The sequence below is a fragment of the Mustela putorius genome, unplaced genomic scaffold, assembly GCF_011764305.1.
Source record: "Mustela putorius furo isolate JIRA1106 unplaced genomic scaffold, ASM1176430v1.1 tig00000196_pilon_pilon_pilon, whole genome shotgun sequence".
Taxonomy (NCBI): Eukaryota; Metazoa; Chordata; class Mammalia; order Carnivora; family Mustelidae; genus Mustela; species Mustela putorius.
Window position 1 is genome coordinate 13,518,232 of NW_025421310.1, and position 138,389 is coordinate 13,656,620.

The 138,389-nt window shown below is 51.3% G+C and overlaps 5 protein-coding genes, 2 long non-coding RNA genes and 1 other non-coding gene across 21 annotated transcripts; 4 read left to right on the plus strand and 4 right to left on the minus strand.

Moving 5' to 3' along the window:
- The first annotated feature begins 409 nt into the window (after positions 1–409).
- OPA3 (outer mitochondrial membrane lipid metabolism regulator OPA3) lies at positions 410–72,013 on the plus strand. Of its 3 annotated transcripts, XM_013063942.2 has the most exons (3): positions 881–1,002; positions 41,035–41,458; positions 42,167–45,488. In XM_013063942.2, the coding sequence occupies exons 2-3, from the start codon at positions 41,302–41,304 to the stop codon at positions 42,583–42,585; spliced, it is 576 nt and encodes a 191-aa protein (XP_012919396.1). In that variant the 5' UTR covers positions 881–1,002; positions 41,035–41,301; the 3' UTR covers positions 42,586–45,488. The 3 variants fall into 3 exon arrangements, with proteins under 3 accessions (XP_004767640.1, XP_004767639.1, XP_012919396.1); XM_004767583.3 differs by lacking the exons at positions 41,035–41,458; positions 42,167–45,488 and adding an exon at positions 70,176–72,013 and having other exon boundaries at positions 410–1,002; XM_004767582.3 differs by lacking the exon at positions 41,035–41,458 and having other exon boundaries at positions 455–1,002.
- Positions 72,014–72,131: 118 nt separating this feature from the next.
- Positions 72,132–85,464, minus strand: LOC101690142 (vasodilator stimulated phosphoprotein). Of its 3 annotated transcripts, none has more exons than XM_013063941.2 (13): positions 85,119–85,464; positions 77,754–77,925; positions 77,493–77,658; positions 76,305–76,398; positions 75,756–75,805; positions 75,364–75,602; positions 75,109–75,206; positions 74,473–74,524; positions 74,281–74,317; positions 74,020–74,065; positions 73,758–73,848; positions 73,116–73,173; positions 72,132–72,992 (listed from the first exon to the last, which is right to left on the minus strand). In XM_013063941.2, exons 1-13 carry the CDS (start codon positions 85,121–85,123, stop codon positions 72,955–72,957), a joined length of 1,146 nt encoding a protein of 381 aa, XP_012919395.1. In that variant the 5' UTR covers positions 85,124–85,464; the 3' UTR covers positions 72,132–72,954. The 3 variants fall into 3 exon arrangements, with proteins under 3 accessions (XP_012919395.1, XP_004767646.1, XP_044933096.1); XM_004767589.3 differs by having other exon boundaries at positions 74,281–74,314; positions 75,109–75,209; positions 85,119–85,463; XM_045077161.1 differs by having other exon boundaries at positions 75,109–75,209; positions 85,119–85,463.
- A 4,872-nt stretch (positions 85,465–90,336) lies between these two features.
- Positions 90,337–94,737, minus strand: PPM1N (protein phosphatase, Mg2+/Mn2+ dependent 1N (putative)). 7 transcript variants are annotated; one of them, XM_045077156.1, is made up of 6 exons: positions 92,969–94,735; positions 92,103–92,220; positions 91,920–92,025; positions 91,773–91,833; positions 90,881–90,970; positions 90,337–90,606 (listed from the first exon to the last, which is right to left on the minus strand). In XM_045077156.1, the coding sequence occupies exons 1-6, from the start codon at positions 93,713–93,715 to the stop codon at positions 90,538–90,540; spliced, it is 1,191 nt and encodes a 396-aa protein (XP_044933091.1). In that variant the 5' UTR covers positions 93,716–94,735; the 3' UTR covers positions 90,337–90,537. The 7 variants fall into 7 exon arrangements, with proteins under 7 accessions (XP_044933091.1, XP_044933088.1, XP_044933093.1 ...); XM_045077153.1 differs by having other exon boundaries at positions 92,798–94,731; XM_045077158.1 differs by lacking the exon at positions 90,881–90,970 and having other exon boundaries at positions 90,337–90,603; positions 91,920–92,005; positions 92,798–94,737.
- On the plus strand, positions 90,603–92,921 carry LOC106007316. 2 transcript variants are annotated; one of them, XR_001182009.2, is made up of 3 exons: positions 90,603–90,883; positions 90,962–91,085; positions 92,795–92,921. It is a non-coding gene; the product is annotated as an uncharacterized LOC106007316 (long non-coding RNA). The 2 variants fall into 2 exon arrangements; XR_006605830.1 differs by having other exon boundaries at positions 92,773–92,862.
- Positions 94,738–94,946: 209 nt separating the features above from the next.
- Positions 94,947–103,527, plus strand: RTN2 (reticulon 2). Of its 2 annotated transcripts, XM_045077151.1 has the most exons (10): positions 94,947–95,171; positions 97,097–97,141; positions 97,262–97,732; positions 97,839–98,099; positions 100,675–100,882; positions 101,227–101,365; positions 101,514–101,583; positions 101,721–101,767; positions 102,731–102,789; positions 103,021–103,527. In XM_045077151.1, exons 1-10 carry the CDS (start codon positions 95,138–95,140, stop codon positions 103,100–103,102), a joined length of 1,416 nt encoding a protein of 471 aa, XP_044933086.1. In that variant the 5' UTR covers positions 94,947–95,137; the 3' UTR covers positions 103,103–103,527. The 2 variants fall into 2 exon arrangements, with proteins under 2 accessions (XP_044933086.1, XP_044933087.1); XM_045077152.1 differs by lacking the exons at positions 94,947–95,171; positions 97,097–97,141; positions 97,262–97,732; positions 97,839–98,099 and adding an exon at positions 98,452–98,991.
- A 3,632-nt stretch (positions 103,528–107,159) lies between these two features.
- On the plus strand, positions 107,160–107,246 carry TRNASTOP-UCA. The gene has a single exon. It is a non-coding gene; the product is annotated as a tRNA-Sec (tRNA).
- A 1,992-nt stretch (positions 107,247–109,238) lies between these two features.
- FOSB (FosB proto-oncogene, AP-1 transcription factor subunit) lies at positions 109,239–116,096 on the minus strand. Of its 2 annotated transcripts, none has more exons than XM_013064099.2 (4): positions 115,396–116,096; positions 113,151–113,354; positions 112,804–112,911; positions 109,239–111,880 (listed from the first exon to the last, which is right to left on the minus strand). In XM_013064099.2, the coding sequence occupies exons 1-4, from the start codon at positions 115,519–115,521 to the stop codon at positions 111,419–111,421; spliced, it is 900 nt and encodes a 299-aa protein (XP_012919553.1). In that variant the 5' UTR covers positions 115,522–116,096; the 3' UTR covers positions 109,239–111,418. The 2 variants fall into 2 exon arrangements, with proteins under 2 accessions (XP_012919553.1, XP_004767647.1); XM_004767590.3 differs by having other exon boundaries at positions 113,151–113,471; positions 115,396–116,095.
- A 10,867-nt stretch (positions 116,097–126,963) lies between these two features.
- Positions 126,964–131,596, minus strand: LOC101691643. The gene is made up of 3 exons (XR_001182039.2): positions 130,544–131,596; positions 128,882–129,165; positions 126,964–128,524 (listed from the first exon to the last, which is right to left on the minus strand). It is a non-coding gene; the product is annotated as an uncharacterized LOC101691643 (long non-coding RNA).
- Positions 131,597–138,389: the final 6,793 nt, after the last annotated feature.

Consider the following 138,389-nt stretch of genomic DNA (forward strand, 5'->3'; position numbering starts at 1 on the left):
TGGGGCTGCTTGAGAACGGGTGTGGTTTTAGCAGCCAAGACATGGGGCCATCACCTTCTGGGGGCTGAGAGACCGTCTCCCGCGGCGCCCTTTCTGGGCCTCCGCTGGTCAGTTCCTCAGGAAAGGGCTGGATTCGCTATTTCTGGGATGAAATGCACCCTCAGGACAGTGTTCAGACCAGCAGAGCGATAAGGGCTGCTTCTCGGGGGCATACGGTGCCTGGCACCATTCTAAGCACCTACCACGGTTCCCTCACTGTTTTTACATTCAAGATTTGCTTGCAAGCCTCGCAACTACCCAACAAGTTCTTACAGTTCCCATTTTGTAGATGGGAATACTGATGCCCCAAAGGTTGCGTCACTCGCCTAACATCACAAGCAAGTAAATGGCGGAGCTGGGATCCCAGCCCAGGTATGTTTCACTACAGGGTCGGTTTCTTCTTATTCCCAGAGCTCAGAGCTCTAACCTGAGAGGAAAGCGTATCTGGGACTCATTATCCCTAATTAGGACTAATTAAGAGCCTCTCATAAGCGGGTAAGCCACCTAAGTACAAGACGTCACGAAGGAACACGGTGACAGCAGCCAAGGCGGGCGTGGGAAAACAACCACGCTCCAGCGAACAGCCGTTTAACGGCACCGCCCCCTGACCCGCCTCACTTCCGCCTTTTATTTGCATATTCAGCGATCGGACGTCAGGCGTCAGCGTCGACGCGGTGACATCAGGGAGCGCCCCTGCAGTGCTCCACCCCCGAGCGTACGCACGTACGCACGCACGGAGACGAGAGGGCGGGGGAGGAGGGAGAGATCCGAGGCGCCCCGCCCAGTCAGCAAGGTTGCGCGTGCCCCGTGCGGCCGCCAAGATGGTGGTGGGCGCGTTCCCTATGGCGAAGCTGCTATACCTGGGCATCCGGCAGGTCAGCAAGCCGCTTGCCAACCGCATTAAGGAGGCCGCCCGCCGAAGCGAGTTCTTCAAGACCTATATCTGCCTCCCGCCGGCTCAGCGTGAGTTTGACCCCACGTCCCTCCAACCTTTTCATTCTCCAACCCCTCTCTGGTGGTTGCTCAGGGGATGGACTTCTGTTTACAACCAATCACAGCCCGAACCGGCAAAGTCCTGCAGCCAATAGGGAGGGGTCCTGGAAGAAGGGCATGCGGGTTGCCCAATAGTCCACTCAGGATTGGGGCAGGGAGCGGGGCGGGACGCTGGCGCCTGGGTTGGCAATACAAACCAATAGAGGAAGAGAGCGCGTGGAGGCTGATGTCCAGACAAGCCAATAGTAGAGGAGAAGGTAGTAATATGGGTGGGACGTCCCAGGACGAGAGGAGTTGGGGGCGGGACTGAGGAGAGACTTGACCGGACCGAACTCGGGTTTGCCTCGCCACCCTTAGATAATTTGAGTTCCAAAACCCCACCCCGTGCTTCAGTTGCCCTCTTGTCCTGGGCGGTGAGGTTGCTGACCTGGTATGGCGTTCAGGGGGGCCTTTCTGGCAGAGGAGACCTCTGGGCCGGGATCTGAAGGGTGAGGAAAATCTCACCAGACCGCAGGGATGATGTCGAGGGGGAGCAGGGAGCCCCAAGGCCAGTTGGTTAAGGGGAGCGTACGTTTATTCCTTCTGAGTGTGGGTTCTCAAAGTTTGCAGAATTTTTGGTCCTTTGGTGTTGTTTTGTGGGGCCTCTGCCAGAGTTGCGGATCTGTGAATGGAGAAAGTTACTAGAGTGCTCTCCAATCAGCTCTCTCCTTTGACCCCCACTTGTTTTTGTCCCCACGTCAGGGAGGAGAAATGACTTCCCCAGTTTATAGCAAACAGGCCTCGAGACCAGAAGTGAATTGCTCAGGTCACACGTGGAGTGCATGCCAGGGTCAGGACTTGAATCCCAGAACGAGTTTCTGTTTCCTGCCACTGGCTTTCCCATAAACCGTGTGATGTGTCTTAGCGCCCCGGTGTAGAAAGTGTCTTCTTGGGTCAGACTGGCATGGGTTCCCATCGGCACAACCCGCACAACCCACACCACCCCCCGGCCGAGTCACTTACCCCTTCGGAGCTCCGGTTTTCTCCCCTGTACAATGGATATTATATAATAGCAACATTTAATGGGCACTCGGCTTTGTGCCAGACCCTACCTAAGCACTTCACAGGCCTTCCATCCTTAAATCCTCACAAATTACGAGGTAGGCGCTGGTATTTTGTGTATAGGCTCTGTGCATTTATGCTGTAAATAATACTTATGTTGTTATGAGGAGTGAATGGATTTCAAATGTTAAGTCAGTGGGTGGCACCAAGATATGGCTGTTGTTTAGTTGCTGTGGTTACAGAAAAGAAGCAAAGGCAAAAAAATCTTGTCCTTGGGAATTTTACATTCTTGGGGCGGGGATGGGGTGAGGGAGTAGCCAGCCAGTAAACAAAATAAATAGTTAAACTATGAATTATATTAGCTAGCAGTACTTGCTCTGGAGAAAACATGAGGGAGGCAAAAAGAGGACTGTCTAGGGGTAGGTTGGAAGTTTCCATGGGGTGTCAGGGAGACCTCAGTGAGAATAGGAGGAGAGGAAGGAACAAGCAGTGCAGGTACCTGAGAAAAAGCATTCTCTCACATGCAAAGGCCCTGAGGTGAGTTTGCCTGGTGAGTTTGATGAATGGCTACGTGGACATTGCTCCTGAGTGGATGGGTCTCACCAGAAGGTATCAGTGGAGGAGGGACAGGGTCTGAGGCATATGTTAATGGGATCCCTTTGGCAATCATAGGGAGAAGTTGGATGCAGGGAGGAGGTGAGCCCGGTCTTCAAGGTGGGAGGTGAGTGGGGAGGAAGGGTCAGTTTCTGGAGACTTTTCTTCTCCCATTCTTTTAAAAATTTCAGACCTTCAGAACAGTTGAAAGAAAAAATGGTATAGGGGCACCTGGCTGGTTCAGTCTGAAGGGCATGCGATGCTTGATCTCAGGATCATGAGTTCGAGCCCCACATTGGGAGTAGAGATTACTAAAAAATAAATAAACTTAAAACAATAATTATTAAAAATGAAAGGAAGAATGGGATAGTCATCAGTTACATACCTTTTACTGCCTAGTTCACTAGTTATTAGTTTCCAGCATATTTGCTTTGTCTTCATTCTTGTATATGGATGTGTTTATATATGTATACACTTTTTTTTGGTGAACAATTGGAAAAGAAGTTGTGGATGTAACACTTTACTCCTAAATGTTTTAGCCAGTGTCTCCTAAGAGCGAAGACATTTTTTTTTTTAAAGATTTATTTATTTATTTGACAGAGAGAGATTACAAGTAGGCAGAGAGGCAGGCAGAGAGAGAGAGGAGGAAGCAGGCTCCCTGCTGAGCAGAGAGCCCGATGGCGGGATTCGATCCCAGGACCCTGAGATCATGACCTGAGCTGAAGGCAGAGGCTTAACTGACTGAGCCACCCAGGCGCCCCTATTTATTATTCTTTTTAATCTAGGATCTGCTCAGGGATCATGCACTGCCTTTGATTAGCGGCTGTTTTTAGTATATGTGCTGCCAAAGGGAGCACAGCGTGCCTCTTTAATATCCTTTAATCTACAGAGCCCAGCAATCCCGCCCTTAGCCTGTCTTTGTAAATAAAGTTTTATTGGCACACAGCCACACCCATTGGTTTACATATTGTCAGTGGCTTCAGAGATGGGTTTTATGGCCCACAGATCTAGAATATTGACTCTGTGGCCTTTTACAGAAGAAGTTTACTGATCCTCCTCTCTACTCATGTTCTTGTTTTTTTCTTTTTTTCTTTTCTTTTCTTTTTTTTTTTAAAGGGCGTTGACATGTAGAAGAATCCAAGCCAGTTGTCCCATAGTGTCTCACAACCTGGAGTTTTCTGACTACTTCCTCTGATTTGATTCACATTGAGCATCTTTGGCAAGAACCCCATACACATGAGGGTGTGTCCTGAGGACATCACCTCAGGGGGCTCCTAATGTCTGTTTGTTCCGTCATTTGTGATGGAGACTTGGATCCCTCCGTTAAGGTGGTGACCACTGAAAGAACCTTTCCTTTTCCCCTTGGTAATGAATACCCAGTAGATTTGTTTAGAAGACCATGCTGGCAGGATTTCCCCTGGAGTGGGCGTGACCTGGTTGGACAGAAAGGACCAGGAGCTCCGTTTGGGATAGGTCTAGTTGGCCATGACGTTATTACATATTGGACTGCTCTGATATTGATACGTTAAAAATCAGGTTGTTACCATCTTCGTGCTGCTGTTTGCCCTTTGCTGTGCGCCCCCCTCCCCTGCCTGTGTGATCGGAATTTTCCAGAGCTGATAGCAGCTGTGTGCTCTGGGTCAGGCCTCCAGTGCTGACCAGCACATCTAGCATCTGTGTCTCTGGCTGAAGTTCTTTTGACTCAGCAGGGTGGGCCGGCTGTCTTCCCCCAGCAGAGGCCGGAGTGGTGGGTGTGAACGGTAAATGCAGGAGCATAGATCATCCGTGATGCACTGTGGTGGGGAGGCAGGGATCCTTCTTTCTTTCTTTCGATAGAAATTTATTGGATACACAGCGAGGGAGCAGTGGGCAGGACAGCAAAGGAGAGACTGTCCGTCTGCCAGGAGGCAGTGGTGGGGGCTACAGTTAAGAGGGGGAGGGAGGGGGCACCTGGGTGGCTCAGTGGGTTAAAGCCTCTGCCTTCAGCTCAGGTCATGATCTCAGGGTTCTGGGATCGAATCCCACATCAGGCTCTCTGCTCAGCAGGGAGTCTGCTTCCCTCACTCTCTCTCTCTCTCTGCCTGCCTCTCTGCCTACTTGTGATCTCTGTCAAATAAATAAATAAAATCTTTAGGAAAAAAAAAAAAAAGAGGGGGAGTGAGGAGGTAGGGGAACATGTGGAATTTTCCTTTTTTGGTACCTGTGCCTGGTTATAAGTAACCTGTTGGGCAGCTGGGGCTTATGGATATTTCCAGGTGGGCTGTCTAATGGGCCTATGCATTCAGCCAGAGGGTCACCATGGGCCCTTTGAGCTTACTCAGGTTTCCACTGCTCAAGCCTGTTGCCTAAAAGTGGCCTCTAGACTGCCCCCCCACCTCCAACCCCCAGCCACAGATGGATAACGACAGATCTCTGGCACTGGGGCAGAGTTCTCATCTTCAGTAGCTGCTTCATGGTGGGGGGTGGGCACTGTCCCTTCCTAGACATGGCGGTCTAGCAGGGGTTCTGTGCAGTGACAGACCAGAGCATGGTGTTAGTTTAACATGCTGATAGATGATTTCGGGGAACTTCCTTGGTGGCCAGAGAGAGCCAGGGGATTTAGGAAAGGGGACCCTGGGATGGTATGGGCTGGAATTCTTGTTGGACCACAACTCACATATGGAATTGGTGGATTCACTCAGACGCTTAGGAATGTGTCTGTAGATCAAGATGGTGGCTGGACCCACGGGAACGAAGGGAAAGGTGGAGAGGAGGAGGAGGAAAGTGGCTGAGAGCCCGCATCAGGGGAGGGTCCCATCTGAGTCCATAGTGTGTTGTCTGAGGGTATGAGGGTCAGGCTGTCGAAGGGCCAAAAAGAGAAAGGAGAGGGAGGGAAGGATTCCTCCAAAGGGTAAGAGGGGATATCCTGCACCCTTTGGGGCAAGGGCTGGCAGGCTGGCTCCCCCTGGGGCTTCGGATCCTCACCGAGGGGAAGTGCCAGGAAATTCCTAGAGAATCAGGGGAGAGTCCTGGGCTGCAGAGGGTCCTCAGGAGGGCCACCAAAGTGAGGCAGCTGCATTGGGTGGGGCCCTGCAGCACGGGCTGGGCAGTGAAAGAATTCATCCAAGGCCCAACAAAGGAGACACAAGTTTATTGAATCTACTGCAAGAAAGCAGTGGGAGAGCAAAGGAGAGCCTGTGTGCCGGCAAGGATCTTTTTAAACACGGTAGATATCTGGGGGAGAAAAAAATAAAAGGTTGGTGACGCTGGGCGGGTTGGGCCCGCTCTTGCTGAGGGCAGTGCTGATGTTTTCCAGAGGGGCCATGGGGTGTGTCTGGGCAGTGGGAAAATTCCAGTTTGTTTCTGCCTATTCCTTTAGAGTATACTGGTCCTTTTTCTAGTGTACTACTCATGGTAGGCAGCAAATTGCCCCCCAGAGATGTCCCCATCTTAATCCTAGGAACCTGCTGAATGTGTCACTTCCACGACAGAGGGGACTTTACCGATGTGATTAAATGGAGGATTTGGGCCTAAGGAGAGTGTCCTGGCTTATCCAGGCGGGCCAATGTAATCATAAGGGTCCTTGTAAGTGAAAGAGGGAGGTGGGAAAGGGACTGATTTGAATATGCTGCTGGGCTGGTCCGCAAGGTGGAGGAGGGGTGGTGGGCCAGGTGTGCAGGCAGCCTCTGGAAGCCAAAACAGGTGAGGAAAAGAATTCTCCCCTGCTCACACCTTGAGTTCAGCCTCCTGAGCTCTGTTCTGATCCACCAAGTACCCCTCCTCTGGAGCTAGGCCGCCTGTGTGTGGATCCCAGTCCCGCCACTTTCCTTGTCATCCTGGCCAGGCCACTGAGCTTCTTTGGGCCTCAGTTTCGCTGTCTGTACCCATATGATTAGGCTGATCCCATGGGTTCCTACCCATGGAGTGTTCAACAGTGCCCCAGCCCACGCATAAACGTTTGTTGAGGGGCTAGAAATGCTAGGCATTGTGGCCCTTGCTTCTGTCTTCATCCTCTTTGTCCTCTTAATGCAAAACCTTCCACTGAGATCCTTCTCGTGCACTCCTGGCCTGCAGTCAATACTTCCTGCCTGCCCGTGGTATGGGTCCCTCTTCCCTCAGTCAGTGCTCGCAGGCTGACCACAGGTGGAAGGCTCTGGGCTTTCCCGTGAATGCTTCTCACTAGCGGGGGCAGTGACCCTGTGTGTCTGATTAGGAGCTGGGGTTGGAGTTCTCTCTCTGAGTCAAGCAGAGAGAGGGCAGTGTGGTGGAGTAGAGGGCCTCCCACTACCTTATGCTTCACAGAATACTTAAAGCATCCTTTGAAAGGAATGGTGTACCTGCAGAGAAGGAAACTGACTCCTCCCAGAGCATGGAGAAAGCAGGAGCAGGGAGCCAAGGAGGGGAGTTAAGTACTGAAGGTTCCTTATATACTCCTGGGGATATGGGCAGATGCACATGGTCTTGGGGACAGGGGCTATCCTGTGGGAACACTGGGCCGGGGACCATCTTTTGTAAAACCAGATCCCAGGAAAAGTACCCTTTGGGGACAGGGTGAACTAGGAAAAAACCCACCATGCAAAGGCACAACCTTAGGGGTGGATGGAGATGGAAAATGTCTCCTCTGAGAACACTGCCTACTGCCTGTCCCTCCTGTGGGCCTAGGGGACTGAATTATACTCTCTGAAAGACCAGAAGCTGCAAGCTGAGAGTGAATCCAGGTCTGTGTGCATCTGACAAGGACAAGCCCTCTCTGGAGGAGTGCTCCCTCTGACTGAGCCTTGGAGAATTCCTTCAGGTGGAGTTGGGGCCTATCTTGTGATACAGAATTACACACTGTACAAAAAAAGAGGCACCATGAGTGAGAGTCAGCCAACACAAAACGTGGGAGGTCAAGACCTCCACTGTGGCTATCAGAATGAACAGATGTGGGTATAAAATATGTTCATATGGGAAAAGGATAAAATAGGACTATGGAAACATGAGTGCAATCAGAAATTACCAGGAAGTTGGAACAGGAACCAACTAGAACTTTGAGAAATGACACAGTTGACGTTCAGAGCTCAGTACAAGGACTAAATAAATACCAGATGAAACGTAGCTGCCAAGAGGATTGGTGTGCTGACAGACATCTGAAGAGGGGAAGAAAAGTTTTGTGGGGTGCTCCCCCTTCCTACCCAGTAGGGCCACCTGTGGGTCCTGATTGGGTCCAACTGGGGAAGGAAGGGCTGGACGTTTTTATTTTTAACATTGTCTGGAGGATCGTATGAACGTTTGAAAAATCACTTCCCTGGAGTCTATTTATAATCTCGAGAGCACCACGGGAGTTCTGTTGCCTGATAGCCAGGCTGCTGCTGGTGACCTCCAAACGCTGCTTTTATTATGGTCTCTTGGTAAGGAAACATGTTGCGCATTCTCTGTGTGTGTGTGTGTGTGTGTGTGTGTGTGTGTGGTCAGCACTATAATACAGTGAATATGTTGTATGCATTTTAAAACGTTAAAAAACTAGAAAGTGTGGCAGAGATGCCTGGGTGGCTCAGCCTGTTAAGCATCTGCCTTCAGCTTAGGTCATGATCCCAGGGTCCTGGATCAAGTCCAGCATCAGGCTCCTTGCTCAGCAGGGAGCCTGCTTCTCCCTCTGCCTCTGCTACTCCCCCTGCTTGTGCTCATTCTCTCTCTCTGACAAAGAAATAAAATCTCTTTTAAAAATTGGGAGGTGTGGAATTATAAATAAATGATTTTTTTTTAAGATTTTATTTATTTATCAGAGAGAGAGAGGGAGAAAGCGAGCACAGGCAGACAGAATGGCAGGCAGAGGGAGAAGCAGGCTCCCTGCCGAGCAAGGAGCCCGATGTGGGACTCGATCCCAGGACACTGGGATCATGACCTGAGCCGAAGGTAGCTGCCCAACCAACTGAGCCACCCAGGCGTCCCGAGGTGTGGAATTAATATACACATTTTAAAGATTTTATTTGTCAGAGAGGGAGAGAGGGCACAAGCAGGGGGAGCAGCAGGCAGAGGGAGAAGCTGGCTCCCCGCTGAGCAAGGAGCCTGAGGCTGGGCTTGATCCAGGATCCTGGGATCATGACCCGAGCCCAAGGCAGACGCTTAACCCACTAAGCCACCCAGGCATCCCTGGAATTAATATTTTAAAAATATTTTAGTTTATGTATTTATGGCCGCCCAAATATTTTTGCTCTAGTTAAAAATATTTTCTTATGCAGACATTGTTAAATACATTTGGAAACTCTTGGTGTAGCCTTTCGTAAGAGTCTAGTTTTGACATTCTTTGTGTTCAGCTGTCAGAGCTGGCAAAGACCTAAGGGAGGTACAGAGAGCCAAATGAGAGAAGCATGCCCTTGGCTCCATTTAATCCTGCTGCTCCTTTTTCAGGCCCACCCTTCATATGCAGAGGCGCTTGTTGGAATTTGCCAGAGCTCACATTGTTAAATCTTCAGCCCATGGTTTCCGAGCAGGAGTCTTTTTTAGGAAGTCCTTTTGTGGGGCTGGTTTGAATCAGTCTGGGAATATCCCCCAGGAGTCCATCCGCCTGGACTGCATTACGCAGAGTGGCCAGGAGAGGGCGCTGACACCTGTCTGCTGAGAGGCACTAGAAAAGCTCGATTTCTTCTCTTCCTCCCCGCATTCCCTTATCTTGTTACTCTTCCCTTTTCCTTCTTCTTCCTTCCCTCTTCCTCCTTCAAGACATAAGCATAACCAGAAGTTCTGACATTTTCTTCCTGTGCCCCAGAGAAATACCTTGTCTACTCCTCTGTGCTCATCCCTCCTTGAGATTCTAGTCGTTTCCTGAGAGACCTTCCCTGAAGGCTCGGCCTCCCCAGGATGTGCCTCTGTCCCTCCCTGGAGTCCTACCCGCCTTCCAGCTTCTTGGCTCCTCCTCTTTTCCTGCTCTCCAGCTCCAGTCAGCCCTAGCTCATACCCCCACAGAGCTGGTGATGGCCTCAGGAGCTCCCTCAGTCCCCCTGTGTACTAAGCTGTCCCTTTGCTGTCAAACCCACCCAGGCCCTGCCTTCGATGAGCGTAAAGCTACAGCAGCTACCCTCTGCTGAGGGCCTAGTGTGTAGCCATTATTATCCCTCTCTTTAAATTGGATCAAAGTTTGTTATTTCAGGGTTTTAGGGTTTTCTTCTCTGTTGAGGTTTTCTTTTTTAAAATATTTTATTTATTTATATATTTATTTATTTGTCAGAGAGAGAGAGAGAGAGAGCACGCACACAGGGGGAGAAGCAGGCTCCTTGCTGAGCAGAGAGCCCAATGCAGGGCTTGATCCCAGGACCCTGAGATAATGACCTGAGTTGGAGGCAGACACTTAACCAGCTGAGCCACCCAGGTGCCCCTCCTTTGAAGTTTTCTGTAGCAACTTGTTAAATTTACAAAAGTCATATGTGCTTATTGTGAAAGAAAGAGCAAGATACGAATCAGTTGGTGCTCCTCTGTGCTTAATTGAAAACCCAGCCAGGAAATTTAATTAAACCTAAATCAAAAGGATATTTATTGTTCGTGGAGGAAGGTGACTCTGTGGTTGGTTTGGTGGCTTGGTGGTGTCCTTAGGGACCCGGGACTCTTTCTGTCTCTACCATCTTTGTGTTCAGGCAGTACCTCTCGTCAAGGCTTCAGAGGGCTGCTGGAGATTCAGACATTATGCCTTTATACAGCAGTGTCCAAGGGAGGGAGTGTATGTGTATGTGAGTGTGTGTGTGTGTGTGTTGAGGGTTGGGGTGGGACTGGGAAATGTGAGTGTGCTCTTCAGATAGAAGAGTCTTTTCCCGGAAGACCCCAAGAGACTTCCTTCACTGTTTATTGGCCAGAATTGAGTCTCATACCACCACTTGCTATCTGGGAGGTCAGGGGGCTGAATGGTGCTTCTAGACTCTAACAGCAGGGAAGGATATTATTAATAAGACAGTAGAGAATTGTATACAGCAGGGTCACCTGGCTGGCTCAATCAGTAGAGCACACAACTCTTGATTTCAGGGCTATACGTTCAAGCCCCACATGGGGTGTAGAGATTACTTAAAAAATAAGTCTTTTTTATTTTTAAGATTTTATTTATTTATTTGACAGATGGAGATCACAAGTAGGCAGAGAGGCAGGCAGAGAGAGAGGAGGAAGCAGGCTCCCTGCTGAGCAGAGAGCCCGATGCGGGGCTCGATCGTAGGACCCTGAGATCATGACCTGAGCGGAAGGCAGAGGCTTTAACCCACTGAGCCACCCAGGCTCCCCAAACAAAAAAGAAATCTTTTTTTTTTTTTTTTAAAGATTTTATTTATTTATTTATTTTTTAAAAAGATTTTATTTATTTATTTGACAGAGAGAAATCACGAGTAGATGGAGAGGCAGGCAGAGAGAGAGAGAGGGAAGCAGGCTCTCTGCTGAGCAGAGAGCCCGATGCGGGACTCGATCCCAGGACCTGAGATCATGACCTGAGCCGAAGGCAGCGGCTTAACCCACTGAGCCACCCAGGCTCCCCAAACAAAAAAGAAATCTTTTTTTTTTTTTTTTTTAAAGATTTTATTTATTTATTTGACAGAGATCACAAATAGGCAGAGTCAGGCAGAGAGAGAGGAGGAAGCAGGCTCCCTGCTGAGCTGAGAGCCCGATATGGGACTCGATCCAAGGATCCTGGGATCATGACCTGAGCCGAAGGCAGAGGCTTTAACCCACTGAGCCACCCAGGCGCCCCCAAAAAAGAAATCTTAAAAAAAAAAAGAAGAAATCAGATAAGTTGCCTTACTGGTCATGGGAACTCGATCCCTAAGGCGACCTAAGCATGAACACTACCTTAATGGCTGAATAAAACTGAGCACTAAGTAAGCATGAACACTCAGCTGACCTGCATGTAACCTGATGTAAGTTCATGCAAAGCCCTGAATGTGCCAGCTTCCCCACAAACCAGGAAGAACGATTTCCATTTTGAGAAGGAGGAACTGGAGATGCCAAGAGGTGGAGAAATTCGCCCAAGGTCACAGCAAGTAAGTAGCAGAGGCAGGACTTGAATCCAGGACCACCCGACTCTGAGCACCCTTAGCCTTGAGCTGCCTCCCTTGTACCTCCGAAACTCCCCGATGCCACGTGTACTGAGTCGAGGTGGTCTCTCCGTGTATTGGTGGGGGCCAACGGTGGGGTTATTCTCTGGGACAAGGACATGCTTGTATAATCCATTCACTCCATGGAGCCTCGCTTAGTGGCTGCTGGATGCCAGGAACTATTCTAGGAGGTTTGACTAACTCTGCAGTCACCAAAACAGACAAAAATCCTCTGCTTTTGCGGAGCTCACATTTGAGGATATTAATTACCTGCCTGGTGACTCTGGGGCCCAGAGAGGTCCTTCTTCCCAGCAGTCCCACCCAGATTCCCAGGCTGAATCTTGGTGGTCCAGATGGCTCGTGCCCATCTTGAGCCAGTCGTCAAGCCCAAGGAAGGCAGCCTGATGGGCCTGTCTGAAGGGCAGGGCTCGTCACTGCTGAATCCTTCAGACCCAGTGTGGGGGACGTGGGATTCCCCTAGATGCTGGGTACATAGAGCCAGTCGTGTCCCCTCTGCTGACTGGTGGCAGCGTGTGTCCCTGCTGTCTCCAGAGGCAGTGATGGAGGAGGGGACCACGTCCCTCTGTCCGGGGGGTGGAATCTTGAGTCTCGAAACGCCTGGGGCAGTGTTGGGGTGGGCGTGCAGTGGACTGGAACACAGCCAGGAAGGGCCTTCCTGGACAGGGCCTGGCTCGAAGCTATTTACTCTTGATCATAATTTCTTAACTGATGATTTCTTTTTCTTTTCTTTTTTTTTTTTTTTTAAAGATTTTATTTATTTATTTGACAGAGAGAGATCACAAGTAGGCAGAGAGGCAAGCAGAGAGAGAGGAGGAAGCAGGCTCCCCGCTGAGCAGAGCCCGATGCGGGACTCGATCCCAGGACCCTGAGATCATGACCTGAGCCGAAGGCAGCAGCTTAACCCACTGAACCACCCAGACGCCCTTAACTGATGATTTCTTAACTGATGATAACAGTTTCATTCATTATGGTTCCTATGATCTCAGCAAATATTAATCACTTTATTAGGGAATTTATGTGATTGTCCTGATTTTTTTGAGTGGGGACATGTCTCAGAGCGAGGAGCAAGTTCCCTGAGGAACAAAGAATAAGAAATCAACCCCTTGGCTCCCACATTCCTCTTGTGTTTAATTTTTATTTTATTTTTTGCATGTCATTTATTGTACAATATCTATACAACACAATGTACAGATCTAAAAGGTGTAGTTTAGGGGCGCCTGGGTAGCTCAGTGGGTTAAAACCTCTGCCTTCGGCTCAGGTCATGATCTCAGGGTCCTGGGATCGAGCCCCATGTGGGGCTCTGTGCTCAGTGTGGCATCTGCCTCGGGTTCTCTCCCTCTCCCCCCACCCCTCCCTGCCACTTGTGCACGTACTCTCCCTCTCTCCAAGAAAAATAAAATAAAATGTCTCATTCAGTGAGTATTGATAAATGCATATGCCCACGTAACCAACATCCAAGTTCTAAAATATCTCCATCACCCCTGGGGATTCCTCCCTTTCCTGTTCTTGTCACCTGTGGGACCACCCTCACTATACATCAGTTTTACCTGTTGTTAAGCTTCGCCTTTGATCACAGGCTGCTTTAGAGCTATTTCTGCTGCAGGTATGATAGTTTGTTTCTTCTGCTGCTCTTCCTTTGTATCTTTTATTCCAACATGTGAGCCTGCTTTACTTGGTTTATCTAGTCTCTTAATGATGGACATTTGGACCCTTGGGTGTCCTTTTTCTTTTTTTTTTTGTTATTACCAGTAAGGCTACTGTGAACATTCTTGTACAAGAATGTTGTACAAGAATGTCTTGTGTGTTTTCATTTATTTTGGGTGAATGCCTAGAAGTGAGATGTCTGAGTTATATGATAAAGATAAAGTTAATTGTTTTTTTTTTAATTTTAAGATATTTATTTATTTATTTGAGAGAGAGAGGGAGAGAGCAAGGGGAGGAGGAGAGAGAGGGGGACAAACAGATTCAATGCTGAGCACTGAGCCAGATGCGGGGCTCGATCCCATGACTTACATCATGTTGGAACCCAAGAATCAGACGCTCAACTGACTGAGCCCCCCAAGCGCCCCCAAAGATAAAGGCAGTCTTCATTTTATAAGAAACCACCAAAGAGTTTTCCCATGGGTCTGGTTGTTCTATGTCCTTGCCAATAATCCTTGTTTTCATAGGTTAATTTTAGCCATTCCGGTTGGTGTAAAATGGCAACTCACTTGCTTTTCTCTGATGAATTGTGATGTTGAGTACTTTTTCGTAGGATAATAAACATTTATTATCTCACACAGTTCCTAAGAATTCAGGAGTGGCCTTGCTGAGTGGTTCTGGCGCAGTGTCTCAAACAGAAAGCTCGCCAGGCGCTGGGAGGTCTGCTTCCTGGCTGACTCATTGGCCTGGTCGATGGTGGGGCTCAGTTCTTCATTGGCTCTCAGGCCAAGGGCTCAGTTGCTCTGCCCATGGACTTCTCCTTAGGGCTACTCATGGCCTGGCTGCTGGCTTCCCCCAAAGAGAATGATCCGAGACTGAAAATGACGAAGACTGAAGAGTCAGCGTCTTTATACCATAACTGTGGATGTGACATACACCACTGGGCCATATGCTGTTGGTCACACGGACCAACTCTAGCATAAGCATAATGTGGGAAAGGACTATAAGGCTGTAAATGCCGGGAGATGGGGATTATCGGGGGCTCTCTTGGAGGCTGGCAACCACAGTTCTATTGCTACCACGAATGCAAGCTATCTTTTTTTTTTTTTTTTTTTTTTAAAGAATATTAAATCAGTCTTGTATTCCTGGATAAATGCTGCTAGGTCATGGTATGTGGTCCTTTTTATATATTGGTGGCTTTGATTTGCCAATATTTTCCTAAAGATTTTTTTTTAATACCTGTGATCATGAGTGATATATTACAGAATTTTATTTTCTTGTAATGTCTTTATCAGGCCTTAATATCATGGTTTTGCTGACCCTGTTAAAAAATTGGGAAAGTGTTCCCTCATTCTCTGTTCTCTGCAAGATTTTGTATAAAATTGGAATGATTTCCTCCCTAAATATTTGATATAAGTGTCCATCAGGGCTTTCATTTTTCTTTAAGGGAAGGTTTTTATTTATTATTTATTATTTATTTATTTATTTGACAGACAAAGATCGATCACAAGTAGGCAGAGGCAGGCAGAGAGAGAGAGGGAAGCAGGCTCCCTCCTGAGCAGAGAGCCCCATGTGGGGCTTGATCCCAGGACCCCGGGATCATGACCTGAGACGAAGGCAGAGGCTTTAACCCACTGAGCCACCCAGGTGCCCCAATGGAAGGTTTTTAATAACATTCAATTTCCTATCTTTGGAAAGGAATTTTATATGTGGTCAGGATGGACTAAGATAGAAATAAATCAATTTTTAAGTATACTGGTATAGGATTGAAATTCTGCTTTTTTCTCTTAAAAAAAAAAAAAAGGACAAAGTTTTCTCAGATAAGAAAATGTAAACGGGGCACTGGGTGGCTCAGTGGGTTAAGCCTCTGCCTTTGGCTCAGGTCATGATCTCAGGATCCTGCGATTGAGCCCTGCATTGGGCTCTCTGCTCAGCAGGGAACCTGCTTCCCTCTCTCTCTCTGCCTACTTGTGCTCTCTCTCTGTCAAATAAATAAATAAAATCTTAAAAAATGTAAACAAAGTTTTTTTTTTTCCCTCTTTTGACTGCCCAGAAAACCAAAACTTAGGTTTTGTCTTTATCAGGTCTTTGACTACTTAAAGTTAAAACTTCTCAGTATTACAAGTTTTGCTAACAACTATATAACCCTACATATTTGCCTTTAGAATCTCTTACTGTCACCTTGATTAAATAATTTTTAAGTTTCATCATGATCTATAATGTTATTTAAGCATGTGCTTTATAACTTTAGGAGGTTTTTTAGCAAACTGCCCCAAGATTTAAATTGTAAATGAAATCTTTTTTTTTTTTTTTTTTTAAGATTTTATTTATTTATTTGACAGAGAGAGATCACAAGTAGGCAGAGAGGTAGACAGAGAGAGAGAGGAGGAAGCAGGCTCCCTGCAGAGCAGAGAGCCCGATGCGGGACTTGATCCCAGGACCCCGAGATCATGACCTGAGCCGAAGGCAGTGGCTTAACCCACTGAGCCACCCAGGCGCCCCGTAAATGAAATCTTTTTGATTAGGCTTGTTTATTTGGTATATTATGTTCTGGTATAAGGCCCTCACTTAATACTATGATTATTGAAGTGTTAGGTGTCACAGAAATAACTGGGTATTCTTGTCAACTATATTATAATAAATTCCAATCAGATCTTTAAGAACAACAAAACAAAATTCAATTTTCTTAGTATTTATAGGACAGTTCAGATTTTCTACTTCTTTGTATCACTTTTCATAAATTATGTTTTTTTAACATATATAGCATTCATATAAGTTGTTGAATTTGTTGGCATAAATCATTTCATATTCTTTTAGTACTCATTTATAGATTTTTTTTTTTTAAGTAATCACTACACCCAACGTGGGGATCCAACTCATGATCCCAATAACATTCAGTTCTGTGTATTTTCTAGTTTCTCTTGTAATGTCTTCTTTGATCCATGGGTTATTCAGACGTATATTGTCTAATTTCCAAATATAGGGGCCTTTTTAGATTTCTTATTGTTACTGATTTCTAATTTATTTATTTATTTAAAAAGATTTTATTTATTTATTTGACAGAGAGAAATCACAAGTAGATGGAGAGGCAGGCAGAGAGAGAGAGAGGGAAGCAGGCTCCCTGCTGAGCAGAGAGCCCGATGCGGGACTCGATCCCAGGACCCTGAGATCACGACCCGAGCCGAAGGCAGCGGCTTAACCCACTGAGCCACCCAGGCGCCCTGATTTCTAATTTAATTCCATTATGAACAGCAGTAATGTACATGGTAGAAAAATTTAGGTGGTAAAAAAGGATTGAATGTGGTAGAAAGTACATATGTTTCCCATCCCCGCCTGCCTTCCACCTACCTGTCTTCCTTCTTTTCTTTTTTCATTAAGAAATATTTGCTAAACGCCTACCTGCCAGGCACTGGGGCTGTATCCATTTAATAAGAGACCCGAGTCTCTGATGTCCGTATAGTATTGAGCTTCTCCTGATAGGAGACAGATAATAAACAAGTTAAGGAAGTAAAATATATTCTGTATCTGGTGGCAATGAGTAGGAAAGAATGAAGCAAAGAAGGATTAGGTGTGATGGGAGAAGGTAAATGCTCTGTGAGGTTGGGTTTAGGAAGGCCTCTCTGATGAGGTGAGTGACTGATTAGAGACTGTAGTAAAGTGAGGAAGTGTGGCTCTTTGGAGAAGTGTGTTTCAGGCATAAGCCATAGTAAGTGCAAAGGCCCTGAGGGCAGAGCATGCCTAAGGCCAGAAGGTGAATGGAAGAGTAGGAGGCCAGAGGTCAAAGGGGGAGACACCAGAGGTCACCCCGAGCCACCTTCCAGAAGTATTCTGTGCATGACCAAGCATAGTCTAAGTATGTAGTGTTTAATTCACATAAATGGCAGTATATTTATTCACTCTCTTTTGTGTCCAGTTTTTTTCTTCTTCACAGCATACCTTGAAAATCCATCCCACGTTCTTTTTCATAGCAGTTAGTACAGAGTGTGAATGTACCAGGGCCCTGTTGGTGGACATGGAGGTTATTTCTGGGTTGTGCTTATCCAAAGGATGCCGGCAGCAGTGCTCCAGCTTATGTGGCACTTGGCAGGCAGCCTTTGGACTGAGGTACACGTGCCCCACATCCACCCCATCCCCACACTCCTGCTCGGAAGGTTTTAAGGGAATCCTTTCTAGATCTCCAACTTCACCTGACTTGCCTGAGGAATCTGCTGGGTTTTCCTTCCTTTCTTCCCTTTCCGATGGCCCAGCTCTCCAGAAAAGATAGGGGGGATGTAAAGTATGGAAAGAAATCTCTTCCTCCTTTCTAGTCATACAATGATGCCTTGCTCCACGTGTGAAAACCTCAAGAATCAGAAAAGAACAATTTGAGATGTCTATGACAAACACATTTTGCAGCCCACCTTATGAAGGCATGTGACTCTGGTCAAAAAAACTGGGGGTGGTGCGGTGAGGGCACCCAGCTGGCTCAGTCGGTAGCCATGCGACTCAATCTCAGGGGTGTGAGGTCAAGCCCCATGTTGGGCATGGAAAATTTTGGGGTGCCTGGGTGGCTCAGTGGGTTAAAGCCTCTGCCTTTGGCTCAGGTCATGATCTCAGGGTCCTGGGATCGAGCCCCGCATGGGGCTACCTGCTCAGCATGGGGGAGTGCCTGCTTCCCCTCCTCTCTGTCTGTCTGTCTCTGTCTACTTGTGGTCTCTGTCAAATAAACAAGATCTTAAAAAAATAAAAAATAAAAAATAATTTAAAAAAAAGTCCGTATCTCTCAAATGCCAGAAGTTCATGCTCTTTGCAGTTATTTTGACTTATGATGGAAAAGTGGATAGGACAGTCTCAAAGTTTATAAAGACTGTGCTAAGTTTTTTTAAGATTTGGTAAGAGTGTATAGGAGGAGCAGCAGGTTGTGCGGACGCTGATTTAGCTACCACGCAGGTGTGTCTCCCTGTAATTATTCCCTGGGTGTGTGTTCTGGGGGATGTGAGCAGTATTATCGTTGCTTGCCACCCAGAGTCCCCTCCCCACTGAGCAGCATGGTCCCCTTCCTTTGCCCACACACAAGGCCAGGCCACTTGATCTCTTCCAGTTCAAGAGGTAGAAATCAATTTCTCGTTTGCAGTTTCCATTAGTACTTCCCTGCAGACAGAGGTGTATGTCTTCTCATCTGTCTAAGAGCCATTTGAATTTTTCAGTAATCACTCTGAAGTCTCAGCCCGTTTTTCTAGCAAGTCATTGGGGGGTGGGGATGTTCGTCTAATTAATTTACAGGAGCTCTTTCTGTGAGAAATAAATCTTTTTTTCCAACATTGTCATTTGACTTTGTTTATTGTGTTTTGTTGTTTAGCATGTAAAACCTTTTTTTTTTTTAACCTTAGTCAAATCTCTTCATTTTTTTCTCTTATTACTCTTAGGTTTTGTGGTGTATTTAGAAAGATTATTTCTAGATAATAAATGGTTTCTCTTCTGTTTTCTTCTAGTAGTTTTTTTTTTAAGACTTTTAAAATATATATATATATATAGAGAGAGAGAGAGAGAGACAGCATAAGCGGGAGGAGCAGAGGGAGAGGGAGAGAGAGAATCTCAAGCAGACTCCACACTGAGTGCAGAACCTGTTGCTGGGCTCAATCCCAAGACCCTGAGATCATGACTTGAGCTGAAATCAAGAGCTGGATGCTCAACCGACTGTGCCACTCAGGCGCTCCTCTTCTAGTAATTTTATAGTTCTGTTTGTGTACATGTTTAAGTCTTTGATGCATCTGCATTTTGGGGTATTAGGTGTGAGGTAGGGATCCTTATTTTATTTTCTCTTGCAGTTGGCTGTCCGCTTGTCCCAACAGCATTGATTGAATAATGTGTCCTTTCTTCACCAAGCTGATATGTTTTTATCTCACTTTCACTTTTGTTCTCATTCTTTGAACACACCTCCCATGAACTTCTTTTTATTCCATGCTCTGTGCTAGGTGACTGGGACACAGGAGTGAAACAAACCTTGTCCTGGCCTTGTTTGTTCATCTTTATCTCATTCATCCACCCAGTGCTTTCTGGAGTCTTTTCCCTGTTGGGTCCTGTGCTAGGTAGTGGTCACTAGACAAGTGGTCAATGCTAGGCTGGGGGAGTCTTGGGGGGAGGGTCCTTAGTGAGTATGGAGCTTGGGGAGGGCCCCCAGGAAAAGTGGATGGCAGAGTCAAGGAAGAGTGAGCTAGACAAAGTGGAAAGATGGAGGCATGGGTAACCACATGTGCCAGAGTAAAATTGTAATGGGGAATTTATGGGAGGCTGGCTTGGCTGAAAAGTAGCCGGTGGGACCGGAAGTGGTAAGAGAAGAGCCATTCAGGCTCTTCAGGGACAGATCATGTTAACACATTTAGACTTGATCTTGAGGGCAGCAAGGACCCTGTGTCATGGTCACAAAAGAAACCGAGGACAAAAAAGGAATGAAAGAGAATTTGCTTTACTGTTTTTCAAAGACAGTTGCCCTTACTCTGTGCAGAAGACCTACCCATGTTTATCCTTCTGGCCTTTTTGCTATGATGTTGGTGCCTACTTGTGATCTCTGATGTCAAATAAATAAAATCTTAAAAAAAAACAAAACTTAAAGGGTCAAGGTCACAAAATACTGTTTCTCTGTGCTATCTTCTTTCTCAGGCAAGCTCTCTCTTTTAGGGAGACAAGATGGCCTCAGTGGCTCCAGGTTCATATCGTGTTCACGAAGCAAACCCAAGGGAAGGAGAGGATGACTCTTCTGACATTCCAGGAAAAATCCCAGGGCTGAATGTCAGCACCTAAAGCTGGGGGCTGGGGTTGGCCTTCCCTGAACAATGTGGAGGAAGAGTGAGGGATGGACTTCCCCCAAAGAGAGTTAGGGGCAGTTTCCAGAGAAAGGGGAGTGGATGGTGGGCCAGCAAAACCAGCTAATACCCATTTCACTGTGGCTTTGGAGGGTGAGAAGGGAAGGGTCCCTGTGTTCCTGGAGAGGGGAGCAGGATCTGGAAGTTACTGAGATGTCCTTGGCCCAGTCTTTCCAAGCTCCTGGGATGACCAAGGCTTGTGGTTGAGGAGAGCCCCTTTCTGCATCTCGTGGGAAGGTGTGGTTTCGCCACCAGCAAATCCATGCAAGGTCACTGAGGTTCAAGTCCAAGGGCTAGCAGATGCCTGACCTCTGTGCATTGACCACCAACCTCATGCCAGAGGGGCAGGCCTGTGTTCACCATGGTCCCCTGCCCTCTGCTGTTCCTGGAGTCCCCCTGTTTCACCCTCTGAAGTCTCCTATGTCAGGCTTGGGGGAGTCCTGGGGGTCCTCAGCTTATCTCCACTCTCAGAGTGACCTGGTGCCTGCTGTTCTAGTCTCGGCTCAGCTGCCTCTTGTTGCCCCCCACACCCCTCCATGGGTACCCAGAGCCTCCCTTCTGGCTCAGTCACCTTGCCGCTGTCTGCATCCCCTACGGAGGCCTGTGTGGATTTCCTTCCCTTTCCCCAGGGTTCATGTGGCTTCTAGCTTCTTTTTATCCAACTGCTGTCTTTGTGGGCTTAAGGAGAAAGCAGAGTGTTCAATCTAATAGGCTTGACCAGGAATCCTGGGCTTGGGGTGGTTTGCTTGTTGATTGATTGATTGATTGATTTTTTTTTTTTTTTAACCACAACCTATTTAAAAGATAGTCAGTTCACATGCCTTAAGGTTCAAAAGAGGATGTGATTGTGTAAAGGCTCCCTCCATTTCTGTGCCCCGGGCTCCCTGTTCTCCTCCAGGGAGGCAAACCACTCTTCCCTTGTGTGTTTTCTGGAGAAAACAAAAACAAAAACTGCCTTTCCAAGCAAATGCTGATACGCACACCACTCTACCTCACCTTTTTTCCCCAAGCGTAGCGAACTGAATGCCCGGTGCTGGACCTCACTGCTTCTCACCGACCTCTTTACCCGGGAGAGAGCACTGATAGCACGTCAACACCCTCCTTACTCTTCCATTCAGCTGTAATTCAGGAGTCCGGAGGTAGTCTTGTAGGGTCTCTGCTGGCTTTCCTTCATTGCTTCTGTAAACAGTGCTGCAGGACTAACGTGCCGGGCCCGGGTTCCCCACCTGCGTGGGTAAAGCTGGCATCCGTCCCCAGAAGGAGAGTTACTGACTCCAGAGTGCATAGCAAGTAGAGAGGCTCCCTGTAAACATGGAACCACGAGCAAACCCAGGAATGAATGAGTCTCAGCATGGTCACCGCCACGACGGACCTCATTCATGGTTTACCAGTTTTCCCACCAATCTCCTTTTTCTGCCCCAGGATTTTATCCAGTTTCCCTTTGAATATAGCTGTCCTGTCTTCTTGGTCCCCTTTAATCTGTGACAGTGTCTCAGTCTTTGTTTTTTGTGACCTTGACCCTTTAAGTGTTTTTTTTTTTTTAAGATTTTATTTATTTATTTGACAGAGATCACAGGTAGGCAGAGAGAGGGGGGGAGGCAGGCTCCCTGCTGACCAGAGAGCCTGATGTGGGGCTCGATCCTAGGACCCTGGGATCATGACCTGAGCCAAAGGCAGAGGCTTAACCCACTGAGCCACCCAGGCGCCCCACCCCATCTTCTTGATCCTTTCATCTCTCCATGGACACGTGGACTGCTTCTGTAATCTGACTATTGTAAATAATGCAGCACAAACATCAGCATGTATGTATCCCTTTTAATTAATGTTTTTATATTCTTTGGGTAAATACGCGTTAGTGTGTTTATTGGATCATTGGGTAACTCTATTTTTAACTCTTTGAGGTATCTCCATACTGTTTTCCACTGTGGCTGCACCAGTTTGCATTCCCACCAACAGCGTTAAGAGGGTTCCTTTTTCTCCACATCCTTGTCAACACTTGCTACTTGTGTTTTTTATTTTAGCCACCCTGACAGGTATCAGGTGATATCTCCTTGTGGTTTTGATTTGCATTTTCCTGATGACAAGTGATGTTGAGCATCTTTTCATATGTCCATCACTTCAGATGTGGCCATCTGTATGTTTTCTCTGGAGAATGTCTATTCATGTCTTCTGCCCATTTTGAATTGGATTGTCTGTGTTCTGGCTGTTGACTTGTATAAGTTCTTTATGTATTTTGGATACTAGTCCTTTATCAGTATGTGATTTGCAAGTGTCTTCTCCCATTCCATAGGTTGCCCTTTAGTTTTGTTGACTGTCTCCTTTGCTGTGCAGATGCTTTTTATTTTTTAATTTTTTATTATTTTTAAAAAATTTTATTCATTTATTTGACAGAGCTCACAAGTAGGCAGAGAGGCAGTCAGAGAGAGGGGGGGAAGCAGGCTCCCCGCTCTTGGGGAGGTCCTGGGACCATGAGCTGAGCCAATGGCAGAGGCTTAACTCACTGAGCCACCCAGACGCCCCCAGAAGCTTTTTATTTTGATTTAGTTCCAAAAGTTTATTTTTGCTTTTATTTCCGTTGCTTCAAGAGACATCCAGAAAAATGTCACTATGAGAACTTGGCCCTTTTGAAGAGTCCTGATTAGTTATTTTATAGACTGTCCTTCATGTTTTCTTTTTTAATTAATTAAGTTTTGTTTTGTTTTGTTTTATTATTTTATTTGTCAGAGTGAGAGAGAGAGCACAAGCAGGGGGAGTGGTAAGCAGAGGGAGGAGCAGGCTCCCCACTGAGCAGGGAGCCCGATCCTGGAGTCGATCCCAGGATCCCAGGATCATGACCTGAGCCGAAGGCAGACGCTTATTATCGACTGAGCCACCCAGTGTCCCTGTAGACTGTCCTTCGATTTGAGTTTGTCTCATGCTTTCTCGTGATTGGAAAGAGCTTCTGTACTTTGGGCGGGAATGCCCCAGGAATGATGCTGTGTCCTCCTCAGTGCACTGCATCAGGACATCATGGTGTCAGTTTGTCTCTGATTGTACTGCCCTTGGTCATGTGGTTGCTAGGTTTGTCCACAGTATTACTTTTTTCCCTTTGTGAGTTAATAAATATCTTGGAGAAGATAACTTTGAGACTGTGCAGATACCCTGTTTCTCCTCCAGCTTTTGCCCACCAATTTGAGCATCCATCCGTAGGTGTTGATGGGAAGGTGAAGCATGTGGTTCTGGAGCCCCCTTACCCAGAGTTCTTTGTGGCAAAGGAGACGTGCTAACATTTGTTAGCAAGCGCACAGGCTGAGCTGAAGGCCCTAGGCTGCTGAGCACAGCCCAGTGCGGTGTAGGAGCTTCTCTCTACAGCTCCTCCTTCCTGGCATTCCTCTTGAGCTGGGGCCTCACCCTGGGCATCCTCATTGCGCAGTAGGTTGAGCATCCAACTCTTGGTCTCAACTCAGGTCATGATCTCAGGGTCATGAGATTGAGCCCTGTGTTGGGCTCCACACTAAGCATGGAGTCTGCTTGAGATTCTCTCTCTCCCTCTGCCCCTTCTGCTCGTGTGCACTCTTCGCTCTCTCTCTCAAATAAGTAAATAAATCTTTTTAAAAAATTACCAAGAGGGGTGCCTGGGTGGCTCAGTGGGTTAAGCTTCTGCCTTCGGCTGAGGTCATGATCTCAGGGTCCTGGGATTGAGTCCCGCATTGGGCTCTCTGCTCAGCGGGGAGCCTGCTTCCCCTTCTCTCTCGGCCTGCCTCTCTGCCTATTGTGCTATCTCTCTCTGTCAAATAAATAAATAAAATCTATAAAAAAAATTTTTAAATTACCAAGAAAAAAGAAGTGGTGGCAAGCTCAGGAGGAAAGAGGAGGAGAGGTCGGGAGGGGAGGATGCTTCCCAGGACCTTGTTGTTCTTCCCATTGTATTTCCTGCAGCCATCATGTTCTGACTTGGTGTTGTCCTTGGGGATGATGAGGACATCTGGGGTGCACTGCACCGCTGGGAGCTGCCCACAGCAGCCCCACATGCCATCCTTGTGGGTCACGAGCACCTCTCCTGGGCTGCCCTGGGACCCCTCTGCCCTCCTCCCTCAAGTTCAGCTCTTCTGTCTGTTTAATGGGGGGGGGGGACCAGCTCTGGGGTTGCCGAGAGCCGCATAGGCGGGGCTCATGGTCAGATCTGCAGCCCAAGGGGCTCCTCAGTCTGGGGTCTGCAAGTTGCAGGTGCAGGCGGGAAAGTTGAGAGGCAGAGCGGTCAGTCCAGCCTCAGAAGTCCAGGCTTTCCAAGCCCCTGGGAGGCTGCCCTCAAATAGGGTCAAGTGCAGCTCTCATCTGCCTTCCGGGAACTGCTCCTCATCCCCCTGCCAGCTCTGACTCCTCCTTCCAGGCCAGCTCAGTCTATCTGGCTCTGTTTTATTCTCTTCTGTTTCTTTTCTGTTTGATTGCTTCACTGAGGTAGAACTGACATGCAGTAAGTGTATTATTAAGCGTATATTTAAAGTGTACAACCGGTAAACTTTTCTTAAGATTTTACTTACTCACCAGCGAGCTGGAGCGGAGAATGGGGAGGGTCAGAGGGAGAGAATCTCAAGCAGACTCCGTGTTGAGCACAGAGCCCGATGTGGGGCTTGTTTCCACAACCCTGAGATCATGACCTGAGCCAGAATGAAGAGTAATCCGTCAGAGAGTGGCCACAGCATTAGGCAGGGGGATTCAGGGGAGAGGAGAGTGAAGGCTGGCTGCCGGGGTCCACCTGAGGTTCAGAACCAGTGTCTGTCTAGCGGGAGCAGCCCTTGGCCCCAGCATGCTGGCTGCTGGCTGAGCCCACTGCCGTGCTGGTACACAACCCACTTAGCGGCAGGAGAGCTTCCCGACAGAGATCCGGAGGCCCCTCACATCCCAGCTAACGTACTTCCCACTGAACATCCCAAGAACCCATCATCCCAATGAGGATTATTCACAGTGACCTTGTCCTGTGGCCATAAGACCTTTGGGTCACCACTCACATACCTCTTGTCGTGAAAGTCACCCGTCCACTCCCCTCCTTGGGAGTCCCAGCAGTCCTGTAGGTCAGCCCCACAGAGGTGGCTGGTGCTTACATTGTGTTCCTGCCCCACTAGGGGCTGAGGGCAGAGCAAGTGCCTGGCCTGGATGTTGAAGGAAGCTCCCTGCTAAATGGGCCAGGGGTGTGTGGGGCAGGGATATGTTTCTCTGGTATCTTTCGATACTTTATATAAATCCATGCTTCCTGGGGGCGCCGGGGTGGCTCAGTTGGTTAATAAGCATCTGGGTTTGGCTCAGGTCAGGATCTCACGCCCCACGTCGGGCTCCCTGCATAGCGGGGAGTCTGCCGCTGCCTCTCCCTCCGTCTGCTGCTCCCCCTGCTTGTGCCTGCGTACTCTGTCAAATAAATAAATAAATAAATTCTTTAAAAAGAATCATAATAAATCCCTGTTTCTTTTCTTAGAAAAGAAAGTGATAAACTCCTAGAATCAGAATTGTGGTTCCCAGATTTTACAATGAGCATTTTTGCATGTTTATTGTAGAAAAAATTTAGAATATAGATAAGAAATAAAAAGACAGCATACTCTGTATACTAGTACTGCTAGTCCTGACTGGTAACCAAAAGTTAATGTTTGGTATGTTTCCTTCATTTCTTTTTTTTTCTTTCCCTGAACCCTCTGAATGCTCACTCTGGGTCCAGTCTTGTGCTGGACATCCCTGGGGACACAGCAGCAACCCAGACAGCTCTGTCCCACTGTCCTGGGACTCAGAGGAGAGTCCCTCCTCTATTGGAGAAGACAGACTCCTCCCTAGACAGTGATGGCCCCAAGTGGGCATAACTCAGCTCTGGAGACTGAGAGAACCCAGAGGGGTACCTGACTTTGCTTAGGGGTCAGGGAAGGCTCCCTGGAGGAGAGGCCCCTGAACTGAGCCCTGGGCCAAGGGAGCACACATAAAAAATGTTTTGAATATCGAATATAATTCTGCACATATGAAGGACTGGTAGTAGAAGATATGCTGATCATATATATGGGACCTGTAGGTCATTTTAAGGAATCTGGACTTTATATCTTAGAGTCAGTAGAAGCCATTGAAGGGTTTTAAGCAGGGGAGTACCTTGATCTGATGGTCTGTTTGTTTATTTATTTATTTTTATTAAAAGATTTTATTTATTTATTCGACAGAGAGAGATCACAAGTAGGCAGAGAGGCAGGCACAGAGAGAGGGGGAAGTGGGCTCACTGCCGAGTAGGGAGCCCGATGTGGGGCTCGATCCCAGGACCCCAAGATCACGACCCGAGCAGAAGGCAGATGCCCAACCCACTGAGCCACCCAGGCGCCCCTCCAATGGTCATTTTAATATGGTGACTTCGGAATTGGAACATGCATGAGGATGGGACCAGAGATCAGGGAGGCGGCTGGGCCAGGGCAGAGGCCTGGAAACCCAAATGCACTGTTTATGTTTCTGGCTTGGACAAGTTGTTTGGTTTTGTGTTATATCGAGGTGTAACTGACATCCACCATTATATTAGTTGCGAGTATAGAGCATGATTTGGTATTTGCTTGTATTGCAAAATTATCTCCACAGTAAGTCTAGTTAATACCGATCACCGTGTGTAGGTATAGAATGTTCTTTTTTCTCATGAGAACTTTTAAGATTTGCTCTCTAAGCAGCTTGCAAATTTGCAGAACAGTATTATTAACTGTAGTCACCATGCTGTATGTGACACCCCCAGACTTGTGTATTTCATAACTGGAAGTTTGTTCCTCTGAACTCTCTGTGCCCACTGGCCTCCCTCCTGCCCTCTACTCCTGGCAACCAGAACCAGTCTGTTCTCCATATCTGTGAACTTTTTTTTTCTTGATTTTGTTTTTAGATTCCGCCTACAGGTAAGATCATACAGTACATGTCTTTCTCTGCTGTGTTTCACTTTGGATAATGTCCTCAGGGTTCATCCGTGTTGTTGTAGATGGCAAGATTTCATTCTTCTTTTATGGTGGAATCATATTCCATTGTCCATATATGACACACTTACCACATTTTCTTCATCCATTCATCTGTTGATGGACACTTCAGTTGTTTCCATACCTTAGCTAATTTTTTTTTTAAGATTTTACCCATTTATTTGACAGAGATCACAAGTAGGCAGAGAGGCAGGCAGAGCGGGAGGGGGAAGCAGGCTCCCTGCTGAGCAGAGAGCCCGATGCAGGGCTTAATCCCAGGGCCCGAGCTAAAGGCAGAGACTCATCCCATTGAGCCACCCAGATGCCCCCATACCTTAAGTAATGCTGCAGTGAACACAGGGCACATAGATTTTTTAGAATTCGTATGTTTCTTTTCTTTGGATAAATACTCAAAAGTGGAATCACTGGATTATTTGGTAATTCTATTTTCATTTTTATTTTTTCTCGGAATCTCCGTACTGTTTTCTATAGTGGCTGCCCCAGTTCACATTTCCACCAACAGTGCACAGGGATTCCCTTTTCCCCACACCCTTGCCAACTCTTGCCATTTCTTGTCCTTTTGTTTGTTGAGAGGTTTTTTTTTTCTTTTTTTTTTTTTTTAAGATTTATTTATTTATTTGACAGACAGAGATCACAAGTAGGCAGAGAGGCAGACCGAGAGAGAGAGGAGGAAGCAGGCTCCCTGCTGAGCAGAGAGCCTGATGTGGGGCTCGATCCCAGGACCCTGGGATCATGACCTGAGCCGAAGGCAGAGGCTTTAACCCACTGAGCCACCCAGGCGCCCCTGTTGAGAGGTTTTGAGTCCTGATTCAGTCTCCTTACTGATAATCATTCTATTCAGATTTTCTGTTGCTTCATGATTGTGTGTTGGATGGTTGTATGTTTCTAGGAATTTATCCATTTCATGTTATCCAATATGTCGACACATAATTATCTGGAGTAGTTTCTTAGACTGTGTGTTTCTGGGGTGTCATTTGTAATGTCTTGTCTTTCGGGTCTGATTTTCTGTTTTCTGTCTTTCATGGGGAGTCTAGCTAAAGTTTTTTTAGTTGTGTTTGTCTTCTCAAAGAACTGGCTCTTGGTTTTACTTGTCTTTTATATTGCCTTTTTAGTCTGTATCTCATATATTTTTGCTCCGATCTTTGTCATTTCCTTCCTTCTGCTAACTTTGGGCTCTCCACTTTTTCTGTCTCCTTGATGTATAAAGTTAGGTTGTTGATTTGAAATTTTTCTTGTTTCGAGGTCCCTGGCTGGTTCAGTCACAGGAGTATTTGACTCTTGATCTCGGGATTGTGAGTTCAAACCCTACGTTGGGTGTGGAGATTACTTAAAAATAATTTTTTTTTTTAAAGAAACTTTTCTTATTTCTTGTTGTTGGCATTTATTGCTGGGAATGTCTGTCTTTTTTTTTTTTTAATTTATTTATTTGACAGAGAGAGATCACAAGTAGGCAGAGAGGCAGGCAGAGAGAGAAGGGAAAGCAGGCTCCCTACTGAGCAGAGAGCTCAATGCGGGACTCGATCCCAGGATCTTTTATTTATTTGACACAGAGAGAGAGATCACAAGCAGGCAGAGAGAGAGAGGAGGAAGCGGGCTCCCCGCCGAGCGGACAGCCTGATGCATGGCTTGATCCTAGGACACTGAGATCATGACCTGAGCCGAAGGCAGAGGCTTAACCCACTGAGCCACCCAGGCACCCCATTTCATTTCTTTTCTGATTGCTTCATTGGCTTGCTGGTTGTTCAGTAGCATGTTTCATGTTGATGTATTTTTGAATTTCTCAGTTTCCTTCTTGTAACTGATTTCTAGTTTTATACCACTGTGGTCAGAAAAGATGCTTGATACGATTTCAGACTTCTTTTTTTTTTTTTTTTAAGATTTTATTTATTTATTTGAAAGAGAATGAGAGAGAGAGCATGAGATGGGGGATGGCAGTCGGAGGGAGAAGCAGACTCTCCACTGAGCAGGGAGCTGGATGTGGGACTTGATCCCAGGACTCTAGGATCATGACCTGAGCCAAAGGCAGTTGTCCAACCAACTGAGCTACCCAGGCACCCCAAATTTCAGACTTCGTAAAGTTGTTTGTGGCCTAACGTATGATCTTGGGGTTCATAGGAGGATCTGAGTTACCCTGGAAGTGGATGCGATGGAGAATGTTCCATGTGCACTTGAGAAGAAAGTGTACTTTTTTTCTTTTAGATTTTATTTTTAAAGTAATCTCCACACCCAGCGTGGGGTTCAAACTCACAACCCCGAGATCAAGAGTCACACGCGCTACCCACTGAGCCGGCCAGGCGCCCCATGAGGAATGTGTATTCTGTTGCTTTTGGATGGAATGCTTTGGCTTGGGCAGGTTTTTAAAAATGTGTTTCTGTTTTAAACATTACATTAATTACTGATGTTGTCAAAGGAGTACAAGTACTTAGTTTAAAGAGTCAAATACATTTGTGATTTATGATAAAAAGAGGAAAATGCAGGGGCGCCTGTCTGGCTCAGGCTGAAGGGCGTGCGTGCGTGCAACTCTTGATCTCAAGGTCCTGAATTCAGGCCCCATGTGGGGTGTAGAGATTACATAAATAAATAAACTTTAAAAAAAGAAAAAGAAGAAAATGCAGCCATTTCCTTCCCCACCTCAATTCCTGCTCCCCACAGGTAACCACTTTAACTCTTTCGGCTGGTTTTCGCATTTACCACCTTATTTAGTTAGTTAGTTTTTTTAAGATTTTATTTATTTGACAGAGAGAGAGAGAGAGACCTCAAGATAGGGAACACAAGCAGGGGGAGGGGCAGAGGGAGAAGCAGGCTTCCTGCAGAGCAGGGAGCCCGACGTGGGGCTCGACGCGGGGCTCGACGCGGGGCTCGATTCCAGGACCCTGGGCTCATGCCGCGAGCTGAAGGCAGACACTCAAGGCCTGACCCACCCAGGTGCCCTGACCACTTTATTTCTAAAGGAGGTGCTGACACTCCTGGTTTTTAAATTTTTCCTTTTTTTTTTTTTTTTTTTAATTAACTGTTGATCTCCTAATACGGAAGATAAGGATTCAGTGCTTTTATTTCCCTCATACTTCAAAAGGCGCTTCTCTCTCAAACAGTTAACTTTCCTGTTACCAGTAACGCCCGTTAGCAGTTCTGTGCTTCATGTCCCTGTTGGGGTCCTTCCGTCACCCGGGCCACCCCGCAGTACGTACACTCTGTAGGCAGGGTGGTCACAATGACCCTTCATGGCCCACAGTGGGGTGACAGCCCGTGTTAGGAACACGCTCCCCTCGTTTTACAAGGCAGTCAGCATGTGTGTGCAGGAGACTCCAGCAGTGGGGAGGAGGCCCGTGTCAGCCCCGGGGGCGCCCAGCCCCCACTGTGGAGGAAGAGGAGCCTTTGTCTTCACAGCACAGTTTCCTGAGGAAAGAGCTACATTCCAGCCACCTGCAGTTCCACGCTCAGGAAGACACTTTCACAACGGTTAGCTGTGGCCAAGTACTTCATCTGGATGGACTCCATGGGTTAACATAGCCTTCCTTTCCCCTGGAAAACTCCTGGGGACTGGTCGACCATCGTGCTGTGGCTCAGAGAGTCCGAATCCGAGGTGCCCAGAGCCTGGAGCTCTGGGGCTGAAGAGGAAGATCCAAGCCCTGGAGTTGGGGTCATGAAGGTCTGAGTTGCCCCCGGAAGTGGTTGTGATGGTTGAAGAGGACCTTGAGCAGCAGTGTCCTGAGACGTACCATAGTAGTCCCTAAGGCCAAGGAAAGGCTTCTCACAGGAGACAGATGGGCAGATGGGACAGTCTGAGGGGGGAGGGCCTGGAGCCCAGAGATGCCAACACCTCCCAAAGAAGTGGGTGCTGTGCAGTGCCTCCTTGTGTTGAGGGGACAGATGAGCTGGAAAGCAGGTGGGACATGGGTAGAGCCAGGTGAGAGGGAGCCATGCCTGGGGTCCATGGCTACCGCCTGTGGACTTTCACGGATTAGCCCTTTCTTTGAATACCTGTGCTGTGCCCCCCTGAAGGCTGGGGACACTGCAGTGACCGAGTCAGCCCCAAGCCCAGCCCTCATGCGGCTTGCAGTCCGGTTGGGGCAATAGGTTTGTCACCACACAGTGATTACCCAGAGTGGTCAGAGCTTTGGCAGGGGAGCCCAGGGCTCTGGAAGTCAGGGCAGGCTTCATGGAGGAGGGGATGCCTGAGCTGGGATACTTTGTGGTATGGAGGACAGATCAAAAGGAACAAGACTAGGACACGGAGACCAGTGAGGAGACCGAAAACTATTTTTTATGTAGCCCAAGGTCAGAGCTGAGACCAGCGGGTAGGACATATTTCTAGGAATAAAATTCCAGACAGGAGTCAGGAAGAGGATGCTAGGTTCACATTTACTAAATGGAGCGATTTCTCACTTAAGCCTCTCATCGCCATTCTCCCAGTCCTCACAGGTGCATATTTTGACCCCCAGTTTACTGATGGGGGAGCTCAGGCTCCCCTGGCAAATGCTGAAAGTGAGAGAGCCAAGATTGGAGTCCAGGTCTGTCAGATTCCAGAAGCCTCGCTTCTTTCGTCAAGCCTGGCCCTGAACTGAGAAGGTTTCTGTAGATCTCATTTCATTATTTCAGCAGCACTGTCCCGCAGGTGGAAGGATCCTCATTTTGAAGATGAACTAATAAGGCTTAGAGAAGAGCACTCCTTTGCCAGCGGGCAGCTGGCAGGACGTGGCCAGCGGGTACCCAGGCAGGAAGTGAAAGCTGCACACAGGGATGGGGGTGGGGGTATTGTTAGAAGTCCCAGCTGGGTGACCGAGGGCTGACTAACAGGTTAGACGAGTATTGCCTTTTCCAGGGCTAAAACAACCTGTTACATTCTCTCCCCCTCTGGAAAAGCAGCATTCTTTTTCTTTGGAGGAAGGCTAAACAGCAAACTTTAGTAAAGTATAAAATTGGTAACAGACAAGAATGTTTAGAGAAAATGTGGATGCTCATAATGACATTATATACAGCGAATTTGAGGAAACTTCAAGGAAAGATGGGCTGTTTGTCCATTCATTAAACATTCCGTGGTGCCTTCTTGATGCCAGGTTCTGGGCTGGGTGTTTCTGGGAAATGGTCTGCCCTTTAGGGACTCATAGTACAGTTTCCAGGCAGCGACAGCTGAGTTACCCGTGGAACAGGGAGAATTTGCCGGGGCCTCAAGGGACTTGAAAACAGTGAAACCAATCTTTGGGGGCTGGTAAGATGCATAAGGCTAGTTCAAACATATTTATATAACTATTTTAAGAAGGAAGAGAGTCTGGATCATATTTTAAAAATAATTTAACCCAGAAGAAACAGTGTTGTGATGAGGGCAGCGCAGGGAGCTTTGGAAGCATTAGAGATAGTGTCTGACTTGGCCTCAGGATCAGGGAGGGCTTCCAGGAAGAAGGGACACTCCAGCTGAGATCTAAAAGATGAATTAGGGTGAGTTAAGAAAAGAGGAGTGGGGAAGTGTTATCCCTGGCAGAGGTTAATTTAGGTGTGAGATGGAAGGGTGAGCCTAGCCGTTGCAGAGCCCATGATCCAGTGGGGTAAACAGATGTCACCAGGGACACCCGATTGATCAGGGCTGAGATGTAGGAGCCCACGGGGCATCTGACTCAGTGTGGAAGGGGGAAACACTTGAGCTTCCTCCTTGCAGGACAACTAGGAGTTAGCAGACAAGTAGTAGAGAAATGCAACCAAACCAAAAGATGGTCCTTTAAAAAAATTTATACTACTCAAGGGGGAAAAAAACCCACATAAATTTCCATTAAAAGGAATGAAAAAAATGAGGCATTAGTAAAGATCCTAACTATAGGATGACAAAAGGATACTGATCAACTTTAGTCAATAAATTTGATAATGCAAAGGAAATGGATGGTTTCCTTGGGGAAACACAATTTAACAACCTTGGTACAAGAAGAAATAGAAAATCTGAATAGTAGGGGTGCCTGGCTGGCTCAGTAGAGTGACTATTGATCTCAGGGTTGTAAGTTTGAGCCCCACATTGGGTGTAAAGATTACTTAAAAATAAAGTCTTTTTAAAAAAGGAAAATATAGGGGTGCCTGGGTGGCTCAGTTGGTTAAAGCCTCTGCCTTCAGCTCAGGTCATGATCCCGGAATGCTGGATCGAGCCCCACATCGGGCTCTCTGCTCCTCGGGGAGCCTGCTTCCTCCTCTCTCTCTGCCTGCCTCTCTGCCTACTTGTGATCTCCGTCAAATAAATGAATAAAATTTAAAAAAAAAAAGAATCTAAATAGTTCTGTATCTGTTAGAGACATTGAATCAATAATGAAAGATCTTCCCGTAAAGAAAACTACAAGCCCTAGGTGACTGAGTGGTTCACTTGGTTAAGAATCTGACTCTTGATTTTGGCTCAGGTCATGATCTCAGGGTGGGAAGATTGAGCCCCGTGTTGGGCTCCATGCTCAGCAACAAGTCTGCCTAAGATTCTCTCCACATGCCTGTCACCCAGCCTGTGTGCATGCACTCTCCAAAATAAATAATTTTTTAAAGAAAAGAAAACTATAGGCCCAGATGGCTTTCCTGGTAAATTCTTCTAAACATTTAAGAAAGAAACAATACCATTATCTAAACTCTTCTAAGTAATAGGAAAAGTGAAAACACTTGTTTAATGAGTCTAGTAGAATACTGATGGCAAAAACCCAACAAAGTCCTTACAAGAAAGGAAAATTTGAGGCCACAATCTCTTGCAAACATGGGTTCCGATATCCTGAACAAAAATATTAGCAAGCAGAAGCCAGCAATATGTTAGAATAACAAGTCATGATCTAGTGAGATTTATTCCAAGACTGCAATGTTGGTTTGCATTTATTTGAAAAGCAATCAATGTGATTCACCTTAGGAATGGGAGAAATGAGAGAAACCATATGATCATATTATACAGGAAAAGCGTTTGATAAAATCAGCACCTACTCATGATAAAAGTGCTCCAAAAACTAGGAACGGAGAGGAACTTCCTTAATCTGACAAAGCTTATTTTATCAAAGTCGTTCAGTTAACACCATATTTATACTTAAAGATTAAAATGAAAACTTTTCAGGGCGCCTGGCTGGCTCGGTCACTAGAGCTTGTGACTCTTGATCTTGCGATGTGAGTTTGAGCCCCATGTTGGGTATAGAGATCACTTAAAAAAATAAAAGCTTTAAAAAAAAAAAAAGAACACTTTCCCTGACATTTGGAATATGACAAGTTTCACCTCTTCTCGTCAATATAAATTGGAGGTTGTAGCTACTATGAAAAGGTACACACACACCCCCCCCAGAAAATGAAAAATTAAAAAAAGATAATTGAGAAAAACTAATTAAGGGGCACCTGGCTGGCTTAGTCCATAGAGCCTTGATGCTAGGGTCACGAGTTCAAGCCCCATGTTGGGAACAGAGTTTACTTAAACAACAACAACAACAACAAAACCCCCAAAACCTAATTAAAAGCATACACATTGAAAAAGAAGTAAAACTGGTTTCTGGCTGATGATAGGACTACGTACATAAATAAGCCAAAAGAGCCTAAAAACAAGCCATTAAAATAAATAGATGGTTTTTGGAAAGATCGCTGGATACGAGATGAATATACAGAAATCAATTGTATTTCGATAAGCTGCAAACTAACAATAGGACAGTGGGTTCTAAAATACCATTCACAATAGCACCAAAAGTCTTCAAATATATAGAAATAAGTTTGACAAAAGATGTATACGAGAACTCTACTCTGATGACCTAAAATACGGCTGAGAGGAATTAAAAAATCCTTGTAGAAAACAGATAAAGAGGCAGCTGGCTGGCTCCATTGGTAGCGTGTGACGCAGTCTCAGGGTTGTGAGTTCAAGCCCCACACTGGATGTAGAGATGACTTAGGAAGAAAGTCTTAAACAGTAACAACAACAACAACCAATCAGATATTACCCTGTTCATGGACTGGCAGACTCAGTGATGTTATTAAGGCTCCACAAACTGAACTCTATATTTGGTGTAACCCCAGTAAACATCCGCACATGCCTTTTTGTTGTCAGGAATAAGTTGATTCTAAAATGTGTAAGACATTTAGAGATCCTAGAATAGAAGATCTCAAGGAAGAACCAAGTTGGAAGATTCACACAAACAGACCTAAAGACTTAACTTTATTTATTTTATTTTTTGTTTTTTAAAAGATTTTATTTATTTATTTATTTATTTATTTATTTATTTATTTATTTGACAGACAGAGATCACAAGTAGGCAGAGAGGCAGGCAGGGTGGGGGGGAAGCAGGCTCACTGCTGTGCAGAGAGCCGGATATGGGGCTCGATCCCAGGACCCTGAGATCATGACCTGAGCCGAAGGCAGAGGCTTTAACCCACTGAGGCACCCAGGTGCTCCAGGACCTAGCTTTAAAGCTGATGTCATTAACACAGAGGAGTGTTGGTGCAAGGAGAGACAACTAGACCAATAGGACAGGATAGACTGTCTAAAATTAGACCTCCACGTAAGTGGCTTTCCGATAAAGGTAGCACTGCACCTCAGTGGGGGAAGGATGGTCATTCAGTAAATGGCGCAGTTGCATAACCATATGGGAAAAAAACCCTTGGTTCCCTCCTTCCCTTGGACATTGGCAATGTCGGGATATACGTTTGGTTGTCAAAACTTGTGGAGGGCTACTGGGAGGGACCAGGGAGCAAAATTGCCCCCAGCTGAGAACCCCTGGTGTGTACAAGTGTAAAAAGTCATGGAGCTGAACTCAATGGGACATTTTTTGCATCTCATTTCTCAACTGAGAAGTGAAAGCACACACACACACACGCACGCACACACACACCTCTTGCTAAAAAAGCAGCTCCTCAGTCTTAACCGTAGAGAACAAACTGATGGTTACCAAAGGAGAAGTGAAGGGTAGGGAATGGGTGAAATAGGGGAAAAAAAGTCATTTCGCCTGCTCTATAATTATATATCAGCTTAAATTAGACTGAACTAAATCAAAATATTTCCTTCAAGAATTTAGATTTATGTCTTCTAAAGATATCACACAATTTGAGGCTACAGAAAGTGAACTCATATTTTCTGCGATCAGATGATAAAAATAGCATTCTGCTTTGTGCGTACTAAACACACTTAACAAAAGAGCTATGGGGGCACCTGGGTGCCGCAGTCGGTTGAGGGTCCGACTCTTGGTATTGGCTCGGGTTGTGACCTCAGGGTCGGGAAGTTGAGCCCTGCGTTTGGCCCGTGCTCTGCGAAGAGTCTGCTGGAGCTTCTCTCCCTCTGCCTCTCCTGCTCGTGCTCTCTCTCTCTCAAAAGAATGAGTACATCTTTAAAAAAGAAAAAGAGAGCCATGTACTTTAATTTGTCTGGTATTGAACGAGCTGGTCTGTCTCCACCTTATTAAACTTTATTTATTCATTACCAACATTTTACTTCATTTTGTAAGAAGCCTTTTCTCTACTTTTTTATTTATTGACGACCTCAAGAGCATCCGTTGCAATTCCAGTCATGATGAGAGAAAATAGAGAGCTAATGAAACCTACTGTATGAATCAAACAAAACAAAACAAAACAGGCCTCTTGAATTCTCTAGAACTTACCCGGGAGGCAGCAATGAAGGAACCCACTAAAGTCAAACAGTGAGCTGTGGTCCTTTTCACGTCCCTGTGTCAACCCCAGCTGAAAGGTCCCCCTGCCCTGGCCACTCTCCCAGGCTCTGTGAGTAAAGCAGCTGATGGATAAAGAGCCCTGCCTCCCCGTTTTCTGTCTCCGGGGTGAGGCAGTGTCCTGTGACTCAGCTGTCTCAATGCTGGGAAAAGTGCTGCTCTAGGCTCCCTAAATGCCCACGGGGAGAGCATGGGCCCCATGGGTCCATCCACACAATGAATGACCACTCCGCGATAAAAGGCAGCTACGAAAACCCACAGCAACTCGCGCGATCTCAGATGTAACGCTGAGCAAACGAGGACAGAACAGGGAACACAAATGATTTACTATGAAGAAGTCAGAACAGGACTTGGAGCGTGTATGTATATCTATGGGGGAGGTCAGCTGGTGGTTTGGGAGGGTACTGACTGGGGTAGGGCTTAAGGGTAGGAAGCCCTTTGGAGTACAGGAATGTTCTAGATCCTAATCAGGGTGATGCTCAGGTAGGTGGAATGTAGCAATGTTGGGAGTGTTTGAGCCCCACATTGAGTGTAGAGATTATTTAAAAATAAAATCTTAAAGAGTTTTCTTAAAAAATCATTCCGCTCTACACTTGCTAGTTGTGTATTTTATGTAAGTTATTTTTCATTGAAAAGGAAAAAAGAATGAATTTACTGAAGTCATTGGTTAAAAAAAAAACATTTACGTAACTCAGTTGTATTTCTGTAGGCCAGCTGCCACCAAATTGAAAGTGGAATTTATTTTTTTTGAAGATTTTTATTTTTAAAAAGTTATTTATTTATTTAAAAGAGAGAGAGAGCATGACTAGGGGAAGGTGCAGAGGCAGAGGGAGAAGCAGGCTGTCCGTTGAGCAGGAGTATGATGCAGGGCTCGATCCCAGGACCCTGAGATCATGACCTGACCTGAAGTCAGATGCTTAACTGACTGAGCCACCCAGGTACCCTTAAAGTAGAATTTAAAATACCATGAATAATAACATGTAAAAAAAATCAATACCTAGGAATAAATATAATCAAAGAGACTTGCAAAGAAGAATTATTTTATTATTTTTTAAATTTAAGTAATTTCTGCACCCAACATGGGGCTCGAACTCACAACCCTAAGATCAAGAGCCTTGAGACTTGCAGAGAAAATTAGAGGCTAAGTGGAAATCAGATATTACATTCGTGGGTTGTGGATTGAAAGACTCAATATTGGGGAGAGGCTGCTATCCAGGAAAGTATCTGTAGAGTCACTGGAATTCCAGTCAAAGTCTAGGACAGTGACTTTCAGCCTTTTGCCTGGGTTCCAGTTACACATGCAGTCACACACAACACAAGAACAAAAGTTTTGGGAAACCATACGTGTCCTGACTAAAGGTTGTCTTTTATGCTTCTGTTACATTCTAGAGTTTGGGTTTTTTTTTTTTTTTTTTTTATCATATCTGTGAGCTTGGCTTTGTTGTTTCATTCCACATATAAGTGAGATTATATGGTATTGGACTTCCTTAGACTTATTTCTCTTAGCTTGATGCCCTCAAGGGCCATCTGATGGTTTCTCTTATATTCTTGATCATATATATATATATATTTTTTAAGATTTTATTTATTTATTTGACAGACAGAGATCACAAGTAGGCAGAGAGGCAGGCAGAGAGAGAGGGGGAAGCAGACTCCCCACTGAGCAGAGAGCCCGATGTGGGGCTCGATCCCAGGACCCTGAGACTATGACCTAAGCCAAAGGCAGAGGCTTAACCCACTAAATTACCCAGGTGCCCCTCTTGATCATATTTTTAATACTGGTCTGAAATGGATGGCATGACCCATTACTGGGACAGGACCTGTGGTTTTAGCAATATCATGTGAGGGTAGATCAAATTCTAGAAAATCGTTGTTCAGCTGAGAGCCGACTGACAGACACATGGTGGATCCGTGGCGTGATGGAACGTAGGATAGAGACACCACCTGACTTTGCTGCCGAGCCCTCTCCCATAGGCGGCCCCCTTCGTGACAGTCACAATGCACCGGGTAGTGTGTCCATCATCGTCACACTATATGTGCTCTTTATTTTAAATTTTTTACAGATATTACACAGAGTACAAGGGGCCTTACTCTAGCCACCAAACAACCTGTGGACCAGACCTGGGTAATGTGGAAGAATGATCTGGCCTAGGGATGGGGGACGGGAGGAGCGCTCGGAAGGAGACAGTGACAAGCGAATAGTACGAGAAATGTGTAAACATCATCTGTGAAAATGGGGAGGCTGCATGGGGACAGAGAGCTCGTCTTTTATACCAGGGCTGGGGGCTCAATAGAAAACGTGTAAAAAAGCAGCAAATTTCCAGGTGAAAAACTCAGAGGCGAGCGGCCTACACTTACTATCAAATGTCAGGGTCATGATGCTAGGAGGAAAGAAGGCCAGTTAGGGCAAGATTCAAGGGGCCGTTGGGGTGGACCTGAGGATGGGGCCTCTGACTTTTAAGCTTATAGCTTGAGTAGTTGATTTTTCATGCAGTGTGTTAATTTTGTTAATGAAAAGAATGGCGGGTTTTTGTGCTTTGGTTGTGTTTGAACCAGCTTCTAGCACAGTGCAGGGACAGGGGCGGGAGGCTGGGGTGGGGACCTGCTGACACTTTCAACAGGATATACTGAGGATCGCCTGTGTGCCTGGCCTACTGCTGGCAGAGGACACGCAGTGATTGGGACAGCACTGGGCCCTGCCCTCGGGCTCACGGGCCGGCGCAGAGTGCAGGCAAGTGCCTGGATGACCAGATTGGTCCCAGTTGTAACAGGTGCTCTGAAGGGAAGACACAGAATGTCAGGAGGGACCGACGTTCCTGAATAGGGAGCTCAGGTCAGGAGACTTGGATTAGCGGATGGGGTGTGGGAGAGACTTCAGGAGATGGAGGAGACACGTGGCTGAGAGGCTGTGGGGGTGGGAAATACCTGAGTCCCAGGTCTCTGGCCTGGTGACAGGATGGACCCAGGAGGAGGAGCAAGTGTCTGTTGGGGGTGGGGATCCAGGGTCAGGTCTGGACACAGTGAGGGTGAGGTATCTGGGAGACATCTGGGGACCTGTTGGATGCCCAGGTCGGGTGCTGTCCTGTCTTGTCCTGTCCTGGCTCCTCATGGCTACCCCTTCTTGCCAACCCCCCATTCCCACACGGACCTGAGCCCCAGATCCGAGACTGCCATCGGCCCCTGCTCTGAAAGCCTTCTCTCACACACACGCTCTTGAACTTCACTTCCTGTGCCTGCGTGTGTGCCTGCACCCCGCGTACCCACTCCCTTTTGCATACCCAGGCTCGACCACTGACCCGGCTCCTGCTCTGTCCACAGTGGGATGCTGGGATGGGGGGTGGGCAGTAGAAGCTGGCACTGTCTCTCCTCACCGCTCTCCCGCCACTCTGCCTTGTGGTCCCGACAGGATCATGTGACAGCAAAAGGCCCGGCACCCCAGGGCTGGTGTGTGGTCATCACCTCCCCGTTTTACAGGGGCAGCCCGAAGTGGGTTATCATGGCAGTAGGTGACAGAGCTCCAGGCCGACCCCATCTTGGCCTGAAGCTAGGGACCTCAGTATGGGAGAGGTTTGCACAGCCCAGACCCCAGGAACCCCACTGCACCAGGGCCTCTGTAACAACTAGCGGAACAGGGCGCCTGGGTGGCTCAGTGGGTTAAGCCACTGCCTTCGGCTCAGGTCATGATCTCAGGGTCCTGGGATCGAGCCCCACATCGGGCTCTCTGCTCAGCAGGGAGCCTGCTTCCTCCTCTCTCTCTGCCTGCCTCTCTGCCTACTTGTGATCTCTCTCTGTCAAATAAATAAATAAAATTCTTTAAAAAAATAAATAAATAAAATAACTAGCGGAACAGCGACCTCAGCGGCGGCAGTTTTGGGGGGACCCTGGGAATGCTCCTCAGATCCCCCCGCTGGCTCCAGGCAGAGCTCGTCAAACATTCCCGCCGCCCCACCCTTTTAAAACAGTGAGAAGTTATATATCCTCTAGTGCATTTTCAAGGTGACAGCTAAGACTTCTCCATGAATTCAAGTAGACGCAGAGGATATAATTTCTGATGTGTCATGAATATTGATGTTTTCCGAGTTGGCGCCATCCTTCCTTCAAAGCATGGAATGCAATCCACATAACCCTTGTAATTTGGCGCCCACTGCTCTTGGTTTGGGGGGGTTAAATGAACAAGCTGTTCTCTTGCAGTCAGAAATTTCATATTGTTCCTTGAACTTTTGTCCTTGAACTTCTATTCACGCTTCCCTTACAGAATTCTGTCTAATAAAGTGTGTGTCAGCAACCACAATAGGTGCAGCCGTCCAAATTTTAATTTGTGCTTCACTTCCGGGGACCATAAGATTGTAAGTGTCCTTATTCTCTGGAGTCTCTGGATTTTCAAAATCACTAGCGCACAATTCACGTAAAACAGTTCATATGTTATGCATTTACGTTGATGATTGCAAAACGTTAGAAGTGAAGTGCTATATGTTGGACCTGAATCTCCACGGGAACTAGACCGCAGTTCCGTGTATCCTGGATGGATGAGAATTACTGCAGGAGGGAGTCAGGGGCCGGCATCAGCTCTGCCTTGGTTTTTAAGACTCAGATGCCGAGCATCTCCCTGCACAAAGGAGCAGCTAGGCAAGAGAGCTTTGGTTGCAGCAGCCGCAGTGAGCTCGTGAGCCTCGTGCAAGGTACGTGCCCCACACCTCACGGCAAAGAGCTCACGGGACGGTTCCCTCCCTCCTCAGGGTTGGTGAAAATCGGGGATGGGAGCCACCAGACTTGCAGAGAGGCTCGGTTAGCCCCGTTCATGGTTGCTTCGCATGCGTTCCTGCATTGCGGGAGCCCTTTCTTTGGAGCCAGGAGGACCCTCTACCCTGCAGCCCTCTGAATTTGGGGAAGCTTTGGAAAGAAATTGGGTGGGGGGGGGGTCTGCCTTTCTCCTGAGAAGTGGGTTGGATAACTGCTGCTTGGCAATCCCGCTGGGGGCTTGAGGGGAAGAGCAGAGTCTGCCCTTGAGCCTTTACCTTCCAAGGACTTTGTGTCCTGGGAGCTCCTTGTAACCCTACAAGGGCGTTTCTGCCCCATGCCCCATCTCCGCCCCCCCCCCCCAACAGGCTGAGGACTTCCCTTCCTGGGCAGGGTTTCTGATTCCCGGCTGCTTGGCAGAATCCTCTGGGAAATTGAGGACCACCTCAATTTCCTGGGGCCGGCCACCCCAGGCCACTGACTCAACATCCCTGGGCTAGGCCTGTGTGGTCTTGTTTAAGGTGATCCCGCCTCCTCCCAGTTCTGGCGGTGGTGTCCCCAGTGCTCCAGCCTGGATATCCCAAATGCAGAGGGGTGGGGCTTGTCGGGGGCTCCTGGCACACAGACCTGACCCCTCTCTTCCCCCGCAGTGTACCACTGGGTGGAGATGCGGACCAAGATGCGCATCATGGGCTTCCGGGGCACGGTGATCAAGCCGCTGAACGAGGAGGCCGCGGCCGAGTTGGGCGCCGAGCTGCTGGGCGAGGCCACCATCTTCATCGTGGGCGGCGGTTGCCTGGTGCTGGAATACTGGCGCCACCAGGCGCAGCAGCGGCACAAGGAGGAGGAGCAGCGCGCGGCCTGGGACGCGATGCAGGACGAGGTGGGCCGCCTGGCGCTGGCGCTGGAGGCCCTGCAGGCGCAGGTGCAGGCGGCGCCGGCACACAGCGCCCTGGAGGAGCTACAGGCGCAGATGCGGGAGGTGCGCGCCCAGCTCTGCGCCCCGGACCCGCCGGCCACACCCCAGGCGGCATCCGCGTGCAAGGGGCAGGAGTCCGCGCAAGCATGAACTTGGCGGTGGTTGTGTGTGCCCCGATGTGGCCTTCTCCCCGTACTGCCCGCACCTGCGCTAGCCGTGCGGAAACCCCCAGGATCTTGATGGAACTTGGATTCAGTCAGCCCCTCCTGGCCCGCGGGACCTTCCACGGAGGCCAGGCCCCAGCGGTGAAGCCGTCCCCCCGAATCGCCCTCCAGCCCTGACTCATCGGTACAGCCCTGAAGCACATGGACCTGTGCGGTCCCAGCCAGGAGGACAACAGGCTTCGGGCAGGAGGAAAAAGGAACCGGACTTAAGCTGAATCAAGCTGTGACCCCATTCCCACCCCCACCCCCATGTCTGTGACACCCTTCCCTGGGACGCTCATCCTTGTCACTGGGACACCCCTCCCCCTTGGTGGGTCAGCACAGACCATTGTAAAGAAATGCAGCGTGGTTCGTGCACTTCTGTCCCCGGCGTCTAAGGTGGGCTCTAGCTGGATTTTGGCCGCTCTCTTTGAGGGGCAAACGGGGGCTCCTGGCCTGCAGCTGATCCGCTGAATGCTCTGTCTTCCCCCCTTAATGGGAGCTGAGGTACCCTGCTGTGACCCCAAGTGGGAGATACCAAAAGATCCCCCAACACCCCTTTGTGGTGGAAAAATGACTCCTGTCTAAGGCTAAATCCAGCCCCGGCCCCCTGTTGAGCTGTCCTCCAAGTCCCTCAGCCTTTCCTGACATGCCCTCTTCCGTGGCCTCTCCCGACACAATGTCATCATATTTCTCCTGTGCCATCCAGATCTGCTGACCTCTGTGCCCTTGCCCTTCTCCCGCTGGGGCTCTGGACTGGTCCGGCCGTCCCCCTTCACGCACTGGCCCCCTCATGCCTCCAGAGCCCTCGGCCCCACCTCCATCCCACTAGACTAGGCCACCCGTTTGTCTTTCTGAGTTTCCTAGGGCTACCATAACCATGATCACAAACTTGATGGCCTAAAACCACTGAAATGTGTTCTCTCACAGTTCTGGAGGCAGAGATCTGAAGCCAGAGTCTCAGCAGGGCCATGCTCTGTCAGCGCTCCGTCCGAGGGCCCTGGGGGGCCATCCTTCCTTGCCTCTCCTGACTTCTGGGCACTTCAGGCATTCCTTGGCTGGTGGCTGCAGAGCTCCAGTCTCTGCTTCCTTCTTCACGTGGCCTTCTCTCGAGTCTCTTACAAAGGCACTTGTCTTTGGATTTAGCCCCCTTCCCCCAAACCTAGGGTGATTTCACTTCAGGGTCCTTAACTTAGTTTACAGAGTTGGGTTTTTCTTCCCAGATACGCTCACGACCACAGTTCCATGGGTTACTGTGTGGACATGTCTTTGGGGGAGCCACCATCCAACCCACTATACCTCCCCGCCCCAAAGAGGACGCTGGGACTCTTGCCAACCCCACGGGACACGTGGCCTTCCTCACAGGGATGATAGGAACAATCCAGAAACCAGCCTTTACCACTGGGTGCCTCTCCCGGGAACCTCACTGACGCGGGAGGTCTGTGTTATGTTGCCCTAATGAAAGAGCCCCAGAGTGAGGAAGACAACTTTAGGATGTGTCTGAGGACACAGGGATCTTCAAAATAGGGGCAAGTCTTGTTAAAATGAGAGAAGCCGATGTGTGTGCATGAGCAGCGATCCTATGAACTCTTTCTCTGAGACCCAGGGGAAGCAAAGGGACTTGCCCAAGGCCACGAAGCCCGTGAGGGACTGGCTTACCAAGGTGGTGAAGTAATCAGAGCAGGGTGGGGGCTGGGGCTCAGTGAGGGCGATGGGAGAAGAAGGGGTGCAGGTGCTAGAGAGCCCCGGTAGGGGAGAGGGGAGCAGGGAGCCGGTTACTGCGGAGGAAGGGTGGTTAGGGATCTCCACAGAGACGCAAGGCATTTCCCAGAGGCAGCATTGGGAGTGGGGGTGGGGGGGCTCAATTTCCGTTCCAAACAGCCGCAGACCACACCTGAAATCTTAGCATTTAGTGAGCAGGGTCAGATCCAAGATCCATTCTACCTGGGCTGGGTTCCAGCAGCTCGAGATGAAGCGGGAGGGGCCAGCTTTCTCTCAACTCCTTCCTCCCTCACCTCTGCCAGGGTGTGGGGGGCAAGGGGGCCCGGGCGGGGGGCTCTGGACACAACTTCTACCCAGACAGAAACCCAAGAAACTGGGGTCCTGAAAGATCATCTTCGTCTTCTAGATGAAGGGGAGAAACTGATTATAGTGGGAGCTGAGGAGGTGGCTTCTGGGTGGAGGTGTCTTTACAATCGGAAGTGACCTGAGTGGGTAAATGAGAAGAAGATTCAGAGAGAGTGAGCACTGTGAGGATGGGGTGAGGGACGGAGCCAGGTGAGCGGGCTCAGGGCCCGGTTTCCATGGCTACTCCTGGGGGTGCCCTGGGACACTGACCCATCTCTAGAGCACAGGTTGGGGGAGGTCAGTGACTGTGATGTGCTCCCCACTCCCATGATGGCCATAGATAGTGGCCCTTACCAATATTTTCTTCATTGCATTCATGGGAAAATGGAGGCACGGAAAGGGGGGGGTCACCTGCCCAAGGACACACAGGCAGGAAAGAAGCAGGAGTGGGACCAGAGATGGACAGTCTGTACCAGAGCCCAAGCCCCATACGCCTACGCCGGTCTTTACCCTGATGCGCCATTACTGTCCCGTCTCCGAGACTCAGACCTCAGAACTCAGCTCTGCGTGTCCTTCCTTGTGGCCAGACATTGTGGGATGTCGGCTTTGTGCACTGGGTGGGATCAGGGTGTGTGGGAATGCAAGGAATCCCCTCTTGATGCACGAGGCTGAGACGGGAGCATGCTTCATTACTCTGGTTTCCTACTAGCTGAAGTTTTGTATATATTTGTGACTTGGGGAGAGGGGTAGAATAAATTCATAAATGGGGGTGCTTGTCTTCAAGTTGATGTATTTATTTTTTTTAATCTTCAAAAAACCCCTGTTACAACCTTAAAAAAACGTCTTCCGACTCCTTTCATTCAGGAAGCTTTCAGGTGTCCACCATGTCCCCTGCCCTGCTCTCTGTCACGCTAGGGTCCCAGCAGTGAGCCAGACAGCCACAACCCTGCCTTGTGGCGTCCCCTGTCCAGCAGGGGGACGAGCATATCCAGACTTTGCTTTTACAACGTTAACCTGTGTGCCCTGCGGTGATTTGGGGAAAAATTGCCTCATTGAATCCAGACGGGATTCAGGACTGATGGAGGGGGGGGGCAGAAATCCATTTCCCATTTACACTGGCTCACAGAAGCCTCAATGTCTTGAGGGCTCTCTGCCTCTCCCATCTCTGGCTCGGCTCCATTGTCCCCTCTGCCTCTGTTGGTTTCCCAGTCAGACAGCCCCTTGCCTGGAGAAAACCACTGCTAGAGAAAGTGGGCTTCAGTAAGCCTGTGCCTGATTCATGGGCCCATATGGCCGGTCCTGGGCACTAGCTACTGTGACTCTTGAGGGGCCAGGCCTGGGCCCCCAACCTCAATGGACAAAAGGGAGGGAAGCGTGCCCAAAGGAGAATTGAGGGAGCACCTTCCACCTACTCTTTACAGACAAATATTTACTGAGCACGTACTGCATGCCTGGCCCCATTACAGTAGCTGGGAATCGGCCAGGAATGAGATAAGGGCTGACCCCTAGAGCAAGAGATGGGCAGGAAAGTCGTAAAGGACTGATCCAATGGCAGAGTTCAGGAGTAAAGAGTTTACTGTCCTCTGGAATATAATAAGGGGAGTCAGGGGAACGAAGACCAGCACCCTTGCCTCAGTTGGCCCAGCTCTGGAGGTTCCTCCTAGCTCTGGGCACCACAGAGGACTGGCAACTTTATCTCGCCTCAACTACTCCAGACCCAGCTCTGCTTCCTTCCCTCCCCACCTGCAGGTGTCATTCGCCAAAGACTCGGCTGGGACCCTGATACACACGGATCTCAAGTCCACTGGGTGCCTGGCTGGCTCAGTCGGTTAAGCTTCCGACTTGATTTCGGCTCAGGCCACGATCTCAGAGGCATGAGATCTCAGACTCACCTTGGAGTCTGCTTGTCCCTCTCCCTCTGCTTCTCTTCTCTCTCTCTCCCTCCCTCTCAAATAAATAAATAAGATCTTAAAAGAAAATAAAGAAGTCTCCATCTCAACCCATGGCGGCAAGCCACAGTGAGAAGCTGAGTTTACGCCATATACGGATCTATGTAATTTACAGTTCACACTTGATGTGTGTATTAAAAATAGGGCATAATTCATGCATCATGTGCCATAGTATATAACAATATAAAAATATTTTTATGTAACATAGCATTGTATAGTATATGTTGTGTGTGTGCATCATTGGAATGAAAATCACCAAACACCCTTAATAGGTACCGTGCGGTCTGGTACTTCTTACCGTGTATTACTTTTCATGAAGAAAAACAACAGCTATAAAAGTATCCTACGTACCTAATATGTATTCTTTTTATTTTTTTAAGATTTTATTTATTTATTTAACAAAGACACAGCGAGAGAGGAAACACAAGCAGGGGGAGTGGAGAGGAGAGAAGCAGGCTTCCTGCAGAGCAAGGAGCCCAATATGGGGCTCGATCCCAGGACCCTGGGATCATGACCTGAGCCAAAGATAGATGCTTAACAACTGAGCCACCCAGGCGCCCCCTAATATGTATTCTAAACATGTAAAATCCATTATATGCATTTAATAACACAAACATATGTTAACATCATACATTATATATTACATACATGGTTAGAACAAAAGTTCCGGTAAATGGTAATTGCCCTCACCATGGGCAATGCACACTTGTTACTTTCTATTTTATTCTGTCTCGTAAAGAAGAGCATATACGTATGTGTGTATTATACAGACCTACATAAAGTGGGCTGCCGTGCACCTTTGGCTTTTATTCTTGGCGAGGCAGGAGCCCCTGGAGGCTCTGAGCAGAACAGGGACAATGAGCTGACTTAGGACCCACCCCCAGTCTTGACGGACTATGGGGGGCAAAGGTGAAGGCCGTCAGTTGGGTAAAGAGATGACTGAGATCGACCAGATGTGGGAGGCATGGTGGCCGGACTGGGGGAGATAGTGGAGGTGAGGAGATGTGGGATTCTGGGCATATTAATATTTCAGAGGTGGAACAGATAGGATTTGCTGAGCGATGGGATGTGGGTAGTCACTGACAGCTTCTAGGTCTTTGCTCTGTGCACCTAGAAGGGAAAGCCTATGAGGGAGGCTGTGGCAGAGCCCCGGCCCTCCCCCATCCCCAGCTCAGCTCAGATTTCCAGATTTCCTCTGGCAGGTTTTTGTTATTCTGAATGGTGGCCAGCTAGGGCTGGGAAGACAGTTCTCATCTTTACTCATCTCTGATGTCACTGAGCTCACCCTTGTGCTGTGTCTCTGACATTCTTTATCTCAACCACACCCCCATCAGGGGATGCTCCTGGTGTCTATTTGGGACCTCCTGGAGGAAGGAGGAGAGTGGAGGTGGTGGGCTGGGACTTGGGACCCCTGGGCTGAGAGCGCTGCTCGCCCCTGGAATGGCAGTGCCCAGGCCAGGCTCCCCAGAGGTGCCTCCACTGGGTAGGGGCGGTTGTGGACCTGGGGGTTGGGGGTGAGGTCCCCAATGGCTCTGTCACATCCAATGTGCCCACCTTGCTCGAAGGGCCCATCCCTGTGCTTTGAACTTTGCACACTCTTCATCAAAGTTCAACCATTTCAGAGAAACCGAAGTCCCCTCCCTGAAAGGAGTCTTGCCTCTGGTTTGGGGGAACTCTGGCAGATCCCCTTTAGGAACGATCTGGTCATACTTGAGATCCCCTTATTAGCTTTCCACTGTTTTCCGCTTTTGACACTCAGCCATCTCTGTGTGCTTCTCTGGCCTGCGTGAGTCTTTCCTTAGGGAGATACCAAGAGCTGCAGGAACCGAATGTGTTAAACATTATTTATAGTTAATATGAAAATCACCCTCGAAAATTCTGCGGAGGTGCAGAGGGAGTGTCAACGCTCGGAATGATCCAACTTGAAAAATTTTCAAGCCATAGATGTGCACATGGAATGTAACTGTTCTTTTAACTTGTATTTTCTGCTTACCTGTACCTCACGCGTTTTCATAGCTATTTATAGGACATTTGTACTGTTTTTTGGAAAATGCCTGTTTCACACTGTCCCTTTAATGTTTGTTTCTGGTAGGCTTCTTCCAACTGAAGTTTTTCATCTTAAAATAAGCAAATCCAGGGTGCCTGCCTGTCTCAGAAGAGCATGCGATTCTTGGTCTTGATGTCGTGAATTTGAGACCTGTGTTGGGAGTACACATGATTTCAATAAATAAACTTAAAAATAAAATTAAAAAGGGGGTGTCTGGGTGGATCAGTGCATTAAAGCCTCTGCTTTCGGCTCAGGTCATGATCTCAGGGTCCCGGGATGGGCCCCACATCGGGCTCTCTCTGCTCAGCGGGGAGCCTGCTTCCCTCTCACTCTCTGTCTGCCTCTCTGCTTACTTGTGATCTCTGTCTGTCAAATAAATAAATAATAACTCTTTAAAACAATAAAATAAAATAACCAGGTCTATTAGTCTTTTTTCCCTTCAGGCCTTTGTTTTTTTTTTCTGTCCTTATTTGAGAAGGACTCCTTTGCCTCAAGGATATCTGAGTACAGCTCTATTTTATCATACTTGTATTCAAGTTTTCTTTGTGTTTCAGTCATCTATCAAGAGTAGCTTTTTGGGCGCCTGGGTGGCTCAGTGGGTTAAGCTGCTGCCTTTGGCTCAGGTCATGATCTCAGGGTCCTGGGATCGAGTCCCGCATCGGGCTCTCTGCTCAGCAGGGAGCCTGCTTCCTCCTCTCTCTCTGCCTGCCTCTCTGCCTACTTGTGATCTCTCTGTCAAATAAATAAATAAATAAAATCTTAAAAAAAAAAAAAAGAGTAGCTTTTTGTTCTGTAATGTTTTGGTTTTTGAAGAGTGTAAGTTTGGGATCTGTGTTCTTCAGTTTCCGAATGATCGATTGGCCCGTATCTTGAAGTGTGAGGGATGCTCTATCCTTTCCCGCCTCCTGCAGGAGTGGACAGCAGTACCCACTCCATCTCCTTGACACTAGTGCCTGTTTCTCAGTCCTGTCCCACCATCCGTTTGTCTGTCACGCTCAACACCATCTTGTTTTGAAAGACAAGAGTTTGAAACTTTATATAAATATATATAATTATAAATAAATATTTTAATTAAATAATTACTAACTACTTAACTAATTAAATATTTAATTAAATAAAGATTTTATTTATTTGTCAGAGCAAGAGAGCGAGCACAAGCAGGGGGAGCAATAGGCAGAGGGAGAGGGAGAAGCAGACACCCTGCTGAGCAGAGAGCCTGACTTGGGGCTCGATCCCAGGACCCCAAGGTCATGACCTAAGAGGAAGACAGACTTTTTTTTTTTTTTTTAAGATTTTATTTATTTATTTATTTGACAGAGAGAGATCACAAGTAGGCAGAGGCAGGCAGAGAGAGAGGAGGAAGCAGGCTCCCTGCTGAGCAGAGAGTCCGATGCGGGACTCGATCCCATGACCCTGAGATCATGACCTGAGCCGAAGGCAGCAGCTCCACCCACTGAGCCACCCAGGCGCCCTGGAAGACAGACATTTAACCAGCTGAGCCACCCAGGTGCCCCTGAACATATGTTTTGATCTCTTCTCAGCCACCCAGCCATCTTGTTCTTATGTTCAGATTTATCGGAGTTATTCTTGTATTTTTAGAAAGTTAATAGACTTTATATTTTTTGAGCAGTGTTAAATCTCCAGAAAAATTGAGCAGAAAGTACAGAGAATTCCCGTCTGTCTCCCCCCAGCACCCCCGTACATTCACAGCTGTTCCTGTGATTAACGTCTGGCTCTCATATGGTGCCTTCATTACAGCTGGGGAGCCAATATTGACAGGTTACTAAAGTCCGTAGTTTTCACCGGGGTTTCCGCTCAGTGTTGTACATTCTACGGGTTCAGACAAATGAATATAGTATCATGTCTATATCATATCATATCTAGTATCATATCATGATACATTACAGTATCACACAGAATGGCTTCACTGCCCTAAAATTCCCCTGTGCTCCACCTGCCCCTCCCTCCTTCCCTGAAGCCCCACAACCCCAGGTGTTTTTACTGCCTTTTCCAGAGTGTCAGTAAGTCGGAATCATACAGCACACGGACTTTTCAGCCTGGCTTCTTTCACTGAACAATATGCATTTAAGATTCTCCCATGTCTTTTTTTTGTGCTTGATCGCCCATTTCTTTTCATCACTGAATAATGGTCACTGAATGGGCGTACCACAGTTTGTATATCCGCTCCGCTAAGTGTTGACGCACGTTTCCGCAACAGCTTCTCTGCTGGCTTGGAAAAATTTGCTCTTTATGTTGCAAGATCGATTTGGGGGAGACTTTGTGTCTTTTGTCTTAGGGGTCGTATTTCCTGCAGAACAGCTAGGTTCTGTGAAATAAAATAATAATAATAGCATCAGTCTGTTGAGTGCTTAGTATCAAGCTGGGTGGTCAGTGAGCTTCGTCGCAGACCCTTTTAATCCCTCCTGTACCTCCCCCCTGAGCTTTGCTTAGCAACTCAAAGTGCGGGGAATATTGCTGGTGGGACCAAGAGCCGGCGTCAGCCCTTCCATCTGGCAATGAATGTCATGTATTATCCTAAAAGCTGTTCCAGGGGGAGATGCTGCATATGGCGAATCTGCCAGTTGGAGTTGAGAAGAGTGCGGCACCTAAGCAGAAGTCGGAGTTCGTCTTCCAGATTTTAGAATGCCCAGAATTACCGTGTCCTGTGCAAGCATGAGCATCTCCTAGGGACATGCCATCTGATGCCATGTCACCCCACATCTGTATCTCCCTGGGGGCACCTGCAGTCACACGGAAACGTGCTGTCTGGCCAGTCACGCCCGAGCTGGGAGATGGTGGTAGATGATGGATGCTCAGCTCTCTGCAGCTTTCCTAAATTAAGTTCCAGGTATGTAAAACCAGGAAAACGCAACATTGTTGAGAGGAATGAGGTTCAGGCCAGGGCTGAAGTCACCCCAAGGCTCAACAGGTGCACAGTCCCATTGGCAAGGAGGCTTACTCATGTGGCCAGCAAATAGGGGCTGGCTCTTGGCAGGAGCCTCTGTTTCTCCCCCCAGGACCTCTCTAGTGTGGACCCTTTCCTCCTCCCTCTGTCTCTCATTAACTCTCCTGCATTTGCTGAGTCAGCAAATCCATTAGTATTCTAAGATACCTGGCCAAATCCCAGCCAGCCTGTAACCTCCAGCCTCTTCTCCCCTGACCTGGCGTGGGCAGAATGGAATGGTGCCCCCTGTCCTTGGAACCTGTGAATGTGACCCCATGTGATAAAAGTTTTGAAGACGTGAGGAAGCTAAAGATCTCCAGGTGCAGAGATTTTTCTGAATTGTCTAACCCGGATCTTAACTGCCATCACAGTGTGCTCCTGAGACATGGTCAGAGGGAACACACACACAGGAGAGGCCACATGAACATGGCTGTGAGGATGGGATGGGGCCTCTGGGAACCCAGGAAAGCCAGCAGCCACCAGAAGCTGGGAGAGGCAGAGAACTGACTCTCGTCTTGAGTTTTTTGGAGGGACGGCAGCCCACCTGACACCTTGATCTCGGCCCAGTGATGCTGCTTTTGGACTTTGGCCCTCCAGAACTTTGAGAGAATGCATTTCTGGGTTGACTTGTCAAGTTCATGGTTGTATGTTACAGCAGTCAGAGGTGACTAATACACCCCCACAGTCTCTCTCTGATGGCTATCCCCCACCCCCCGCTCTCCCAACAGCACTGACCCCTCAGGGAAAGAACAAGCCTACTCCACTTTCTGGCAGAATGGGGGGCCCAGATTTTCCAGAGATTCCTTGTGGCTTTCTGCTCTGTTGCCTGGGAGAAAAAATAATTTCTCAACTATAGACACGCGTATTTCGCCAGTGCATTTAAGTAGTATATACTGAAAGTGTAATTCTACCTTTGCTGGGTACGTTTTACTGAGCAGCTTATTTATTCCAGATTGTCAGAGCTTTGTTTCTATCCTCGGGTCATTTTCCTTATCGGACGTTTCTCTTTTCTCCTAATTATGGTTTTAGTTGAAAAATAAAAATAAACATATGGTAAAGTATATAAGCCGCACTGGTATATGTCTCTGTGAATTCTTACACACATGGATATACATAGTAACCAGCACCCAGATGGAGACAGGACGTTTCCAGGAACACTCCCTTCTGCTGCCTCCTTGGCAACACCCCCTCCCAGCTGGAACCACTCTTCTGGAATCTGTCACTGTTGATCAGTTTTGCCTGTTCCTGAACTTTGTATCTGGTGGACTGGTATGGAATGTTCTTTTTTTGGATCTGACTTCTTTTGTTCCATGTAGTATCTAAGAGATGCATCTGTGCTGTTTTGTGTTGTAATCCTCTGTTCTTTTTTGTTGCCGTGCGGTATTCCGTTGTCAACCAAAACACACTGTACTTACCAGCTTGTCTCTGTTATGAGCAAAGCTGCTAGAACTGACCCGGCACAAGGCTTTGGTGGGCATTGCGCTTGGGTATATCTAGGAGTGAGTCATAGGTCAAGAGTGTTTACCCTTATTTTTTTTTTTTTAAGATTTTATTTATTTATTGGGACGCCTGGGTGGCTCAGTTGGTTAAGCAGCTGCCTTCGGCTCAGGTCATGATCCCAGCGTCCTGGGATCGAGTCCCACATCGGGCTCCTTGCTCCGCAGGGAGCCTGCTTCTCCCTCTGACTCTGCCTTCCACTCTGTCTGCCTGTGCTCACTCTCGCTTGCTCTCTCTCTGACAAATAAATAAATAAAATATTTTTAAAAAATAAAGAAAAAGATTTTATTTATTTATTTATTAGAACTTGAGCATGAGTGAGCATGTGCTGGGGGAGCAGCAGAGGGAGAGGGAGAAGAAGACTCTCAGCTGAGCAGGGAGCCTGATGTAGGGTTCGATCCCAGGACCCTGAGATCATGATATGAGCCAGTCAGTCTCCCAACTGACTGAGCCACCGAGGTGTTCCGAGTGTTTACCCTTTGGAAAAAAAACGCCAGGTTGTTTTTTTTTTTTTTTTTTAAGATTTTATTTATTTATTTGAGAGAAAAAGAGAGGAGAGAGGGAGAAGCAGAGGGAGAGGGAGAAGCAGACTCCATGCTAAAAGTGGACACAAGGCTCGATCCCAGGATCCTGAGATCATGACCAGAGCTGAAGGCAAATGCTTAACTGACTGAGCCACCCAGGTGTCCTGTCCTCCCTCCCTTAAGGGGAGAACCTGTTCCTTGCCTCTGCCAGCTGCTGGTGGCCCCCGGCACTCCTGCACTTGTGGCCATGTCCCTCCCATCTCCGCCTCCATCCTCACATGTGGCTTTCTGCTCTGTATCTGTATCTTCTCTCCCACCTTTTATGAAGACACTTGTCATTGGGATTAGGGCCCACCTGGGTAATCCAGGATAATCTCCCCATTGCAAATCCTTAATTCACTTCATCACATCCGTGAAGTCCCTTTGGCTGTATAGAAGACTCAGAGGTTCCAGGCATTGCGGAGTAGACGTGCTGGGGGGGGGCCATCCTCCAGCGTCTCACACACACCTTCTGTAGGCTGCCCATTCTCTCTCCTAGTGATCCGATGTGCCCTGCATAGAATCTGCATGCTGTGTTTGAGATGAGGAGGCTTTCTGGCAAACCTCTCATTGGAGCTGTGTGGTAAGACGCTTAGCGTGGGGGACTCTGTGCTTCTCTATCGGGTTCGGCAGAGAACCCTAGCCTAGGGATCCAGATGACCCCTAGCGGGTTCGGCATATGTTCAGCTGTTGATTGGATACTCCAGTTCCTGTGACGAATGCCTGCTTTACTTGTCCTTAATGCTTGTTTAGGGTGTCTTTTGTTCTACAGATTTTGTTTTTGTTTTATTTTGATAAGCCAGATTTTCCCATCTTTTCTTTTATGGTTCTTACTTTTCTCCCTTGTTTGAGAAGAGCTTCTTCACCCCAAATTATAAATATCCCCATCCAAAGAGTACAGGGCAATTATGAGCCCCCATTTTACAGAAGAAGATGCTGAGGCCGAGGAAATGACTGTCCTAGATTTTTTTTAAATATTTTCTTTATTTATTTGACAGAGTCAGGCAGAGACAGAGGGGGAAGCAGGCTCCCTGCCGAGCAGAGTCCAATGTGGGGCTCGATCCCAGGACCCTGAGATCACGACCTGAGCTGAAGGCAGAGGCTTAACCCACTGAGCAGAGGCTAACCCACTCCTTAACCCAGGAGCCCCAGTGACTGTCCTAGATTTCACATTTATTGGGTTGCAGGCCCTGTGTGAAGTATCTTATAAGAACCACATCTTTGGAAAAAAAAAAAAAAAAAAGAACCACATCTTTGACTCTGACTCTCTTTGTGTTGGGGGTCCCCCAAACTACCCTCAGGCTCAGTGATTTGCTAGGACTCACAGGACTCAGTAAAACTGATACTCATGTTCATTCCAGTGTAAGGACACAGACTGAAGTCAACAAAGGGGAAAGGTGCATGGGGTGAAGTCCAGGGCAGACCAGATGCAGAGAGAACAGCACATGCAAAGGCCCAGAGATGCCAGTGGGAAGGAAATTCATAAAAACATTTTTTTTTTTAACGTTCCCCTCCCTGAGCTTAGAGTGTGCAGCTTAGCAGGGCAGGAATGAGAGGTCGGTGAGCAGGTTCCACAGGCTCTGGGCCACGGAGAGGAGAGCATGCAGGGAAAGGAGGCTCTGTGTGACCAGACACCTGTGAACACTGCTCGTCCAGAAATGAATTCCATTTGGGTCATTTCTTTGTTTTCCAGTCATTTATTTTCTACATATCTCAAGGCACAGCAGGCTCCCTAGGAAAACTCAGCAACAATGAAACACATAAAATGGAAGGATAAAAATCATCTGTGATCCTACTATCCAGAGATGATCAGTGTTCACTTCTAGCTGTGTTTCATGTCTTTGGAACGTGCATGTGTGCCTGCACTGTGTCTGCAGAGAAAAAAATATGCATTGTGTAGATTTTGATAGATATGCATGTATGTACAAAGTGAGAATCATTCTGTCAAGTGTTCTGTGTCTGTCTTCTAAGTGATCAGTAAACAGTCTCAGAGGAGAGGGAAGAGATTTCAGTGCAGGATGGCGGTGTCGGTGAAGGGATCCAGGGAAGGATGCTGAGGCGCCCAGGGAGCGGCACAGCAAAGCTGAGAACCATCCCAAGATCTCGGCAGGGCCCCAGGAGTGATCAACAGCCAGAACGGCAACCTCAGGTCAAGGGCACAGCCCGCCACTCTGGCCCTGTGGGAGAACAGGAGAGATGGGCCCTACCAATACCTTCTCCCATCCCCCTCCTGTCTTGTGGGCGCTGCCCAAACCTCCCGGGCATACAGAGGATGGTTCCCGATGATGCCTTCCCAAGCCCTCCGCCTCCTGGGAGCAGACAAGGGTGGGCAAGAATGGAAGGGGTGGGACTTAGGGAAGTGTCATAGCCCCAGCGGTCTTTTGTGGGGAGCATGAGACCAGGCACTCCAATGCCAGCTGCTCTGGGGCAGAACCTCCCTGTCCCGTTTGCGTTGAATGTTGGAGCCCAGCCAGTTACTGTAACCCGAGCCAGCGAGAGTTCGTCCCCCCACGTGCAGCAAGCCAGCCAAGACTGACACTGAGCAAAGGGTGCGGTCTTTATTGGTGACACAGGATCCAGGAGAAACGGGCAAATAACAGTAGAATCTGCTTATCAAAACCCATTCGTGATAAGCACCCTTCGTTGAACGCTGCAGCGTCCGGGTATCTGCACCTGAGAATGCGCAGGGGTCTGCGCCCTGGTTTTCCCGTTACTCTGCAACATGTAGAGAAGAGAAAGCCAGACACCCTGGTCATAACCAGTCCAAGTTTAGAGACAGGGTTTCCCTTGACCTTGAAGTACCCCTGTGAGACCCTTGAAGGGGCAGCAGGGGCCACGGCTGCTGGATGGTAGTCACCGGGTGATTTCCACTTGGCCATGACTTCCTACAACCAGATGAGCCTCTCCGCTTTGCCCACACACCCATTTCTACCTACTCGTGGAGTCAGACATTCTTGCGGGACAACCAGGGGACTTCCCATCACACGCTTGGCAATCTGGGACCTGCTGGTGGGGAGGGGAAGGGGTCAGGAGAGGGCAGAACACCAGAAAGGCTGCCCTGTTGACTTGCAAACAGAGAGGACACACCCTTCTAGAGTCAGCAGGGTAGGGACCTCCCTGGGGTTTCCTGGGTGTATGTCCTGCAGTCCTCAGCCTCGGACTTCTGGGGGTCCATGGGGACGATGATGAACTTGTCCCAGGTCTGGCAGCACCGCTGCGTGGGGCGGTGGAAGGGGTAGAAGTCTCTGCAGCAGCTCCACTTGAAGTCCTTGGGGTCCAGGGCCACAGTGCCACAGAGAGCCACCGCTCCCTTCTGGTCGTGAGCACCTCCCCTTGGGGCCACACACGGCTCAGCGTCTGCCCTTCTCCCTTCTCCCGCTCCTTCTTGCCCTTGCCCCTTCCCCCCCCCCCCCCGCTCTCCTTTTAAGGCGCCAAGTGGGGTTGAACTACAGGAGTTTTCATAGAAAAGCTTCACCAGCTGGGCCCCTAGTGGGATGGGCCTCTTGACTTTGGCTCCTGACTCAGCCCAACACTCACCTTCTCCCTCTGAGCCCCGAAGACATGCCATTTCTGCTCCCACCCGAGAAGCACGCCCTGCCCCCGGCCACCACGTGCAGCTGGAGGAGGGATCCTCACCCGGGCTACCCCAGAACCCAAAGTGGGGAGCAGTGGGAGGTAGGTCAGAACTCAGCCCCGAGGCTTGCACCGCAGCAGGGCAGGGGCACCTGGAGGAAGGGAGGCAGCGCCCTTGCCCTTCCTTTCTGCCCCCCACCCAGTACCAGCTGCAGTCACAGTCCAGGCCCCTGGGAGCCAAGGATGGGGTCCCAAATGGCAGCTCTGTCCTAGGGCCAGCCCCTTCTGCCTTTATGGTTTGGGTCTGAATTTGGCACAATCCCGGTTTGTGAGAGCCCCAACCTTCAGACCCTGCTGTTCCCCTGACTCGCCCACACAAAGCCAGCCTGGCAGGGTCCCCTCCAGAGACCACAGCCTGTGCTTCTCCAGGGACCAGAGCCCTTCTGTCCCTGCCTGGGGCTCCCAGCCCCTCCAGAGACCGAGGTTCAGCTCACCACTCTGTGTCTCAGTTGGACTGGCTGATATTTCATGTTTGCCTCTTAGATGTTCCCCAGAAAGCCCTCCCATCTTCTGCCACCCTAGAGGGGTCAGACCTCCCTGTCCCCAACACCGTGCTCCCCTCTGGGGGGATGGAGCCTTCCATGCAGGGATGGGAGCAGCAGGAGGAAGAGAGCTACGAGAGAGAGAAAGGGGGTGGTGGATGTGAAGGTGGGGGCTCTGTCAGGAAGAGGCAGGTGATGGGAGGCCCTTACCCAGGAAGATGAGGAGTCGAGACGCCCGGCAGACACCACTCCAGAGCTCTGGCCTGCACCAGGCAGCCCCTGGTTGGTGCATAGTCGGAGAGCCACAGCTTGTGTGTGTGTGGGAAGATGTCTGCTGAGTACTTCCCTTAGTCTTTGCAGGGTGATAAAGAAGATATCTGCCAACCAGATTTACCTGTTCTTTTTTTTTTTTTTTTAGGATTTTATTTATTTATTTGACAGACAATGATCACAGGCAGGCAGAGAAGCAGCCAGAGAGAGAGGAAGGGAAGCAGGCTCCCCACTGAGCAGAGAGCCTGATATGGGGCTTGATCCCAGGACCCTGGGATCATGACCTGAGCCAAAGGCAGAGGCTTTAACCCACTGAGCCACCCAGGCGCTCCCAGATTTACTTGTTCTTATAAAGCTTCAGAAGCTTTTGTTAAATTCATAAGTGATAAGTATAGCTTTGTTATGCTACCAAGCCGAATCTGGGTGGGGCTGGTGGAAAGAGCTAGCATAAGATGATGATGAAGCCAGCCACAGTCCCTCCTACCCTTTACCTGCTGCAATTGTAGGTAGAATGTTTCCGGAGCATTCTGTGAGTGGTTCCAGTGAAGTTTGGGGCCTGAGGGGGCTTGTGGGAGCCCCCTCATTTGTCACTTGGGAACCCCACTTGGCTGCTACCTGGAATGGGAGGCGTCCTGGGGGACGGAGCCTTCACCCTGTGGAGTCTGCTCGAGCTCCGGGTGACTGGTGCCAGAATGGCAGTACACCGTGCTTGTTGAGCAGTTGGGGAGAGCAAGAGCAGTTCCCAGGCTCATTTCTCTTTACCAAAGTATCTTTTCTTTTTACTTTTTTAAAAGATTTTTATTTATTCATTTGACAGAGAGAGAGATCACAAGCAGGCAGAGCAGCAGGCAGAGAGAGAGAGGGGAAAGCAAGGTCCCAGCTGAGCAGAAAAACTGATGCGGGCTCAATCCCAGGACCCCGAGATCATGACCTGAGCCAAAGGCAGAGGCTTAACCCACTGAGCCACCCAGGCGCCCCTCTCTTTTCTTCTTAAATTGACAACATGTACATAACACATCAGGAATCATTCTAGCCATTCTAAGTATACATTCAGTGGCATTGTATACACGCCCAATGTCGTCTAACCATCACCAGGCACTCTCTTTCTGCAGAACTTCTTCATTATTCCAAACAGGAACTCAGTACCTTTTAAACAATGGAGTTATTTTAGTATTTTTGGTTTTTGGGTTTTTTTGTTTTGGTTTGGTTTGGTTTGGTTTTTTTGCTACAAATCGGGCCCCTTAGTCCCCTCTTCAGGAAGCAATTATAGGGAGAATGAATTACTGCTATCCTTTGACTGTTTGAGGGGAAGGTAGAAGATGGTAAAAGACCAAAGTGAGAGAAGAGAAGAAGGAAGTCTTTGTAAGCTGTGTTAGTGAGCAGGTTAATTCTGTAGGCATCTGGTGCTTAATCTTACAGGAGACAGTGGACAAGGCACCTGAGGATTTACCTACCCCCTGCCCCCCTAACTTGCCCATGGGTCTTGAGCTTTATTTGTGTGTGTGTGTGTGTGTGTGTGTGTTTGTGTGTGTGTGTGTGTTTTAATTTTTTTGAGTCCTCTCCCTGCCCAGTGTGTGGCTCAAACTCATGACCCTGAGATCAAGAGTCACCTGCTCCACGGACTGAGCCAGCCACTTGAGACCACCTTGGGTCTCTAGCTTTAAACTTAGACAATGGACCTCTCACATACCACACACTGGCACAGCCTCTCCTTGCTCTGGAGGGCACCACCCCAGCAATTAACAGGAAAGGACCTCCCTAGAGAGCCATGCTGGGCCTCAGGGGCCCTGGGCTAAACCTTTGTGCATCCCATTGTGAGTTTCTTAAGAATAATTCCTGGAAATGACAACTCCTCGATCTGATCATGTGTGCATTCTGGGTTTTCCTCTCTTATTTAACTGAGCAAGTCCCCAGTATTCAGAGGAGAAAATTTAAACATCAAGACCATCATAAAACCTAGTGGCCAGAAATCATCAGCACTTTTTTACATTGTGGTATATTTTCTTTATGTACTTAATTTTTTTTTTTTTGCATGTGTTTCTCCCCAACATCTTATTTGGAAAATTGTCAAACCTACCAAAAAAATGGAAAAAACTATGCAGTGAACACCCAGATGCCCTTACTAGAGTCACTTCTTGTTCCCATCGTGCCATGCGTGTGCCCTTCAGAGATCTTGGATCTGCGGGCTTAGTGGGAATTTATTTTCTCACCATTCTGGGGGCTGGGAAATCCAAGATCAAGACACTAACAGATTCCGTTCCTGGTGAGGTCCTGCTTCCTGGTTTGTAGACAACTGCCTTCGCACGGTGTGCTCATACGGCAGAGAGAGAGGCAGGAAAGAAAGCCCTGGTTTCTCTTTTCTTCTTCTTCTTTTAAAAGATTTTATTTATTTGTTTGTTTGTTTGTTTGTTTGTTTATTTATTTATTTATTTGACAGGGAGAGTCACAGTGAGAGAGGGAACACAAGCAGGGGGAGCGGGAGAGGGAGAGGTGGGCTTCCCGCTGAGCGGGGAGCCTGATGTGGGTCCTCGTGCTAGGATCCCGGGATCATGACCTGAGCTGAAGGCAGATGCTTAACCCACTGAGCCACCCAGGCGCCCCTCTTTCTCTTCTTATAAGGACACCAATCCCATCCAGGGGCCCCTGCCCTCATGACCTCATCTAAACCGAATTACCTCCCAGAGGCCCCACCTTCAAATACAATCACACTGGGGGTTAGGGCTTCAACATATGTCCTGGGTGTGGGGGAGGCAGAAACATGTAACCCCTACGCTTTATGTCTCTATCTCTGTCTCCATATGTACACAGATTTTTTTTTTCACTGAATCATTTGAAAGTAATTTGCAGATGTCATAGCACTTTACCCTTAAAAACTTTAAGTGTATGTCTTCTAAGAATAAGAACCTTATCCCACACAATCCAAAAAGCCATCATATACTAAGAAAGTTCTTTTCTTTTTTTTTTTAAAGATTTTATTTATATATTTGACAGAGCACAAGCAGGGGGAGTGGCAGGCAGAGGGAGAAGCAGGCTCCCTGCCAAGCAGACAGCCTGATGCGGGGCTCAATCCTAGAACCCCAGTCATGACCTGAGCAGAAGGCAGATCCTTAACTGAATGAGTCACCCAGGCGCTCCACACTTAGAAAATTCTTAATAATTTCATAATGTCATCTAAGATACTGCTTGTTTTCAAATTTCTCCAACAATGTCAAAATATCTTTTATAGACCTCTTTTCTGTCCAACCCAGGATTCAGTCATGGCCCACACATTACATTTTATAGTCCTCTCTTTAATCTTTTGAAATCTAGGACAGCTCTGCCTTTTTTGGACTTGTAGGATTTGGGATTTTTGAAAACTTCCAGCTCAGTTGTCCTGCGCAAAATGACCCACGCTCTGGACTCATGATTAGATCCAGATTAAACATTTTCAGCAGGAAAACTCTATGGGTGACGCCGTGTCTGTTCTATGCCACCTTCCTCCGGTCATGATGTCATTTTGTCCCATTACAGATGATGCTCAGTTGGACACTCGGTTTGAGTGCTGACCCTCCGGTCTGTCCACTGTAAGAGTACCCTTGGCTCTTTTGCGGTTGGAAGGTTATGTATTCATTGGTTGACTGATTGATTGATCAATTGATTAACTGATGTTTTTAATACATATTCCCCGAGTACCTGCTCTGTGCCTCGCCCCTTTACTAGGCTGTACTGGGGATACAAGAGTGACCAAGACACTCTTAGCCTTGTATTCCTGGGACTCCCAGTCCATGGGGGAGACAGACCGCTCCCCAGATGGTGACAAGCCCAGAGTGGTTGGAGCTGGGATGGCAAAGCCTTTACGGAGAGTGACAGACCCAGCCAGGATGGTCAGAAAGGGCTTCCCCCAGGAGGAAGCATCTGAACAGGACCTGAAAATTCAGGATGAGTGTAGGAAGGAGTGTGTGTTGCAGGCAGAAAGAACAGCATATGCAAAGGCCCAAAGATGAGAGAGAGCAAAGGGGACAGAGAGCACTGAATGAGGTTCCTTTAGAAATAGCCAGAACATCGACAATGGGACAGATCACATGCACCCTTGTGATCACTTTAGAGTCAGGACTTTTTCTCTCTGAGCAACAAACTCTCAGTCCTTCTGTCTGTTTCTAAGCTGCTTGCCCTGCCTTACCTTGATTTCTTTTTTGCCTGAACCACCTTTAGTAAGGGGTCAGTGACGCACAATATAACACACACATAAAGTGTGTAATGACTTTTGACCTATGTATGTCCTTGAGAAGCCACTTCCATGCTGGAGATCACGAATGTATGTCATCACTCCCCGAGTTTGCTCAAGCCCCTCCCTGACCCACGATGGGCTTTTGAGGTCTCACTACCCATCACAAACCAGGCTGCAGAGCCTGTGGCGGACACATGCGTTCTCTCTGTGGCTTCCTGCAGTGGGCGGAGCGCCAGGAGTGGGAGGAGCATCCTGGCCCACAAGCCTGAGAGCTGGTTGCCAGGTAGGGAGAGAAGCAAAGAGTCTTCTTGGGGCGGCTGTAGAGAGGGGTGAGAGCCCACCAGCAACGCTCACTTTTGGAGACACTTGGCTTCTTGCAAAGTCGCCCTTCTCCCCCTGCCTCCCCATCATGAGAACCCCGGTTGGATTAGGTATAAGCATGTGGCTAGCCAAGGATGTTGGACTCTCCGGAAGGGAAGGGCGGATCCATGACATGAGGCCAGTCTGCTCCTTGGGGTCTCCAGGAAATCCAGTGGCTTCCTCGTAAGAAGGGAGAGATCAGACGCCCATGCTTTCTGACCACCCCCACCCTGCCATTGACCTAGAAGGAGGATTAGGGCCCCCCAGAGGAACAGCAGGCATCTTTGTGGCTAAAATCCCCCATCACAAGGGAGGTAAGGCTGGGACAGCATGAGTCTAGGTCCCCGGAGACATCCAGGGGCCACCATGGCAACCCTGGCTGCTGGTCTCAGGCCCTGTGGGTATGGGAGAAGAGTAATCCCCATCTGGGGGAGCCACGGGGGTCTCTGGGTTGTATGTCCATTCCTGGCTGACAGCAAGTGCACATCCCCAGGCCCGGGGAGGGGTTTCAACTTTGGAAAACTGAACACGCCGCAGATAGGAGCACTCGTTCCTGAGGCCCCCGGTGCTTGGCAGGGTCCCCCTTGGGCTCAGCAGGGAGCCCTCGTCATCAATCTGAGAGCCCTGCTCAAGACAGCATCAGCCCCTTTCGGTGGCAGACGCTCCAAGATCCCAGAGTTTCATTTTGTTGATTTAAACAGTTTTATTGAGGTGTAATCTACTTGCCGCAAAATTCCTGTTTCCAGTGAATGCTTTTATTATTTTTAGTAAATTTACCCGGCTGGGCGACCATGACCAAAATTCAATTTTAGAATATTTCTGTCACTCCAAAGAAGGCCCGCATGTCCATTAACAGTCACTCCCTCACCCCCTCACCCCTACCGCACCACTGCCACCCCCACTCCCACTGCAGCCACCACTAATCTACTTCCTGTCTCTATAGATTTCCCTGTTGTTGTCCCATTTCGTATAAAAGGAACCGTTAACACTACATGGTCTTTTGTGTCTGGTTTCTATCACTCAGCATAATGTTTCTGGACTCATCCACGCTGTAGCCTGGATCACTGCTTCCTTCCTTTTTATATGTTAAGAGTACTCCACTGTGGGGGCGCCTCGGTGGCTCAGTCGTAAAGCATTTGCCTTCGGCTCAGGTCAGGATCCCAGGTTCCTGGGATCAAGCCCCGCATCCAGCTCCCTGCTCAGGGGGGAGCCTGTTTCTCCCTCTCCCACTCCCCCTGCTTGTGTTCCCTCTCTCGCTGTCTCTCCCCCTGTCAAATAAATAAATAAAATCTTTTTTTTTTTTTAAAGATTTTATTTATTTATTTGACAGACAGAGATCACAAGCAGGCAGATAGGCAGGCAGAGAGAGAGGAGGAAGCAGGCTCACTGCTGAGCAGAGAGCCCGATGCGGGACTCGATCCCAGGACCCTGGGATCATGACCTGAGCCGAAGGCAGAGGCTTAACCCTCTGAGCCACCCAGGTGCCCCAAAATCTTATAAAATAATAATGATAATATTCCACTGTATAAAGATACCAGATTTTATTTACCCATTCACCAGTCAACAACCACTGGGTTGTTTCCACTTTTCAGCTCTTGTGAAAAGGTTCCCCTGGGAACATTTGCGCGCAAGCATGTGATGTGTGTTATTTCTCCTGGCATAGATACCCAGGAGTGGATTTGTTGGGTCTTATGGTAAATTGATGTTTAACTTTTTAAGCAACTGCCAAACTGTTTTCCAAAGTAGCTGAACCACTCAACATTCCCACTCAAGGTAGATGAGAGTTGCTTTTACTCTGAAACCTTGAAAGCAGTTGGTTTTTTTTTTTTTTTTTTTTTTTTTAGTCGTCTTGATTATAGTTATTCCAGTGGGTGTGAAATGGTGCCTCATTGTGGTTTTGATTTGTGTGCCTCTAGTGACTAATGTGTTGAGCATCTTTTGATGTGCTTAGTGACCATTTGTATGTCTTCTTTGGTGAGATGTCTGTTCAAAACTTTTGCCCATTTTAATTGGATTGTTTATCTTCCTAATGTTGAGGGTATTTTTTGTTTTTGTTTTTAAGATTTTATTTATTTATTTGACAGAGAGAGATCACAAGTAGGCAGAGAGGCAGGCAGAGAGAGAGTGGGGAAGCAGGCTCCCTGCTGAACAGAGAACCTGATGTGGGGCTCGATCTTGACCCTGAGATCATGACCTGAGCTGAAGGCAGAGACTTTAACCCACTGAGCCACCCAGGTGCCCCAAGAGTTCTTTATGTGTTCTGGATACAAGTCCTTTATTAGATAGTAATTAAATTCTTATGATTATATTATTAGATAATAAACATATTTATTATATATCAATATATAATAATATTACTGTATATTATATACTTATATATATATATATACTTATATATATATATTTTTTTATTTGTTTGTTTATTTACTTACTTAGAGCATGAGGTGGGGAAGAGGCAGAGGGAGAGGGAGAGAGAGGCTCTCAAGCAGACTCTACGATGAACACAGAGCCCGACACAGGGCTCGATCTCACCACCCTGAGATCATGACCCAAGCTGAAACCAAGAGTTGGATGCTTAACCAGCTGAGCCACCCAGGTGCTCCTAAAGTTTGTTTTTTTTTGTTTTTGTTTTTGTTTTCCTAAGCAGTCTGTACACCCAGTGTTGGGCTCAAACTCACAGCTATGAGATCAAGAATCACATATTCTACTGACTGAGCCAGAGACTAAAATGAATTTACATACGTCATTGATGCTTTGCAGTCAACTAACAGAAACTCATCCTGGTCTGCCCTGGAATGGGGACTTCCCAGGGAACAGACATCTCCTATAAGTGTCCTAGATTAGCGTCCTGCTGGTGACTACTTACCTGCCCCAATACTTCAGGGTCAAAGAAACTAACACAATTCTATCACAAGATGTCTGCTGCTCATTTAAAAATTAATTTCAGGGGCTCCTGGATGGCTCAGTTGGTTGGGCGACTGCCTTCGGCTCAGATCATGGTCCTGGAGTCCTGGGATCGAGTCCCACGTCGGGCTCCCAGCTCCATGGGGAGTCTGCTTCTCCCTCTGACCTCCCCTCTCATGCTCTCTCACTGTCTCTCAAATTAAAAAAAAAATTAATTTCAGACAACAAAAATCTGTATGAAAATAGGAAATGTTGGTAGGGGCTTGGGAATGGGTGAGTTCTTTCCAAAGATCACCCTGCAGAGATGTTCAGAGACCTTAGACATCATGCTAGGGACTTTAGCTTTTTTCCTGAGGACACTGTGAGCCACAGCACGTTCTGAGCAGGGGAAGGTCTTGGTCAGATCTGTACTTTAGAAAGACTCTTTTGGCTACCTTGTGGGGGCCATGCTGGATGGGGCAAGGGTGGGAAAGTAGAGGCCTGGATTAGGGCAGGGGCAGCAGGGAGGGAAAGGAGCTCCTAAAAGGCCCCAGGAGAGACACTGCCTTTGGGTCAGCACCTGGTGTCAATCCTGCCCCGATTTTGGCATTGGCTGGTCAGCGGCTGCACCCCCTGTTTCCTGCAATGGTAACCTCAACTGCAGTTAATTTCCAGTTAACACGATGGGCCCACATGCCCGGAGTTCTCACTTAGCTCACTTTTCGAGATGTCGACGTGATAGAACCAAGTGGCGACTCCGAACTTGTCTGCATGTTTGGATCTTCTCTAATACCATGTTTTTGTTTTTTGTTTTTGGGTTTTTTTTTTAAATATTTTATTTATTTATTTGACAGAGAGAGATCACAAGTAGGCAGAGAGGCAGGCAGAGAGAGAGAGAGAGAGAGAGGAAAGCGGGCTCTCTGCTCAGCAGAGAGTCCTATGCGGGACTCGATCCCAGGACTCTGGGATCATGACCTGAGCCGAAGGCAGCGGCTTAACCCACTGAGCCACCCAGGCGCCCCTAATACCATGTTTTGATAAGGAAAGACGATGAAAATCATAAGTATTGTTGCCAAATCCCCCTGCAACAGCTGGATGATCTGAAAGGAAAAGGAACGAAAGCTACCAGGATCTGGAGGAAGGAAGAAGGGTGAAGAAAACAAGAAGAGGGACATCTAGAGGCCTGGAGGGTCAGTGCAGGTGGCGCCTCAGATGGGGTGAGTTCCAGAAGATATAAAGGGGAAACGGAGAGTGGGAAATGCATAAGATGTACAAAGTGAGGGGCTCATCAAGTTCACCCTTACTTCTGACACCAACTGCAAGCTCGGGGGTGACCCCATGACAACGTCCAGTTTCGATAACTTGCTAGAAGTCCTCACACAACTCACTGAAAACTGTTATACCCCTCCTTACAGTTTATTACTGTGAAAGGATCCAGATTACCATCAGCCAAGGGAAGAGACACGGAGAGCACAGCCCAGGAGAATTCCAAGTGCGAGCTTCCAGCTGTCCTCTCCCCGTAGAGTCATGGACAGCACTAACTTCTCCCAGCAACAATGAGTAATAAACATACGGACTATTGCCAACCAGGGAAGTTCCCCTGAGCCGTGGCATCAGAGGTTGTAGGGGGGTGGGACATATAGACCAGATTTACCACCTGACCTTAGTTTCTAGCCCTTCCAAAGGCTGAGCTGATACCACCTGGCCCGAATCCTCCACCATAAATTACATTCCCGGTATAGATTATCTGGCCTGGCCCAGGGCTCCAGGTGAACAAAGATGTCTTATCTGGCAGGACATTCCAAGGGTAAAGACCAGATCTCTGTTTGGGTAAGGTTAATCCTTAGATGCATGGACTAGAAAAATCCCCAGGATTAAAGAGAAAAACAGGGCTCAGATAGAAGGGTATAAAATAAGGGAAACTCACTCATAGGTCCATTCTGGTGCAGTATCAGTGCCACAGGGATGACAAGAAAGCCTGTCTGCCCATTACACGTAATGAAGGTCTCCAAACTGTTGGGGAATATGGTTTTGTCTTTTGTTTTTTTGTGTGTGTTTTTTTCCATAAGATTTTATGTATTTATTGGATAGAGAGAGTGAGCACAAGCGGGAGAGCAGCACAGAGAGAGGCAGAGGCATGCTGTCCACCGAGCAGGAAGCCTGAGGCTGGGATCAGGACCTGAGCCTAAGGCATGTGCGTAACCCACTGAGCCCCCCAACCCCCCAGGAGTATGATTTTTGAACTGGTAATTCTGACCTAAAAACTATCATCTAGTCCAGTGCGAACGTGGAAAAAATTATTTCAAATATGCAAAGATTCAAGCACCCTTTCTGAGAAAGGTACTTAGGGAGAAACTTCAGCCAACCTAGGATGGAATTCCACTGAGAGTCGGTTCATCAAGAGGAGGAACAGTGTGAAGGAGAGCATGTGAAGACAGGATGAGAGGACGGCCCCTCCGCAGCCCAGAAAATAGCTCACGGGTCTATAGCTGACTATTTAGTAAAGAGAATGTGGGGAGCGGGGAGAGGGAGAGAGAATAGGAGCAAAGAGCTGGATGGTCTTGGTCACATGGTCAGCTAGGCATTGGTGGGTCACATCTGGCATTTGTGGTGAGAAACCAGTCTACGGAAAACTAAAAGCTTCATATGGTAAAATAAAACTCTGAATATGAGAAGACTGGGCACCTGCTTGGCTCAGTCAGAAGAGCATGCAACTCTTAATCTCAGGGTCATGAGTTCAAGCCCCATATTGGGCATGGAGTCTACATAAACAAACAAATAAATAAAAATAAGTATGAGGGACACCTGGGTGGCTCAGTCAGTGAAGCCACTGCTTTTGGCTCAGGTCATGATCCTAGGGTCCTGGGATTGAGACCCTCATCGGGCTCCTTGCTCAGCGGGGGGCCTGCTTCTCTCTCTGCCTCTGCCTGCCACTCTGCCTGCTAGTGCTTGCACTCTCTCTCTGACAAATAAATACATAAAATCTTTAAAAAATAAAAAGGAAAAAACATATAACAAATAACTATGAAAAGACTAAAAATGTGACAAGACACGTAGCAATGTTTAGAGCCACCGGTTAATGTTACTGCTTCAGAATGCAGAAACAAAATTACATCTACGTTATGGGTTCCCAGTGATTAGTATTTACATAACCTTAATTATATACATGCTCTATATTTTCATTTTCAGACTCAGTCAGTGGACCAAGCACTGAAGACTTGTTTTAACCTTAGAAAGACACTATGGCGGGGCACCTGGGTGGCTCAGTCAGTTAAGTGGCTTGCTTTTGACCTAGGTGGTGGTGATCTTGGGGTCCTGGGATCGAGCGCCAGGATGGGCTCCTGGCTCGATGGGCAGTCTGCTTCTTTTTCTCCCTCTGTGCTCGCTCTCCCTCTCTCTCAAATAAAGACAGACAGACAGACAGACACGGTGGCAATGTAACAGTAATAGTATGGGGGACTGACCATAGAAGGGGGGAGATTGGGGGTCAGGGTAGGGTAGTTAATATACTTATGGGTACACTTGGCAGAAGTTCAGGCAATAGGCATATTATCTACGTGACAAAGATTACCCATAAACAGTAAAAAAAAGTAGCTTAAATTTAACTCACTTGTGAAAGTTGAGAGTGGGGGAAGGAGAGAGGATACAGAATTGGTGATAAAGTCACATAAGGGGTGGGTCGGAGCAGAACAATCAAAACAGAATATTTTTTAAAAAATTCAACTTAGTAAATCAAGAAATGGAGGTATAAGCTTGTTATTTGGCATCGTGGTGATAAGCTGGAAGTAATCAATACAGAAAGGAACAAAAGTGGTGGGAGTGGGAGCAGGACTGAAGCTGGAGGTAGGAAGGCGGGCTTGGGTTTTTCAGTCCAGCCCCTTGCGTGTGGTCTAAATCATTCCCCCCACGTGCATGTGTTACTCTTCTACCTAAAAGGAAGGAAAGGCAATCATGTCAGGCTGGTTGCGGTGGCAGGGGAGAAGAAGACGTTTTCCATAAGTTCCTTCCTTAATGAGCCCGAGGACCCGTATTTTCTCGGTCAGCAACTACTTGTCTGTGGATGGATATTAATGATTCCTGGAGTGACTCGGGTTTCAGCATCTATGTTGTGCTTATGTTGTGTTTATGGACGATGACAATGCTCCCAGCCCTTATTCACCTGAATAAGTGATGAGGTAAAGAAGTTAGCGCAGCCTGGCTTAAGCCAGAAACCCCCGAAGCGGCCGCGCGTCTAGAGATCGCGAGTGTCAGCGCCACCTTCAGGGGAGGAGGGGAGGAGCCTGGCGGGCCCTCGAGCGCGCTCGGGAAGGAGCTGAAGCAGCAAGTTTTACACCTGCCGGTGATCTGTGACCCCCCACCCCCACCCCCGAGGTGCGGCCCCCACTCAGGACCTCCCCTACAGAGCAGCAATTTTCATGCCTGGCTGCTCGCCAGAATCTTCTAGACTCTTCTAGACACCCCGGGCCAGATGACGGCCTCCGCCCCCAAGCCGGTCCTCTTGAAGGCGCCCACTCACTAACGCCGGCGATTCTGGCTGCCGTGTGCCCATTGCTCTGGCCTGGACACCGAGGCGTCGAAGGGCGGGGATTGTCGCGGCTCCCGCGCCAAAGATCCCTTACCCCTCTTCCCCCGCAGTGTACCACTGGGCGGAGATGCGCACCAAGATGCGCCTCATGGGCTTCAGTATGCAAGCCGTCAAGCCGCTGAATGAGAACGCGGCCGCGGAGCTGGGCGCCGAGCTGCTGGGCGAGGCCACCATCTTCATGGTGGCCTGCGGCTGCCTGGTGCTGGAGTACTGGCGCCACCAGGCGCAGCAGCGGCGCAAGGAGACGGACCGGCACGCCGCCTGGAGCACGATGCGGGACGAGGTGGACCACCTGGCGCTGGCGCTGGAGGCCCTGCAGGATCGCGTGCAGGCTGCGCCGCTGCAGAGCGCCGTGGACGAGCTGCGGGCGCAGATGCGGGAGGTGCGCGCCCAGCTCTGCGCCCGGGACCCCCCGCCCGCGCCCGAGGCACCGCCCAAGGAATAGGGGCCGCGTGCGGGACCTTGGTCTTCGATGTGGCTGTGATGTCTCCGACCTAACCTCTTCCTGTCCACACTGTTCCTTCCTGAACCGGCCCAGCTAATACCACTCAGTCCTTTTAGGGGCATAAGGGAGGCTGGAGGGGGGCTGGGGCCACCGGGCTTTTTGGTCACGTCCCGACTAACCTGCTCGGTGGTACTTTCCACAGGGACTTCACCCACTAGTGGGTGGAACGTTCCAGCAGTCCCCCTGCCTTCCCAGTCCACTGATTCAGCACTGTGTCATGGAAAGACATGGTCTTCCACTGGATCCCACCCACCCACTACTGGATGGGCCAGCAGGACACATGGACCTAGCTAACTCATTCCGTCACTCATACTTCCACTCATGTGAGTGGCTTCCTGCCCCCCATCCATTACACCAGAACACCCTCTCCCCCTTCTTCATTGGCAAAGACCATTGTAAGGAAAATGCAAACTCCCAGGCGACTTGCAGACCCCTTCATTTTCCATCTACCTCACTTGGAGGGAGCAGACAAGGATCGATCTTGGGACTGTCTTAGGTTGAGTCCCCCTGTGGACTGTACCACCATCCATTGGTACCTCTAGTGGTCATCCCAACAGATACCCCCTCCCTTTAGTCTGTGCCATAACACATGGAGAAGCTGTGCAGGACCCCCCCTCCATCCCCATTCCCACCTGGACCTTCTGTGGTCTGTTCCACTGGAGTTGGTCCTCCGGGGTAGAAAAATTGGTGGTGCCTAGGGATGAACCATTCTGTGTTTTGGTCTTAGCTTTGTTTACCTGTCTCAAGTTCTGGACCTACTGTTGTCCTTGTCCACTGTCCTCTGCTGGCCCCTTATAGGAATCCCCCACCTGTTCCCCTACCTCATGGGGCACCTGTCACCCCCCATCTCCCATCCAAACCTGCTCTTGAGTACTCAGGGATTCCTTCTTCTTTCTTGCCTTCAGACCGATCGCCCAGCTAACCCTCACCTTCCTTCCTACAAAGGCTTCCTCCAGTGGGACAACCTGCCCCACAGCCCTGAAGTTCCCCACCCCCATCCAAATGGAAAATTCCATCAGGCAAGGTTAGCTACCCAACCTATGACCTGCCAACCCACTGAACCACCAAAGGGGGTGTGTATGAGCTCTGTCATTTCTGAATTCTGATTTTTTAAAACTGTAAGTTTCACAATTAAAGGCACTCTGGGGTAAAGAAGTCATCTGTAAGAATGTGTCTGAGAAGCATGGCGTACATCTGCAAAATGGGTACAAGGCTCACTGGTTTTAGCAGAGAAGCTGGGAGGATTCCCAGAGGGAACTGGGCAGAGTCATCCTATAAGCTGTTTCCCAGATGAGGAAACTGAGGCCTGGGGGTAGCAAAAGGACTTGCCCAATGCCACATAGCAAGGGACTGTCCTTAGCTTTTTCAGGGTGGTAGATCTGGGAACTGGAACAGGTACAGGGTGGGAAGGAGGAAGAGGAGGGGAAGGTGGATTACTGTGGGAGGGGCAGCCCCCATCCTCATCAGAGCAGGCCTTTGAATCAATCCAGCAATCTTCACATTTATAAAAAACTGGCAGATTTATTCCGTTGGGGTCCATTTTCAAGAAGCTAAAGGTGAAGGTGGGAGAGGAGAAGTTTCCTTCCCTTTTCCTTTCTCCCTCATCTTATTTTCCCCAGGGGGTAAAAATGGCCTGGACCCCAAAACCTACCCAAATAAAAAACCAAAAAACTGAGGTTCCAAAAAGTTATAGCATCTTAATTCCTCATAGAAAAGGGGAAGGAGCCAAAGGGAAGGGAGCTCCCTGGGGTGAGGGTAGGGGAGGTGCCCCCAGGTGGTAGGACAACCCCCCCCCCATATATCTGCCCCAAATGGGACAAGCCTGGGGTATAGCATTTAAAAAAAAATTCCCCACACCCCAATTTTATCAAAACCAAAGAGAAACAAAATTTCCCTTCCCCCCAACCTAAATATATATATATATATACTTTTTTTTCTTAAAAAAACAAAAAATCGAAGGCATTAAGCGTTAAAGTGAATCTAGAACAAGGGAATGTGAAATTCCCTCTTTCCTTCCCCCTTACTGTGGGGTTAATTGGTACATCCCCAACAGAGGAACCAGCCCCAAGGGGATGGCGGAGGGGAAGGACCAAAGGGAGCAAAGGACAGGGGCCTCCCCAGCCAATCAGCAGCCAGTATGGGTGTGGGCGTGGGGGGAAACCAAGGAAGCCACACCCCTTTGGAATTTTCCAGGTAGGAGGGGGAGTGGGGAAGATGCGTTCCTTTGTAGTCTTCAGCCAATTCCAAGTCAAGTCAAGGCAGGGAAAGCGGGGTAACAGGCGGGTGTGCAGAAAGGAGATATGGGATCTTCTGGGGCCCTGTGGTCAGGGAGATCCCCGCTTCCTCAGCTCCTGGACAAACGCTGGAAGGAAACAAGGGCCAGAGATCAGGGGCAGAGCCTCTTCCTCCTTCCCTTCCAACACGGGGCCCTTCCAGGAGGCGCAATGCCTCCAAAATATATGCTTAAAATAAAAAACAACCTCACCTTCAATTATTTCCTCTTTTACTTTCTGTAGTTCCTTCCTCACCTCTTCCAGAAGCTCCTGGAAATAATGGGGTATAACCAATCAGAAAGGGCTCTTGGACTGCAGAAATGAAGCTGCCCCGTCTTAATGACCGAAGGGCCAGAGGTAGAAGGTTCAAGACACACACACACACACACACACACACACACACACACCAAACACGCATAGTGACATCACTGATAAGGCCACAGAGTAACTAGAAAATTCTAGGGGGAAATTCTGGATCCTTGAAGCCAGATGAAAAGGACTGGAGAGCAACCAGTACCAGGGCTGGGAAATACAATCCAGTCTCCTGCCAGTTCCAGTTGATGCTGGCTGTCTGGATCTAGTGTGCTGGAAAGGACTCTGGGTGCTCATCCGGAACGAGTGCAGTAGTAGATTAGTAAGGTCTGTCCCTAGCACAGGAAAAGGAGTTGTGGTCTGTGAGTCCTCCCTGCTCTGATTCAATCTCTCCCTTTCTCAGGTGGGAAAACTGAGGTTTCTGAGGCCTTTTCATAGAATCCCAGGGCAGGTTGGTGTTAGAGTTTGGACCCAGGTCTTCTTTCTTCCTATGGCTCCTTTCTGGCCCCCAAACTTCACCTCGGGGCCCCTCCCCAAGCTACCTGTTTCACTCTCTCCAGGTCTGACTCATCACTGGAGCTGGGTGTAGAGGGATGGGCCTCAGAAGCGGTCACAGAAGAAGAGGACTTCATCCTAGGAGAGTCGGTGTGATTTGGAACAAAAATGAGGTTAGAGAGAGGGGTCAGGATCCCCTGCTTCCCGGTCCGGGGGTCCCATTGTGCTCCTTCCTACAAGGAAAGGTACACAAATTTGGCAAATCCCTCCTATTTATAGGGGGGTGGGGCCCCAGCATGGATGGCCCACCTCGGCAAGGTTGTGCTGTTCTTCTCCCAAGGTCTCCGCACAGGTTCTGGGGGAAAGGCGACGAATCAGGAAGATCAGGGACAAGGAATGCCCCGCCTGCATCTTTCCCCCCAGACCCATCAGTTCCTATTCCAAGAACCTTCTTAGGAGACTCGAATTCCCATCATTGTTTGCACAGATTCCCCCCATCAGAGGGCATTCCCTGTAAGAATAGGGCACCCTGAGACTCATAGTTTCTGCAGGGTAGACTGGCTCACTCACCGCTCTGGGCTGGGACTCTGGCCTCTGGCTCCTCCTGCTGGTGGGAAATAAAACTGTCATGAGACGGAGGGCTCATTCTCCTCCTCCGGCTTCAAACCCCGCCCATTCCTAGCGCACCCCCAGCCCTCCCCAGTCGCCCTGCCCAAATGGTATGGCCTAAGGTGCGGATGGCAGGAAGAGCCCCTAACTCACATTAGCGGATTCATCCTTGGGGGGTTTCTCCCCAACTTGTGTGGCTTTCCTTCTGCAGGAGGGACAGGTAAAAACAGATGACTTCAGCCCTCCCTCAGCCACTCAGTAATTCTTACCAGAGTTCTAGAAAGGTGGAGTCTAAGGTGTAGAGTTCTGGAATTCTCCAAGGCTAAGGAAACTGGAGTTTTAGAAGTCACTGAAGAGTGCCGCTCTCCAACTAGGGTGGGGGCTTACGATTCTCGCATTTAGGAATCACAGAATTCTAAGGGTGGAAGTCTCTGTCTCAGGCAGCTGGGATTCTGGGGATCGGAGTTTCCAAGATTCTGAGGCAGGCTCTCCTAAGGGGAGACCTCCTGAGGTCCTAGAATTCTGGATTTCAGAACATTCTGGAGGCAATTCTGGAGGAACTCGGTGGTTCCAAATCTCAGCCATCTCAGGAGAATGGAATCTCCAGCATTATACCCAAATCTGCCTGTCAAAGAGGGAACTTTCACCCAAAGAAACAGACCAAGCCGGAATCTGAGCCCTCCCCCGACCTCGCCCTACTGAACTGGAATCTCCAGGTGCTAACTGCGGGTCTGAGGGGTTTCTCTCCAGAGCTTTCCAAGGCACTGATGGCTCCAGGCTCAGGCTCACCTCCGGGCCAGCATGGCGTTCATCTCTTCCATGAGCCCCCCACCCGTGCTCCGGGTGCTCTCTGTCTTGGGGGCTGAGGGCCCCCCTGAGGCCTCCTCCTGCTGGAGAAATTACAAAGAGGAGGGGACTTTATGGGTGGGCTTCTTGGCCCCCTCCAGCCCTCCTGTGATGCACCCTATCCCCAGCAACTCTGGCCTCATCCCATTATTCCATCAGAGCCGTCGCCCCACATCCTGCCCGGCGTGGCCCCCTCACCTTGCTGACTTTCCTGAGTTTGGCTCCAGCGATGGCTGCCGCAAGGCCGGGGGCCCCTGTTCCCCCTCCACTGGGGCCTTGTGCTGTGGGGAGAGGGGGTGCAGGAGGCGGGCCTCCCCCTGCTCCATGCCCTGCAGCGGAGACCCCTGAGGGGGCACCAGGGGGTGGGGGGGGACCAGGAGGAGGAGGAGGTCCTGGCGGTGGGGGTGGTCCCCCAGCTGGAGGAGCAGGTGGGCCTCCTGGAAGAAACACAGAAAAGGAGGGTGTTAAGAGAGGAGCCTCACTTCTCATTATCCAGCTGGCGCACCCCTCCTCAGGGAGCCCCCCCAACCCCGGGTCCCCATCCCCCCTATTCCCCTCCATCCCCCCCAAGGCCATTGAGCAATCATCACCTGCATTGGAGACTCGACGCTCCATGTGCTCTGGTGGGCCCGGCTGCTGCCTGAGAAGGGGTGACAGAACAGCCATCACTCAGGGCCCCAGGGATGACCAGCAACCTCCCAGCTTCTCTCCCAGGTCTCCAGGGAGGTGGACTGCCAATCCCTGCCCTTGCCTTCCTCCCCCAGGGGCCCAGGAAAGAGATGGGGGGAAGGGCAGGGACAGGGTGGGACCGAGATGTGACCATTCCAGTCATCAGACTGTCAGGAACATGGGAATTACAAAATGCCCCAGATCTTTTAAACAACCAACTTTTGGACTCGGGGTATGCGGGAATCCAGGGCTTGAGGGGGTCAGAAGGTTCTGCAACTCTGAGTGGGGGAGTTTCTCAGACTCCTGGAGGTGGGGTTTTCTGAAAGCCCTTCATTTCTAGCTCCCCAGGGAGCAGTAGGAGCATTGTGGAAAGTGAACGCTGGAGCGTTCTCCACTCTGGGAGCCGGGGGTTCTGGAACATCCTAGAACACGGGTGCTGGTACGGTTCTCCACCCAGGGGCCTGCCCCACCTTTTCTGCTGCTCCACCTCCTCTGGGGTGGGACCATTCTGGACAGACCAGGTGGAAGGTGCCGCAGGTGGTGGGGGTGGCGGGGGCCCCCCTCCTGGAAGGCGAGAGTAGAAAAGCCTGGTGAGTCAACCCCAGAACGCTGCCTCACCCTGTGACACTGTCCCTCAGCTCTTCCAGGAATCCCTCCCAGAGGCGCTCGCTTCCTCCTTCCTCCAGGACCCTGACCCTGGGGCTGCAGTGTGGGACGCAGGTCAGGCCTGGGTGCGGGATGAAGGAGGGCACCAGCCTCCCTTGTCCGTGCAGAAATGAGGCCGGTGCTGTGATGACTCCCAGCAGAAGCCCACAGTCACCTGCCCCACGCCTTGCAGACCAGAGCTTGCGTGAACAAGATCAATTCAGGCTGATCTCTAGCATCAGGGCTCTTAAGCACTGTCTCCGCCACTCAGACCCCAGCCCAAAAATGCTTGAAAGGTTGGGAGTGTCTTCCTCCCCCCACAACCTGAACCACCCACCGTACTCTTCTGTACCCCCAACCGAGCAAGCCCTTCCCCAATGGCGAGGAGCTTGCCCCAGAAAGCAAATGACTCTGCCATTGGGGGGATGAGAAGTCGGACAGCAGCACCCCCCCCCCCCCACCCCCCCCCCCCCGCCAGACCCTGGATGCTCCACGGTCTCCTAAAGCCTCGCCCTTCGGAGTCTGGACGGACAGCCTTATGACCAGGGCCCGGGTTACAGACGCAGAGGCTTGGGCCGTACCTGGGGCCCAACCGAACCAGAATACCTGTGCGCGCTCACATTTAATAAATCCCAACACTGATGATCTCTTTCTCAAGAGTGAGGCCAGAAAACTAACCCATGACCCGTCACTACAACAGCGACCTAGTGAAAGGGCACAGGGGCCTTCTGGGGCCTGGAAGGATCCAGACTCAGATCTGGATCGGGGAGGTGGGCCCCTGGGTGTGTGTGTGTGTGTGTGTGTGTGTGTGTGTGTGTGTGTGTGTAGACACATTCCTTCAGGAATCGTGCGTTTTACGCCGGGTGCACAAGGGGCACACAGGAGCCTTGACAAAGTTCTCACTGGATTTCTCCAGGGGAGCAGTGCAGAAGCAATTAAAGAGAACAAGGGGTGATTTGGGGGTGGTAAAACGGCAGCCCCCAGGCAGGGCTCTGGAGCTCCCCCCGACTCACCTTCCAATGCCTCTAGGGCACTGGCCATGGCTGCCGCGAATTGTGCTGCGTCCTCTTTGCTCCCGAAGTTGAGGCCCCAGACCTGGCGGGCGTCACGCCACTGGTGGAAGCTGGGGGTGGCCTGGTTATACTTGATACCCCGGACGATGGCACAGTTGATGACCACCTTGGCAGGAGGGGAAAGATGGGTGAGGATGCAGGGTTGCAGGGGTGGGGGCTGGGGACCACAGAGGGAGAGGGAGAGGGGGGCAGAGTCTTCACCTGCTGTTCCGGCTGCATCTTCCAACCAACCACCCGGAAGGAATTGGCTGTGGGGTTGTGGTAGATCTGGACGCGGCTGAAAGCCTGGGGGCCCGTGCCTGCCGGCAGCCATCGCTTATTGCTGTCATCGTAAAGCATGACAGTGGCCCAGCTGGAGCAGATAACCGTCTCACTGCGGGGAGGGGAGCAGGGCCAAGGTCAGGTTAGCAGAGGGGAGCACGGCCCCCACCCTCCAAGGGGCCCATCACCTGCATCTGGGTCTCCCAGGGACACTCAGGGCTTCCCAGCATGTGAGGGGGAGGCAGACACCCTGAGAGGGGAGAAGGTCAGAGACAGGCGGATGGGGAGACCAAGCAGAACCTGGGAGAGAGAAGCTGACAGGTAGGACAGAGGGAGACAGAGACACAGGCGAACTGGGAACATGAGGGAGAGGAAGCGTCAGACAGACGGGAAGAGACAAACATACGAACAAACAGATGTGGGGAGAGAGGGGAGAAGGTAGAGACAGAGACAGACAGACAGACAGACTGGGAACAAATCAGAAAGGCAGGGCCTGGAGAGACCGACAAGCACGGAAGGGAGTCAGACAGACAGACAGATGGAGGAAGACAGAGTGGGGAGATGGACAGACAGATGCAGAGGAACACAGGTGAGCTAACTGGATGAGGGGACTCAGAAGTGGGACAGTGGGGACCCAGCAGGAGCTCCGGGCAGCACTGGGGACTAGCCTGGTACTCCCAGACTCGGTTTCCCTGTCTCTGCCAGGGTGCTTGACCCGTCCGTTCCCAGCCCCCACTCCCTGCTCAGGTCAGAAGAGGAAGCCAAGGCTCCAGGAGGGGAAGGGTGAGGTCTGCAGGACGCTGGGCATGGATGCTAGATCCCAGGCTCTTCCGCCCCATCCGTCCGGCTCCCCCCGGGGCACCAGCGGCCATCAGCAGACACTCCCTGCTCTGTCAAGCCGAGGTCTTGGGCAATGATCCGGAGAGCCCCAGCCCCGCCCTCCAGGGCAGGAGACGCTCCTGTCCCCAGATGGTGCCAACCCAAAGCCAGGGCTGGGGTGCCCAGAAGGAGCACCTGCCCTGGCCTGGGGTCAGGGAGGCCTTCCTGGAGAAAGCGTCATCTGACTCAGGCTTGGCGGGGAAGGGTCAGGAAACTGGTTCAGAGTTCAGGATCTCACATCGACAGACCTGGGTTCAAATCCTCACTGAGAGGCCTACTCCATGTGACTCAGGGAATCCACCCTCCCACCCAGGTAACTCTTCTTCCTGGCTGGCAAAGTGGGGGTCTTCCAGCCGATTCGCAGGGCAGTGGGAGGGAAAAATGGAGTCTGGGCACAGAAAGCTCTTGGCACAGTGCCTGGCACGTACCTAGTGCTTAGTAACTGTCAGCATCCCTTTCAGGGCACCCAGAACACAACCTGCTGGGGAGCCCCCACCAGTCCTTCTGGGCTAGTCCCAAGCCCCCTCCCCCAATGAGGAAACTCGGGCTTCCAGATGGGAAGTGACTTGCCCAAGGTCACACACAGACCAGGGGGAAGCACTAGTCCCCACCCCACCCCAACCCCCAGCAGACTTTTTCCTGAAAAGAGGAAGTTGGTGGTCAGGGGTTTCCGGGGAGATAAATTATACCGGCACGGGCAGCTCCGCCAGTGCTGGGGGCTGGGGTGTGTGACGCTAGCCTTGTTAAAGGCAGGACAGGAAAAGCCCCTTGGCAGACCCAGCTCCTGGTTCCTAGGCCAGGAAGCTGAGCACCGCCCCCGCCCCCTGCCCCCGCCCCCTGCCCCCGCCCCGTTCCTCCCCCTAAGTTTATACAATTATGCACCTCCCTCTTACTGGGCTAGTCAGGCGCTCAAAAGTCCTTTCCAGAGACACTCATTTTATTCTCACTGCAGCCCTCCAAGCTGGGCCCTATTTCATCTTCGTTTTGCAAGTAAGGACTGTAACTGGAGGCCCAGAGAGGTCAAGTGACTTGGCCAGGATCACACAGCTGGTAAGCAGCAGAGTGAGCATTTGAACCTGGGCCACCTGGCTCTCAGGTCCACAGTCTTAACCGTCGGAGACTGCGTGGGCCCTACCCCAATTTCAGGTGCTGTTTCCAGACAAGTGTAGCCGCGGGGACTGTTTCTGGCTCCCAGTGCCCCTGGCAGGACAAGGTTAGGACCTCGCCCACACCTGCCACCCACACCCAGGGCAGACTCTGGCCAGGAGCCCAGGGCTGGAGTTGCTACCCCACCCTAGCTGCACTTTGCTCTCCCAAGCACACTTGCCCTGCTGAGTGTCTGGCCTGGCTGGAGAACTGGGCGTCTGCGGAGTGACCCCAGGCTAGTCCTGCCCCTCTCCAGGCCACAGTGTCCCCATTACAGTACAAGGAGGCTGTTAGAACACAAGTCAGACTGTGTCCCTCCTCTTCTCGGAAAGCTCCCGTGGCTCCCCGCAGAATAAAAGCCAAGTTCTCTCTGTGGTCTGCGTGAGCTGTGTGATCTCTGATCTCATCCCTTCCCTCCCTCAAGCTTGCTGTTCCAGCCCCACGGCCCTCTCTGTTCCAGCCCCACTGGCCTCCATGCTGCTCCTTCAGCACTGCCAGACAGATTACCCCCTCAGGCCTGTGCATTTTTCTTCCTCAACCTGTATTCTCACCTCCTTCAGGTCTCCACTTACATGCTACCTCTTCTGAGAAGCCCTCCCTGACTACCCTATCTGGAAAAACCCCTCCTTCTGGTCCTGGTCCATAAGTCACAGCAGGGATCCTGCCCTTCGGATCCCTGTCTCCCCTACCAAACTGTCAGGGCAGAGATTGCTTTTCTTTCTGTTCCCAGCTATGTCCCCACAAACCAGAAGGCTGCCCGGCACACAGCAGATATGCCTTCGCCACTTAGTTGTTCATGGTTAAAAGGAAAAACTCTCCTCCACGAAGGCGCTGACGTTCATGGGTTAGCTTTGCGCCCTAGACACTGTTTTAGGCTCTGGGCCCCCCTCTGCCGGTGACCTCACGGCATGGGCTCTGGTGCTCACCCTTTTCACAGAGGAGCAGCCATGGGCACAGAGAGGTGAAGACGCGTGTCCCATGTCATCCAGCAAGAATGAAAAGGGGCTCAAATTTGAACCCTGGTCTACCCAAGTTCTTAACCTCATTTAAAGATGAGGGAACAGGGGCGCCTGGGTGACTCAGTGGGTTAAGCCTCTGCCTTCGGCTCAGGTCATGATCTCAGGGTCTTTGGATCGAGTCCCGCATCGGGCTCTCTGCTTGGCACTGATGAGGGAGCACGAGGCTGACTGAGGACAAAGCAAAAGCTGGCGCCTTGTACTCATTTTGCACCAAAGATGTCTCTCAAGAATTCTTTCTTGGGGGACGCCTGGGTGGCTCAGTTGGTTAAGCAGCTGCCTTAGGCTTGGGTCATGATCCCAGCGTCCTGGGATCGAGTCCCACGTCCGGCTCCTTGCTCAGCGGGGAGCCTGCTTCTCCCTCTGCCTCTGCCTGCCATTCTGTCTGCCTGTGCTCTCTCTCTCTGATAAATAAAATCTTAAAAAAAAAAAAAAAAAAATTCTTTCTTGGTCATCGGCTCCGGACCTCAGCCCACTGAACCTCACCTAGGCTCTAGAACTTCATCAGCAGGGAGCCTGCTTCCTCCCCTCTTTCTCTCTCTGCCTGACTCTCTGCCTACTTGTGATCTCTCTCTCTCTCTCTTTCTCTCTCTCTCTCTCTCTCTCTCGGTCAAATAAATAAATAATCTTAAAAAAAAAAAAAGGTGCGGGAACAGCTAAGCTGAATTTTTTAAGAAGCGAGGTAGAAACTGGTGTGGATAAGAGGTTTAAAAAAAAAAGGTGAGGGGATATAAATACATCTGCACGCGGGTGGGGGGTTGTTGGGGGAGGTGAGGTGACTTAGGCAGAGGTTGCTTCTCAGGAGGCTACCCATGGCTGCCTCAGAGGAGGGCCCCCGCCCACCACTGGGCTGCCTGAGGAAGGAGGGAGGAAATGGATGTTTTGTGCTGTTTACCCTTTTGAATTGCTTATTTCTTTTCTCTTTTTCAACCAAAGGGCAGGTATTACCTAGAAAACACTAATTCATTACTTAGGTTCAAAAATACAACTCTAAACCAGGCAAAAGCTTGAATGGAAAAATCCCACAGCCCAGGAATCAGGGAGCGGGTCTGAACCAGAGGTACGCCTGATTCCCATGGGCTCCCCTCGATTTGACAGGAGAGAGCCGTCACTCCCAACCAACCCAGGACCCCACACCTCCCCCAGAAGTCCCTAAGTTCTGGAAAACTCGCAAACATGTGGCGGATGACAAAGGGCACAAGTTACTCCCTTGCTACGTGGCTTCACGTCTCTGAGCTGCAGTTTCCAGCCCTGGAAACCAAAACTCACTGGGTTTGCTGTAAGGATATAGAGCGATAAGAAAAACCCTAAGCTCAGAACCTGGAACTTGGCACAGACTCTGCTCTGGCAGCTAAGCGTCAAAACAGGAGGAAGAGGGTTTCTCATCACTGGAGGCAATCAAGCCTAGTCACTCTGGTTTACTCAAGCCTTCCAGATTAGAGGCTTGCCCTTCCCTCACCCCTTCATTCCCCCTCCTTGGGATTTAGCCCACAGCCTCTTTAGCCTACCAAAATTGTAATTCACCCCACAACTCCAACCCTTCCAGACTGCAAATCTTTGCAACAAGCCTAGGTAAGGAATCAGATCTAGGGTATTTGGTTTTCTGTGGGTTCACTCTTGTCCCTCCTCCCGAATAAGCCTCAGTTTCCCACAAATAAACAGGAAGCTAAAGGGCTCTTTTTGCTTATCTGCAGTATCTTAAGTGTTCATATAGAGAAAACCATGTTACGTGTGGTTTTATTTTCCTTTTTCTGTCACAGCATAATAGTCTGGAGACTGCCCTAAATTCAAATCCAGAGTTGCCTACTTCCAAACTGAGTTTAATAGGTGATTTACTTAATTTCTCTGTGCCTCCGTTGTCCCATGCGCGGGTGGGGTGTGGGGACACAGTCATAATAATACAGTGCCTGGCACAGAGTAGATGTTTGATCAAATGGTCTCTTACTGTTCTTAAAAAAAAAAATTTAAGGTAACAATAATTACCATTACTGGAAGAGGAAAGAAATGGACCCAAATACTTCTTGAGTCCCTTCTACCCTGAGACTCTCAGACCTCTGCCCCCTTTCTCAGCCTTCCCAGAATCCCAGCTGAGTCCCGCACACAGCAGACACTCAACAAATATTTGTCAAACTGGGAGAAAAAGAACAGTATCTTGTAATTTTCCATTTTAACATCCTGTCTTCCAACTGCCCCCAAGGCTGTCCCTGGCCAAACCCGACAGAAATCAGAGGATCCCAGTCCCCTCCCCTCCCTCAAAACTGCCTGTGAACTGCTGAGGGATCCCGGGCAGACCTTTCTCTCTTTGAGACTCAGTTTCCCCAGGTGTCCTCATACAGGGGCATGGGTCTTTTGAATCCTAGCTGTTCTGGAAGAGGGGGCACAGCCCAGCAAGTTGGGTGTGGCCATCGGCGGGGAAGACCCCTCCAGGAGGTGAAAGTAACCCTCTGGTGGGATTCCTGCCCACCCCCCAGGAGGTGGGAGGTTTGGCCTCATCCAGCAGTAGGGGGGCCCTGTGGGAGGGCCCAGGCCTCGGGGACTGGGGGAGGGGGGCGGGAGGCCGGCCCAGACACTGCTCCTGCCCTTTTACGGTCTCACAGTGAGTGAGGCAGCACTAACTCGGACATCCGCCATCCGCCTTCCACGGTGCCTGGGACCGGAAACGCGGGGGGGGGGGCGAGGGGCGGGCCTGGGGAGCAGTGGGAGAGGAGAGTCCCCTGGGGAGAGGGTGAGGGAAGTGAGCCTCGCTCCCGAAAAATGCCCCCTCTCCAGGGCAGGCCTTGAAGAGATGTTGCTATAATGGGGATAGGCAGGAGACCTTGAGGGTGTCTGTGGCTGCCTCCTGGCTCCAGATTTTCCAACACTTTCACATCAGGAGGAACGCATGAGGAGGGGACTGTCTAATGGTCATAAAAAGCAGGGCCACTCTTGATGTCAGAGGGCAGAGGCATGAGAACGTAAGGGGAAAGAGGGAGGATGTGGTCACCAGGGGGTTAATCCCCAGTCCTCCTCGGGGGCCTCCCCATCAAGCTGGGGGCTTTGGGGGCAGGAAGTCCCCGAGAGAGTGGAGGAAGGGAGATAGTATTGTCAGGCTCAGTCCCCGGGGGAGAGATTATGGGGGGGCTGGGGGGAGGGGAGAATGGGGGAGGGTATACTCCAGCCCCCCAGCCCACACTGGCCCCGCCCTCAGGTAAGCCCAGGAGTTCCGAGGGAGGACGGGGTACGACAAAACCCCTTTAGGCTCCCCACCCCCAGGATTAAATTCCTGGGAAGATAGCTGGAACTGTCTTGGAAGCCTGAGTCCCAGGGGGAGAGGGCTATGACCTTGAAGCTTTACAGCGCCCCTCCCAACCCCACAGCTCCCGAAGGCCAGGAAGGGGGGTGGTGATGAGAGGAGGGGGAGGCGCGTGGTGGGGAAAGCAGCCGGCCCACAGCGCTCCTTGCCCGCTCCCCCACACCAGCTGTCTCGACAGGTGAGTCAGGAAGACAAAGGCCCCTCTTCCCCCAGCTGCCGCGCCCCCTCCCTCTCCAGGACCGCGCAGGTGGGGGCGAGGGGCCGCCCTTCTGGCCCCGGGCCGGGGAGCCGCCCACCGCGCTGAGCGCAGGAGCTCGGTCCTAGGCACCGCTTGTTTTAAGCAGAATGTAGGTGGGGAGCGGCGGGGGAGGGGAGTCCCAACCAGACCCTCTGGGCTGCGTTTGGTTCCGTGGGTCCATCCTCACCAACCTCCACAGGAGGACAAGAGCCCCCCCCAAATTTAGGGTTAAGTACCCGAAGTTAAGAAGCGAGGTCCCACTTGGTAAGGCTTTTTCCAGCGCCACGTAAAGGGAGACCCAGCAAACCAAGGTCTATGTCTCAAATCTCTCTTCCAGGTCCCAGGGACCCCCAAACCGGTCCCCCCATCCCTCCCAGACCCTAAGTTAAGATTTGGGGGGAGTCTGAGCCATGAGTAAATCCTGGCCTCTATGCAGGGAGTATCTGCCAACTTGGAGGTTCTCTGAAAAGTCTTTAAGAAATCCGGGAGTCTTCAGAGCGCCCCTAAATCTGTGGGCTCCCAGGAGAACCTCCCAGGCACCACCCCCAGCCTTAGGAGTCATGGCTAAGTGGTCAGTATTTGGAACTGGTCCAAGGGGGCTCGGCCTCAAATCAGAGGCCCCCAGTGTCCTGTCCCCAAATTCCAGCCCGGAGCAAGCTGGGGGAGGGGGGACAAAGGCGGGGCGGGGAGCCCGCGCTGAGAGCGGAAGGGTTTGGAGACAGTTCGAGGCTCACCTCATGGCTGCTCAGCAGGAGAGCGGCGCACCCACGGGTGGGTGCTCCCGGGGCGCCCCTGGCTCAAGGTTCAGGGGTTCGGGGCTGGCTCCAGATTCTGCTCAGTCTCCCCCAGGGTCCCGCCCCATAGAGTCCGGCTTCCTGGGGGGAACGTGGACGGGGCCGGGGCGGGTCCTCAGGCACCTCCTCCCTCTGGAGGTTTGATCCGGGGTCCCTGCGGCAGAAAGGGGGTGCGGCGTCCCGTCCGCGGCGCGCCCCCTCGGCCGGCAGCGGGTACAATGTTACTCTTACTACTGTACTTCTCTTCGCTACATTTCGTTCCAAAATTCCACTCCCCGCACCCACAATGCTCTGCGCCTTAAAGGGGCCGCGGACACCTCAAGACAGTGGCGGGGGGGGGGCGGTGAAGGGCGCTTAAAAGGGCAACGCGGAACCCTAGACTTCCGCTATCTACCTCTACCCCAACATTATTGCATAGGGATGCACGCCGAGGGTCACCCGCAAATTAGGGGGCAAATTTGGTGGAGGGTAAGGGATTCTTCCTGATTCCTCGTTCTCTTCCACTATGGAAATTCTTAGGCTGATCTTAACGGGGACACAATTTCTTCTCACTCTCCCCAACGATTTCTCCACTTCTTCACATTCTATTCAGTTTGAAGGGGCGGGGGGGGGGGTAGGCGAAGAGGATCCTCTGGTGAAGCATAGGTTCTCTCAAATTTTGTCCCTTAAATGCTATCTTCAGACCCGCAACGTCTCTCTTCTGTGCCAATTTATGAAGGGTTATTAAGGGGTGAACCCTCCGTTCCCCAGCACTGGAGGGGGATGGGCGGGGAGGGCCTGATCCTTCTCACCGCCCCCAGCCCGCCAGGGGAAGGTGAGGAGGAAGTGGGCCGAGGGGGCGCGGCCGGCCGCTGACTCACAGCGGAGGGGTGGGGGTGGGGGTGCAGCGCTGGACCTGGGTGGAGATGGGACTCCCAGGTTCCCGTGTGAATAAAGCCCCTAGACCTCTCCCCACGCACGCCCCGCCGTGACTCAGTTTCGCCCGCAGAGGATGGCGGGATCATCCAGCAATAGGAGGGCGCGCGGAGGCAGGGGCACCCACCCCAGTGCTGGCTCCTGGGAACCCCCTCCCCCATGCTGCAGCTTGGGGCTCGGCCCCAGCACCCTCCCAGCCTTCCGCAGCGGGTCCCGCAGGCCCCGCCCCATGTGACGCCGCTAGTGGCCACTCCCCTCCCGTAGAGCGCCACCTGGCCCGGGTCCGGAGCCCGAGGCTTGGCCTGGATGCCTGGGAAATCATCAGTGCAACGTGCCCAAATGGGTAAACTGAGGTCTGGAGGTAAGGAATAAATCTGGGCCGTAACCCTCTTGCCTGACGGCTCAGAATCACAGTGGTGCATGGGTGCGAGGCAGGAGTGTAAAACCAACAACAGGGCCCAGTTGACCAGGTAAGGGAATCACGTTTCCCACTCCTTATTCAAGCGTAGCCACCTACCTGGGTGCTGTTCTGACCTCCTTCACCTCATCCTTCGAGGCCATGCTCTGACATTAATTTTTCTCTAAAGAACTGAGTAATATCCCCTTCTCTCCCCTGCTCTGGGACATCTTGAACACTAATTCACCTAGGTTATGATTATTTCCCACTATGTCTCCTCAGCTGTGAGTTCTTTGGGTATGGGGGTAGACGTGATCAGTTTTTATACCTCACTCAATCCAGCAGAATGAGAACCCCAGTTCTGGGTGACCTCGGGCAACTTTTTTCTCCTCTCTGTTGCTCAGCTTTCGTGGGAGAGCTAGTGCTTTCGTGTGCCACCTTGGCATTTTGGGCAGCAAAGTTTCCTTTCTTTTTTCTTTATGATTTTATTTATTTATTTATCAGAGAAAGAGAGAGAGAGAGAGCACAAGCAGGGGGGGCAGCAGGCAGAGGGAGAAGCAGGCTCCCTGCAGAGCAAGGAGGCTGATGCAGGGCTGGATGCCAGGATCCTGAGATCATGACCTGAGATGAAGGCAGACGCTTAAATGACTGAGCCCCCCAGGCATCCCAGCAAAATTTTCTATAAAGGTCCAAATAGTAAGTATTTGGGGCATATCAGACTTAGTGTCTTTCACAAATTCCCTCCCCCCCCATCCTTTTGTAAAAACCATTCTTAGCTCAGGTGCCATACAAAACAGGTGGCAAGGGACACCTGGGTGGCTCAGTCATTAAGCCTCTGCCTTCCGATCAGGTCACAATCACGAGATCCTGGTATCGAGTCCCACATTGGGCTCCCCGCTCCGTGGGAAGCCTGCTTTTCCCTCTCCACTCCTGCTGCTTGTGTCCCCCCTCTCGCTGTCTCTCTCTGTCAAATAAACAAATTAAATCTTAAAAAAAAAAAAAAAAAACAGGTGGCAGGACCCCTACCCAGAGAGACTGACCTATGTACACAAGAAGATTGATCAAGGATCAAGCAGCTGCGATGTCAAAGCAAAAAATTGAAAATAGTTTAAATGTCCATCAAAGGTGGCTCAGTCGGTTAAGTGTCTGCCTTTGACCCAGGTCATGATCTTGGGATCCAGGGATCAAGTTTCATGTGGGGCTCTCTGCTCTACAGGATCGGCTTCTCCCTCTCCTTCTGTCTCTCCCTCCTGTTTATTATCTCTCTCTCTCTCTCTCATATAAAGATATAAAATCGTTAGAAAAAAAATGTCCATCGGGGCACTTAGGTGGCTCAGTGGGTTAAGACTCTGCCTTTGGCTCAGGTCATGATCTCAGGGTCCTGGGATCAAGCCCTGCATCATGCTCTCTGCTTAGCAGGGAGCCTGCTTCCCCCTCTCTCTGCCTGCCTCTCTGCCTACTTGTGATCTCTCTCTCTGTCAAATAAGTAAATAAAATCTTTTTTAAAAAATGTCCATCGGGGCACCTGGGTGGCTCAGTGGGTTAAGCCGCTACCTTCGGCTCAGGTCATGATCTCAGGGTCCTGGGATCGAGTCCTGCATCGGGCTCTCTGCTCAGCAGGGAGCCTGCTTCCCTCTCTCTCTGCCTGCCTCTCTGTCTACTTGTGATCTCTGCCAAATAAACAAATAAAATCTTTAAAAAAAAATGTCCATCAGGGCGCCTGGGTGGCTCAGTGGGTTAAGCGTCTGCCTTCGGCTCAGGTCTGATCCCAGGGTCCTGGGATCAAGCCCCACATCGGGATTTCTGCTCAGCAGGGAGCCTGCTTCCCTCCCTCTCTCTCTGCCTGCCTCTGCCTACTTGTGATCTCTGTCTGTCAAATAAATAAATAAAATCTTAAAAAAAAAGTCAATCAAGAAGAGGATGGATAGTGAAAACCATTGTAGATCCCCTTATCTACACTGCTGGGCAGCAGTGAAGAAAAAAATGAGGTGTTTGTAAATAGCGTGAAACTAGTCTCCAAGGTATCACTGAGGGAAAAAAAATAACTAAAGTGATCTACAGTATGAAAATAGTTAGGAAAACACCAAAGTTCCCACATACATGTGTGTACACACAGAGTAAAAGGTCTGAAAAGAGCCACGCCAAACTCAGTACAGTGGTTACCAATAGGATAGAGAATGGGCAATTTGATGGTCATAGACATGTCAAGACATCCCCAGCCTCATTTTGAAAATGCCACGTTCCATCCAGCCTCTAGGTTTTTGCACTGGCTGTGCCTTGGGAAATGCTTCCCTGGGATATTTGCATGGCTGGCCCCTTCTCAGAGAGCTTCCCTGTTTAAAACCCCAGGTGGAAAACTGAGTGGCTGAGGGGTAGGGGGGATAAAGACTTTTCTTTTCTTTTTTTAAGATTTTATTTATTTATTTGACAGAGAGAGAGAGCACAAGCAGGAGGAGCTGCAGAGGGAGAGGGAGAAGCAGGGTCCCCACTGAGCAGGGAGCTGATCTAGACTCAATCCCAGGACCCTGGGATCATGACTTGAGCTGAAGGCAGATGCTTAATCGACTGAGCAACCCGATGCTTTCTTTTTCTTCTTCTTTTTAAGAATTTATTTATTTATGTGTGAGAGAGAGAGAGAGCACAAGCAGGCAGAGTGAGAGAGGGAGAAGCAGGCTCTCCAAACAGACCAATGTGGGGCTCCATCCCAGGATCCTGGGATCATGACCTGAGCAGAAGGCAGATGCTTAACTGACTGAGCCACCCTGGTGCCCCAAAACATCTCATTTTTTTTTTTTTAAAGATTTTATTTACTTATTTGTCAGAGACAGGGAGAGAGAGCGAGTGAGCACAGGCAGACAGAGAGGCAGGCAGAGGCAGAGGGAGAAGCAGGCTCCCTGCCGAGCAAGGAGCCCGATGTGGGACTCGATCCTAGGACCCTGGGATCATGGCCTGAGCCGAAGGCAGCTGCTTAACCAACTGAGCCACCCAGGCGTCCCAAGACATCTCATTTTTTTTTAAAGATTTTATTTATTTATTTGATAGAGAGAAATCATAAGTAGATGGAGAGGCAGACAGAGAGAGAGAGGGGAAGCAGGCTCCCTGCTGAGCAGAGAGCCCAATGCGGGACTCGACCCCAGGACCCTGAGATCATGACCTGAGCCAAAGGCAGCGGCTTAATCCACTGAGCCACCCAGGTGCCCCGACATCTCATTTTTGTACACCATTTTGCACTCTTTGAAATTGGAACCAGGTGAACTTTTTCCCCAATCAAAAAAACAAAACAAAATAAAACAAAAACAAAAAAAACCCACCAAAACCAACAAAGTAGCCCCCCTAGACATCTTATCACCCTCTCCTGTTTTATTTTCCTTGAGACACTTATCAGTATCTGAGATACTCTCAGTTACCTTGTTCAGTGTTTCCCAACAGAGGAGGAGGTGGCCTTTCCCCCACCCCCCGCCGTGGGAGGGGAAGGGGCGGGATCTCAGTGGTTCTGCCTAGCTGAGAGCAGCCCCTCCCCCTCCGCACACAGCAGGTGCCTCAGTACGCATCTGCCAAATGACTAGACAATGTCTGGGTTGTTTTTGTTTTCTACAAGAGAAATTTATTTTATTTTGAGTTCTATATCATTAAAATTTAATAATCAATACTCTTCTGTAACTCCTCCCAAAACATGAAAAATTGGAAGGAAGAGAAGGTTATTGAACTGGGTGATCATGTAAGGGTCCATTTAGCTCAAAATATTTCAAAAACACTTGATTTGATTTAGGGTGGTTTTTTTTCCCCTTTCTTTCCTCCTTTTCTTTCTTTTTCTTTTCTTTTCTTTTTTCCCCCCCCCCCCCCCCCCAGTTCAGAGGGTGGTAGGAATTTCCCTTCTCTTAAGACTTTCTGTGAGAGGGAAGTAGGAGAAGGGGAAATAAGCATTCTGGGGTTCCTCCCTCCGTTTGTCTTCCTTCCGCTGGTCTGTGTAGCTGGGGAAGGAGAATTTTCTTCCTTAGTTCCTTTGAGGCCCCGGCTGGGCGGAGGGTCCCCAAAGGGCAACAGCTGTCAGGCCTCCGAGTCCAAGGAAGAGTCCGAAAGGGTGCCAGTGGGCTTTCCTGCCCCACGTGGGCCCTTCTGGAACAAAGAAGGTGGGAAATGGCTACTAAGAATCTCCTCTTTGTTCTCAGTATCTGCCCCCCTCTATTCTGGAATCACCACTCCTATTTTCCTATCTCCCCATCTCCCAATCCATCAGGTTTGGGTGGAGTGGATCTCAGCCCCAAGCGCTACACGTCCCCATCCAACCCAGCCTGGCCAGTCAGAGCCGGATGGTGTGACTGGTCAGACAGGTGGTCCGGGGTGGCCAATGAGAACCAGCTGCAGAACCAGAGCTTCTGCTACTAGGAACCTGGTGAGCTCTCTTCGCTGGGGATGTTGGGCTCCTGGCACTTAGGAGGCTAGAGCTGCAACTCTCTGCTACCTCCTGCAGAGATCCTGCCTGCAAATGATGTCAGAGATGAGAAAGTAAAACTAAGAGGTGGTTCCTGATAACATCATCTGACAACTGGAGTAGTCCTGCCTTCGCTCCTTGAAGTCTTCAATTACATGACCCAGTAAGTTCCCTGTTTTGCCTTCCCAGGTGAAATTGGGTTTCTGTCCATTGCAAATCAAACAATCTTGACAAACACCTCCACTGCTGCTGAGGAATTATCATCAATCACTCCCAGGTGGGGGTTATTTACCTGAACTCCTTTTTCTACCTTGCCAAGGACTAGGGGCTTGAGCCCTGGCTCCCTCCCTCCCATTTCCTCCTTGGCTCCCATCCCCTGCCTTAGTTTAGTTTAGTTAGGTAGTGGCTCTACCCACCACCTCTTCCCAAAGCTCCAAGCTCTCTCTGAGTCCAGTTCACCACTTATCTAAGACCCAGACCATCCTCAGAGATGTCCCCGGATGGTCTCTGTAGCACATTCAGGGCTTGAGATTAGTTGTAAACATTCCTGGAATTTTTCTGCCTTATTTATGGGCGGAAGCGGTGATGCTTGGGATGATGGGGCTTTACAGAGTAATGCAGGGGACACATTTCTCAAGAAGAGGAGCAGTCTCTTCTCTGCTTCTGCTTTCCTCTCTCCCCTGCCCCCATCATGTCTAGCACAATGCTTTAGGGCTAGGAGTGAGAATTTATTAATATATCAGGCAAGCCCCTTGTCTAATTTGGCCTTGAATTTCCCCAACACTAAAGGAAGTAGGAGGGCTGGGTTACAGGCTTCCAAGAGCAATATTCAAGAACATGGGGTCCTTACCTGCCAGCGGCGTCCTGAGGCTTGGCGGAGCCGAGAATAAGCTTCAGCAATGACCGTGGCCCTGGAGAGCAGAGAGAGGCCCTTAGGAGGGGACCCTACTTCTACCACCTCTCCCCCCATCCCACCTCACAGCCCCCCCCCACTCACTTGCAGTACAGCCCTCCCCCAGGAGGTAAGTCTGGGATGTCCTCTGCGGCTAGAGTCCAGAAAACCGTGTTCAGGCTGGGGGGCTCCTGAGCAGACGAACACAGCTCTGAGAGGGAGGCAGGATTACGGGAGTGTCCTTGCCCGCTGACCACCCCTCCCGCTAGGCTCCTGGAGCCGGCTCACCGGCGACCCTGCGGCCCAGGGCTGCATCCAGCGCCAGCTCCTTCCTGATCGCCTCCTCACAAGGCTTCGGGGCCCCAGGGAAGCAGATCAGGATGCAGGTCATGTTGTCCAGGCTGCCCTGCAGAAAGTGGAGAAAAGGGAGCCTGGTGGGACACAGATGAATGCCCCAGCACGGGGCTCCCTGTCCTTGGAATTGGAGCTTCCCAACAATCTCAGCGTTCTAGCGCCCTCCTCCCGTCTGATTAGGCCCATTGCTCTCAAGTCTCACCCATCTGCCAGTCTAAACCAAGTCCTCGGACTGGAACCAGTCACCTAGACCACGCCCCCCTCACTGTCCTAGCCTCACTCTATCACGGAACCCTGCCCCTCCGCTGAAGCTCCTCCCACTCCGCTACCCTGTTGCTTTTCCTTCTGGCACTAATCATACCTCAGGACCCACTCCTAAAACCCAGGGCAGTCCCGTTCCGAAAGGCCTCGCCCTTTCTGATAAGTCCCTCCCTCTTACCTATCCAGCACCACAGGGCTCTCCCACCTCGCTTCAAGACAGCCCTCAGTCTCCGCCCCCTCCATATTTTGGCCCTGCCCACTCCGGCAGGCCACGCCCTCTAGTTTGAGGGAGCCTCTTCCTCAAAATCCTTTTTCCCTAGATCCTTTAAATTCTAACCCTCAGTGACTCCAAGCCCCGCCCCCAGGACCTTGCACAGACACGTGTCCAATAGCTGCGCGCAGAGAAGCTCCGGGGCCAGGCCTAAGTAGAGGCGCGACGCCACCAGTCCCGCCAGGGCAGCACCAGACATCGCGTCCCACACACCGTCAGAGGCCAACAGCACGAACTCGTCCTCAGCCTGGCGAGCCAGGGCGGTCACCTCAGGCTCCGCGGAAACGAGCTGCAACTCAGGGGGCCTTCCCGGAGCCTCTTTGTAAGCAAAGTCGCCCAGCGCTCGGGATACTGCCAGAGAGCCTTCGAGGCGCCGGCGGCAGATGGTGCCTCCCGCGTTGTGGATGCGCTCCCGTTCCCGGGGCCGGAGGGGCCGATGGTCCTCGGTGCTGAAGGCCATGGCACCGGCGCGACTCAGCATCGCTCGGGAGTCACCGCAGTGCGCCAGGTACAGAAAACGCGGGGAGACGAGCAACGCCAAGGCGGTGGAGCCCCCCGGCTCGCCCCGAGGCCAGAGCGCACGCAGCCGTTCGTCTGCGCTCAGGAAGGCTTGGCGTAGCGCCCCGCGCACTCCCTCGGGTTCGCCAGGCGCCGGGCCCAGTGCCTGGAGCACGTGGTCCGGCAAGTGGCGCGCGCCGAAGAGGGCAGCTCGCGTCCCGCCGTGGCCGTCGAGGACCGCAAAGAATGCCCAGCCTGGAGGTAGCCCGGGCAGCGCGAGCCAAACGCAGTGCGCATCCTCCATGTGCGCGCGCCAGCCTTGCACAGCGCTCGCCCCGAAGCTCAGGCCGCAAGACGCTGCCGCACCCCCGTGCGGCCGCTGGACGCATCGCGGCGCGTCCAGGAGCGACTGAGGTTCGTGGTGAGTCCTGTGCCCCTCCTCCTCTTCCTCTTCTGACTCCTGTTTTTTAGAGGCTGGCCAGAGGAGACGCTCCAGCAGGCGGGCGAAGGCAGCCATCCTTCAGCCCTGGGATCAGGAAGCCTCCACCCTCTGCACCTGGACCCCCCCCCCCACTCCATTAATCCCCTCCACGTTGAGATTTTAAACCACCTAAATCTCCTTCTTGTGCCCTTGACCTGCACTCAAGTCAAGTTGCTAGAAGAGACTGGACTCCTGGGTGTCCTCTCTCTTGCACCTTCAAAGTGATGTTTGGGATCTGGGTCACAGGAAAATAATAGTAGTAAACAGCACTTACCATGTGCTACCACTATTTACATAATCTCTGATTTAACGAAAAGGAAACTGAGTCGTAAAAGAAGTAAACTGTGGCAGGAAAACGAACTCTAGAAATGTTCTCTACACTCTTAGCTTTGGGTCCCAGCTTTGGTCCCTCTAAGATCCTCCTACCTCAGTGGTCCCGCCCCCAGTTTCAAAAGCTTTAAGTCCTTTATTTATTCTGTTCGAACCCTGCACTTCTGGGTCTTGCCCTGGGACTTCAGTTGCGTCTGTTCCAGGTCCTACCCATCCATTCAAGCACACAGCCTCAGAAGCTACTAATTTCCGCAGTTTTAGCTCCTCTTAACTACAGTCCCAGTCTCCACATTCTGGAGAGCCTGGTCCCCTCTCGGTAGGTTACGTCTACCTTCTGGGCCGCGCCCCCTCCCCAGCCTGTAATTTCTTATTTTTTCTAGGCCCTGCCTCTACCTTCTTGGTCTTTGACGTCGCCTAACTACCTGCATAATTCTAAATTAACTTAAGCCCCACTCATATCTGAGCCCCTCCCCTTGTCTCAAACTTTCTGAGTAGTTTCACCTGCCCGCTATCCCACTCACTCTGAGGATCTCAGCTCCGACCGTACCTCAGAGCGGTAGTCTTTACACCCTCTCCTGAATGCCTCCCCTGGCTCCGCCCCAACCCACTCTGAGATCCTCGCTCTTATTCTAGGCACCTTCAACCATGCTTCCCGGGAGCCCCTTCCCCTGCCCTACCCTAGGCTCCTCCTCTCTTCCGCTAGGGGCTGCGCCTCCTTCCATCAGGCCCCGCCCTTCAAACCTCCTTCCACGCCTTTTCCTCCCAGTAGTATAACCTTGCCCCGCCCCTTTCGTAGAAAAGCCACGCCCCCTCCCTTGCCCCTCTGTGTTTACCCGCCCCCCTGCCGCCCTTAGGTTCCGCCCCGCTGGTCCACTGGCCCCGCCCCCGGCCCCGCGCTGCAGTGCTTTCCCAGCCGCGGCCCCGCCCGCCCCCGCCGAGCGGAGCAGAGGGCGGCGGCGGCCGCGGCTGCTGCTGCTGTAGCTGCTGCTGCTGTAGCGGCCCGGGAGGAGGAGGCGGCGAGGATGGCGGCGGCGTCGTGGGCGCGGCGGAGATGAGCGCCGGCGGCCCCAGGCCCAGGGCGGCGTGGCCGGAGTGGGCGGGGGTCCCGATGCAGGCCGAAGGAGGGCCATGGGGCAGGTCCTGCCGGTCTTCGCCCACTGCAGTGAGTAGGGGGAGGCTCAGGCCTGGTGTGGGGCCCAGAGGCCCGGGTGGGCTCCTTCCCAGTAACCCATCCGTGCAGGGTCGCGGGAGAATTGGGATGGGGGAGGAGGCAAAAGAGACAAAGGAAGCGCTCCCCTCCCCCCCGCAGTCTAGCGCCGATGGGGGCAACTTGACCCGGAGGACCTGAGTGAGTCAAGACGGAGGTGGGGGCACTGAGATAGCTAACGGGGGTCGCGCCCGACTCTGGGATATGGCGCCGGACCCCACCCAGAGATGAGTACGCTCTCCGGGAGCTGTCCCTTCGCCGTGGTGCTGGCCGCAGCCCGCTGGGAGGGGAGTTGAATGGAGGGGTACAAACAGGATAGAGAGGGGCGCCTGGGTGGCTCAGTGGGTTAAGCCGCTGCCTTCGGCTCAGGTCATGATCTCGGGGTCCTGGGATCGAGTCCCACATCGGGCTCTCTGCTCAGCAGGGGGCCTGCATCCCTTCCTCTCTCTCTGTGATCTCTTCCCTTCCTCTCTCCTACTGTGATCTCTCTCTGTCAAATAAATAAATAAAATCTTTAAAAAAAAAAATAAATAAATAAATAAAAGTACAAACAGGATAGAGAAGAGGGATTTAACCACCAGCCTCCATCATCCATCTTCGCATCCCACCTCCGTTTTCTGCCCAGACTCAGGCTGCCCCGACCTCGCCCAAATTGTCCGACATCCTGCCCCTTGGAAACAGCCATCCCTGGGTTGGGGCCAGGACTCCTGGGTCCTTACTGAGCTTTACCACTAGTAGCAACCCTGGAAGACAATCATTCTACTCTGGGCCTCCGATTCCCCAGCTGCCAAAACGAGGTGGGGGGCGGGAAGGGCATCTGATTTCAGTTTCCAAACAGTATTGAGCATCTCATGTAGGAAAAAAGCCCCAAGCTAGCTCTGAGGGGCTAAGCTCCACAATTGAAAATACCTTATCTGATCCTCGTGATCTCTGAGACCAGGGCTCTAACAGTCCTCGTCTAACATTTTCTGTCTCACACCCCTGTGGTTCCCGAAGCTAAGAATTTCAGCATTCTCGGGTCTGGCCAGTTGCATGTCCTAGGAGTCCAGATGCCAAAATTCTAAGCATTTGTTATTTCAACATTAAAGTGTTATCATCCCAACATTCTAAAAATCTTGTCCTTACCTGGGCTTGAAAAGGAAAGCCCTACCTGATCCCTAACACCACCACCTACCTGCCCTCCTCTCCCACCGTTCTCCCTCCCAGTCACTCTGTTCCAATCATTTCTTCTCCCCTCTCTGTTGCTCTGATTTGCCAGGGATAGTGCCTGCCTCAGGGCCTTTGCACTAGGCTTTTTTCTCTGCCTGGAAGACTCTTTCCTAGACATCTGTATGGCTCCCTCACTTCATTCAAGGCTCTATTCAAATGTAATCTTACCAAAGAAGTCTTCCTGACCACCCTGTCTGAAAATAGCACCCTCTCACTTTCTCTTCCCTCACCGTGCTCTATTTTTCCCCACACACTTAGCACCCAGCATCATATATGTGTGTATTGTCTTTCTCCCCAGGAGAACGTAAGCCCCAGGAGGGCAGGGATTTTGTCTGTTTTGCTCACATTTGTATTCTCAGTCTAAAACAGTGTTTGGTACAAAGTAGGTGTTCAATAAATGGTTTTTGAAAGAGTGAACTAATTGAAACCTCCTAAAATTCCTAATTTGAAAATTCCTGAGATTAAGATTCCTTGATTTGAATTTATAAGGCTGAGCATCTGGTAGCACTATATAATATTTTACAGTCTGTATGTAGAATGTTCTAAAGGTCCTGTGATTCAAATATTCTAAGATTCCTTAATTCGGACCATCCAAGTTTCCAGGACTGGCACACTTCTGTGATTCCGACAGTCTAAGCTTCTAAGAATCTTCGATTCTTTCCCTCTCGCAGAAGAAGCTCCGTCTACAGCGTCCTCTACCCCTGACTCCACAGAAGGTAGGGGGGGAGGTGAATGTGAGAGCGGGACTTAAAGGGGCTCACAGCTGGGAAGGGGAGTGAAGAGAGTAGGTCGGGGTCCCGCTTAGAGTAGCTCATACCCTCCTTTGCTCACTGCAGGAGGGAATGACGACTCAGATTTTCGGGAGCTTCACACAGCCCGAGAATTCTCAGAGGACGACGAAGAGGAGACCACGTCGCAGGACTGGGGCACCCCCCGGGAGCTGACCTTCTCCTACATCGCCTTCGACGGTGTGGTGGGCTCTGGAGCACGCCGGGATTCATCTGCACGCCGCCCCCGGCCCCAGGGCCGCTCCATCTCAGAACCGCGAGACCCACTCCCTCAGCCTGGCCTGGGCGACAGCTTGGAGAGCATCCCCAGCCTGAGCCAATCCCCGGAACCTGGGCGCCGTGGTGACCCCGACACTGCCCCTCCAGCCGAACGCCCCCTGGAGGACCTAGGACTCCAGCTGGACCAGCTGGGCTGGGCAGCCCGGGGAGCGGGGTCCAGAGAAGACTCTGCCACCAGTAGCTCTACCCCACTAGAGGACGAGGAGCCTGACGGGCCGGAGGCTGGAGAGGTTGGGAAAGGTGAGATGTCAGAAGGTGCTAGGACCAAAGCCACAAGGGGTGGGTGGTCTCTCCTCAGGGCACCTCCAAGGTGAAAGCTCACAGCCTTCTCTTTCTAACACGCCAGAACTGGACCTAAAACTTGGACTCCTTCAGTGCTCACCGCCGCCGGAAGTCTTGACTCCGCAGCCCAGCCCCGGCTCTGGAACCCCCCAGGCCGGTACCCCGTCCCCACCCCAATCCCGGGATTCGAACTCTTGGCCTGATGAGCCCTCGCTGGACCAGAAGGAGGAAGAGCAGTGGGGGCATCTGGAGCGGGAGCCAATCACGGGGCGGTGCCTCGATAGCATGGACCAATCAGAATTCACATTGGAACCACTCCTTCTAGGTAAAGTGCCTGAGTGAAGGTACTCCCTTGGACTATAGTTAAGGTGGGAGGGTTGGAATTTATTTTATTTTATTTTATTTTTTTAAAGATTTTATCTATTTATTTGACAGACAGATCCAAGTAGGCGAGAGGCAGGCCGAGAGAGAGGAAGGGAAGCAGGCTCCCTGCCGAGCAGAGAGCCCAATCCCAGCACTCTCGGGATCATGTCCTGAGCTGAAGGCAGAGGCTTTAGCCCACTGAGCCACCCAGGCGCCCCTGGAGGGTTGGAATTTAAAGGGACCAACCTCATGAAGGAAGTGAGAGTGGAGAAGAGGAGGTGCTATTGGCTAGATATAAGCTCCGCCCTTCAAAAAAATATTTTCCAGTTTTCTAAGGTTGCCATTGGCTCTTTATGTAGTTCTCCCTCCCACTTGAGCTGTGAGTCCGCCTTTGAGCATTGGGATTGGCTGATGGCTAGAAAAAAAACAATCCCTCTTTTGGAGTGCTCCTCCTAGAGGCTGATTTTGGACAGGACAAATCCCTGAAAAAATAAGGCTGTCTTGTGGTTGTGGCCATGGGACATTTACAAGTAAACTCTATGCCTTTTTAAAACGCTCCTCTTCCCTGACTGCATCCATTGGCCAGTTGCAAATAGAGCCCGCCTTCCTCTAAAATACACTTACCCTCCTCGAACAGCCGTTGTGATTGTAGACATCATTGCTTTTGGGTGTTTACAAAGAGAGCCACCCCTTTTTGGAACTGTCCCCACCTCTATGGAGAGCCATTGGCTGGGTACAAAGGGGCCCCGCCCCCTACTCCCTCCCTCCCGGTTCCACTGAAGTGGGCAAAATCCCCAAGAAGTAGCAGTGTCCTGTCCTCAGCCTCTCACTTGGAGCAGAGATGGGGAGTAAAGGTGGGCTTGCGGAGCGGGCCGGTGGGACCGGGGTTGGGGGATGGAGAAAGGGGTCCAGATTTTCTCTCATCTCCCTCAAATCTGCGGGTATGTTTCCTATTGGTTCCTGATTCCCCAGAGCTGCAGGCTGAAGCTGGGGGGCTGTGGGGGTGTCTAGAGAGGGAGTGGAGTGAGCGTGGGGTCCCCTTTCCCCTGAGCCGAGGCTTTGGGGCCCAAGAGCAGGAAGGGCCCCCTCCCCCAGTCTCAGGCCCAGGCGGTGCTGTCACTCAGGACCCGGACAGGCCAGCACAGCTGCGGGCCAGGCACCTCCCCCTCCCCCCAGCGTGCCTAAACTTAGCCCCCGCCTCAGGCGACCCGGCCCCTCCCCCTCCCACTGGCACAGGCCTTGGGGAGGCTACAAGGGAAGGCCCTGCGTGGCGGGTAGGGGGAGGCCTGCCCTAGTTAGAGGTGGATGGGATGGTGTGTGTTAGAACAATACAGAAGTGGGGAGAGTCAGACCCTGAGGAGGACCAGTCAGATCAGGTCAGAATTTGAGCAGAGTGAGGGTGGGGGGGTGTGGAGGGTCTGGAGGGATATTGGGCTTCCAGCTCAGAGCCGCGAGGGGATCACATTATTGTCAAGCTGTTAAGGTTTAGATGAGCAAAATGAAACATTGGAGGGGCACCCAGCTGGCTCAGGGGGTAGAGCCTGCGACTCTTGATCTCCACTCTTGATCCTGGGTTCTGAGTTCAAGCTCCACATTGGGCACAGAGCCCATTTGGGGGGGTTGGGGAGAAGAAGAAGAAACATTGGAGTCCAGAGGTCAGGGCTCAGGTTGGGCTTGTGAGGTGAATTTAGCATCTCAGAAAGGGGTCAGAAATTTGAATCAGGGCTTAGAAAGGAGGATGTTGTTATTAATACATGTAGGACTTAGAAAAGAGCATGTGGGTGGGAGTATCAAGAAGATACCGCTTTATACTTGTCAAGTTGGCAAAAAAAAGAAAAAGAACAATAATACCCATTGCTGGGCAGGATGCTGGGAAAAGATCATGCTCAAGTTGCTCATGGAAATGAAGATTGTTAACAGGTTTAGCAAACAATCTGATAGTATTTATGATGTTCAGAAACACAGAACTAGTCCACCCAGCCATTTCTTTCTGGGATTCTAGCTCTGAAATAGACTCTCTGCAGGAAGATAAGAATATCTGTAGAGGGCTGGTGCTTGCAAGACTGTTGAGGAATGGGGGTTAAGAAACCAAGTGAATGACCCAGCGATAGATAAATGTTGAATGAAATGAACGATGGCACAGCCACATGACAGAATATTGTGGAACCCTTATAAAGAATGAATCAAGAGCTCTTCCAACTGCCAAGGAGGGACTTCTAGGAGGGAAAAGAGTGGGTTATGCGTGAGGCAGAAAAGTGTATAAATGATTCCATTTTTCATAAGTAATGACCAAAAATTGTATCCACACATGATCTATAGGCAGGACTTGCTAGACGGTTAACTTGGGTTTTCTAAGAGAAGAGGGGAAGCAGCTGGGAAGAAAACAAGATAATCAGAAATCGGGAAATTGAGTTCAGGGGCAGGCCAGGTGTGTCCAGAGGTCAAGGTTCAGCCCTGAGACAGGAAGTGGGAGATCAAGATCAGCCAGGCCAGGTGCAAAGCCCAGCCTGAGTGCCCAGCTCCCTCTCCTTCCACAGTGGCGGACCTGCTGTACTGGAAGGACACAAGGACATCAGGAGTGGTCTTCACCGGCCTCATGGTCTCCCTGCTCTGCCTCCTGCACTTTAGCATCGTGTCTGTGACCGCCCACGTGGCCCTGTTGCTGCTCTGTGGCACCATCTCTCTCAGGGTTTACCGAAAAGTGCTGCAGGCTGTGCACCGGGGGGATGGTGCCAACCCCTTCCAGTGAGAACCCCTGGCCCCTGACCTTGACCTCTGTCTAGACCTCTGTGTTGACCAAAGGGGTGGTCTGACCCTTGACCTCCAGTCAGGCACGACTCATGCTGACCCTGACCCTTCCTGTTCTTGTTTCTGTCCAACCTGACTCTGACCCTGACTTTCCAGCCCTAACCTCTGATCCTAACCTCTTAACCTTAATCCTTGATCCCATCTCTTGCCCCTGACCTTGGCCATAGCCCACTACATCTGGCCATCTCCTCAAACCCCTATTTCTTGCCCTTGTCCCAGCCACACCCCTCAGCCTGGGCTGGTCCACAGTTGACGTGTCTGACACCGCTTTGTCCTCCCAGGGCCTATCTGGATGTGGACCTGACCCTGACTCGGGAGCAGATGGAACGTTTGTCCCAGCAGATTGCCTCCCGAGTGGTCTCTGTGGCCATCCAGCTGCGGCATTTCTTCCTGGTAGAAGACCTCGTGGACTCCCTCAAGGTGCCCCTAAAACCCCAACTCCCTCCTGGGTTCCCGGCATTCACCTTGCTGCACCTGGGGGGTAGGAGGGGCCATTGCTGGGGAAGTTCACAGGCCTGGGGAGGGCCCTGTAGACTCTGCTGACCCTGACCCTGACCCTCACCCCTAGCTGGCCCTTCTCTTCTACATCTTGACCTTCGTGGGTGCCGTCTTCAATGGTTTGACTCTTCTCATTCTGGGTGAGCTGGGAAGGCTGTGGGGGGCGGGGTGGGGAGGTGGGTCATTGGGGTTTGGTGGGAGACAGGGTTCTAGATGGAACTGTTAATCCTTTGGGAGGACCCTGACACGCCCTCTCCCCCCATTTCTGTGCCTACAGGAGTGATCTGTTTATTCACTGTCCCCTTGCTGTATCGGCAACACCAGGTGGGTGTGACAGGCTCTCAGTCGGCAGTGTCCTGGCCAAACATGGGTGGTCTGACTACTCCCTGCTTCCCCACCGCTCAGCCAGTGTCCTGCTGACAGATGTCTGAGCCAAAGACAGGAGGATCAACCAGTATTTCCCCCCCAGGAAGAGTCAGGCTCTGATTGACAGATGTCCCAGTCAGGCACAGGTGTGTCCCAGGTGGTCTGCTGTGGATCTTCCTCAGTGCAGCTAAAGTCTAACAAATATGTCAGCAGCCAGAGAGAAGTGTTTTGATTGGTGTCGCCTGTGCAGAGCCAGGATCCAACTAACATGCCCCAACCCAAGGCAGGTGGTCTAACCGATGCTTTCACCCCGAAACTGCCAAGGACAGTCAACACTGAGTGGAGCGGCTGTTGCCCAGAACACCAAGAGAACCGAGGCCAAGTGACATATATCCCACCCAGAGACTGGCAGATGGACTGATGTTCCCTTCCCCCACACAGCTGAGACCCAAACAATACACATACCTACCAGAGAGAGTACAAACTCCCTCGTGTGCTGGAAGCCCCAAGACTCTCAGAGTTGGTCACACTGTGAATTAAACTCGTGTTTAAGTCAATCCACTCAGAGACTTGACAACCAACACCAATGGCGCCCACACTCTCACCTGACTCACACACAGACACATGCACGTACAACTCCCTCGAAGATTCATCGTCATGCTCAGGAAACAGAACTTACTGGCAAATTCCTGTGTGTCTGCCTGACGTCATTCCCCACACAGAACTTGACCCAATGTACTGACACTTCAGCTTGAACTTCTGACTTCCAAGACTATTTTATCAGGCTTAGAGTTGAAGGTGGAGTAATGGATCGCTCTCCCCAATTTCTCATTTATTGGGGGGGGGGTAGGGGGAGGAAGCAGCCTCCTGAATGAATCAGGGAGAAGAACCCCTCTGATCTCTCCTTCTTGGTCTCCCCAGGCCCAGATGGACCAGTATGTGGGATTGGTGACCAATCAGTTGAGCCACATCAAAGCCAAGTAAGGGCATGGGATGGAGATGGATGGGATGGGGACCGGGGAAGTTTAGGAACTTTTTTTCCCAGATATTACCTGTCTCTAAATCTCTTGGGGAGGGCAGGGGCTGGGTTTGGCCACTCAGGTCCTCCATCCTGCCCCCTGGACCCCGCCCCCATCCAGATTTCCCCTTAGTTCTCTGATTCCTACGGGTCATTTGCCATCCTCTGTGACTCCCACTTGTTTCTCCCTCAGGATCCGAGCTAAGATCCCAGGGTCCGGAGCCCTTGCCTCGGCAGCAGCTGCAGTCTCCGGAGCCAAAGCCAAAGCCGAATGAAAGGGGTGTCTCTGCCTTCCCGACGCCTGCCCCCATTCCCCCGCAGCCCTCTGCCCAACTCCTCCTCCCTTCTATCCCCACCCTCCCTCCACCTCCACCCCCGCCCGAGCCATTTCCCTGGCAGGTGTCTGGATCACCCACACCAGGGAGTTTGTGGAAATTGCCTGAGCGGCCAGGACTACATCTCCCGAGAGGCTCTGCTCTAGGAGTCCCGGAAAGGCGAAGCACTTTGGCTGCGGCGCCTGCTGGGACTTGTAGTTGCCTAGATAGGGCACCCGCCCTGCACTTCCGTGACCCCGCCGCTGGAGGCGCCGTGAGAGATTGGTGTCTCCTGGACACCACTAGCCCCAAAGCCAGGGCTTTGCATGGGGCCCAGGGAAGGCCTGAGCTTGGATTTACACTGTAATAAAGACTCCTGTGGAAAACCCAAGGCCTCCTGTGCTTCCAGCCTCCTCCAGCTTTCACCTTCCTGCACCAACAAGCACCTAAGTGCTATTCAAGGAGGAATTTTACCCATCTATCCAGAAGGAGCTCCCTCATAATCTGTCTATATTATGAAATGATTGAGGGGAAGAGGCCGAGTGACCCTCCGAGCCAGGGCTAGCCAAGCCTTTGACAGCCGTTTTCTGTTCCTGTGCCCAAGGCAGACATCACTAGTCAATCCCCACACTCTGCCCACCCAGCAGCCCTCTCACTGGAGCCCCAGATCCGTGCCCAGGTGCCTTCTGGATGGCTCCCTCCACAAACACATCCAAACCTTTAATTGTCCTATCTCATTTCCAGCTCAGGGATGTCTGCTCTGCCACTTTGTCATCAGGCTAGAGACCTCGGTGTGGCCCTGGATTCCTACTTCCTCAGCCCCAACATCTAGTAAGTCAGGAGACAATGCGTATCCTCTATCTCAAATGTCTCTCATCCCACCGCTTCTCTCTATCCACTTACCATGGGATGGAATAAAGGGCCTCGTGGCCTTTCTGGGCCTCAGGTTCCAAAACCTACGAAGAAAGGAGGCAGGAGACTGGGTTCTTTTTTTCTTTTTTTAAAAATATTTTATTTTTATTTATTTGACAGAGATCACAAGTAGGCAGAGAGGAAGGTAAAGAGAGAGGGGGAAGCAGAGTCCCCGCTGAGCACAGGGCCTGTCGCAGGGCTTGACCCTAGGACCCCGAGATCATGACCCAAGTCAAAGGCAGAGGCCCTAACCCACTGAGCTACCCAGCCCCCCCCCCTTTTTTAACATTTTATTTATTTACTTCACAGCACAAGCAGGTGGAGCAGTAGGCAGAGGGAGAGGGAGAAGCAGGCTCCCCACTGAGCAGGGGGTCCAATGAGGGACTCAATCCTAGGACCCTGGGATCATGACCTGAGCAGACGCTCAACCAACTGAGCCACACAGTCACCCAGGAGACTGGGTTCTAATGACCCACAGAACTGGATTTGAATCCCGGCTTCACTACCTCTTGGCTGTGTGACTTTGAACAAGTGACTTCACCTCTCAAGGTCTCGGTTTCCTCAAATGGAAAACTGTTACCATAACCGGATAGATGTGGAAAGCCCTTGGCATAGGGCCTGGCATATACTAAATGCCCCGTAAACAGAGCCTGCTTGTGAGCTATGACATTGTTTCCCGAGTCTCGGTCATCTTCTCACGACCCTCAGGATCTTTCTGACCCTCGTTCTGCTTTTCTTCTAATATTTCCCTTTAAATTGGTTAATTAAAAATAAAATAAATGTCTTTTAAAAAGAAATGTTACTTCACCACCAAGGAAGTCAGTATCACTTGCCAGGAATAGAAGGTAACAGTAAAAATAAACACAAAACTATTAACATTTAAACTGTTTGTTCGTGCATCACCTAAAATCATCACACTTGCCTCTAGCGACGCATGTCACATTTTAGGAGATAGATAATGATGTTGTAGGACTAGTAGTTACAGCCCGTCTCTGTGTGTGTAGGGGTTGCCTAGCAGCAGCTATGTAACAAAAAAGAAAAAAGAAAAAAAAAAGCTCTTAAGGGGGCTTCTCTTGGATCTAGATCTGCCAAGCAGGGACTATGTTTTCAATTTCCAAATTAAAAAATAGCAAAATTTCCAAAAGATGCTTTTATTCACACTTTCCATAAGATAGTGTTGCTTTGTAACGTAGAATGGAGGGGGACACCTGGCACGCTCAGGGGAGTGTTCCGCTCCTAATCTTAGGATTCTGAGTTCGAGCCCCGCACTGGGAGTTGAGATTACATCAAAGTAAAATTAAACAAACAAAAAACTATTTAAAAAAAGAAAAAAGGATGAAGGAGGAAGAGGGACTGGTTGAAATTATGGGGCCAAGAATAGCTAAAGCCCCAAGTCCGTCCTTGGCTTCTAGTGAGCCCACCCTCCCTAGAAGCTGGAAACAGTCTGGAGTTTGAAACAGCCTTTATTGAGCGCCTCCTCACACTTTTATATCCATCTGCTCACTATGATTCCTCTAGTGAAATCAGCTGTACGAATCTTGTTTTCCAGATGGGGACCCCGGGGCTCAGAGAAGGATAATGTAATAATCTTATATTCACCCTACAAACATTTACCAAGCATGTGCTAAGTTCTCAAGCACTCTTTAGGCGGTAGAGACTCAGAAATAAGCCAAAAACAAAGTCCATAGTTTCATGGAAGTGATAAGTCCAGTGGGAGTGGACAGAGGATAAGCAAACAGACGTGGCAGGTGGTGCTCAGAGGGATGGAGAGAAGCCATCAGGGAAAGGGGATGGAGTAAGAGGACTTGTTATTTTATCAGGGAAGACTTCACCAGGTGGTGGTATTTGAGCAGAGGCCAGAGTGAAGGGAGGCAGTGAGTCAGTGAACATGTGGGGGAAAGGAGTTTCAGGCAGGGGGATCAGCAAACACAATGACTCTGAGAAAGAAGCATTCCTGATCTTGGTGTGTGCAGCAGGAACTCTGTATGCCAGAAGCCAAGTAAATGAGCAAAGCAAACTAGGAGATGGTGTCAGAGGAGGGAAAAAGCTAGCATACAGGGATTTTTTTTTTTTTTTAAAGAAAGATTTTATTTATTTGACAGAGAGGGAGAGAGAGAGCACACAAGCAGGGGGAGCTGCAGGCAGAGGGAGAGAGAGAAGCAGGCTCCCTGCTCAGCGGAGATCCCAGTACCATGGAATCATAAAAAGGCAGACACTTAACCGACTGAGCCACCCAGGTATCCCAGTATACGGATTTTGTAGGGCTATGGTGAGAACTTTGACTTTTACTCTGAGATGGGAGCTCTGGGTAGGTTTCATGTGTTCTGGAACGATAGCGTTTGTCAAAGGATCCATGACTTAGATTATAGAAGGGTCACCTTTTTTCTAATGACAGGATGGCACAGGTTTTATTCCCCCAGGTATTTAGACTGTGTGAACTGGGGTACGGTACGAGCAGTTTCTAAGCGTCGGTTTCCTTGGCTATAAAATACAGGCAGAAACTAATGATCCCTAGTGTCTTAAGCTCAATGGGGACAGAATTTCTGTCATGCCGCTGCCTAGAACAGTGCCTGGGCTTTATTTAGTAGGCGCTCAAATATTTGAATGAACCTAGGACTCTGGAGGTCGTTGAAGTTCCAAAAAGGAACAGCAGGTGTCGCACCAGCCCCATAACCGCCGACCCGGAATCTCCGGGGCTGGGCTAAATCAAACTTTAGCAGGAACTAGCTCACTCGAACTCGGATTTTTTCAGAGAAGGGGCTTCTGAAAGCCGACTTATGACTTTCTCCTCTTGAAAAACAAACTTCTCACCTGGAAAAAAAACGGTTTCGGATACTTTTACATCTAGAAGCGAGGGGGCCCCCGTCCTCGAACGCCGCTTCCCAGCATGCGCGGCGCTATGCAAATGAAGGCGGTTTCCAAAGTGAGGATGAGTCATGCCCATGCAAGAAAAAGGTAACATTTTGGAAGGATATATGTCGTAGTTGGGGAGAATTTATAGATATCAGAGTCAACAATATTGCACACGCCCAAGATACGTGACCATAACTGTAAAAAGATAACACTTTTTGAATTTTATATAGCTGTGTGGGAGAGGACTTGTCTTGCCCGGATGATCCTCAGTGGTCTGGGGTGCAGGCTTCAAACCTGTAGCTGTCTAGCGACAGAGTGGTTCAATTCCACCTTTCGGGCGATACCGTCTTCCCTTTTTCATACTCCCATGAGACTGGACATTAGAGCATGATTGTTAGGGAGAGGGTTCTTCCTGCCCGCGCATCCATCTCCGCCACGCGAGTCTCCTTTCCCACGTGGATTATCACTTTTACTGGGAGTATCAGAGATGATTCCAAAAGATGATGAAAGTCATCCTGGATTTCTCCCCTTCGCTTGCTTATTCTCCCATTCAATCATGTGCTCACTCACGTATTTAATCACTTATTCATCGGTCAAATACTCATTTATTCATTCATTCATTCATTCACGCACTCATTCAACAAGTATTTGCTGGGTGCCAGGGGTTGGGAATACAATGTTGATCACAGTCCCCACCCTGGCCTCACGGTGTTCTCAGTCCAGGGAAGGAGATAAACATTCAATAACCATTAATTACATATTTAGTGAACAACTGCAAAGATGGTAACTACTGGGAAGGCAAGTATCGAACTTAGAGGCCATCTAATAAGGAGAACTGAGCCCAGGTCGGATGTCAGTGTTACATGTGGGCAGACAATTGAAGGATGAGAGGGGATGAACCAACAGAAAAGGGGAATATTCCAAGCCGGGGATCAAAGTGGCCCCAATAAGAGCAGTAAGGATAGTGATGACTGCACCTTCGCTCTGCACTCGGCATGGGCATGCATGAGCTCCCTGACTCCTTATAGCCCCATTCTGCAGCTGAGAAAACTGAGGTTCACAGAAATGAAGCTTCTTGTCCAAGGTCACCCAGCTTTGGTAGGCTCTCAGACTCCTGGCCCAAGCTATTTACTACTGCCCTGTGCTGTCTTTCTGAAACCAGCTTTTCACTAAGTCCTCTCTGTTCTTCCTCCTATCTTTTCAATTCCCATCCTCCTCTCTGATTTCATAGCCCTGCCCCTGTTCCAGGCTTCCCCACCCTAGATCAGTGTCCCCACCCTAGAACCTCCCTGGTCTCCTGCCCCAGTCTTGCCCCTTTAGAGCAGCTATCCTCAACTTAGTGGTTAAAGCTGTCTTTCTAAAGCACAAGCCTGCCCCTACCTTTCTTGCACTCAAACCTGCTATGGCTCCCCAGTGCCCAAAAGAGATGATCTAAATTCTTAGTCTGGAATTTAAGCCTGCAGAATCTGGTCCTTGCTGAGCAATTTCTCCATACCTTTTGCTCTGTGAACCTCTAGCTCCCTTACTATATCAAGCCCTCTCCCCACCAACCTCTTTGTGCTCACTGCATCGTTTTCTATCCCCTTCTACGTCCTCTGTGTAGCCTCCAGGACTCAGCTCAGCAGTCCCTGACCAGGTTACGTGCCCTCACTGGGCTCATGGATTCCCCCAACTCTGTGCCCTTGAGATCATCCCCAACAGATCTGGGTCCCTCTCTGTACTGTGAGCCCTAGGAGGGGGAGGGCCTGGAGGTGTCTCAGTCCATGCCTTGTCCCCAACACTGCCCAGCACTGGGGTGGGCACACAGTAGGTACTTAGGAAATGTTTCCTATTGATTAATAAATTATATGAGACAGTATCTTTGGTTCAGCCCATTTTAGGTGGACCCCTATGAGTTCATAACCCAGAAAATATGATGGCCTGAAAAGCAAAAGGAAATTCATCTTCACTGTAATGTGGTCCATGTTTTTTGTCTCATAAAACCTCGAGGACTGATAGGCGCTGTCTGAGCTTTGGTCCTGTAGGATGTGTGCTTCAAATTTCTCGATCTGTTCCACCTTCACTCAGGTCATCCCACATCCCACAGGGTCTGGGTGAGTTCCTCTATTGTCAAGAAACCCAAAAAAACACCCTTTGGCATTTCAGGACCTCGCACCCACTGTTCTGCCTCATCCCCTCAGAGCGGAGGCAGACCCTGTAGGAAGTCCTCTGACTCCCTACCCTCCTCTGTCCTGTTGTCCTGCTGTAGACTGATTCCCAGGCCGGAGTCTCACAATGTGTTGTGTGTGGGCGAAGCCCCCTCATTGGGAACAGACCCTACAGCTTGGCAGACTCATATTTAAGAGCTTTTTATTGGCGACAGTGCAGAACCACGGCGGGAGGGTAGTGGCCCAGTGCCAGCCAGCCCCAGCCCCCCAGGGTCAGGTGCAAAATACAAAAAGAGAATCACAAATACAGCATGGGGCGAGGGGTTGGGATTCAATAAGTTGTGGTCCAGCAGGGGCAGCCCCCCCCCCCCTCCAAGTCTCACACTCACACCCAGAATCCTTAAAAGATACAAACTGTAGAAGTCTATGATTCCTCAGGCTTCACTCACGAAAATAAAATCTCACGTCCCCAACAAAGCCAGAGTCAGGAGACAACTGGAGGACCGGGGACAGTCAGCAAACAGACCCAAAACGACCAGGTGAAAACAGGGAGAGAAAAGACGGCCAGCGACTGCCCCGAACCACCGGAGGGGCCAAGACAATCCGGAGAGACAGCGAGAGACAGCCAGAGGAAAGGGAGCCTGAAACAGGCTGACTCGAAGTTTCCAGAAGCAGTGTTTCCGAGTCAACGGGGCGCTGCTTTGGGGGCCAACGTGATGCAGGCCGACGTTGCAGAAGCGCTCACACACTCACGCGCACGCACGCACACTCACACCCATATATAATATATTTATTTATACATAATAGATATAAGTGCCTTTCGGAAACCAGGAAAGGGATAAATAGCCACGGGGCGGGGTGGGGGGCGCGGGACAGGGCACGTGGAATGTTTCCCATGCAGCACAGAAGGCGGCGTGGCCCACCCTAAGTTAAAAAAATATCAATCCGCTTCAGGAGAGAGTTCTCGAGAGGTGAAGCACAAGGACAGGTGGGGCAGGGGAGCCTGAACCCAGAATCAGGACTTGTGGAGGGCCTGGGGCAGGGAAGCTGGGACCGCAGGAGAGCAGCCCCTTCGAGTTTGCCAGTCCGAAAATACTGGGGCTTGGGGGGGCCAAAGCCTCGGCCTTTAAGTCTTCTCCGGAAAAAATACTGGGGGTCCCCTGGCAACCTCTCATTGTTCCCTTTCTAGAAAGGATGTAGGGGTGCCACGGGGAGGGAGAAGTTGGCGTCCTAGGCCGGGGTAAGGGGACAGGCCTTAAAGAAAAAGGCCAGGGCTTGGGGCTGGGGGTCCTGAGGACAGAGGCCACGCGGTTGGAAAACTGTCACCCCCACTCTCCATCCTGTCACCCCTGGAGTCTAACTCACTGTTGAGGGGAGGAAGGAGGCAGCTGGGGCGAGGGGAGACCAAGGAAAGGATTTGAGGCGGGAGGGGGGCACAATCCGCTCCCCACCAAGGGTTCTGTCTCATCGGGCTCCCCCCACCCCCCACCCCCAATCCGGCCAACTCGGTTCACAGTATAAAGCACTCCAGCAGGACGGGCATCACAGCGCCCCCTGCTGCCTGAATCAGAGAGGCCCTGCAAGGAAGGCCGGGAGGGAAGGCTGAGCCAGGCTGGGGAGGCTTGGGGTAACACTGTCATCAGAAAAGGAGGGCTGGGGGCCGACTTGGAATTGAGGGGGGGGATTCTTAGGAGGCCAAGAATTCAGATCAGAGCCACTTTTGCCAGGAGTGGGAAGGCTGGACAGCCAGGGAGCGAGGTTCACATTTCAGACTAAGTCGGTGGGAGGGAAGGAGATTATCATAAGGGGCATCAACTTCCCTTAAAGGGAGGCTCAATTCCGAAGAGGATCTAACCACGTGGAAATGTTGGATAAATAAGCTAGGGTCGGGGGAGCAGGGAGAACCAGCCTGGTCACCCCCTGAAGGGTGGGTGTGGGAGGCGGTGGGGCAGTGGTCTGTGGCATTTCCTTGTCGGGCCTCTCTGGAGCAGAGTTCAGCCCATCCCGCAGCCCACCACCAGCACCCCTTTCCCTCCGCCCAAAGCGAGGCGCCCCCCAACCCCCCACCCATCCCCAGAGGTTGGGTTGAGGTGAAAGGGCCAACAGGCAGCTGGGGGCGGGGTCCATTCCCTCCCCGCCCCCTGCCCCCAAAGTCACCAGCTTCCTGGCCTCGCCGGGCCACAGAAACAAGAGGCGGCACAAAACACAAGGAGGTCCTCCTGTCCGATGACAGTGATCGCAGAGAGTCAGACAGGAGAGGCAGGAAGGCCACACACCCGCTTTGTCTCTTCCCCTCTCTCTCTCTTCCTCCTCCTCTTCCAAATCGCTCCCCCTCGTGTGTTTGTTTGTTTTGTGTCTAAAGAGTTCACAGAGCAAGAAGGGAGGGCGAGTTCAGGGGGTCGGTGGGCTGGTCACTGCCGCTGGGGCGTTGGGCGCCGGTGAACGCGGAGACCTCCGGGCAGGTGAGGACAAACGAGGAAGTGTACGAAGGGTTAACAACGGGGAAGGGGTCGCCGAGGACTTGAACTTCACTGTGTGTAAAGAGAGAAGCTGTCAGGTTGGGGGATGCGTCTTGGCTGGTCTGGAAGGGCAGGGGCGGTGGTGGCGGGGGCGGCAGCAGCCAGCTGAAACCATCTTCCTTAGTGGATGCCGACCCCGGCAAATCTCTCACCTCCGCCATCGGGCCGGGCCCCGGCCCCTCTTCGTAGGGGATCTTGCAGCCCGGTTTGTGGGCCACCAGCACAAACTCCAGACGCTCCTTCTCCTTTTGGAGCTCAGCGATCTCCGACTCCAGCTCTGCCTTTTCTTCCTCCAACTGATCTGTCTCCTGGGGTCCAGTCACACGCAGGAGGGGGAAGAAGGAGAAAAAGGCCGTGAGTGACAGGACAAGGTGGGTCATGGCTGAAACCATGTCCCTTACTCCTGCTGCTGAGGCCCCCGGCTGGAAGGCAGCTTGGGGCTGAGTGGCGAGACCCCCTGATGTGGGGTCCGGATGTACTACAGGAGTCGGGGCAAGGGTCTCACCTTCCCGGAGCCTGTCCCCACCCCCCACCCCGCCTCCCCTGCCATGTGTTCAGTGGGAACTGAGAAGCGCACAGGGGCACATGGAGAGCTCTAGTTGCCAGAGGCACTCAGAGGTTTGTTGAGTGAATGAATGAATGATTGTTCCCTGTTTGTAATGCCACCTCTTCTCCACCTTTCCCCTTCCCCCTCTGTCTCCCAGGGAAGAGATCCCGCGGGAAAGGAGAGGATTTTCCCGATTTCCTCTAGGGGCAGCAGGTCACCCTGTAGGAACCAGTCCCAGACCAAGGTAAATTGTGAAAAAGGGAAGGAGGCGTTGGCGCATGCCACCTGCCCCCACTCTGAGCGGTCTGGGTGCGTATGGTAAGAACTGACGTGGGATCAAAGCTTTTGGCTTCCCAGACTCTCCAGAATGTCAAAGCTAGAAGGAGCCTGGAAAATTCCAGGAGGGGTGGAAGAGATGGAGAAACCGAGGCAAAAATGGGCTATGGCTTGCCCAAGCCCAAAAGGGAGAAGAAAGGTCATAAAGCGGGACTGGCATGGCTGGGTGTGTGGAAGGGTCTGTGTGTGTACCGGGGATTACCCCACCTGGCCACACCCATACCTAGTTCACGTGCAGAACCTCTGGCTCTCAGCCCAGGACCAGGGCACAGGTGGCAAGGGGCAGAGGATGGGGGAGAGTCCCCCTCCCATGTGCCCTCACCCCTCCCTCCCCAGGCCGCTGCTCACCGCCTGGAGTCGGTCAGTCAGCTCCCTCCGACGGTTCCTACACTTAGCTGCTGCCAATTTGTTGCGTTCCCGACGAACCCTTCTCTTCTCCTCCTCCTCCGGAGTAAGCTGAGTAGGGGAGACAGAGGCCATGAGGTCTGCGGACACGGTGCGCTGCCTCCAACCGTCCCAACCCCCTCTTCTTCTCCAGGGCCCACAGGAGGACCCTCTATTCCTCCCCATCTGTAGCAAGGATGCTAGGGTTTCTGTGGCACTAAGGCCTCAGTGGTCCCTCACCCCACTGGTGAGAAAGTTCCCACCTCTCTTGCTTCCTACTCCCAGGCCAAGTTGAGATGCCCCTTACTCACCGTCTCCTCTCGGGGTCTCCGAGGCCGGGCTCGGGCCGGGCGGGCAGGCCCAGGTCCACTGGTGGTTCCGCTGGTGGAAGGTCCACCACTGCCAGTAGCTCCGCCGCTGCTGTAGCCGCTCATGCCTGGCGTGGAGTAACTGGTTCCTGGCATGTCGTAGGGGTCGACTGCTGGGGGCTGGGAGGCCAGTGGTTGCCCCTGGGACTGGGCCATGGAAGAGATGAGGGTGGGTTGCACGAGCCACTGGAGGTCCTGGCTGGTTGTGATCGCGGTGACCGTGGGCACGAAGGAACCGGGCATTTCCCCGAGACCGGCGCACTCCTACGGGGTGACACATACACACACAGGCGTAGACACACAAACAGAGACACCGACACACACACACCCAACACACATACACACACCGACCCCGTGAGTGAGCACAGGGCGAGCGGGTGTGGATGTGTGTGTCACAGGCAAAAAGCCACAACACCCACCCTTCCACTACACCGTGACGCAGTGCTAATGAGAGGATTTCTGCTCAACTGGCTTCTACCTCCTCCTTCTTCTTCGGGGAAAGGTTGCACGGTTCCAGCGGGTGGTGAATCACACCCCGGGTTGGTGACTCTTAGGTGGGGGGGTGGGGAGGAGGCTGGACACAGCCGGGTGACAGAACCCCCGGGAAGGAGTCACAGCCACACACACAGCCACAACACCCCACCCCCACCCCAGAGGCAAGGGGAGGGAGAGAGAGAGGCCTTAGGCCAAGCCTTCCTCTACACTCACACCCGTACACACACCCCTCTGAGCCGGGGGGATGAGCGACTGGAAGGTCCATGAGACCTCCGTGCAGAGGCGGGGGGTCTTAGTTAAAAGGGTGTTGGGGGACGGCCCTAGGAGTTTTGAACAACGTTTCAAGTAATTGTTTCTCTATAGAGTGAGACTGACAAAAGACAGATTACGGTAAGCGGGACAGGTAGAGAAAAGTGACGATCGGGCTCCCTCAGACTACCACGGAGGGACAATGGTGTACGTCCTGCGCCCTGAGCCGGAGCGGCGCTCATCTACCCCCACCCCCAAATGGAACCCTAGGACTGCTCGGAAGGCTTAACTACTCTCCCAGGGGGCGTGGTGAGGGATGGGCTGGCTCGCTGGCCAATGAGAGTCCAGGAAGCCCAGAGGAGGCGGGGCTCCTGGAGACAACCTGGCTGGTTCCCCTAGGGCTAACGGTTCTAGTCCTGTCTTCCGACACAGCGAAGGGATCGGGTGACCGGAGCAGGGGGACTGGGACTGTGTCTGTGTGTGCCCGGAGAAGAGAGTGACGGCCACCCATGTCTCCCAAAGAGACCCCGGCACACAGACGCTCTCGGCCCCTGAGATGGGAGGGCCCTGATCCCCGCGAGGTCCTCGCGAACCCATTGGATCGCAGAGGGTCGCTCCTGTCGCGACAGGAATCCCCTCTCTCTGCCTTCAGAGGCCCGTAAAAGAGACCCCAGCGCCGAGGAACCACGAGTTCCGGGGACGGAGCTGGGGGAAGGGAAATGCACCCTACAAATAGGAAGGGAAAGTTGATTGGCCGTAGCCTGCGCCGCGGCGACCAATCGGAACGCCGGGCTGCCCCCTCCCTTAGCAACGTGGCCCAGGCGTTCCAAAATAGAACGCTCCGGGACGTCAGGGGCGGGGCGGACGAAGGGGGCGCCGCGCGCCGTGCGTGCCCCGCGTCAGACGGAGGATTCCAGCGCGTCAGCCGTTACGCACGGGTCCCCCGTTACGTCTCCGCGCAGGAGGCGGAGGCAGAGCTTCCAAGCGAGGGTTCGAGGCCAGCTCGCTCGCGGGATCGAGGGCAACTCGATGCTGGAGTAGGCGCTCCGATGGAGAAGGAAAAGGGAAGAGGCTACTGGAAGCTTCCCCGGAATTTCCCCCACCTGCCTAACTGCGCTAGCTCCAGGTTGGGGACCTGAGTCGGGAGCAGTCCCGGAGCAAGCTAAAAGTTCTCAGCCCTGCTACCGCATACACGTTGCACTGAACGGAGCATTCTCCCCACCCCCAAAGCTCACCTCTCTGCTTTCCCTCCCAGCGATCCGCGCACACCACCAATTGCAAACACGCCCCGACTTTGCAGTTTGCCAAGTGCGCGGTGAGCCTATTCCCTCTCAGATCCCGAGTTTTGGTGCGTCTCTATTTGGGGTGGCGGGATTGCTCGATCCATTCCTGACTTTTAAAAAATAAAGCCCATAAAGCAGCACCCTAACCCTCTAGAACTTACCTGGGAGGCGGCGGCGGTGGGTGGACTGCCGAAGGAGTCCACTGAAGACAGATACTGAGACTCGGCGGAGGGTGAGGAGCTGCACCGGGAGCCGGAGTCGTAGTCTCCGGGGAAAGCTTGAAACATTTCCCTGGGCACAGGGGGGGCCCTGTGACCACGCTGAGGTCGCCGGGAAGCCAAGGCTATGGCCGGGTGGAAAAGAAAGCTGCGAGTCCGGGGTGAGCCGACCGCGTCCCCTAAGCGCGCTGTCCGAGGAAACTCGGGATGGGGGCAGCGTCCCGCTCCAACAATGGCAAAGTTTCTGTGCAATTCCTCTGCGGTGCCCAGGCCCCCACAAGATGCCGCTGTGCCTCCTGAAAGTCCAGGCTCCGCAGGACCCAGGGGCGTGGGGGGGGATCGCTCCCCCAGAGGCGGAAAGCGCTGTCTTGCTGTACAGAATCGGCTTCGGGTGCGCTCTCCTCCACGCGTCCAGCGGGTCCCACGGGGGGAGGGGAGTAATAAAGAAGACAAAAAGAGTAAGTCGCTCCTCCAAAATAAAATGTAGAATTATCTAGAAGAATCCTCCCCAAAACTTTCTCGCCGGAAAAGAAAAGCCAAACTGAACTTCACAGCCCCCAAGAAAAACCACAACAATCAAGTCCCCAAGTTCCAGCTCCGCCTGTCCCTGCCGAGGCCGTAGCTCTCAGTCTTATGAATGAACCCCAAAGCCGCCAGCCTGTATTTATATGCCCGGGACCCGCCTCCCTGCTTACGTCACCCTACCCCAGCTCCACAAACTTCCTAAAATCTCCGGCCCTGCTGAACTCAGCCCCGCGCCGTCCCGCAAGAGGTCTGCCCTAGCCTCGGTCTGTCCACCTGCATCACCCTCGCGACCCTGGGGGTCGTGGGGGCTGCATTCCAGAGCCCTCGGCGGGAGGGGATCCCGGCCCCGCCTCCCAGGAGTTCCTGTGACGCAATTAGCCATATAAGGAGCTCGGCCGGCGCGGCAGAGTGTTTGTTTGGTATCCTAGCAATTACGTCAGAGGGAATCCCTCGCTCGCTCGCGCGCTCACCCCGCGCGCCTGCGGAACCCGCCCGCACCTGCGCAGTGCCGCGCCGCCCCGGGGGCTGGTATTAATAGGCTCTGAATCTAGCCTGGGGAAGACCCGGGTAAGTGGGTACTTTTCACCTCCGGCAGCCCCTCCCAGCCCTCCCGGTGGAGCAGCGCCCTCACTCAAGAAGGTCAGATCCCCAGAAAGAGACCCTGGCTGCTGTGGTGTAGCCACGTAGGCGGGGAAACTGAGTCCCGAGCGGAGTGGGAGGGACTGTGATGTTCCAGATGAAAGAGGAGGTGGGGGTGGAGTCCCGAGGCTTCTGGTAGCTTCGGTCCTGGTGGCCCTGACTTGGGGAAATGTTATTCCTTTCTGAGCTTCAGCTTCAGTTTTCCCGTCCGGACAAAGGATGTGTGTTTTGGACCCCCTGGCCCCGCAAGCAGTCCGGCGTTTGGGAGGTACGCGGGTTTGGAGCGGGCAGAGAACAGAATTCAGCGTGAGAAGTCCCTGCTGATAGTGGTGGTAACCTCTCCTTCCCGCTTCATAATCCTCCCTTTAGACCTAAGAAAAAAATGTGTGTTGAACAAGAATTGATAATAATAATAGATGCCGTGTATTTAACTACGAGCAAATACCAGCCTCCTGTTGTAAGCCTTTCACCACGAGATCTGTAATCCTTAAACCAGCGTTTGACGGTTAAGGGAGGAAAATCTTCACTTTATTAAAGAGGGAAAAAATACTCGAAGAGGTTAAGTGACTTGTCCAGGATCCCATGGCAAGAAATTCAAACCCAGAATGTTAAACTGCAGAGCTCCTACCATCTTCCTGATTTCTGAGAACTGCCTGGTTCAGCGGGACTCCCTGAAAACCCTGGGTCTTGGGATTGTTTAAAGGGTAACGGTGATTTCTGGGAAACCTAAGCCTTTCGAACCTACCTCCTGCTACCTTCTGCTGGTGGTGCGTACTGTTGTGACCCAGGCTTAGAGCGGTAGAGCTGCTTTCCTGAGGCCTCTCAGTTAGGAAACAGGGTTCAAGAATTTAATGAAGGTATTTGGGATGCCACAGCCCCCAACTCTTAAGCACCACTGGGAGGGGTCCCACCTGCTGCTTCGCAAATCTCAGAGATCTGGTGCTTCCCTCCCAGTGCAGAGCGTGACCGGGTCCTGGCCATGGAGAGAGAAGTGCTTTGAGATTGTTGAAACCCAGAGAGGGGGAGGCCTTGGCTCAGGGTCACACAGCGGGTCTGAGGCTGAGCAGGAGGGGGTGAGTGGGCCCTGATTCCCTGCAGAATCTTGCTTCCCTGCTTCCTGTAGATCCTGGGGAAGGGGAGGGAGACATGGAAGGCTGGAGGGACACAGGGGGCAAGATGGTGGGGGAGGTCGAGGTTTCCAGACAAAAGCACAGCCTCCAGCCTCCCCTCCACCTCTTTACCCCACGCCCCCTCTGTCTGCCACCAGTCTGGAAGTAGGGATGAGGACTAGGAGATGACACAGCAACCACCAGCAGGCAGTGACTCGGCCCTGGCAGCAGACAGGAGTGACCCCTCATTCCCTGTCCTGTCGAAGCCCCTCATCCCTGCTACAGCATAAAGGAGATGACACAGGAGACACCCAGGCTGCCCAAAAGCCTTCACACCCCGACACAGGTGGTGTACATATCCACGGGCACGCGGGTATTCCAACCTTCACCTCCGATGGGCAACACACATGCCCCCACACACTGAAACACAGTCATGCGGTCCCCAGCATACGTGATCCGTACACCTTCGCTGTGGTTGCACTCAGATACTCTTCATACCATCATTACAAGGGCTCATTCTTCTTGAGTGCTCATATTCATTTTCTTCCTTCTCACAACTCTCCTATGAGGTAGGAACTGTCATTCAGCCTACAAGGAAACAGAAGCCCAGAGAGGTGAAGTCACTTTCCTAGAGTCACACAGCACATGAGTGGCGAAGCCAAGATAAGAATGCAGCGCCTCAGCTTCAGAGCCCATGTTTCTATTTTATTTATTTATTTATTTATTTATTTTTCAGATTTTATTCTTAAGTAATCTCTACACCTAGCATGGGGCTCAAATTTCCAACCCCAAGATCAAGAGTCACATGGCCCACCTTCTGAGCTGGCCAGGCCCCCGACCCTAAGCTTTTATTTCATGAGTTCACGTGTAGATGGCCATGCTTGTGCAGACACTGGATATTTATCCTCTTGACTGGTGGACCCAGAATCTAGGTGGCCCGGGCTTACATTCTTGTCCCACCACTTGGTGGTTGGGTGACCCCGAGTTATGCTGTCTGGAGCTTCTGTTTCCTGACCTAGGAAAGGGGGTCAGGAATCATGCCCAGCTCATGGGGCTGGAGGGGGATTACATGAGGTGAAGATCAGGAAAGCTTCTGGAACAGGCCTGGCGCGTTGTAGGGATTTGTTTTATTATTAAAACAGAGCCAACCTGACCTTTGCAGATAGAGACCCTCCCAGAGATGTCAGCCAGCAGAGACACACAAGGTCACATTATAACTCTCTTCTTTTTAAAAAGATTTTATTTATTTATTTGACAGAGAGTAGGCAGAGAGGCAGGCAGAGAGAGAGGGGGAAGCAGGCTCCCCGCTGAGCAGAGAGCCTGATGCGGGTCTCGATCCCAGGACCCTGAGATCATGACCTGAGCCGAAGGCAGAGGCCCAACCCACTGAGCCACACAGGTGCCCATCATTACCTTCTACCTCCATAAAGACATCTTTGATATTATATTTTATTGGGTGCCTGGGGGGCTCAGTTGACTGGGGCTCCAACTCTTGATTTTGCCTCAGTCTCGGGGTCCTACTAGAGCCCCACACTCAGCAGGGAGTCTGCTCGAGATTCTCTCTTTCCCTCTCCCTCTGCCCCTCCCTTTCTCTCACCCTCAAATAAATCTTTTAGAAAAATAATAAAATAGGATTATTATGGGGCACCTGGGTGGCTCAGTGGGTTAAGCCGCTGCCTTCGGCTCAGGTCATGATCTCGGGGTCCTGGGATCGAGTCCCGCATCGGGCTCTCTGCTCAGCAGGGAGCCTGCTTCCCTCTCTCTCTCTGCCTGCCTGCCTCTCCATCTACTTGTGATTTCTCTCTGTCAAATAAATAAATAAAATAAAATCTTTAAAAAAATAAATAAATAAATAAATAAATAAAATCTTTAAACAAAATGGGATTATTATGACTACATTGGTATAAATGTAGATAATACTATATATTAGAACATTTTGTTTTACCTGGAAGTTCAGGATTTTTTTTTCCTTTCTGATTTTTTTTTAAAGATTTTATTTATTTATTTATTTGAGAGAGAGAGACAGACCGAGATATCGAGAGAGAGAGAGAGAGAGAGAGAGCATGAGTGGGGAGGAGAGGGAGAAGCAGGCTCCCTACTGAGCAGGGATTCCCAATGCAGGGCTCAATCCCAGGACCCGGGGATCATGACCTGGACAGAAGGCAGACGTTTAACTGACTGAGCCACCCAGGCACCCCACCTTTTTTATTAAAGATTATTTATTTATTTATTTATTTATTTGAACGGTTGGGAGGTGGTGGTGGGTGGACACAAGCCGGCGGGGAGGAAGAGGGAGATGCAGGCTCCCAGCTGAGCAGGGAGCCTGAGGCAGGGCTGCATCCCAGGACCCAAAGGCAGATGCTTAATGACTGAGCTACAAAGGTGCCCCTTTTCTTCTGATCTTAAAAGAAATTACATATTTGGTGAGCCTCTAAAATTATCATAGGCCCCAGTACTGTGCCATTTGTGCCTAAGGGAAAAGGTGGCCCTGGTGACCCCCGCCAAACATACACAAAGTCACAGACACACACACACACACACACACACACACACGCATACCTTGTCCACAGAGCATGGGGTGGGCAAGGCAAGTCTTTCTTCAGAGGGCTCAACCCCAGGGAGCTTCCAGGAGGTGGAGGACTGGAATGTGGGGGAGAGGGCAAGACCTTCACTCCCCTACCCACCGCCCCACTGGAGCTCCGCAGGGCTTGGCTCTGCGTGGGGAGGGGCAGGGGCAGCCCTCAGCCTTCTGGCCCCACAGGTGAGGGCTGGGGTGGTGGTGAAGCTCTGGCTTGCTCAGAGCATCCTGTAAACAGCCCTGGGGGCAATTCTGCCAAAGGCAGGTGTCAGCACATCCTTCCGTCCTTCCGTGGGCATGACTTATGCTACCCTATGCCTCAGTTTCCCACCCACAGAGCAAGAAGGCTGGATGGCGGTGGGCTCAGAGTTCTCTTTGGCTCCAAAATTTAGTAATGCAAAGGAGGAGAGGGGGGAGGAGGGAAGCAAGTACTTAGTAGGCTGTGCTTGGTGCTTCCACGCACGTTAGAGCGCCAGCCCCATAAGGAGGTTGCGTTGTTATCTACATTGTACAGAAAAGAAACGAAAGGAGGTGCAGCCTTCTTCCTAGTTGTGTGATCGTGAATCCACTGGGGAATCTGGTTACACCGCAGATCTGGTGGAGCCTTTGGCATTTCCAGCAAGCCTCTGGGTCATGCTGGGGTTTCAGCTGCAAGAGAAAGGTCTGTGGGTGTTTCTGCGGCATGGAATGGGGTGTGCGTGCGTGTGCATGCGTGTGTGTGTGTGTGTGTGTGTGTGTGCAGGTGTGTACCCTGCTGTTGTGACTGTCGCCTCCGTGACTGTAGGGCCAGGCCAGTTAGTGATTTGCAGGCTCCTTGATTAAAAACACTGATAGTGTTTCTGGCTAGCCAGGCCAGCTCCCCACTGAGCAGTCCTGGAGGCCTCCTGGAGGCAGTGTCTGTAGAGTTTCAGGGAAGCCAAGTGGTCCAGACTGAGGACTCCTAGCTTGACTTTCCCAGTACACTGGCATTTGGAATTCAAACTCCCCATTCACCATGGCCCACAAGGTCTGGCATAACCTGGCCTGTGCCAACTGTCCATGTTCTAGACGCTGCGGTCTCCCTCCAGGTCTCTGCATGTGCTCTGCCCTCTCCCTGGAGCACTCTCCCTGTTGCTTCCTGAGTCTATAATCTCCTCCTCCAGGAAGCCCTCCCTGGGGCAGCTCCCTCCCAGCTCTTCCTCTCCGGGTTCATCGTCCTTTGGGAACTGGAGCTCTTTTTCCCGCCAGGCTGTACTGTTATTGAGGCCTGGGCTTGGGCTGTCCTGGTCACCGCCATGTCCCCAGCACAGTGCCCGGCCCCCTGTAGGTGCTCAGTAAACATTTGTGGACTAAATGAATCTTCACCGTTCACTGATTGGTGCATTCAAACTCTGACAGATTGTCTCCGACAGAAACATATCTGGGCCTCTCTGTTCCTTTGCCATCACGCTGTGGGAAGGGGGACGATGTTCTAGACCCGTTGACAGGCGGGAAGCCTGCCCGTGGGTGTCGGGGCCTGGCTCCAGATGTCGATGAACAGTCAGCCTCCTGGTACTTCGTGCCTGTGTCCAAGGGGGAACTGAGCTGAGCTGGTGACCTTGGGTCTTTCCAGGGGTGTTTTGGGGTGTGGCAGGGGAGACACATTTTTCAGGGCTGCGAAGAAGAAGGCTTGGTTTACAGAAGCCAAACGTGGAAACGGAGACACGCACACGCTTTTCGCTTTTGTCTGCAAGGATACACAGATGCCGAAGCCACCGCACAATCACACGCATACATGAAGCACACGTTGTGGTGCGGACACATCACAAAGGCACGCGGATGCCCAACCACGCAGACACGACGGGCACGCTCCTTTGTGTGTCTGCAGAGACGCACAACTCCACACGCACGAACTGGCTGAGGCCCCCAGAGCTGCAGATGCACAGAATTTCTTAGCTATCCGCAGTCGTGCCAAAGGGCCTCTGTGGACTCGCTCAGAGTTGTGTAAAAACCTATGGACCAAGGCACACAGATAATACGGAATCACACAGCCAGCTCCCATGACTGTGTCCGCTCTCTCCCACGCACACTCACACCACTCACACACACAGTTCCACGTATGTGGGCCTGCGCACAGAGCTAAGCGGAGGCCACTCTCAGCTGCTGGCCAGTCTCAGGTCCTGGCGCCAGGGGTGCTGTGGACCACTGTAAGGGCTCCCTTCTCATTCATCTGCAACCCAGACCCACCCAGCGTGGTGGTGTATCACTGACTGTAATCACTCCAGGCAGGGGGAGGCAGGAGTGTTCAGTGAGGTTGGAGCAAGCCAGGAGAACTTCCTGGAGGTCGTGAGTCTGGACGATCACCACCAAGTCCTGAAAAGATTTAGATGAGGAGAGAGTCCCTCAGAGCACTCTCTCCCAACTGTGGATACACAAGACCAAAGAAGAGGAAGCAGGAGAGACTGTGGGAAGCTAAGAGGAAGGACCAGACCAAGGTGGTGAGGGTGACTGTTTTGGAGAACTTTCCAACTGGACTTAGGATGAAAATAACATGAGTAATATTAATAATATGGCAGCAGTTGTTTAAGAAAACTGACCATGTGACAGGTGTTACGTTGTACACAACCACTGTATCTTCTATTTTCTTTTTTTTTTCTTTTAAGTAAGCTCCACGCCCAGTGTGGGGCTCGAACTCACAACCCCAAGATCAAGAGTTGCATGCTCCACTGAAGGACCCAGCCAGCATGCCCCCTCCCCTGCAATGATCCGCTGTATTTTCTTGTTTAACTCTCCTGTAACACTTTAAGGAGTTTGCTAACTGTGTGACCCTGGGCAAGTAACTTAACTTCTCTGAGCCTCAATATCCTCATCTGTAAAGTGGGGAGAAAAAGGGCACCTCCCTCCTAGCATTGTTCTTAGGAGTAAATGAGTTTATATGCAAAATGCTTAGAGCATGGCCTGGCAGAAAGTATGTTCCAGGCTGAGTGTAGGCGCCCACAGGCGAAAAGTATTATTATGCCCATTCCCCAGATAAGGAAACTAAGGGCCCGAGACCTTAGGGAATTTGCTCGACTTACAGGCTTGTGGGGAGGTGAGGCCCAGGTGGCAGCCCAGGCAGGGAGGCTCCCCTGCCCCAGGGTGGATGGTGCCAGGTCCTCCCCACCTGGGGTTCCGAGTGTGCGTGCCTGCAGGTGTGGGTGTGTGTGTGCACACCTGTGTGTGTGTGTGAGTGCTTGCGTGAGCACATTGTGTGGCAAGTCCATTGTTCCCCGACCCCGTGGTTCTCTGCGCAATCAGCCTGGCCCTCCCCACCCCAGCAGGTCATCCAGCCGCTGCCCACAAGCCACAGCCTTCCAGCCACACCCACACAGGCTTCCTCCTCCAGCTCTGGGGCCTCCCCGCTGCTCTCCGCCACTCTCCGCCCCACGCTCTCCCTCCTGCACCTTCAAGACACCGGTGGCCCCAGTGGTCCTTGCCGGTAGCCAGCCTGTCCCTGACTCAGGCCCCATGCCCCCTCACTGACCCCCAAGCAGCCTGCCAGCCCCCGCAGCCAGACGGCCATGCGGAGGTGTCTCATGGGGGTCACAGCGGGCCACGTGCCCGCGCCCGCGGTGGCTGAATTCCGCCTGTGATTCAGTCGGCTTGTCTGGGCTGCCGGGGGTGCCCTGGCTAGATGATGTCAGTGGCCAGGTATGCAGCCCGGGGTTTCTCTGAGGTGACTCAGGCGCCTGAGCTACCCTTTCCCTCCTGTAGTAGACACTCTGGGCAGCTGTCCAGGGCCGGCAACGGGCCGGTGGCTTGACACTCCCTTCCCGGCCCCTTCCACGCCCTCAGAAGGCCTGAGCTGTGGGAACAGTGGGGTGGGGGGTAGGCACTTGGCAGGGCACAGAGGCTCAGGGCCCCATGCCAGCCCTGCCAGCCCAGCAGGCTTTCCCCACCTCCCTCCAAGACCCAGACTCACAGGTTGTTGTGGGATGAAATTCATTCATTCATATATTCATTCAATCAGCTGTTCAAACACATCTACTGAGCAGGTCCCCTGTGTCAGGCACTGGGGATCAGAGCTGGGGACAGAGCTGGGACCGAAACAGACAGAAATCCATTACAAAGCTCCTAGCGGGGTCTACACACTGTGCCTTGTAACCATTACTAGTGTTACCCCCTCCCCAAATTCTGTTCCCCCAGCCTTCAAGACTCAGGCTGGTGTCTCCTCCTTCTAGGCAGCTCTCCAGACAGTTCTATCTTCTTTTAATCCTTAGTTCCTAACAGTCCTTGGAAGAAGTCCTTTCTGGAATCTGACCGTCCACCAGCCTGCCTCAGCAAATTCTTTCTTCTCTTCAACTGTCTGCATGTCCCATCCCCTTGAAGGATTTGCACCTCTATTCTTCCTACCTCCAAACTCCACCCCTTCTCTGCCTTCTCCAGAACCTGAACTTGGCAGTGATGATGCGATCGGGCCTTATAGACCCCGACTGCTCACTGTGTACCTACCCCAGAGCTGTGACTTATGGACACAGCTTCCTTTGGCCACAGTAACTTCTCGGAAGGTCTGTGATCATGCCCATTTTTGGGGAAGGAAACAGAGACTCAGAAGTACTTTGGTACCCATTGGCTCAGGACCACACAGCCAACACCCAAGTCTGGATATGTGCATCTGGGGCCATGCAAAGAGGAAGGAATAATACCACAGATAATCCAAAGTGATATTTTGGTAAATGTTTATTTTGTGCCAGGCACTTTCTAAATGCTCTCTAGATGAACTCCTTCACTTCTCACAACAGTTTCATGAGTGGGCTGATTATTATCCCCATTTGACAGATGAGAAAACTGAGGTATGTAGAGGTCCTAATGCTAAAACAGAGAGAACTGCACAGTTCAAGTCCACAGATATTGACAGTTAGGTCCTCCTATGCATCCCACAGTGTGGCGGGTGCTGAAAATTAGAACTGCACAGCCAGACGCAGTGCCCCCTCCTGCAATCCAAACCACACACAGGAGACCACCACCTCAAAGCACAGAACCAGCCACACAGTTACACCGACACTTGACATGGACACACATGAATCACTGATTCATTTACTCAGTGAATAATTACTGAGTACCTACTGTGTGCAGGGCAGTGCTTGGGACCAAGCAGTGACCACGACAGCTCTGGGCCCCACCTTCATGGGGCACACAGTCCAGTGCAGGAGACAGACGGTAGACAAACAAAGGTATAACTAGAAATTGTGATAAATGCTGTAGAGAGAACCCGAGATAAACTGCTTGAAAAAAAAAGCATATAGTTAAACATACAGATGATGTATACAAGACCCACAATGACACACTCACAGGGAACCAGAAATGAAAACCAGAGGCAAAACCATACACATGCACAGGTACTGTTTCACGTGTGACCACACGCAGAGACACAACTACACAACTACACACACATACACCACACCACACTTTCCACAGTTAGCAGGGCTCCAAACACCCATATATCCAGATACACAAATGTAAGCTGGGGAAACTCTCAGTCCCGTAGTCAAAGGAAACCCTCATGATAGTGCTTTCACACAGGAAATACCCGACGTACACATTGTCACCGGCCAAGTCATGCACCTCCGGTCATATCCATTCACACTGTCACACACCCAGTTTTTTCTTTCTGCTTGGAGATTCGCCCAGCCCTGGTCACATGAAGCTATTGACTATGGGGTGTTGGGGGGCGTGAGTTGGCGATGAGTTATTAGACCCTCCCAGCTGCGGACAGCATCGCGGACACAGGATGGAAGGACCGCGGGGCTGCCTGTCCGATGAAAGAGGCTCAAGAAGGACAGGCAAGAGAACAGAACCCGAGGGGACCGGGGAAAGGAACGGGAGGGAGCTCTCGGGCTGTGGCTACAGCTGTGTGTGCAAGTACTGGTTGGGACCTCCGTAACAACAGTTCACCCAGAAACCCGGGAGTCTGAGGCAAAACTTTGTGTCTATTTTGGTTGTTATTGTTTGGGGGAATATGAGACAGCCAGGGCGCGGGAGACGCTGGACAAACAGACATGCCGAGGAGGAGGGGGCCCAGACGAACAGATACCCAAGCGGAGGCGGTCCTGGGTCAGACAGGAGGAGCGGGCGACAAGCAGACGGCGGCTGTCGAAAGGGAAACCGGCAATTTGGGGACCCGGTTCTCCCCCGCTCCCATCACCGCAGGGCGCTCCCCCACCCCCACCCCGCCCCGGGCTCCCGGTCCGCCAGTCTGTCCGCCCGGGCCGGTGCAGGTTGTGCCCTGTGCGGCCGCGCAGCCGGGCCGGGACAAACAGCCTTCACGTTGCTAGGCGACGGCGTTCCACAGTCCGTCGCGTCACCGCGTCTGCGCGGGCGGGGGGGGGGCGCGCGGAGACGGCGGCCGAGTCGTTTGTTGACGTTGCCTGGCAACCACGTTGGTGCTGCTGGGCAACGCCGGCCGACTGTTCGCTCTCTTAAAGGGGCAGGAACAGTTTACAGGCGCCAACTGGGCGGCTACACTGAGGCGCGGCAGGGAGAGGAGAGGTTCCTCCCCAGACGTCGGGGAGGTGGAGGGGAATGGAGGCCGGGTTAGGTCCTCCGGAGCAGAGAAAGAATACGAGGCGGGAGCACTGAACTCAAGTGTTTGAGATGTTAGTGTTCGATGTTAGACTGATTGCACGTGTGCATAGGCGCACTGTGGGCACGTCCAGGGGGAATGGGTGGTAGTGATAACGGGCCAGACAGACCTGGGTGCAAATACCCGCTCTGTGACCTTAGCCTGTGACTTCCTTTCTCTGAGCCTTTTTCCTTCCTGAAATGGATGTGATAGCATCACTCATCTCCAGAACTGAGACTTTGTGAAGTCCCGTTAAGCACTTAGTACTTAGTAAGTGGTCCATCCATAACAGGTACAATTATGCCATTTAATAACCGGGTTCTGTTCTTCCTCACCGGGTTTTGGGATAAATGACATGGTGTTTTTAAAGCACTGCAGCACAATACACTCAATACAGGGGTGGAAGGGGGCGTTTCTTATTACTAGTGTTTGTATGTCTTCTCCTCTGTAAAGAAACTCATCAGAGGGCATTGACTGTCGTTGTCCTTCCCGGTGCCTTGGGGTGCAAAGGCTATGGAATCAGGCAGATATGGTTGGAATTCCTGTCCTGCTGGTTGCTGTCTTTGTGACCCAGAGCAAGTGCCTTGCCCTCCTCCAGCCCTCTGCTTCCTCCTCAGTGAAACGCGTGATCGCTCACATCTCGCAGAGTCACTTCCAGATACTGGTCCTGGGTGAAGGGGTCCCCTCTCGCTGGGTGTGTCAGGTCAGTGCCCCATGTCTGCAGCGTGACTCACAGGGCTATGTTATGTAAAGCTCCTAGACTGTGCACAGAGGGCAGGTTATATAAATGTATTTAATGTGCATCCTACATACCAGGGCTGGGGAGGAGACCTGGCTTGGTAAGTTTGCAATTGCCCAACCATGGCCCAGGCTGCTTCTAGGAAGTAGGACCTATAAAACGGGACCATGTGTATACTGTCTCAATGAAAAGGTTCCCTTCTTAGGGTATCTCTAGCTCCCTTAAATGGCTGTCTTAATCCCTGCCTCTTTATGTATGTCTCTCTCTCTGCGTCTTTCTGACCCCTATCTCTCTGTCTTTCACTATCTCTGTGCATCTCTGTCACTGTCTCTGTTCCCTCTAAGTCCCTTTCTAGGTCTCTGCCTCCCTCTGGTACTCCCTCTTTTCCTGAGTCTCTATATTCTGAGTCTCTGCTCATTTCTGGGTCTCTCTCTCTCTCCGTCTGATTCTTTTTTATGTTTATTTTATTTTATTTTATTTTATTTTATTTTATTATTTAACTCTGAAACTTGTTCTCAAAGGGAGTCCACCAATTTCAGGCAGCACCGGGCCTCTCACAGTGGGCTGCTGTGTGATGTTGGGATGGAGCTTCTGCTCTTTGAACCTCTGCTCTTCCCTGGGTGCAAAATTAGGCAGAGTAACTAGCACAGGCCAACAGGGGTTCCAGTCATCTAGGGAGCTTTTTAAAGGTGGCTTTCTCCAGTCCTGCACCCAGAAGCTGTGGGTCAGAGTCTCAGAGAAGGAGGTGACAGTTATAACTGTGAGATCCAGCCTGGGTGGTTCTGATCAGCTGGCCAGAACCGCTGACCCAGAGCCTCCGACCCACCTGTCTGGGCTCCATCTTCTGATGCCACCTGATAGGTGAGCTTCTATGGAGACAGGTGGCCAGGGACGAGAGTGATTCCCACTGCAGGTAGAGGGTCCTGAGTGTGGATATTCAAATGACAAAGACGGAGTGGGAGTGAGGGTGCGGTCAGAGAGAGAAAGAGAGAGACAGCAAGACAGAGACTGACAGAGAGAGAGACGGGATAGAGCCAAAAGTAGAGGAAGAAAGAGAAACAGCAAGAGATAGCAAGAGACAGAAATTCGGTGTTTTTGGGCACACTGCCCCGGAAATGCACCTCTGTGGCAGAGGGCCATGTCCCTGTCTGCGTGCGAGTGTGGGACCGTTAGCAGGTTGCTGCAGGTAGGGCTGGGGTGTGCCCGGACCCCTGCTAGGATTAAGTGTGGGAGGCAGATGCCCAGCGGGGAGGTTCTGGGCGGACCCCCTCTGCATGTACCTGCCTGCCTCCAAGCCAGTGTCCTGGGCCAGCATAGGTGACTCGCTGACAACTTGAGCACCACTTGGGCGGTATTCTCCTACTGGCTCACCCTTCTCAAGGCCAGCGGGTGGGGCCGAGGACTATCTTGCTTCTGCGGTCCTGGGGCTCACGTGGCAGAGTCAGAGGATTGGTCTGGATGCTCAAGGTGTTGCGAATTTGACAACAGTACCATCTTTGGAGCCTGACTGAGTTGTGAGTCCTGAGGCAAGCTGAGTGACCTCTCTGTGGCTCAGTTTCCGCATCTGTGAAACAGGGGTGATAAGAGCTTCTTTGGAGATGGGTGGTGAACACCAGCTAACATAATGGTGACTACTGCCATCTACTGAGGGCTTGCTGTGAGTGTGCTTGTCAGCAAATTCTGCAGCTCCAAGTTCAAACACCTCCAGAATCAGATCCCTGGGACCCCAGTCCAAGTCAGCTTCGCCTGTTACCTGAGCCATTGCCTGGGGCTCCTCCCAGGTCTCCCTGCCTCCCCCTTAGCCTCCCAAGTCTATTCCCCATATACAGACCCAGGGATGCTGTTCAAGTCAAAGTCAGGTCGTGCCCCTCTTTTTGCTCAGAACCGTCCCATGGCTCCTGCCTCATTCAGAGTAAAAGTCAAAGGCTTCACTATGGCCCATGAAGCCATCCACATCTGACCTTACTCCCTCTCCCTGTCTCTGCCACTCCCCTCCCCTTGTTCTCTCCACTGTAGCCACGCACTGACCTGCCTGTTCCTCCAGTGCACCAGACATGTTCCCACCTAAAGGCCTTTGCGCTTGCTGGTCAGGGGACTGCTATCCTCTTAGCAGGGAGCCTACATGACAGTCCCATCCCCCCTCTGGGGTCTTTGCTGATACCACCTTCCCCAACCACCCTATTTAAAATCCAAAAATGATGGGACGCCTGGGTGGCTCAGTTGGTTAAGCAGCTGCCTTCGGCTCAGGTCATGATCCCAGCGTCCTGGGATCGAGTCCCACATCTGGCTCCTTGCTCTGCAGGGAGCCTGCTTCTCCCTCTGACTCTGCCTTCCACTCTGTCTGCCTGTGCTCGCTCTCGCTCGCTCTCTCTCTGACAAATAAATAAATAAAATCTTTAAATAAAATAAAATAAAATAAAATCCAAAAATGCCTTTCTCCCCTCTCCCCCAGCACTCAGTACTTCCCAGTGCGCTGATGTCTGCAAATATACTGTTCACCACCTCCCTCCTTGTCCCCAAAGCAAGTGCTCCTTCGAGGACCAAAACCTTTGTCTCCTTCACTGTTCCAGACCCAGCACTTAAAACTGCGCCCGGCATAACAGGTGCTCGATACATAGCGGTTGCATGAATGAATGATAGACGGAATGGGCCAGAACTGTGCTACGAGCTCTCAGTCGGTGAATTTAGCTAAATCGTCACCACACCTCTATAGGCTAAGTGCTACCCATTTTACGGACGTGGAAACTGAGAATCAGAGAGGGGAAGTCCCCGTGACAGAAGTGCAAAGGCCCTGAGATCTGAGCTAGATTATCCTGCCTTGAGAGGCGTCCCCGCGGACCTGGGTTTGTGTGTGTTTATCTTGGCTAACTCTGTGTTCATCCCCCCCCCCCCCATTCCTTGTGTCTCCTGGTCTCTCTCCATCACTGCGTCCCGGAGCGCACCCCGTGGCTTTGACCTCCACGAATTTCTCCAAGCTTCTTGCTCCGGGGTGCCGAATCTCCAGGTCCGTGTTGTTGGCTCCCGGTCACCGGGTCTCTGAGCCCTGCAGGCCTCTGGGGGCGAGGGCCCCGGGCTCCAGTCCGGCCCCGCCACCTCCCGGCCACCCGGCCACTGAGCGGCCCGACTAGCTTGGGCCGCCACAGGACGGGCGGGGCCTGTTGCCCGGAGACCAATGTTTTGCCGCCGCAAACTGGGTCTCTGGGCCACCGCGGGGGGGGCAGCCTGGGAACCCGCGCCGGGCGTGGGAGCGGGCCGGGGAGGGGCGCCGGCCGGCCTGGGGGCGGGGAGCGGCGGGGAGGGAGGGGCGGCTGCCGGAAGGGAAAGGGTTGGGGGGGAAAAGACTAGGGTGGACAATGAGGTTGGGATATCCGGGCAGTTTCGGGACAGCAAAAGGGGACTGGGGACTGATACTCGGGACAAGAAAGAGGATTAGGGGTCAGTTTGAGTGTGGTGGAGGGGGTGTTTGGGGAAGATTGAGATCCTGGGGCAAGCTCGGCGGGGAACGGGGTGGTGGGTGGCTCGGAGGAGATTCGGAGGGCGGGGTAGGAAGGTGGAGGAGGAGTTTGAGGGAGCCGGAAGAGGAGCCCCGGGATGGGTGAAAGAAGGCGGGCATGGGAATCTGGAAGTTTCGAGAATCACAGCGGCGGGAGTGAGAGCCGGGAGCTGGCGGGGGAGGAGGAGTGCAGAGGACAGATATTTGGTGGGGTCAAAAAGCTGAGTTACAGGGGTACTCGCACTGAGGGTAGAGACTTAGGGGGGCGTTAAGGATCCCTGAGGATTTGGAGGATAAAGCGGTCCGGAAACAAGGGTGAATCAGAGGAGGGGGCACCCCTGCCACTTCGGGCTCCTGGCGGGAGGGGCACTCCCCGCCCATTGTCCCCGGACCCGTCAGGACGTCCGGCGACATCCCTGGGGATGCGACGTCGGGTTGTGTAACACCGCCAGGCCCGGGGGAGGGGCTGGAGTTGACTCCCGGTTCCTTTCCACGCCCTATCCCAAGAGAGTGACTAGGGTCGGGATCCCCCTGCGGTTTGTGACATCACAAGTGGGCGGAGTCCACCGGAGGCTTGAACTTTTCTTTGGTCTTCGCTCCGCTCCACTGGAGAAGCAAGTTCTGGGGTCCGAAATCCTTGGTGGGGAGGGGTATCACGATGGACGCCTTTGGCTGAGGGGCCCTGAGGGCCACAGGTTTTAGGGAAGAGGGTAAACTGAGTCCCAGAGAACAATGACCCCTTTCATCTGATTCCGTCATTCGGTAAAGATGTATATTGAGAGAGCAGCGTCCTGGCTACCATCCTAGGTGACTGGGACACAATAGTGAACAAAACAAGAGTCCCAAATCCCAGCAGCCTTGGGCTCACGGGTGATTCTGAGCCCAGACCAATTCCACCCCAGCCCACCTCCTTGAAGCCAGAGGTCCCTCGCTAGACACAGCCCAAAAAGATGGATCCTCACATCCAGCCTCTGGGCGGCCCTTCCCTAGTGCCAGGGGCAGAACACATTTTTCAGCTCCTGAGTCCCTGGTCTTTGCATGCCTGTGTCCCTGTCACCCCACCCCCATCCCATGGCCTGTCACTTCCTCCCATCCTCTTCCCCCCCACAGGGCATGACTAGAGATGCTGGTCGTAAAAGGCAGTTGGCGAATTACTCAGACGTCATAACAGCCCGCTGTGCTGTCACTGTGTTCCTGAAATGTCATCGTGTAGCCCCAGTTTCCTATAAACACCTCTGGGGTCCTGTGGGCCTGAGGAGGGGGCACTGCTCTGCTTCCAGTGGTAACTCAGCTGCCTCCCCAGAGGAAGTGATTTCATTCCATCAGACTCTTCCTCAGAAGTCTCTGGAAGCCACCTTTCTGGCTACTCTCACTCCTCCTCCAGGCAGCCTTCCTTGAACTCTCCACTGTATTCTCTCTCCTCTCCCTCCTCCCCCTTATGGTTTCTGTTTCTGGGCTCTAGGCTCTGGCCCTACTCTGGACCTTCCCTCTCTGACCTCATCAGTTCCCATGCCTCCAATTTTGAAAAGCTGTCAGACCCAGGCAGGGGAAAGGACTTCCGTGCACCTCCCCAGGCCACAGTTTTCACTTCTCTAAGATGGGCACAGCACTGGTGCCCAGCCCACACACCGAGTGGTGATCAGAGCGAGGGCATTCCTGCGCTGGGTTTAGCACAGGCCAGGAAGGACGGTGAGAGCTTTGACTCCTGTTCAGTCTTTGAGTCCTGTTGGACGATGTACACAAGAAATAGTTGACAGTGAGAAGTGGGGATCAGAGGGAGGAGGGAAATGTACTTTTTCAAGGTATGACCTTGGTTTTGCCAAGACATTTTCCAAAAATTTAAAAAAGAACAACACCTTATTATTTAAAATTTGCCATCTTTGGACTGACTTTGGAACTTATCTCCACCCACACCTGCCCCTTCCTCCTCCTAGGCTCCATCTCAGGGGGATCCCCACCATCCACCCCGACGCCCAGGTGAGGGCCTGAGCCTCCTCCCCGGGGCTCCCCTCTCTCCACAGTCTCTTGGCCACCAAATCTGGTCCTTCCTGCCTGTCTCTCATATCTGTCTTGTCCTCCCCCTTCCCTCCTCAACCTACCTCCACAAGGCTGGAAAGATCTGACTAAAGTCATAAATCTACCTTGTCTCTCCCCTGCTCAGAACATGCCATGGCTCCCCAGTACCCTTCGGGGAGTGGTCCAGGCTTCTCAGCGTGGCTCACAGGACCCAGTTTGGGCTGGGTCTTGCAGACTTTTCCAGCCTTTTTTTTAAAAAAAGATTTTATTTATTTATTTGACACACAGAGAGAGAGAGAGAGAGAGAGAGAGAGCACAAGCAGGCGGAGCAGCAGGCAGTGGGAGAGGGAGAAGCAGGCTCCCTGCTGAGCATGGACCCCCCCCCCCCCCAACATGAGGCTCCATCCCAGGACCCTGCGATCATGAGATCATGACCTGAGCCAATGGCAGACACCCAACCAACTGGGCCAGCCCAACCAACTGAGCCAGCCAGGTGCCCCACTTTACCAGCTTAATTCCTTGATCCCAAACACATGATTCTTCATGCCTTAAAGACCTCCCAGTTCAATCCCTTTCCTTGGTGGTGAGATCCCCCAGCCATCCAGATAACAAAACAAGCAGGCACCTGGCTGAACCTTGGTGTCCTTTTAGGGACAGGGACCTTACCACCGCTTGAGGCCTTCCATCCACAGCCAAGCATTTCTGCCCAAACCAGCACCTGTCTGCTACACCCTGCTTCCTGGGGCCACACGGGACAGGCAGTCCCTCTGTCCCGTGATGTGTCAGAGGCTAGATGTTGGTGTTGCCTTTGAACCTTTGGAAAATGTGGTGTAAGATTTCTTGAGGCTGATCCTTGGATTAGGTCACAAGACATCAGCACCATCCAAGTGCAAAGGGGACACTTAGGCCCAGAGAAAGCAGGGTTCAGGCTATCCCCACTGCCTGTCCCTAGGCCCGTAACTGTTGTGTCCAATCACTGACTTGCAAGGGAGGAAAGAACTGTAGTGGATTTAGGATTGGGTACAAAACAGTGAGTGCTGGGCTGTGCCCTGACTCTGAGGACGCAGAGACCACAATATTGGTGAGGGAACACCTGTGCCTCCGCCCCAGCCTGAATCCTGCCGCTGGGCATCGGGTAAGGAAATTGACCCAGACCCAAAAGTGCCGGGTCCACTGTAGAAATAAACCAAGAAGTCAGAGCCTCACCCCCAACCGTCAGTTTGTTTGACTTCCTGTGATGGCCCCATCTCCCCTGGCAACCCACCCCTGCCCATCGCAACCCACCCCTGCCCATCAGAAGTTGGGCTGAGAACTGGGACGGGGAAGGAGCAGAAGCAGGTTCAGAAAGGCAACAGAGCCGGTACCGTGGCTGGGGGAGAGTAGGGCCAGGGCTCCGGGATGGGTAGGTTGAGAGCTGGGGATGAATACCCGTTAGGGACACGGCCGCGGGGCAGGGCTGGGACTGAAGAGTGGGAGAGGGAAGGGGAGAGGAGGGCCAGTGGTCAGGGATTAGGAATGGAGGGGACGCTGAGGGTGGATGGGGACAGAGGATGGGCAACGAGGGGGGCAGCGGGGAGGGTGAAGCCAGGCTGGGGACAGGCCGAGGGCAGCGCGGTGTTCGGAGGCCGGGGGTTGGGGGGGTACCGGCCGGGACTGCGCGGCGAGGCCCCGCGGAGCCCGGCACCATCCTCCGCCCCCCGCTGCCTCCCCTTCCGCTCCCCGGAAGCGCTGAGTCGTCCTGCCTTATCTGGGGGCCGCTATTTCGGGCTCGGCTCGGAGCGCGGCAACTATTTTTAGCGGCGCTCGGGTAAAAATGGACTAGGCGCCGCGCGGGTTCCCGAGGCCGTGCGCGCCCCCTCGCGAGAACTGGGGGCCGGGGACGCGCGCCTGAGTCACCTCCCTCCTGGCCGCCCCCCTGCGCGGCGAGGAGCGCGGCCCGCCGGCTCCGGTCGCCTGCATCCGCTCGAGCCTCCCGGGTTCCGCTCGCCGGGGCTCAGAACATTCCAGGAACGTCGGGACGCGTCCACCGGGGCTCGGGCTGCCGCGGACGGGCTTTGGGCTGAGGCTCCGCGCCCCCTGGCGGCCCCCGCGGGGATCGCAGGCAGGGGCTGGGCCAGGGGTCCCTCCGTCCGCGGACCGATTTGATTAATGAGGAAACTGAGGCTGGAGAGGACCCGGGTTGGGGCCTTGCATCATGAATTGCGAGGTACGATCCCTCTGCTTCAGCCTAGATACATCTCTCTCTCCCTCTATTTTTTTCTAGATACCCCTCTTAATGGGAGACTCACTACCTCTCAGAAGTGATATTTATCTCCTTGTTCAACGGTTGTTTATCAAGGGTGGGCCGTGTGCCAGGCGCGGTGGCAGGTGACGTGGACAGATCAGTGAACAAGACAAACAGAGATTCCTGCCCTCGTGAGGGCTAACATTCTAAGGGGGAGACTGAAAGTAAATAAGATGTTTTCAGATTGTGATAAGTGCTATAAGGGATGATACATTAAAAAAAGGGGGGGGGGATAGGGGCGCCTGGCTGGCTCAGTCGTGGTACAGCATGTGACTCTTGACCTCGGAGTTGTGAGTTTGAGCCCCACACTGGGTATAGAGATGCCCTGTATGAATGAATGAATGAATGGGGATATGTTGGCAAGAGTAGTCAGGAAAGGCCTTTTCCTGAGGAGGTGATGTGGCGGCATCTGATGAGAAGGGGCATTTGAAACGACCTTGTGTTTTATTTTTTTTTTAACCATTTTATTTTAAAAAAAATATTTTATTTATTTGTCAGAGAGAGAGAGCGAGAGCAAAGGAGAGAGCACAAGCAGGGGAGCAGCAGGCAGAGGGAGAAGCAGGCTCGCCGCTGAGCAAGGAGCCCCATTCAGGACTCCATTCCAGGCCCGACTGAGCCCCCCCACCTTGTGTTTTGACTCAACCCCCTCATCCTGTTTCACAGATCTGGAGGCAGAAGCCTGGAGAGAGGGCTCGTGGGGGGCTCAGTCTGTTAAGCAGCTGCCTTCAGCTCAGGTCATGATCTCTGGGTCCTGTGATGGAGCCCCAAATGTTGATTCCTGCTCAGCAGGGAGTCTGCTGCTCTCTCCCGCTCCCTCTGACCCTCCCCACCACTCGTTCTCTCTCTTTCTCAAATAAATAAATAAAAATCTTTGTTTAAAAACAAACAAACAGAAAAACCAAAAAACAGCCTGGAGAGAAACCAGCTGGGCCCTGAACTTGCACAGTGTAGACTGCATGACCTCCCCATGTGTGCTTGTTCAACTTCAGGTCTCATCCCGTGCCTGGGAGCTTATTACCTCCGAGGTTATAGAGATCGTCCATCCTCAGCGGTGGTGGTAATATTGATGAATGTTTTAAAAATAATAGTCGCAAGGGCACCTGGCTGGCTCCCTGGAGCGTGTGACTCTTGATTTCAAGGTATAAGTTCCAGCCCCACATTGGGTATAGAGATTACTTAAAATCTTAAAGAAGGAAAAAAAAATAGGGGCGCCTGGGTGGCTCAGTGGGTTAAGCCTCTATCTTCTGCTCGGGTCATGATCTCAGGGTCCTGGGATTGAGCCCCACATCGGGCTTTCTGCTCAGCGGGGAGTCTGCTTCCCCCTCTCTCTCTGCCTGTTTGTATGCCTACTTGTGATCTCTCTGTCAGGTAAATAAATAAAATCTTTAAACAACAACAACAACAACAACAAAACCATCAGCACATACACATTAAAAAAAAAAAAAAAAAAAGAAAGAAAAGAAAAAAATAGGTGCTGCTTATTCAGCACCTAGCCTCTGCTAAATGCCTCACCTGCATTATTTCACCGAATCCTCTCCCTAGACCTAGGAGATAAGGTGCTATTGCCATCCTCCATTAATAGGTGAGGAAGCTGTTTCCCCACCTCCCATTTCTCCCAGCCTCATGGACATCTGTAGCTTTGCCAGCCTTCTGCCTTCTGCTTGTCCTCTGGGAAACCACCCCTTTCTAAATTTCAGTGCACCTGTTTATCTCACCCCACTCTCCCCTTCTGGGGAAGGGAATGTGATCTGGACCCAGCCAATCAGAACATTCCAGTTCTTCTGCCTTCTGATGACAGCACTGGTTTCAAGGGTGAACGTGGGGTCCAATCCAGTTTGTGTATGATGGAACCAGTGGGCAGGAGACCTTTCTTCCCTTTGGGGTCACTAAGCTGCTGGGACCACGTTTACTACTTCAAGGGAAGTCCTCTGGACAAAAAAAAAAAAAAAAAAAAAACCCTGAAAGATATGGAAACTAGAGATTGGACAGTGACTTCATATCATATTTGAGCTCCTGGATCAAGCTGTGTCTGAAGCTGGTATGACCCCTTGACCTTTTTATTTTTTTTAATGTGAGACAATCCATTTCCCTAAACATGTTTGCACTTAAAGCTGAAAGACTTCTGATTAATTCACTTTCCCTCTCCAAGCCCTTTCCTGGAACTGGTCCTGATGCTTCCACTGTCCCTAGTCCTTGGGAAGATATTTCTGTACTTCCTAGAGCCTGCATTCATCACACGCTCCCACCATGGAGACATGGACTTCTTATGTGCGTCTAGGCTCTTCCACTGATCGGGCACTCCTGTGGGGCTCTGGATCTGTCCATCTCCATGTCCTTAGGCGTAGACCATCATGAGAACCTGGGGAATGAGGCTGCTTTCCTGGGCCGGGCCATTTCGCACAGTCCTGGATAGCCAATGTGAGGTTACCCTGCTGCACCTTCCACCTTCTCCCACTGTCAGGACTTCAGCCCTGTCTGATCTCTGACAGCCTCCTGGTCACAGTCCTGCCATCTCTTCTGCCTTCTAGACCCAAGTGTCTGGCAGCTCTTGCATGACCTCAGCAGCTCTCCTCCAGGATCCCCAGCCCAGGGATAGGCCCACCATTGACTCCGTCTCCTGGACCAGAGGTCTGCCCTCATTCTGGTTGCCTTCTTTCTCTTCCCCCCATAGCTTGTCCCTCCTCTTCATTCTATCTTTTTTTTTTTTTTTTTAAGATTATTTAATTATTTGACACACAGAGAGAGAGAGAGAGAGAGATCGATCACAAGTAGGCAGAGAGGCAGACAGAGGGGGAGGGGAAAGCTCTCTGCTCAGCAGGGAGCCTGATGTGGATGGGAGGGGGAGGGCTCAATCCCAGGACCCTGAGATCATGACCTGAGCTGAAGGCAGAGGCTTAATCCACTGAGCCACCCAGGCGCCCCACTATCCCTTTTTTTTTTTTTTTTTTAAAGATTTTATTTATTTATTTGACAGAGAGAAATCCCGAGTAGATGG

Bases quoted from the DNA above. Each gene is read 5' to 3' on its own strand.
- OPA3 (XM_013063942.2), top strand. From the start codon at position 41,302: ATGGATGAGAATTACTGCAGGAGGGAGTCAGGGGCCGGCATCAGCTCT. The intron at 41,459-42,166 runs GTACGTGCCCCA...CTTCCCCCGCAG, and splicing joins GCTCGTGAGCCTCGTGCAAG to TGTACCACTGGGTGGAGATG.
- LOC101690142 (XM_045077161.1), bottom strand. The intron at 75,210-75,363 runs GTGAGGGGGCCA...TAATTTCTCCAG, and splicing joins AACTCAGGAAAGTCAGCAAG to CAGGAGGAGGCCTCAGGGGG. The intron at 74,318-74,472 runs GTGAGTTAGGGG...ATTTCCCACCAG, and splicing joins CCAAGGATGAATCCGCTAAT to CAGGAGGAGCCAGAGGCCAG.
- PPM1N (XM_045077153.1), bottom strand. From the start codon at position 93,715: ATGGCTGCCTTCGCCCGCCTGCTGGAGCGTCTCCTCTGGCCAGCCTCT. The intron at 92,026-92,102 runs GTGAGCCGGCTC...CCTCCCTCTCAG, and splicing joins CCTGGGCCGCAGGGTCGCCG to AGCTGTGTTCGTCTGCTCAG. The intron at 90,971-91,772 runs GTAAGGACCCCA...CATCATTTGCAG, and splicing joins CCTCAGGACGCCGCTGGCAG to GCAGGATCTCTGCAGGAGGT.
- RTN2 (XM_045077151.1), top strand. From the start codon at position 95,138: ATGGGGCAGGTCCTGCCGGTCTTCGCCCACTGCA. The intron at 97,142-97,261 runs GTAGGGGGGGAG...TGCTCACTGCAG, and splicing joins TACCCCTGACTCCACAGAAG to GAGGGAATGACGACTCAGAT. The intron at 101,366-101,513 runs GTGCCCCTAAAA...CCTCACCCCTAG, and splicing joins ACCTCGTGGACTCCCTCAAG to CTGGCCCTTCTCTTCTACAT.
- FOSB (XM_004767590.3), bottom strand. From the start codon at position 115,521: ATGTTTCAAGCTTTCCCCGGAGACTACGACTCCGGCTCCCGGTGCAGC. The intron at 112,912-113,150 runs GTGAGTAAGGGG...TCCCCTACTCAG, and splicing joins GGAGACCCCGAGAGGAGACG to CTTACTCCGGAGGAGGAGGA. The intron at 111,881-112,803 runs GTGAGCAGCGGC...ACTGGACCCCAG, and splicing joins TGACTGACCGACTCCAGGCG to GAGACAGATCAGTTGGAGGA.